Source organism: Vipera berus (assembly GCF_964194415.1).
Source record: "Vipera berus genome assembly, chromosome: Z".
In the NCBI taxonomy this organism is placed as follows: domain Eukaryota; kingdom Metazoa; phylum Chordata; class Lepidosauria; order Squamata; family Viperidae; genus Vipera; species Vipera berus.
In genome coordinates, this window is record NC_138205.1 from 94,087,788 (window position 1) to 94,209,683 (window position 121,896).

At 38.9% G+C, this 121,896-nt stretch overlaps 3 protein-coding genes and 1 long non-coding RNA gene across 4 annotated transcripts; 2 read left to right on the plus strand and 2 right to left on the minus strand.

The window, feature by feature from the left end:
* Window positions 1-15,629: 15,629 nt before the first annotated feature.
* HYCC1 (hyccin PI4KA lipid kinase complex subunit 1) lies at window positions 15,630-65,164 on the plus strand. Its single transcript, XM_081344158.1, has 11 exons — window positions 15,630-15,758; window positions 30,555-30,631; window positions 30,936-31,037; window positions 36,822-37,001; window positions 39,522-39,602; window positions 42,489-42,604; window positions 42,813-42,908; window positions 44,936-45,052; window positions 47,157-47,244; window positions 53,377-53,536; window positions 61,708-65,164. Exons 2-11 carry the CDS (start codon window positions 30,581-30,583, stop codon window positions 62,256-62,258), a joined length of 1,542 nt encoding a protein of 513 aa, XP_081200284.1. The 5' UTR covers window positions 15,630-15,758; window positions 30,555-30,580; the 3' UTR covers window positions 62,259-65,164.
* On the minus strand, window positions 61,693-91,799 carry LOC308677609. The gene is made up of 5 exons (XR_014028532.1): window positions 91,681-91,799; window positions 79,345-79,487; window positions 78,736-78,788; window positions 75,492-75,697; window positions 61,693-61,857 (listed from the first exon to the last, which is right to left on the minus strand). It is a non-coding gene; the product is annotated as an uncharacterized lncRNA (long non-coding RNA).
* Window positions 91,800-91,872: 73 nt separating this feature from the next.
* TOMM7 (translocase of outer mitochondrial membrane 7) lies at window positions 91,873-98,910 on the plus strand. Its single transcript, XM_081343348.1, has 3 exons — window positions 91,873-92,045; window positions 95,216-95,264; window positions 98,715-98,910. The coding sequence occupies exons 1-3, from the start codon at window positions 91,943-91,945 to the stop codon at window positions 98,728-98,730; spliced, it is 168 nt and encodes a 55-aa protein (XP_081199474.1). The 5' UTR covers window positions 91,873-91,942; the 3' UTR covers window positions 98,731-98,910.
* A 1,750-nt stretch (window positions 98,911-100,660) lies between these two features.
* IL6 (interleukin 6) lies at window positions 100,661-120,538 on the minus strand (the record flags this gene model as incomplete). The annotated part of the gene is made up of 5 exons (XM_081346255.1): window positions 100,661-102,719; window positions 104,149-104,283; window positions 104,538-104,651; window positions 106,356-106,552; window positions 120,343-120,538. The coding sequence occupies 5 exons, from the start codon at window positions 120,536-120,538 to the stop codon at window positions 102,552-102,554; spliced, it is 810 nt and encodes a 269-aa protein (XP_081202381.1). The 3' UTR covers window positions 100,661-102,551.
* Between the last annotated feature and the right edge of the window lie 1,358 nt (window positions 120,539-121,896).

Here is a 121,896-nt window from a genome sequence, read left to right on the forward strand (position 1 = left end):
GATTAATATCAGGTGCAAAAGACCAGGTCCACACATGGAGGTCCAGTGAAATTGATTTATTGTTAAAAAACCTACATAAAGAAATCATCTCAATTAATAGTTAGCACCTACTTATAGTTAGATAAGTCAATGAATTTGGGGAGGGGGGGGTTGGAATTAGTTTGCTTGTGGTTATGTAGGGCAGACATACCAAACTCAAAGCCCACGGGCCAGATCCTGCCCGTGATGTGTTTAGGTCTGGTCTGCAAGTAGACTAATAGGAGAAGGTGATTGAGTAGTTACCTCCTCACTTCTTTGGATGTCTTGTCAATGGCAGTAGCATTAGCAGAGGACTGGAAGCAGGAGCCTCTCCAACGCATGGAGCTGTGTGGCAGTAATAACTGCAGGAGTGGGATGGGCATGGGTCTATGATGACTCACAATGGCCAGGTGGGCATGGCTGTGTAGGCAGGACCAGGTAGGTACAACTGGTCCAGTCCCACTGACCAGTCCCACCAACTAACTCGACATGGGGACAACTGGAGTTGTTGCACCAGCTAACTCGACAACTGCCCCACAAGTTCACCTCCCCAAAATGCCAGCAACCAAGCTCATCTCTGTGTATGTGTGTGTGTGTGTGTGTGCACGTGCTTGCGCGCGCGCACGCACACACACACACACACTGCATTCCAAGTTTGGGGAGTTTTATCCACAGAGGAAGGAAAAGTCCTTCTCCCCAAGCCCTGGCACGATTGGCAGCATACCAATTCAGATGTGGATAAAACTTGTAATGGTGTGTGTAGGTGTGTGTGTGCACACACAGCACACCGAAGGAGATGTTCTTCAATCCTAGACATCTGAGCATTTCCCTGTCCGGTGCCCCCTCCCGGCAAAGCAGGAGGCGGAGGGGGATGCTGTTGCACATGGGATCAGTGCTCCCTGGTCCTGCATGAGGGAGGCAGCCCTCCTCAAATCCTTTCGAGAATGATGCTGGCTTGTAGAGGCAGCCTTCCCTCACACAGCTCCCCACCACCCCTCCTACTCTCCAGAGATCTTTGTCATTCATCCAAGAACTTTGGCATGCTACACGCTCACATGCACAAACATACGATTCCAAGCTTGGAGACTTTTATCTGAGCTGGCAAGTTGCCCAATCATGTCTGGGCTTGGGGAGAAGGACCTCTCCTTCCTCTGTGGATCAAAGTCCCCAAACATGGAATGTGGGGTGTGCGTATGTGTGCGCATGCATGCACTTGGCTGCTGGCAGCTTGGGGAAATGAGAAGCTTGTGGGGCACTGAGTTGTCCTCATGTCAAGTTAACTGGTGCGACATGTTCTGTGCTGACCCAGCAGTCCCGAGTCAGCAGAACTGGGCTAGCTGCACCTACTCAGCCATGCCTACCCACTTAGTCATACCGTGTCAGCTGCACTGAGTGAATGGCACTGAGCCAACCATATTGAGCCAGCCACGCTCACCCAGCCATGCCCATCTAGTTGTGGCGACCCGCCTATGACCACCCAGCCACGCCTACCCAGTCATGCCCATCTGTCCTTTGATGGCAACCATAATGCTAATGCGGCCCTCAGTGAAATTGAGTTTGACACGCTTATGTAGGATTCTAAGCTCATCCCTGTTTTAACTCTGTCCCCAGTTCTTCCACTTCTCCTACATATAAACATATTCAAGTAACACACTCATTTATGGTTAATCATAATTTATTGAATTGGCCCTATTTTCTGAGCTAACACAGAATGAATTCTAAACTTTCCATAGAGTTTATGTATGCACAAAGTGCTGGACTGAATGTAAATACTGTTGATGTTTTTAAAGTATTGAGTACTTTCAGCTATAATCCTAATATTCTAGTTTGTTTAGTTCTGTTCATATATTTAAGGAAAGACTGAAAATTATCCTTGGATGGGAAAAGTTTTGTAAATACTCATCAACCATGGGTTTTCGCATTTGCAAAGCAATTTATCAATACTTGTTAACTGAACCACAAATTAATCAATCACATTTTAGCTTATATTGTTACTTTATTGGTATGAATACTTACCGATATATGGATAGTGAGACTACAGCCTCTTTTAAGATTTGATGAGAATCAAAACTTCTCAAACTATACTGTTGCTATAAAATCTGATACATCTTTACTCAAAATTAAGTACCTCTGTGTTCAGTTAGATTTATTTCCAGGTAAATATGCTAACAGAATCAGTTTGATATACTGGTTAAGGCATCAGGCTAGAAACTTGGGGACTGCATAAAGCCACCTGGTATCTTGAGCTTTCCCAGCCTTAGGAAGGAGGCAATAGCAAACCACTTCTGAAAAAATAACTTTGCCAAGAAAACTGCAGGGAGAGTTTTGTCTCCAAGAATCGAAGATAGTTGAACAGAATTTTTTTTGTTAAGAATTGTAGAATTATATTTTTGCTAATCATTACCATTAGTTTTAATTTTTAAAAGAGATAAGTTTCTGGAGTTTGTTTCAGGCCATCCCTGATTACTCAGCATCCGTGCTGTTGATTCCAACTGTTACCCAACTTATCTTCAACTATCTCTCCATGCTATGACAGAACTAGTTAGACAACTTTTCCTTTCAAGGAATATTAACTCAATTGATGTATATTAGCATTCCTGTCCATTGGAAGAGTTTCAAATGGAGATTTTCCTCTTCCTGGTAAACTATCATGGAGAATATAAAATTCTTGATTGACCTTCCACCAGTGGCTCTGCTTATAGGGTAGGAATGTACTTCATGTCATATAGTATGGTGGATAAGATAATCAAACAACAAATCAGCGAACACCTTGATGCAAACAAAGTCATCACTAAAAGTCAACATGGGTTTGTCAAAAACAGATCCTGCCAGACAAATCTTATTACATTCTTTGACCAAGTGACAAAATTAGTGGACCAGAGGAATGCTGTAGATATAATTTACTTGGACTTCAGTAAGGCATTTGATAAAGTAGATCACAACCTACTACTTGATAAGATAGGAAAATGTGGGTTAGACAGCATCACCACCAGATGGATTCGTAGCTGGCTGACAGGCCGTACTCAGCGTGTGGTCCTCAATAGAACTGCATCTACATGGAAGGAAGTGTGTAGTGGGGTGCCCCAGGGCTCTGTTCTGGGCCCAGTGCTCTCCAATATCTTCATTAACGACTTGGATGAAGGGATAGATGGGGAACTCATCAAATTTGCAGACGACACCAAGCTGGCAGGAATAGCCAATACTCCAGAAGATAGGCTTAAGATACAGAAGGATCTGGACAGACTCGAACACTGGGCACTATCTAACAAAATGAAATTCAATGGTGAAAAAAGTAAGGTTCTACATTTAGGCAGGAAAAATCAAATGCACAGGTATAGTATAGGTGGTACCTTGCTCAATAGTAGTAACTGCGAGAGGGATCTCGGAGTCCTAGTAGACAATCACTTAAACATGAGCCAGCAGTGTGCTGCAGCTGCCAAAAAAGCCAACACAGTGCTAGGCTGCATTAACAGAGGGATAGAATCAAGATCAAGTGAAGTACTAATACCACTTTACAATGCTTTGGTAAGGCCACACCTGGAATACTGCATACAGTTTTGGTCACCACGATGTAAAAAAGATGTCGAGACTCTAGAAAGGGTACAGAGAAGATGATTAGGGGGCTGGAGGCCAAAACATATAGGGAACGGTTGCTGGAATTGGGTATGTGTAGTTTAACGAAGAGAAGAGTGAGGGGTGACATGATAGCAGTGTTCCAATATCTCAGGGGCTACCACAAAGAAGAGGGAGTCAAGCTATTCTCCAAAGCACCTGAAAGCAGGACAAGAAGCAATGGATGGAAACTAGTCAAGGAGAGAAGCAACCTAGAACTAAGGAGAAACTTCCTGACAGTTAGAACAATTAACCAGTGGAACAACCTGCGTCCAGAGGTGGTGAATGCTCCAACACTGGAGGTTTTTAAGAAGAGACTGGACAGCCATTTGCCTGAAATGGTACAAGGTTTCCTGCCTGAGCAGGGGGTTGGACTAGATGACCTCCAAGGTCCCTTCCAACATTATTATTATTATTATTATTATTATTATTATTATTATTATTATTATTATTATTATTATTATTATTATTATTATTATTATTATTGCCTGTTTCTCAGATGAGCAGGATTTTTGAAGATGGCAACTCAAGGAATCCTTTTCAGTTATTCTACAGCAGGGGTGTCAAACTCAATTTCATTGAGGGCCGCATCAGCATTGCGGTTGCCCTCAGGGGGGCGGGTGGGTGTGGCCTACTGGGTGGGTGTGGCTAGAGTGCATATGGCCTACTGGGTGGGTGTGGCCAGCTCTACATTTTTCACATCAAGGGTGCCTGTGAAGGCCTGGGCAGGAGTGGGACAGATCTGAGGGTCTCTGACAGGAGGAGGGTCTCTGGGCCAGGGCCAAGGCAGTGGGGGCTGTTCCCTCACTGTTTCCAGGATGGCTTTGCGGGCCACATGAAACCACTTCGCGGGCCGGATCCAGCCCCCGGGCCTTGTGTTTGACACGTCTGTTCTACAGGAACCTTTTGTAAATGACCATATAATTTATTTCCCAACCTGCATTTTTTAAATTTAACATTTTAAGTTCTCATCCCAAATTCTTATTAGGCCTTGATGAAAAAAAAAAGACTTGCGTAATCCAGATGATTTACAGGGAGTAGTCCAGAAAAAGTTACCAGCAAATCAATTTTGTGTTGTTGCCAAGAAAACTGCATGGGTGTATTCATGTAATCACAAAGTCAACTTGAAGGAGGCTTTACTAGAAGAGGAGCTTTTTAATTTGAAGTACAATGTTGTAAAATGCTCTTCCAAAACAGACCTGCAAGACTTCCAATTGGAGTATGTCTGAATACTCAGGTTTATTGTCTGTTTTCTGTGCTTTGATCAAATGTTTATAATAATTACAAGAAACCATTCTCAGAAACTATAAGTAAAAATCTTTTAAAAGTCTAAGTACAGAATATTTCTTCTGGATTGCTCTATCCACTTATTGACATTGGGTTGAATTCTGAAGAGTCTAGACGCCATCTTTATCTCCAGTGGTTCATTAAAAACATTTCTACCTCAGATATTAAGGAAAGATAGCCATCATTTCTTATTTGTTATAACATCTCACTCTTATCTTACTCTTCAGTCATATCCTTATATCTCGTTCTAATGTGAGCAAAATACTGAGGAAGGCAAACACACTGGAAGGGCAAGTGGGTTTGTCCTCCTAGTGTAAATGCTTCATCTCACAGAACATACATAAATAAAATCTCTCAGAAAAAGCATTGAAAGAATGAGGAGATGGAAGATGGGATTTCCCACAGTATGATGATTTACAAATAATTTACAAATAATTGTCCAATTTTACTTAGCAATATGTTTTATGTGCTTGATAGATATATCTTTGGTACGCTTCCACCAGTGTTGTGGGAAAGATAATAAAATCAACTAGACCAGTGTTTTGAAACTTTAAAATGTGTGAACTCTCGAGATTTTCCCAGCTAGCATGGTAACTAGACTATAATTTCATTATTGTACTCATAGCTCACCCATTTCAGTAAATCTCTACAAATAGTCCTTAAGTCCTGACAAGCAAAGTCAGAATTCACCTAACAACCGTGTTACTAACTTAACAACTGCAGTGATACACTTAATAACTGTGACAAGAAAGGTTGTAAAATGGGGCAACACTGATTTAACAACTGTTTTGCTTAGCAACAGAAATTTTGCACTCCATTTTCATTGTAAGTTGAAGATTACCTGTAATAATTAGACTTCAGATTTCTAGTATGGAGGCTGACTATAGGTATAGGTTTGAAGGAAAAGAAAACTAAAACTAAAAACAATTCTGGTCGCAGTTTCAAGAGGATGTGGTCTTAGCAACTATGGTCACAGTTGCAAGAAGATGTGGTCTCGGAACAAAGGAACAACAGCAAGTGTTAAAGCTCAAAATATCTGAAACATCAACAGGCGTTATGTTCTGCAAGATTACGGGAAAAGCCTCAAGACCGCCTCCCCCAACCTAGAAATCAGCCCCCTCGATCTAAATAGGCTCATAAGCATCCTAAAATAGTACACTCCCCCTATGAGGTAATTCCAAGCCTTAAAAACTGGGGAATTGGGAGAGTAAGGAAATCTCCTCAGACATTGCGGGATAGCATTAATTAAGTACACCTGCTGATTAAGAAGAAACCAATGACAGCACTTTGCTTGTTTCCTATGAAAAACTACAAAAAGCCATGTATGAGTCTGTTGGGGTTACTCTTATTGATTGGGAAACATTCCTTTGCTGTTGGCTGTTGTGCATTGATAAAGGTGTTTTACCTCAACGTTTCACTTGTCTGGTGAACTTAATTAGTCCTGAGTCCTTCGGGAGAAGGGCGGTATACAAATTAAATTAATAATAATAATAATAATAATAATAATAATAATAATAATAATAATAATAATAATAATAATAATAATAATAATAATAATAATAATAATAAGGCGTCATGTCTGGGCAACGGACCACGGTCCAATCACCTGTGTTTACAGATCTGACAAGTTGCATATTGTTTTGGGAAAAATTTCATATTTGAAGATCTATTAAATGAGTATATTAATTAGTTCTGGTCACTTGTTCATTTCAATTAGTAAACGTCTAGAATTTATTTAGCAGATCGTACCATGTCTGCATTCAGTTCTCTGTTCCAGAAAGACATTGTAGAAAAATAAATAGCAGTCTGGCAAAAGATGGTCCCAAATAGACAACAGTAGTGGCATAACCAGCTGGTGTAACTGAGTGTTGAACAGCATACAGATTTGACAAATAAATGAATAAATAAAGAGCAGATGACCAGAAAGTGGCCAGAAAATGCTGCATTTTCATTTTCACATCAGTATTTAAGACCGATTTATTGCAGGTCACAATAATGCAAAGGAGAAAAAAAAAATAACTTTTTTGTGCTTGTTTGGAGTATACACATTCATACTTATCAGAATGTATAAATGATCCTTGCTAATTTAATTATATTAAATATAACTCTGCACTTCTTGATCTTGACTGTTTCTAAAATTTCTTTTCATTTAGAGACGCCCTGAAGTTGGAATTTGTATCATGGATTAAAAAGGCCCGTCATGTAGTTGGAACAGCTTAAATAAGTGAAACTGCATTTCATAATTACTTAATGATGCATACCAAAAGAAGAGATCCATTGGAATTGCTAAGATGAAGATTATGGGAGTGGCAGTCCAAATGTTTGAAGGAGAGTAAATTATCTAGCCTGAATTTATATACTGATTTATATTAAAATTTTTATTGCCATGTTAAAACTTTAGCTACAAACATATCCTTTGAGCAATATTTTATTAGGGCCACAAACATGTTTTAAAATAATGAGATTTTTGAATTCTTAAAATGTATGAATATATTATAATTCTTTAGAGATTAAAAATCCATGAAAGACCTTTTAAAATTATAACTTTCAGAATAGGAAAATCTTTAAAAAGCTACAAACGTAATCTGCAATAATTAATTATGTATTAAATGTAGTTGCTTGAAATTTTTGAGCAGATGATTGAGCAGCATGCTTCTGATTCCCTGGGTAGTCATGCTACACATCAAGAGGTTTTTTTCATGAATGGTTTCATTTCTGATTGAAGGGAAGTATCAGGTTGATTGCCAACCTTCTGGAGCCCTGTGCCCTTTGATAGTTTTATCGAAGACTTGGTTGATGGAGTCTGAGGGACAGTTATAAAGTTTGTAGGTAACACAAAACTGGGAGGGGTGGCTATTGCCTTGGTTGGAAAAAGTTTTTTAAAAATAATAGATTCAGTGATGGGATTCAGCCAGTTCGCACCATTTTGGCAGAACCAGTAGCTAATTCTTTGTTGCCCAAGCCCAGAATGGACTTCTGGAAACAGCATCTACACAGAGAACTGATTGTTCACCTATTTGAATCCCACCAATGGTTAGATAAGTCTGAGTAGTGAGCTGAGACAAATGAGGTGGATTTAACAGGGAAAAATGTAAGCCAGGTAGGAAAGCATAAATATAGGATGAGAGCAACCTGTCTTAGCAATAGAACATTTGAATGGTTATGGGTGTCATTGTTGATCACACGTTTAACATGACTCAACAGGGCAAATGTGAATAAATGGAGCAAAAACATAAGAGAGTTATCAAAATGGTGAACGGTGTGGTGTATATTCTATCAAAAGGAGTGTAAATAAACTATTCCCCATTTTAAAGAGTGAGAAAGGGAAGAATGAACTCCAGCTCAGATCACTCCTAGCCAGGATTCAGAATACTAGCTATGGACATTTTATTTCTTAATTTATTTATTAAATTTACTCATCTCACTGTTAAAGTGATTCTGGGCGGACATGCTGAATTGTTCCACTTTTCTATCATATATTAAAATGAACAAATGATTCATCCTATCATTATAGTCCTCAAAAAATCAGTGAGGGAATATTGAAAAAAATTAACGCACAAGCTTTTAAAACACTTTGTAGTATTTATTGTAAACTTAATATGTGTAATAATAACAATGTACTTTCATGAAAATATATTTTAGAAGTATAATAAATGAAAATAAAAGAAGTCAGTTTTCAATGTGTTTTTATGCAAAAATACCGTATTATCATTATATATTAGAAAAATTAAGTAAATACATAGTGGGAGATACCAGATGGGTTATTTTAGTAAACTTAAAATCCTTTTTATAGAAGAAATTTTATACTGCCAATTGTTAGTACTTGTGATGTAAAGGAAAATAAAAACTCTTTTTTTTGTAGAAACCAAGTGCTGTATTCAAAATTCTGGAAGGAAATATAATCATATTATTGACCTGTGGACCTTGTTAGAAAAAATGTGTCAAAATTAAGACTATTAACTATTAACTAATAACATAATTATTTCAGGTAGTGATTGCATAATTTTTTTGTTCTTCATGGGTTTTGGTTAATTTTAAGTTGCTATGGTTATAATTCTCAAAATGCAAAGAATGGCTTTTATAAGAAATATACCAGTTAGTGATTCCTTTCAGATTTCTACCAGTTTACATATATTTGTATGTGCTATGTACAGGTGAAGGTTTACACGGAAGATATGGATGGTTACTTATTTTAATTGATGCTTTGGGTACCATGGAAAAATAACCTTGTGTTCTGATATTATCATTTTTCAAGGTTTTATTATGAAGCCAAGTAACCCTTTTTCTATTTATTTCCTGTCTGTTTCCAAAGCTGGAAGGAAAATTTCAACTCTACTTATCTTCTCAACAAGTTGTATATTCAGACTAAGAGGTTGATGGAAATGTCATCTGTTAAACTGAAAATGTTTTTTTTAAAAAATATTAATTTAATGAAAAAGTATATTACATCATTAAAACAGTAGTTTACCCAATTAGGTTACTTCATGTGTTGTATGAATTATTTAACCATGGTTTATTAACTGAGCCAGTTAATCGTTAAGGCATCTGGCTAGAAGCTGGGAGACCATGACTTCTACTCTGCCTTGGGTACAAATGGAGCTTGGCAATCTTTGGCTGGTCATTTTCTTTCAACCCTAGGAAGGAGGCAATGACAAACCACTTCTGAAAGATCTTGCCAAGAGACCTGCAAAAATTCGACCCCACTGAATGACAGGGAAAAAAAAGATTGACAAAGTAACAATTATGTTTAATAGTACAACATATAAGCTATAAGGCATGATGTATAAACTATAATGTCTAGACTTAGGAATATACTAAGTCAATGAAAGAAACATCATGGCACAGCATGATTTATGAACTTAGCTTCAAGCTCATGTGTCAGACTACATTATAGATGTATTTATGTTGGACATTCCAATACAAATAGTAGCGAGCAATACCAATTTAGCAAGCTAGAAAGTGTTTAGTAAAAAGGCTTGAGTAATTTATTGTGTGAGTCTAGCAAAAACAAAGAAGTGAACCAAGCCAGTGTGTACTAGATTATGTATGAATGCAGCCACTTATGATTTATTCAACAAACAGTGGGTTACTGTAATATGTGGGTCTGGTCAATTTCATTAGGGAGGGGAACCAGTGGAGGATATTGTATTAGATAAAAATTAGGGGATAATCACACCGATGATTCATCAATATATAAGACAAGGCTAGTTAGCATAAAAGATGCACATGAATTTTAAGTATTATTGTACTGAATCACAATGCTAGAGTATAAAATCATATATGGTACTCCTTGAATTATGACCATTTGTTTAATTATGGTTCACAGATACAACTGCCTTGAAAAAGTGATTTACAACCTCTCCTGGTCATCTGGATTCCCAGGAGGGAGATAGTGCATTCCAGAAAAGAGACAATTCAGTTCAGCTAGTTTGTGTAAGAAAAACAGAGTGAAGACAAACCCTCCCTAGAACTTAGTTCTCTAAGTACAGGCTTGTGTGGATTCTGCCCAACCTAGAGGTGTGGAACAATACCGAAATCTACTTAGAAAAATCACCAAGTGTCATTCTTTGTTTTGGGGGCCTCAAAAGTATGACCACTGCACTATACCTTCTATCATATGATTTGCAATTTGGCAATCAGCTCGCATTTATGACTTATTGCAGTGTCTTACGATTAAGTGATTATAATTTGTGAACTTTCCAGTCAATTAGGAAAGTCAGTTTTGCTTAACAACTACATGATTCACTTAACAAGCATACAAATCACATAACAACAACAATAAAATTAGATCCGGAACAATTGCATCACTTAGCGACCGAAACTCAGGTTCTAATTGTAGTTTTAAGTGGAGGACTGCTTGTATAATAGGCCTACATAGGAAGGGCTACAATAATAAAATAAAAATCCTTGCATATTCTTATTGTATATAAGGTATAAAGTACCATATAATTAATTTTAAATTAAATATAAAACAGCATATAAAGGTTGAGTTACCATTCCAGAGAAGGAGTACAGTCCAAATTGTATAGTACAGTGCAAGTATTTTGAAATCTTTCTAGGTAAACAATTCCAATCCTGTACTTTATTTCAATGATATTGGCAGCTATAAATAACATGTTTCTATTATATGCAGATCTTCCAGTGTGCACCTATTGCCACTGTAATTGAGCCTTTCCATGTTACTGCTAGTTTCCTCTTCCTCTCTTTGCCCACCTTTCCCAGCATAGCAACAAGAGCTGGATCTTCCCATAATATGTCCAAAATATGGGGAGAACTCTGGATATATTTCTTCTATGATCCATCTTATTTTTGCCTATCCATAGTATTATCAAGAGTCTTCTCCAACACCAAATTTTATATGTATTACACACACACACACACACACACACACACACACACACGTTCTGTTTTCCGCACAACAATTCTGTGAGGGGATGGTTGGGTTAAGGGAGAATGATTGGCTGAAAGTCACCTAGCCAGCTTTCATGCTTAATTGGGGGGGGGGCTAGAATTCACAACCTCCTAATGTCTAGGCCAGTACCTTACACCAAACCGTCTTTTAAAATCTTGTCTAAGTGCTCTTAATTTTTTCTATCTTTATTTTGCTTTTAGCCTTTCATTTCATACTTTATCTTGACTAAAGACAGTAGGTCAGGTTGTATGGGTTGATTTTTAATAGTGAATATACTTTTAAGTACTTCGTGGAGAGTGGGGAGAAAAGAAGTGACATAGAATGAACTCAAGAATGACTTCATCTGACAGCCTCCAAAATAACTGAAAACTGCCAATTATTTAGAATGCAAGTATGATGTACTAGTAAGTAAATCAAATAATAATAATAATAATAATAATAGAATTTTTTTTGCATGAAGTGACTCTGGAATGAGATTTGAAAGCAAAGACTGAGATCTATTCTTTCATCTCAAAAGATTGCCAAAATACTTTTACAACATAGTCCTCTCCTGAGGCTGCTGTTGTCCCTCCAGCAACTTTTCTTTCACTGGAAAAGACAGATCAAGAATCTCAGAATGAGAGTGCCTTGGGTTTTTTATCTAGGCAATGCCTTTAACAATACAGATAGTAATCTCTATTTTTGACCACTTGCCATTTATAAATGACAATGTGGATTTAAAAAAGTATTTTGAGACATTTACACAATAACTATTAGACAACTAACTGCATTTATGGGGGCATAATGTTTAGAGAGAGCAACCTGCATTTAAGAGATATTTAAACACCAGCTCAACCACCATAGGAGGTTTCCCAATTATTATGCGATGAAAAGAGGAATTAACTATAACTGGATTCTTTAAACAAACCAGATTATACCACATATTTACTTTAATAGAGATGATAAACGTTTCTTTGTCTAATAAAGAGCTATTGTTTTGTCTTTAAGCCAAGTTTTCTATTGTCAACTCTACCTGATACCCTTGCAAACAGCCAAATGGCTACCCAGTGAAAGAGGATGTAAAGAGTTTTGTTGACATTCAATTACCCTCAATACCTGGCATGCTGCTCAAAATAAGACCTTATCTGGCTACATTTCAAATATTCAAATATTTCCATTATGTGTGGGTGATAAAATACATTCACTTTTTCACTCCTCCACACAAGCCAAAGGTCTCTCTGAAAGCACTAGGAATAATAAACTGCTGACTATAAACAACTCTGAGAATTTAGCCTTGACCAAGAGCAGTTCAGATAAATACCTAGAGATAGTGACAGAAATATTACAGATAAAGCTCTAGAAATACTGTGATTCATTATTTTGGGGCACTGCCAAATCACAATACAGATAAAATATTGAGAAAATTAAGGAAGCAACAGCAGATACTATTAACAACATGCAATGCAGCAGAATCTCTGGTTTAGAGGCAATACCTCCTAATATACTCCTCTAATTGCATTTTGACCTGAGTCCTGAGTGCTTTTTGACCTGAGTGCTTTTTCAGGAGGCAACTGGACTTTCTTGTTTTTTCTTTGAAGACATTTCACTTCTCATCCAAGAAGCTTCTTTAGCTCTGACTAGATAGTGGGGAATGGAAGGATTTATATACCTTGCAGATAACTAGTCATTAGCATTCTTTTAGAGAGATGTTTAGGCCATTTGGAGGTTTACCTGTATCCACAGAGTCACCTGAGAAGTGCAAATGTGTGTGGAGCCTCCTTGGCTGCAGGATGTTTTCTGCCTCGTGTCCCTTCACTATTGGAGTCAGGCATAGGCTGTTGGGAATAAGTCTGTGTTGTATGCATCTCAAACTGAAGCACAAATGGTTCCTGTACTCTGCAATGTTTTCTGGAAATCCATTCATCCTCCTGCACTGTATGAAGGGTGTTCATCCAAAAGTGCAAAGATAAATGTCTATGGAGATTCTCAGTCATCCAGGTCATGGTTATCCCAAAGGATAACCTTTCAGAAGGCAACTGGACTTTCTTATTTTTCTTTGAAGATGTTTTGCTTTTCATCTAAGAAGCTTCTTTAGCTCTAACTAGATGGTGGGGAATGGACGGATTTATATTCCTTGCAAACAGTTGGCCATTTGCATTCTTTTAGAGAGTCATTTGGAGGTTTACTTGTATCCACCTTTGAGACCATCATGACCTAGATGACTGAGAATCTCCATAGACATTTTGACCTGAGGATTCTCAACATAGAATTAAATAGAAGAAAGTTGATGTCCAGCTCTAATAGATGAACAGGAATTACAGAGACTATTTTCAATATTTTGGATGAACCAACCGCAACCGGATCAGCAACTTCTTTGATCTGGCCAAATATTGGAGCTTCTGTATCCCTAGGTACACAGAGCATAAAATGGATGATCCAAGGTCTGTGGAATGAAGTGTCAGATGAAAAGTCACATGGATGCTAGACAGAATATTATAACGAAAGAAAATCAATTTGGTGATATGTTGCATAATCCCATCAAGCTGTCTCAACCTGTAGTGACATGAAGAAGAATCCAAGTGGCTGATCAGTGTGTATATCTAAATACCCAGGTTCCCTTTACTTTAAATCTGGAGATGAATGACTGAATAAGGTAGCTTAGAAGCCAAACATCTTGTTCCACTGCTTCTGGTCTATAGGTTGGCTAAATAATACAACTATTCAAATATTAACTTGGAATCTAGCAAGTAAAAAGAACTAATTATATGTCTTAGGATTTCTGTCCAATTTTATTCTGAATGCAATACAAAAGAACAAAAGCTGAAGATGGACAGAGTTAAAAGCCTGGCTTTAAGTGGTGACACAGAAAGTAGAAGATAAAGTTCAGGCAAAGAGGATTGACCCTGTTGATCAATGGTATTATCCAAACAGTACAGAATTGACGCTGGATGTTTACAGACCTCTTCAATCATCTAACAAAACAACAGTTCGAAGGGACCTAGGTCTTTTAGTCCAACCTCCTGCTCAAGCAGAAAACCCAATACCATCTATTTATTCTTCTGATATATGGATAAATATAGAACAAATTTTGATAATCACAAAAATTAAGTGTGAGGCTGGAGCCACTTACATAAGATAACACCATATAAATAACAGCATTATTATTGTTCCATTCCATACAATCTTCATGGTCATTTAGGAACCAGAAAAGAAATGCTGCTGGTACAGTTGTTAAACCTGGTATGCAAAGTATAGTTTACAAATTATAGGGGACTCTATAATTTTTTTCTGTTTAGGACAAGATGTTCTAGGATTCTAATTTATATTAACGATATTCCACAGCTTATCTCAAAGCAGACTGCTGAAAAGAGAAACAAAAAGCAAAACACTGAAGAAAACCCGCAACTGTGAAACTTTAAAAACATGTAAACCCGATTTCCTTGCATTTAATATTGTTCAGATGCACTGGATTACAATTTAAACACTTCCTGAGTAGTACTTTTAATAGCCATACTGAAAGGAATTACGGTAGTCCATTGGGCAATGATTTTCTAACAGCCATTTAAATCCACCTGAGGAATTAGAAGTTATCCATTCCTACCTTAAAACAATATCTTTTGAGGATTAAAACTCCTAACAGTTCTAATTATTGTTTTAGTTAGTAAAGTTTTATACATAGTTCACTTATATCTTGGTATATTTCCCATTAAACACAAAGTAGAATTTATTTCGAAGTGCGCACTGCACTGTTTCAAACATTTAGGTATATAATGGATATTTTTGTTTTCAAGAAGCCAAAATGACTTTGGAGTTGAACCTATAGTAATTAACAGAATGTAATAGTAATAGGGAACCAGGCTAATAATCGCAAAACTTGAGGCCACGGAAATGTGACGGATGAATTGCGCCCCAGCACGCCCTAATTCGAAGTGACATCGCAGCGGCAGGCCGAGGGGATGGAACTTTCACCTCTTTTAACCTCCGAACCCAATTGTAGTTTTCTATTGTCAATCAGACGCTGACAGAACAAATAAAATCCCTCCCCTCAAGCACTATCTCCAACCGCGCGTCACAATTCATCTCTCTTCATGAAACGGCGGGACCTACCCACTTTGGAAAAAGAAAAAGGCGGGCCTCACTTGAGTTCCCACCTTTCTAACGAATTCTATTGGTGTCGTAACTGGTTGCGATAATGCTATTGGCTACCTTTGACGGCCACTCAAATAGCGGCTCTGCTGGGCGGGGCAGGCATCTGTCGTGTCCCGAGTCTCTCTTTCCATCAGCTCTTCTGTCTTCCTCACACTTTTGTGGGAGCTCTTAAAGCGAGTGGGGCTGAGGTCGGCGACGCCGAGGAGAGAGGCAGCGGATCTGGAGGGCCACTGTCTTGACCCAGAGTGAGACAAAGGAACAGGCGTGCGCTCTGAAGGAACTTTTTTTTTCTGAGAAAAGGGTAAAAAAAAAAAAAGGAATCGCTCTCTCTTTGTGTGCGCGTGCGTCTCTGTATGTGTGTGTGTGTGTGGCGGGGGGGATTTGGGTTGATTGGCTGGAGCAGGCTCTGGAATAGCGGCTCTGGCGCAGGGGAACAGCGGTTTTCTTTTCTCCTCACGACGAGGTCGCAGCTTTGAACCCTCGTCCCCACCCGGGAAATTAGCTCTTTTTGTGCCGCGGCCCCTCTCCTCCCCGCCTTTGTGTTTCCTCCCCTGAGGAGAGGCGGGAGGCGGCGAGGAGCCCAGAAGCGGGGTTCAGGGCGTGCCGGTTACTGTCCTCCGGTCTCGGTCTGGAGAGGCGACAAGTTACGGTGACAACAGAAGGCGGGCAGCGAGGTGGCCAAGCGCGAGTGCCTGGCATGGCTTGATCCCCTCGCTGCTGGGCTGGGACTCGGTTGGGTCGCTGAGGGAGGCGGCGAGGAAAGCGAGTTGCTACCCGGCGGAGAGAGGTCCTGGTGCGAGGCGCGACTCTCAGCTTGTCCACGTCTAAAGGTCAGGTCGGGATACTTGAGCTTTTAGATCCTCCCGCTCAGGCCTCCGAATCTGAGACTGCCCCATTCCGCTTGAGCCGCTGGAGAGGGAACTCCGGGAAGTAACTTGGGCCAAGTTCTGAGTCAAACGGGCGGCATCGGCAGGTCACCGTGCAAGCTTACCCAATGCGGATCTGCATTGTCGCTGCTTCTCTTACTTTTTGCTCTGCGTGTTTCTCGCCGAGTTAGCCAATTGCAGCAAGAATTAAAGGAGGGAGGGATAGGGACAGAATTCTGTGGCCCTTCATTATGGAGCATTTTAAAGGTTCCACTATAACTCAAAGAACACTCCTCCCCTTTCTAATTTTTTTAAGAATGGGTTGACAAAATGATCCAAAGGAATATGAAATCAAATAGGGCTTCCTAGATTTCATATTATATATGTGGGCATAATGAACTGTATGCTTTGCAGTCCACTTCCAGGGGCACAACCCTAGTTATGGTTTTCATTTTAGACTAAAAACAATTCAAGAAGCAGTGTTACATTTCTACAATTTTTATATGGGACCTACATTGAACACCCACAGAAATTACAGACTATGCAGGATCCATCAGCATACAATGAGCTAGCTACCTCCAATGATTCAAAGATTTTTGTGCAAGTGGATTTGATATACAGGTAGTTCTTGACTTACAACCACAATGGAGCCCAAAATTTCTGTTGAGACATTTGTTAAGTGAATTTTGCCCTGTTTTACAACCTTTCTTACCACAGATATTAAAGGAATCATTGCAGTTGATAAGTTAGTAACATAGTTGTTAAGAGAATCTGTCTTCCCCATTGATTTTGCTTGTCAAAAGGTTGCACATGACCTTGGGACACAGTAATAGTGGTAAGTATGAGCCAGTTGCCAAGGTGGTAAGTGTGAAAAATGGTCATAAGTCACTTTTTCAGTGCTGCTGTACCTTTGAACAGTCACTAAATAAACTGTCGAGGACTACCTGTATCAAATTTTATTAACTCACATGATTTTTGCATGGGATCCTTATAGAGCAGGGGTGTCAAACTGCGTCATCCGGAAGCCGGCAATGGAGAAAAAAGGCTCCGATACATTGTGCGACATCACGTGACGTTGCGAGTTTGACATGTTTGTTATAGAGCAATGAGACTAATTATAGATCACATCATTACTGATGTGTTGCACTGCCACTTTCCACATTAGTCAGCCATTCTAGGGTCCTTCCTTTGAGGTCTCCCTTTCAAATATTAAGCAGATCTGCATGTTTCTACTTATATCCTGAGCCAAAGTTAAAGAGGCCTCCTGCTGAGAGATATAAACAGCCCACAGACTTTTAAACATCAAAATGCTCAATGGAAGTAGACTGTTAGCTTTGGAGATACAATTTTATTTTTAAGATAAGTTCCACCTTTTTAAAGATGTTATTTTAAAAGAGTAACTATTCTGTCATAGTATCATGCAAGACCTAATGAATCAGAATAGGTCTGATTCTAACTATCATTGTGCTGACAGACGATTGCATTGGAAGCAGCTAGGGGGAAACTGGGAAGAATGAACACAACAGCTAGATGGTATGGGAGGAAAATTGATCTTGTGTTATTTAACTGTCTCTTGCTGCTGGCCTTGAGTTATGTCCTTGCTTGTTTGCCTTTTCCTTGTTGCTCTGATATTTGTTCCATGTGGAAATCTGATTTCCTTTTGATTTCACATGATGTTAGAACAGCAGCTCCCAACCTTTTCTATACTTCGCACTCCTAGAATGCTTCTGATATATTCTCGCACCCCTTACAAAAGTTCAAAGTAATGGCAAAGAATTATGCATATACACTATAATTTTGAAAACCCATGTTTTTGCACCCCCTGGAATATCTGGGTTGGTCACTGGGATCAGAGGTTTAGTCTTCCAAGCTTTCAGAGTTATCCTGGAGCCCATCCTCAGGGAAATTCTAATGGAATGTTAGATTCTATTAATCCAAAAGTTTGGAAGACTAAACTTCTGGTCCCAGTGACTGACCCAGATTGAATCCTGCAACATTATCCTGGGAAACATAGAATTGTACTCTTGCTTTAGATCACAATTTTATACCATGATCTGTAGAAATAGTTGGTTGATGAATTAATTGTTTTCTCGCATGGATACTATGTAAGAGTTACAAAAAATTAGATTTTAGCTAGATTTTGGGAATGGTTCTAGACAGAAGAAAAATTGTTACAGCCCAAATAATTAACAGAGACATGCATGAATCTTAATTCAAACTGATATTGTAGCAGATGCTTCTGTGGAATAGAATCTACTTCATAAAATTCATGAAGAAGAAAAAATATGGATTTGGATACCTAGTTGGTTTTATAACGAACGTCCTATCCTTTATAGAATCAGCACATTCCGAACATGATATTGGTTGAGGGTTTTGTCAAAGGCATTTGGATTCCTATAAAGAGATTTTTATAGGCAAAGAAAATTAATTTTCTTCAAAGGGCATCTGTGTTCACAAGTTAATTTATATGCAACTGGATCTTCTGCCAGAAGAAATACAACTGGAAATGCCAACAAAGGGTTTATCTTTCAGATTCTTCATTATTAATAAAGTGAGTAATTGTAAATGTATGTTATGGAAATAGTTTCTACAGTGATAATGCTAGTATTCAGTTTCTGAAAGATACAAATTAGTCACTCTATTCTCATTCTTTTCATTAATAACTATTTTGGCATTGACTGTTTTGCTTCTTTTACTTGATCATAATGCAATAATGAGATTTGATCTTTTTGATCTATTTTTCCATGGGTTACTACCATGCATTTTAAAATCTATATCAAGAAGATAGTTTTAAAATCATTTTTCCATTTTTAAATGCAAAATGAAAATTGCCTTTAAACATTGTTTTTTATTTATTTGTAACTTGTATAGCAAAGGCTGTCATTTGAAATTTTCAGATTTGAAAGGTAGGCTACATTATATTCCACTCATGTAATTTTTATGATTTAAAGATAGTTAGCAAATGTCTTAAAGAACTTTTACAATATGCATAATAGGTAGATATATATTCTGAATTATAGTCTTTTAATTTTTAACTCTTGTGCTACAAGGTTTTTTTCCTAAATCAAAAGGGTCTGGAGTAAAATTAATATGAATCAACCAGATAAAACCTCATATTTTATGAGTCATCATAAAAATTGAGTGACAAATAACACAGAGTTAGTTTAATAGCTGCTTATCTTAGCATCAGAGTATGTGTTCATTTGACATGTATACATAAGGAAATTTATAGCATTTATAATTTAGAGTTCACTATAATGCTGATTTTCTGCCTAGTAATTGTGTGCCGTGGTGATTTCTTTTGTAAAAGGATTCTGACAATATTTTTAAGTCAGTAATTTTTTTGGAGAAGAACAAATTTATTATATTGCATTAATTTCAATTATACAGATATTTTGCAAAAATCCAGGCATATGCAGTTTCTCCTCTGCTTTTTAAAAATGTTTTAAATTTTATCCAAAATGCAAAATTAGAAATTTGCTAATGCAGGCAGTTGGAATTTGTTGTGTATATATAAAGCAAAAAACGGGTTAACAGAATAAAAATATTTCCTCTAGGCAGTGGAAAAATTGTAGTTAATTATGTTTATTTACCAACTTCTTCCCAAAGCTTCTGATGATATACACATTCTTTCTTTCTTATCCTTCCACCTCATCCCCAGTTGAATTATTCCAAATGTATTCCATGAACTTTATGACTAAATCAGGATTTGAATGCTTTTCTTCTAAATATTAATCTGGTACTTCAATGGTTGAGGTTTTATCATCATGCTTTTTTTTCTACACTAGTGTCAGAATCAGTCATTAATCATTGAGAATCTGTGTGGTGGATCATACAATTTTCATAGGAAATAGCTGTTTCCAAATTGGCTTTATTTCAGTGTTAAATATAGAAATAGAATCATAAGGCTGGAAGGGACCTTGAGGCAGGAGTCCTTATACTATCCTGGACAAATGGTTGCCTGATTTCTTCTTAAAAACCTCCAGGAATGGAGCACCCATAACTTTGGGAGGCAAGCTGTTATATTGACTAATTGTTCTAATGGTTAAAAAAATTCTCCTTAGTTGAAGGTTGGATTTCTCTCTGATGAGCTTCCACCCATTGCTTCTTTTCCTGATGTCAGGTGCTTTGGAGAATAAATCAACTTCCTCTTCCCTGTGACAGCCTTTCAGTTATTGGAAGAAGTCTATTATGTTAGCCCTGAGCTTTATTTTCTTTAGGCTAAATATACCTAGTTCCCTTAGCTGTTTCTCGTATGAAAACCTTTTAATATTTAGGAGGTGGAACACTAATATATTTATCAATTAATTCTCTGATTCTTTTTGTCAGCAGCCAGTACATCAAATATCATGCTAGTATAAAATTACCATCAGAAAGTTCAAAACACAGAAATAAGTAAAGAAACATGAGACAACCGAGCAACACTACAGATGTGCCCACAGCATTCTTAGAAAGTTTGCTGTCACCCACCAATCACATAACTATGTGACGTAGTTGCGATATAGCTTAATATGAGATAATAATACAAATCTCACAATACTATTAATCTAACCAGATTAATAGTATTTGATTGTTTATTAACCTCAAGTTTAGGATATAGAACAATACAACTGAATTTTAGGAAGACCTTCCTAATGATAAGAGCAGTTTGACAATGGAGCAAAGTTCTGCTAATGTTGCCTTATCATGTGGGGTAATATTGTGAGGGAATGAGAGAAAAATGCCAGCAATGTATGCCAAGAATATGTACTCTCACTAATGGTCACCCACGGTGTGAAGCTTATCCTAGCTGTTCAGCTAAAGCAAGCAGACACCTATATAAGGCAATAGGGATACAGAAGGATGTGGAGATGAATTATCACTGTAGAGACAAAAGCAAAGACGTCTTTTCATACTACATGAGAAAAAGCAGTGGTAAACATTCTTGAATTTATCAAGAAAACCACATGGAAAGACAAGATGAAGTAATTGATAATATTGTGAATGACACTCACCATGCTATTGAAAAACAGCTGAAAATCTTTGGAGTATTAATTGGTATTTTCTACAAGGCAGAACTCAGAAGACTTCTGTTGATAAACATCTCAATGAATCACACTTCAAACAGGATTTTACAGTTTCCACATGAAATCAGGAATAGAACAATAGGAAAGATAGCACAGTCTACAATTGTTTTCCCAATGTAAAATTCATAGCAACTCATAGTAAAGAAGTACAACAAATCAAGAATTGGTAACTGAAGTAGCATGTAAGCCTTGTAAAATAAATAAACATATAATCCAATCAGTAACTGGAAGAACGTTTAAATATCACCTCAGGTTAGCTTGAGACTACTTAACTTTCCAAAGTTTCAACTCTTCCTTCTGGGTAGTGGCAGAGTGACAACATTTTAGAATAGCTATTCCAAAACAACACAGACTGCTCTTGGAATACAGATGTTCTTCATTAGTTTGTATAGAACACAAGCAGAAAGGAAGCAAGTGGGCACCAACTCTTGGTTATTGTATCACAGTTTTTTACCTATTGTTTTCAAAAAGCTTTTTCAATCCTTTAGGAAATTATAGTAACCCAGCCATCTTTGTTGTGAGAAACTGTGAAGCTACCGTATGTACTACCAATACCCAAAAATACTTGTTTGCCCCAGAAAAGCAATTGTTTTAATCATTTTTGCTGGGCAAATAGCATATAATTGCTGCCATTCCTTACTTTTCCTTCATACTAAGTTTGTAGATCAAAACCTGAATTAAAAAGAGCTTAGTTACCTTTTCTGAGAGCATGCAGCAGAAATAGAAAGTGGACTTTTCTCAGAACTGATCAATTTAGCAAACCATCTTATAATAGTGTCTGGGTACATGTATTTAACTAACAATAATAGATATAGTTAATTATCATAAACAATATGTTAATTAATCACTCAATAGCCTTCTTACTAATATATATTCAAATATATATCACGTTCCTTTCTCTCTGACTCATTTTTCTAGCCACTGATAGAAATTATCCCATGTTCTAAAATACACTGAATCTTCTTTCTCTTTAATCTTTAAAATCAATCTATCCATTTCTGCACACTCTAGAATTTTCTTAATTAGTAAGTTTTCATTTTTTCAATGTTGGGCAAATACAATTCTTGCTGCTGTTAATATACGTAGTATTAGATATCTGCAATCTTTCTCATAGTTGGCTCCTATTATTCCTAACAAAAATAATTCTGGTGTAAAGTCTATTTGTTTTTTAGTCATCTTCTCCAACCATAAATGTATTTTAACCCAAAATCTTTTTTGCTTTAGGGCATGTCCACCAGATGTGATAATAAGTACCTGGTCTTTGCATTTCCAACAGTTGTTTGAGGTATTTTTAAACATTTTTGCTAGTCTCACTGGTGTCATGTGTCATCTGTAAACCATTTTATATAAGTTTTCTTTATATGGCACTGCTTTAATTAATTTAATATTTCTTTCCCATAACTTTTGCCAATCTTCTAATTCTATATTGTATCCAAAATTCTTTGCCCATATTATCATTGTTTCTTTTACTTGTTCTTCCTCCATCTTTAAGTTTAACAGAAATCTATATTCTTGATCAACTTTTGATCTGTTTTTAACAGTATCTGATCAAATTCTGTCTGTTCTTTATAAAATCCTGTTGTTTTCACATCTTTTTTCATATCTTGTTTGAATTTGCAGATATGGCTACCGTGCTAAATCAGTAAATCAGCTAAATCAGTTCTTGTAAATCTTGTCTGTCTTTCAATTTTCCTTTATTATCCAAAATATCTTTATAAGTCGCAACTTTATCGTAGTTAATAAAATATAGGTAAGTTAAATCTTCCATTGTTGAAAGCAATTCAGGTATCTTAATATAATTTTTTCTTTTCTTTTTTCCCCATTCTGAAAGGAGTACATTCCTTGTAAGATGGCTTTGAAAGTATCTATGTATTTTATTCTTTCCATACCACAGAAAGGCATGCCAATCAATTTGTAAGTCATGCCCCTCTAGGTACAATAGTCTTTTATCTCTAAGCATTATCCATTCTTTAAGCCATGTTAGAATAGTTGCTTGGTAGTATAACCTCCAGTCCGGGAGTCCAAATCCTCCGCTGTCTTTTGCTTCTTGTAGCATTTTCACTTTAATTCTAGCTTTTTTCCTTGCCAGATGAATTTCAGTATTACTGTATTCAGCTCATCAAAGAAGGCTTTTCCCAGCCTTACAGGGATCTTTTGAAATAAAAAGAGTATTTTTGGTAAGATATTCGTTTTCACTGTTGCGATTCTCCCCAGCATTGACAATTGAAGGTTTTTCCACTTTTCCAAATTCAATTTTATTTGTTTTAGCAGTCTTACATAGTTATCTTTTTTACTGTTACGCATCTTGCTGTTAGGTAAATTCCCAGGTACTTAACTTTTTTAACTATTTGAAGATTTGTTTTTTTTGTTAGTTGATTTTTTTTTGTTTTTCTGTTAAATTCTTTGTTAGCACTTTGGTCTTTTCTCTGTTTGTTGTCAGCCCTGCCACTTCTCCAATTTTTTCTATTTTCTCCAGACGTTTAGTGCTTGTTTCCAATGGATCTTCCAGTATAAAAACCAAGTCATCTGCAAATGCTTGTAATTTGTATTTTTCATCTTTTATCTCCAGTCCTTTAATTTCTGTATCTTGTCTGATATTTCTATTCAGTACTTCCAGTGTTAGTATAAATAATAATGGAGATAATGGGCATCCCTGTCTAGTGCCCTTTTTAATATTGATGTTTTTTGTATAATCTCCATTTACAATTATTTTGGCAGTTTGTTTACAATAAATTGTTTTGATTACATTTATAAAGTTTTTTCCAAAGTCCATTTCTGCAAACTGCTGAAATATAAATTGCCAGTTTACGTTGTCAAACGCTTTCTGTGCATCAAGAAATATTAAAGCCATCTGTTTACCTGAGTGAATTTCATAATACTCTTAACACATCAAAAATCATTCTTAGATTATTTTTTATTTGTCTTAGGTAAAAAGATCTGTGTGTATAAATTTGATCAAAATTTCTTTAGTCTTTCTGCCATTATTGAAACAAAGATTTTGTAATCTACATTTAATAATGATATTGGTCTATAATTTTTTATTTGTGTTAAATCAGAGTTTTTAGGTATTAAAATAATATTGGCTTCAGTCCATGTATTTGGTATTTTAGCCTCCAGGAGAATTTCATTACATAGTTCTTTCAAAATCAGGGTTAATATATCTTGTAATGATGTATAAAACACTGCAGGTAATCCATCTGGGCCAGGAGTGTTATCCTTTTTTTTGCCTTTTTATAGCCTCTGTAATCTCCATCATTGATATTTTTCCATTTAATATGTTTCGGGTGTTCTCTGGAATTTTTGGTAACTGTGCTTAACATCTGATAATGTTAATCCCTGTCTGCTACTTTCTTGGTTATGCTAGTCTCATTTGTCATGTCTGGACCTTTAAGCATCACTAGATAACATTAGCTAGAAGGGGCTGGGTTGCTCAGAGAATTTTACTTGTTTTTAACATATAGCTTTATCTGGAGAGAACTATGGTTTTTCTGAAACTATAAGTTCAAGGCTGGAAAAAATCAGAACTAAGTGAATTCTTTAACCATGTAGTAGTTATCAGGAGTTTTGTAGCCCTGACTTGATGGCCTTCCTGTAAACCCTTGTAACACTGTTACAGTGATTGGCCCTTTCTGAATTTAAAAGATTTTTTAAATTGGTTTGGTGATATCCAGAATAAAACCGTAAAAGAAAATCCGACTGTCTTATGAAAGAGAATACACACCACACCAAAAATCAGGACACCACTACTCATTATTAAAGACAAACTGGCAGAAGAGGAAGATATCAGCAAAAGAGACTGCAGTTTTTTCTGCTATCTATTCTAAAATGCACAAAGTGACACAAAGTTGACTACAGTATTTTTTTAATTAAATCAGCTGTTTAAGAAACAGTTTCAAAAAAAAGTGCTCTTCTGAAATGTATGTTAGAATTTGTGAGATTGGTTTGTGATCTTATGAAAGAATTGATTTATTTATCTTGACTAGGTATAGAACAGTATGTAGTATGAAGTAATATCCACTGGTGTGAAATATGAAATTGCATAGGTTTTCTGATTTTCTGAATTAGTTTGCATATTTGCTATAATGAAAGAAATATGTCTAACAACATTAAATTGACATCATAGGAACATTGTGAAAGCCTTGTTAATCAATCAATCAATCAATCAATCAATCAATCAGAATAGAGCTGGAAGGGACCTTGGAGGTCTGGTCAAACTCCCTGCTTAAGCAGGAGACCCTATGCCATTTCAGACAAGTGGTTGTTGGGTCTCTTCTTAAAAGCCTCCATCAAAGGGGCACCCACAACTTCTGAAGGCAAGCTGTTCCAGTGGTTAATTGTCCTCACTGTTATAAAGTTTCCCCTTAATTCCAGGTTTCTCTTTCCTTGATTAGTTTCCATCCATTGTTTCTTGTCTTGCCTTCTGATGCTTTGGAAAATAAGTTGATCCCCTCTTCTTTGTGGTAGCCCCTCAAATACAGGAATATTGCTATCATATCACACTTACCAGTCCTTCTTTTCTCTAGACTGGCCGTACCCAATTCCTACAACTGTTTTTCATATGTTTTTGTCTCCAGGCCCTTAGTCATTTTCTTTGTGCTCTTCTTTGCACTTTTCCCAAAGTCTTAACATCTTTTTTGTAATGTAGTGATCAAAACTGGATCTAGTATTCCAGGTGTGGGCTTACCAAAGTTTTATAATACTTCATGTGATTTTGATTCTATGCCTGTTTATATAACCAAGGATTGTATTAGCTTTTTTGGTTTCTGCCACACATTGCTGACTCATGTTTAAGTGATCATCCGCTAGGACTCCAAGGTCCCCCTCAGTTACTGTTTTTGAGCCAGGTTTCATCTAATTTGTACTTGTACCTTTGGTTTTTCCTGCCTAAGTATAAAACCTTGATTTTCTCCACATTAAATTTCATGTTGTTGGATTGGGCACACTGCTTAAGTCTTTTTTGATCCTGAGTTTCTTGTGTGTAGGCTAATACTGCCAGGTTAATGTTATCTGCAAATTTGATGAGTTCCCCTAATACTCCCTCATCTAAGTCATTTATGAAGATATTAAAGAGTACTGGGCCTAAGACGGAACCCTGTGGTACCACACTGCTTTCTTCTCTCCATTTAGAAGTAATACCATTAAGGACTACTTACTGGGTACGGTTTGTTAGCCAGTTACTAATCCATCTGGTGGTGATGATGTCTATCCCACATTTTTTCTAGATTACCAAGAAGTAGGTTGTGGTCTACTTTGTTGAATGCCTTGCTAAAATCTAAATATACTACTTCCACAGCATTTCGTTGGTCTGCTAATTTAGTCACTTTATCAAAGAATGAAATAAGATTGGTTTGCCATGATCTGTTTTTAACAAACCTGTGCTGGCCATTAGATATAATTTTATTTGTTTCTAGACGTTCATAATGGGACGCGGTGGCTCAGTGGGTTAGGACGCTGAGCCTTGTTGATCAGATAGTTGGCAGTTTGGTGGGTCGAATCCTGAGTGCCGCGTAGCAGAGTGAGCACCTGTTACTCGTCCCAGCTTCTGCCAACCTAGCAGTTCAAAAGCACGTAAAAATGCAAGTAGACAGATAGGGACCACTACGGTGGGAAGGTAACAGCGTTCCGTGCGCTTTTGGCATCTACTCATGCCGGCCACATGACCACGGAGACGTCCTTGGGCAAGCGCTGGCTCTTCGGCTTTGAAACGGAGATGAGCACCGGCCCCTAAAGTTGGAAACAACTAACACACATGTGCGGGGGAACGTTTACCTTTAGACATTCATAGATTTATTTTTTGATTATTTTTTCCAGTATCTTCCCAGCTATTAATGTTAGGCTGATTGGTCTGTACTTTTCTGGGTCTGTTTCCCCCCATTATTTTTGAAGATGGGAACCATATCATCTCTGTTCCAATCCTCTGATTGTTCCCGGGTGCTCTACGATTTTTAAAGATAAGATACAATGGTTCTGAGATAACATCTGCCAGGTCCTTCAGAATTCCGGGATGTAATCCATCAGGTCCTGGTAATTTATATTCATCAAGATCAGACAGGTGTTCTCTTGTGCTGAACTTAAAATTTAAACCTTAAAATTTAAGCTTTGCTTTTAGTTGTTGTTTTATAATTCATAAACAAGTTATATATAGTCCTTTTGATAATATATTTTTCTTGCCTTTTTCTCTTGATAGAAAAAAATGCACTCTAACTTTCAGAATTACCTTGTACTTTTTAACTTGTGCCTTTGCTTCAAGAAAGAGACAGTAGTGCATACTCAATAACATTCTAAAAAAGTACTTAGGAAGTTTAAATTGTTTCAATTTCCATCAAATAGTTACTTAATAGAAAAGGCATTCTGAAGACTACACTATTAAATGTTCTTAAATGAGTCACTTGTTCTCTGTAGTTATAAATACACTCTAGGGAAAAAACCCTCTTCCTTTCTGTACAGTCTTGACAGCTCAAGATAATGTACCCTGGATTTGTGGAAATAACATGTTATCCCTGCTCATGATTAACTGGCATCCTATTGATAGAAATAGAGAAAAGAGTCCCACAAACCTGTTAAGCTCTATGCTTACATCCATCAACAGCAGATGTATTTTAATGTTCATAAAACTTGACCTTCATTTATTAACTTATTAAAAATAATTTGTACAAATTTCTGAAACCTAACTTCAGAAATCTCCTAAGATTTGGCAATTCTGATGACACTTAATGAAATTTTGATAATCTAATATTATTTTGAAGTGGATTTTGCAGTAACTTATTTTATGCATGGACACAAGACTCCATATTTTCTCTTTAAAGTATTCTCTGCAAACATGGATTACAGTGATTATATATGATCATCTGATTACTCCAAATTCAGTGTTTGAGTGTACAGACAAGTTAATATGTTTTGGTCAAACAACATCTGTTCTCACTAACCAAGAAATTGTATCTATATTTTAAGAATGCTTCTCTCAGTGGTATGAATTGTCTAACAGCAGATAATTGTGGAAAATTATAACAGGTGGTCCTTGATTTAGCCCATTCATTTCCGCCATTGTCAGAAATTGTGATGGTCCTGAATAAAAGGATTCATAATCGGTACCCAAGGTTGCAGCCACTGCATTGCCCCCATAGTCACCTGAATAATATTTGGATGCTTAGCAATCTGCCTGCCCTTACAACTGACCACAAAGATGCTGCAGCTGTCCTCACCTGCCTATCTTCTCCGCATCCTGTCCTTCTGAGTCCCTTGGGCTACATCACACCACTTCCTTGTGTCTCTCCTGCCCCATCTTACCTCACTCCACTTACTTCTTCCAAAGATTGTCTTTTCCAAGAAGAAGTAGCTGATGCACCACACAACCTTCCTATACAGAAACCACATGGTGCCATCCCAAGTGCAGGTGCCATTTTAGATGCAGCTTCAAACTTAATTTGAGAATTGTGGCCACTCCTGAAAATGTGATTGGAATGGCACTAAGTAGCCTCTGTATGGGAAGGCTGTGTGGCAAATTGGCTGCTTCTCCTTGGGAAAGACAACTTTCAGAAAAGGTAAGCAGAGCAAGACTTGGAGAAGAAAGAAGCCCCAAAGTGTAAAACCCAGCAAGGTAGGAAATTATGCCTCAGAAGGTCAGGGAGGCCCTGAGAGGCCTCACGTAGTCCATTGTTAGCTGGAGAAGTGCTACAGTGCAGGCCTTCCTGCAGCTGGGAGAGCAGGACTGTGGTCATTAAACAAAATGATCATGTAGTTGCTTTGCTTAATGACCGCCATGACTTATAATAATGAGGGTTACATGTATGGATGTCTCATTCTTGAGTCTCATTCTTGCTTTCCTAATGTGTCTCTTCTGAATATGAGTGGGCCTACTCTGCTATTGTTAATTTGTTTTTTCTTCCTCATATTTATCTGGTATGGAAGCATCTTTTCAGACTAACAAATTTTATTAAAAGGTCTGAGGCTTTATAAACTGAACATACACTTTTAATAAAAATTTTAGTCTGACAAGGGGCTACCAGACTTCTCATGATTCTTGTCTATTGTAAACCAGCATTCCTCATTGTATTTATTTTGATAATTTATGAATGTGGACAACATAATGCTATTTGCAGATGCATTTGAATGCAGCCTGTGATCATTTCAACATACTGACTTATACATAGAGAAGATTAGATACAGCATCGTTAGCAGAAGTTCTTATTTTCTCTTTTTAAGTAATGAATGAATACTTGAAATGTAATTATATAATACATTGCTTAAGATTTGGATTATTAATATAGTGTTAATAAAATTTACACTTGTAATTACTAATTAACATTAGTAATATTTGATATTTTAATATAAGGAGGTACTGTGTGAATAAATATTGTTACCTTTCTGTGCATGTAACTGTTAGAAAATTGGCTCATACTTAGGAATTACTGGTCATTAGTGAATTTAGGTGTGTCCTACATGTCTATAAAGGTTCAGTGGGTTAGGACGCTGAGCTTGTCGATCAGAAGGTCGGCAGTTTGGCGGGTCGAATCCCGAGTGCCGTGTAAGAGAGTGAGCGCCTGTTACTCATCCCAGCTTCTGCCAACCTAGCAGTTCGAAAGCACGTAAAAATGCAAGTAGAAAAATAGGGACCACTATGGTGGGAAGGTAACAGCGTTCTGTGTGCCTTTGGCGTCTAGTCATGCCGGCCACATGACCACAGAGACGTCCTCGGACAAGCGCTGGCTCTTCGGCTTTGAAACGGAGATGAGCACCGGCCCCTAGAGTTGGAAATGACTAGCACGCATGTGCGGGGGAACCTTTACCTTTACCTTTACATGTCTATATAATACTGTAGCATCTAAGATGAGAAAGAAGTTGCATTCACAACTTATATAGTATGGAAACACAGTGAGTGCTTTTATTGTAATACTATATAGCCACAGTTCAGTTCCATTGGCTACAATGTCTGAATCTTGGAATTGGCCCTTAGAGCCCCTCTTATTTGCTATTGAGTTGAAAGGGAAAATTATCAGTTCAGTTTCTGTTCTGGTTCTGCTTTCTTTTCTGCATCAATTCAAAGGGCAAGTGCAGTTCTGTATAATAATAATAATAATAAAAAGTGAAATCTTGCTGGGGTAGTCCCAGTTTGTAGGAAAAACATATTAGAAAATTGACACATATTTCTTATGTCACACAATTAAGGCTGAAGATTAAGAATACATTCCAATATGTTGGATGTGGATACAGGGATCGTAGAAGAATGGTTATCAGAATTCAAGGTAATCCATGAGTCTTGATTTATAAGAAAATTTGAAACTGAACAAGTGAATGATAAAATACATATTCTTATTTTTTCTTAGAGATTACAATATAGAACTTTAGAATTAATGCTAATCTACTTTCCAAAAGTAATAATAGAAGAGGGCCATTGCCCTCTTGCCAATGCTGGTAATATTTTTGAATGTACCTGCTTGATCAGTGTTTGATATAGAGGTATATTTAATTTAACAGACTTTTTTAAAAAATAGAATGGCATCTGTTAAATGATCTATTAAACTGTATATCTTAAATGGTTTTTGTTAGACAGTACCAGAAACATCTATAGCAAGTTATGCTAAAAATTTGAAAGACAAGATTTCCTTGGTTTCATCTTTATATAAAGTTATTCAAGATCTACAAAATGAGGTATGTAGATATTAATTAATTATTGGAGTTGGGGAAAACATTGAATAAATTGCATAGTAACATGATGACAAGAAGTAAAAAAAATAACTTTACTATTCTCAGATGCATAGAAAGCCTTTGACAATTTAAATTGGACTCTTTGTGTTTAAAGTGCTGGAAGAAATGGACTTTGGAGAGAATTTTATTCAAGGAGTCAAAGCTGTTTATATATCACAGCAAGCAAAAATTTTATTAATGGTGATTTAACCAATTCATGTGAAATTCAAAAGGGTGCAAGACAAAGATGTCCCTTTGTTTATTTTATTTATTTTGGTGTTGGAAGTTTTGAACAGAGGTATCAGGCAAGATGAGAAAATAACAGGTATAAGTATCAAAAAGGAAGTTTATAAATTGAGGGCATTCACTAATGATTTGGTTGTATTCTTGCAAGACCTAAAAATAATATAGAATATTTGATGATACAATTAAATGACTTTGAGTTTTTAACAGATTTTAAAATAAACAAATAGAAACCAACAATGCTTATTAAGAATATGACCTCACAGGATTGAGATATATTGGCTAAAAAGTCTGGTTTATGATTGAGGAAAAGGTGAAATATTTGGGGGTTATATTGTCAAATACAAACATAAAACTGTTTCAAAATAATTATGTGCCTCTCTGGAATGATATTAAAAAGGACTTATTAAGATGGGATAAACTGCCTTTATCATTATTGGGTAGAATTTCTGTAATTAAGATGAATGTCTTACAAAGATACTTTTTTATTTCAGACGTTACCAATACTTGCAACTGATATGCCATTTAAACAATGGCAGATGAATATTTCTAAGTTTGTATGGCAAGGGAAAAAACCAAGAATTAAATATAAACTACTGCAAGATATTAAGGAAATAGACGGTTTGAGTTTACCAGATTTGAAACTGCATTTCAATGCTTGTTGTTTGGTGTGGCTAAAAGAGTGGGTGAACCTTCAGAATAAGAGGCTACTTGATTTATTTAGAAGGTCATGAATGAATTCAGATTTGGATGGCACAGTTATTTATGGGATGACAAGGTTAAAGTAAATGTTGATTTCAATGATCACTTTGTTTGATGTGCCATTCTAAGAGTTTAGAATAAATATAAAACAAGTTTTTTATGACGATGCCTCTTCGGAAGTTTTTTAAAGAAAAGAAGTAGTGGCAAAGCTGGACTGGTGGACTTATGGTAAAATAATATGTTTTAATTTTGGTAATCCTATCCTCAAGTTTAAGGAAGAACTAGAACCAGAAGGACATGTCTGCCACTGGTTTACATATCTACAAATGAAAGAAAGATGAGACAAAAAGAGCAATGGGTTTGACTTTGTTAAAAATGAATTGGAAATCCTATAGCGTGGTAGTGATGAACATACCATTGCTAAGGAATAAAATATAGAATTTGAATTTGAATTTGGAAAGTGAATATGTAAAGCATTGTATGATTCAGTGGGCAAGGAAGTTTGAATATAATAATATATAATATAATAATTTACAATACAATACAATACAATACAATACAATATAATAATAATGGGAGAATATGCGGACAAAATATTTTAAATTTACATGAAATTACAATTTAAAAGAAATTTTTTATAAGGTGGTGTATGATTGGTATTTAACACCAGATAAGTTATCGAATATATAAAGGTACTTCAAATGAATACCAGAAATGCAAATGTAAAGAAGGGACTCTATTACTTATGTGGGCATGTGATAAAGCAAAGAAATATTGGAGTAGGATTGATATTCTAATACAGAAGATTCTTAAAGTGAATATAAATATAAAATCAAACCTTTCTTTTGGATTTAAGGGAAAAAGACTTGGAAAAAAATGGAAGTTTGATATTATATATGTTGACAACAGCAAAATTACTTTATGTACAAAAATGGAAGGACACTTCAATCCCCACAATGGATGAATGGTTGCAAAAGCTGATTGAGTTAGCAGAGATGGCTAAATTGATTGCTTTGATAAAAGAAAAGAACACAATTACTTTTGTTTCTACTTGGAAACCACTTCTGGACTTTGTGCTTGAAGTGGAAAAAAATGAAACTTTGATTTTGGGTTTTACTGATTAAATGGATCTGTTGTTATAGAAATGGCTAGTTTATACTATTATGTAAAAGTAAAAAGGTGAGGTTTGACGTTACTATCTTATTCTACTGCACCAAAGGAAGTTGGAAGGCAATGCCTTTTCTTTCTTTTTCCCTTCTTTTCTATACTTTTCTCTTCCCTTTTCCCTCCCCTATTTTTCCTATTACTTGCTTTTGTATTTTTGTATTTTAAATTATGAACTAATAAAAAGGATAATAGAGAAAAATAAATAATAGAGAAGTAAAAAAAATAGAATATAACTATAGAATATAACTATTTTTATAACTATAAAAATAGAATATAAAAAATAGAATATATATTCAAAATACTCTTTTAGGTCTTAAATATTTGTTGATATTGTTCTACAAAGCCATGAAAATTAGAAACTTAATTTCTAAATGATGTGCTTTTATCTTGAGCTGTTCTGAAATTGAATACAATTATAATGTGCATCTTTTTTAAAAAAGTAAAGTCTTCAGGAAGGATGGTACTTACCGTATATACTTGAGTATAAGCCGAATTTTTCAGCCCACTTTTTGGGCTGAAAAAATCCACTTCGGCTTATACTCCAGTCAACAAAAAAAAAAGAACTTACCGAGGACTTGCGCGCGGCCGAGGCTTTGGTGCTTCCGGGATCGCGCGCACCTCTCCCAAGCCGCCGCCGTCCGGAGACCTGCCGAAGTTTGGGGAGGTTTGGGGAGGTGCGCGCACACCTCCCCAAACCTCCCCAAACGTCGGCAGGTCTCCGGACCTCCGCGCCCTGCCTGCCTGCTTCTTTCCGCTGCCTGGCTGCCCTACGATGTAACCCGCTTCATGATAGAGTGCGACGCCTGCAAGGACTGGTTTCATGGCAGGTAACACAAAGCGGTCATTCTCGCCTTTCCCTCCCCCCCTCGCCCGCCCGCTCGCTTTTTTTTTCCTCTCAAGCATCACTGGACTGGGCCAGGGAAATCAGAGAAGCTGGGCATGGAAGCCTCGCCCAGCTAGAGACAGAGAGGAGGGAGGGAGGGAGGGCGCGCGCAGGCAGAGAGGGTTTGGTCAGGGTGGCGGCGGCGGACGCGGACAGCTGAGGCGCTGTCCGGTAGGTAGAGGCCGTTATGGGAAGGAGGCGGGAGAAGGGACGTGTGGGGGAAGTACGGGGGCCGTGTAAACGGAGTACGTGCGGCGCCGCGCGGGTCTGATAGAACTGGGCCGGCAACGGGTGCTTGTGAAGCGGCTGAGGGCTGGCTAGGAAGGGGGCGGCGGCGGCGGCGCTGGCGTTTTGCGGGTGGGACAAGGCTCTCGAGAGAGAACATGGTGGAGGCGGAACCGACCCCGCCGCTCCCTGCAGGGGAGAGAAGCCGGGCAAGCGCTGCTCCAGTCCTCGCTCTTCTTCCCTCTCCCGATTTTGCCTTCCTCTCCAAGATAAGTTCGAGCGGTAGGGGAAAGTTAGAGCCCCTTTCTGAGGCCGCCCCTTACTTGGGATTGTTGGGCGAGAAAGCGACGTGGGCATGGAGGAGTAAGTAAGTCGCGCTTTACTCGTCACTGCGGGGCGGGGAGAAAAAAAGTTCTTGCCGGCCGGACTTGGATGGCGGCAGCGGCATCAGCTGGGAGCCGCAGCCCCGCCTAGTCCGGCTGAGCTGAACCAGCTCAACACAAAGCGATCGGGCCTTTCCTCCCCCCCCTTTCCCTCCCCCCTGCCGCTCTAGGGCAGAGATCCCCTTCCTATCGCTCGGGGCCTTTCGTCTCTTTGGCTCGCCAGGGCTGGAGCGGCGAGAGCGAGCGGCAGAGGAGAGATGGTGGGCTTTCCTTTCCTTTCCTTTCCTTTCCTTTCCTTTCCTTTCCTTTCCTTTCCTTTCCTTTCCTTTCCTTTCCTTTCCTTTCCTTTCCTTTCCTTCCCTTCCCTTCCCTTCCCTTCCCTTCCCTTCCCTTTCCGTTAGAGAGCTACCTTCGTGATTACAATGTGGAGTGGCCGACTGAGGCTGAAAGCACATTAGGTAGCACTTGAGACATGCAGGCAAATCCTGGTAAAGGGCTTTTCCCCCCCACTGGATCCGCGCTCCACAAGCCTCTGCCGGCGGCAGGGCGTGGATCCAGCCGGCGGCAGAGGCTTTTGGAGCACGGATCCAGCCTCCGCCGGCATGCAGGCAAATCCTGGTAAAGGGCTTTTCCCCACCACTGGATCCGCGCTCCACAAGCCTCTGCCGGCGGCAGGGCGCAGATCCAGCCGGCGGCAGAGGCTTGTGGAGCACGGATCCAGCCTCCGCCGGCATGCAGGCAAATCCTGGTAAAGGGCTTTTCCCCCCCACTGGATCTGCGCTCCACAAGCCTCTGCCGGCGGCAGGGCGCGGATCCAGCCGGCGGCAGAGGCTTTTGGAGCACGGATCCAGCCTCCGCCGGCATGCAGGCAAATCCTGGTAAAGGGCTTTTCCCCCCCACTGGATCTGCGCTCCGCAAGCCTCTGCCGGCGGCAGGGCGCGGATCCAGCCGGCGGCAGAGGCTTTTGGAGCACGGATCCAGCCTCCGCCGGCATGCAGGCAAATCCTGGTAAAGGGCTTTTCCCCCCCACTGGATCCGCGCTCCACAAGCCTCTGCCGGCGGCAGGGCGCGGATCCAGCCGGCGGCAGAGGCTTGTGGAGCACGGATCCAGCCTCCGCCGGCATGCAGGCAAATCCTGGTAAAGGGCTTTTCCCCCCCACTGGATCCGCGCTCCGCAAGCCTCTGCCGGCGGCAGGGCGCGGATCCAGCCGGCGGCAGAGGCTTTTGGAGCACAGATCCAGCCTCCGCCGGCATGCAGGCAAATCCTGCTAAAGGGCTTTTCCCCCCCACTGGATCCGCGCTCCGCAAGCCTCTGCCGGCAGCAGGGCGCGGATCCAGCCGGCGGCAGAGGCTTGTGGAGCACAGATCCAGCCTCCGCCGGCGGCAGAGGCTTGCGGAGCGCGGATCCAGCCGGCGGCAGAGGCTTGTGGAGCACGGATCCAGCCTCCGCCGGCGGCAGAGGCTTGCGGAGCGCGGATCCAGCCGCCGGCGACAGAGGCTCGATCCGCCGTTCTGCAAGCCTCCGCCCCCGGTTAATACCCTGTATTCAGCTCTGGGAAGTGGGGGGAAGGGGGAGAGAGGGGGAGTTTGGGAGGAGGGGGAGGGGGAGCTCCACGGTGCAAAAATAAAGCCCTGCCGCTCTTCGCGTTGCTTGCCCGACTGGCTGTCACGGGACCGCACGGATCGCCTCGCTCCCACCGGCAGCTGATTCCTTCGAGTTTGGTCTCGAGCGATTTTGCATTTTCTCCAGTGCTGAAAGCCACTCGGCGGATCCCAGCCTCGGCTTATACTTGAGTCAAGAACTTTTTCCAGTTTTGGGGGGTAAAATTAGGGGTCTCGGCTTATACTCGAGTCGGCTTATACTCAAGTATATACGGTACTACAATTTTAAGCATGAGGATTCAATGTCTTCTCTTGCTATATTCCTAGTGAAATATATATTAAAGGCACACATTAAAAGGGTTTTTTTCTTCCATCTTCTATGCAAAGTTTACATCTGTTGAATAAGATAAACAAATGAGGCATACTAAATACTGGGAACCAATATAATACTTTACAAATGGAATATTTTGAATTAGTGAGAAAATGCATCTTACAGTGAATATTTAAGCATTGCCAAATGTTTAATACTTCTTTTTCTTTCAGTTGCTGGAACCAGTCTGTCACCAGTTATTTGAATTTTATCGCAGTGGTGAGGAACTTCTTTTGCAGTTCACACTTCAGTTCCTTCCAGAATTAATATGGTGCTATCTTGCTGTTTCTGCTAGTAAAGACCTACAAAGCAGTGGCTGCATAGAAGCACTTCTACTAGGAGTTTACAATTTGGTTTGTATCTAGACTTAGAATTCATTCATTCAACAATTTATATGTTACTAAATCCCCCAAAAGGCCCTAGATGTCATTAAATTTCATTGTTTGATATCATTACAGTGAGGGAAAAAATATTTGATCCCTTGCTGATTTTGTACATTTTCCCACTAACAAAGAAATGATCACTCTATAATTTTAATGGTAGGTTTATTTTAACAGTGAGAGACAGAATAACAACAAAAAATCCAGGAAAAAGTTATAAATTGATTTGTATTTTAATGAGTAAAATATGTATTTCTTATTCTTATTTAAAGTTTTTTTATTTTTTCCAACTCTTCCCCCATACATATCAACAAATATACCGTAATACATAAATACATACACGTAAATTTTGGTGTTGTTCGTCCATTTCCCCTTTCACTGTATCTACACTCCTTCTCTCTCTACCCTCTTCTCTACCTTCTTTCTCCCTTTCTTCTCTTTCTTTCCTACTTCCCTCTTCTTCCTCTCCTCTCCTCTTTCCTTCACCACTCCCCTCCCATTTCTCCTCTTTCCCTCCAACCTTTCTACTTCCTTCCCCCCTCCTCTACTCTCTTCCCTCTCTCCTCTCCTTTCTTCCCTCTCATCCCTCTTCAGATACAATTCAGGGGTAATGTCTGAGCATCTCCTCTCCCTAGATTTTCAATATCTATATTAGATATAATAACATTAATTTTCTATTACGTTAATACTTCTATAATTCTGATCTTCTCGGTATATGCTTCTTTAAATATTTTTACTATCTCCAGTTATCCAATACTGTGTCGCCTGGGTCTCCCTCCTTATCTCCTTCTTTTTCTTCCATCTAAATTAGTGTTAGCTATCTTTTAGGCATATTTTTCACCCAATCATAAAAATTTCCCCAGATTCTTAAAAACTTCCAGTGTTGGAGCATTCACAGCTTCTGGAGGCAGGTTGTCCCACTAGTTAATTGTTCTAACTGTCAGGAAGTTTCTACTTAGTTCTAGGGTGCTTCTCTCCTTGATTAGTTTCCATCCGTTGCTTCTTGTCCTGCCTTCGGGCGCTTTGGAGAATAGCTTGACTCCCTCTTCCATGTGGCAGCCCCTGAGATATTGGAACACTGCTATCATGTATACTTTTTATTTTTTTGCTTGCTTTGGAAATAGAGGAAGATTCCCAAGTATATAGAATATGTCGTTTTGCTTGAATGTGGGGAAACTGGATATGAATGCAGATGTGTATATATAAATGATAAATGATTTCTACTAATAGATATGAATGAGGAAGAATGGATTCATACCATTGTAAGCTCTGACATTTTCCTTCGCTGTAGTATATGGTATAAATTCAATAATTTCATTTTCAAAGTAGTAAGAGAAGAACCTCTTTGCTGGTAATTAATGTTATCTCTGTACTTTGTTACCAAGTTTGTATTGATAAACAAAAAGTAATTATACTGTTAATAATAATATTGTATATTATCTTTAGTACCGTAGTAATATAATTACTTTTGGTTTATTGTATATAATGTTGTCTATGATAATGTCCTGAAAACAACCATGACAGCAGCGTTAAAGGTATTCAATTTTTTTACCAGGATTTGTATATATTACTGTTGCTGGCAAGTTTAAATGTATACTGTTTTGATTCTGTAAAAATAAGGAAATTTAACTGCTGATTCAAAACTTTTAGTTACACTTAGAAAAGTGTCTTTACTATTAATGCAAAAGCTCTCTTGAAACTTTTATTGGGCTATATGCTTTCTTAGGCCAGAAATATTTTATCAAATGCATGAAGTTATTCTTTGTGTAGTAAATATATACCTAGAAGAGAAAACAAGTTTTCAGAAAGTCTAGAGATTCAAGAGACAATTGCATTAAATGCTAGGCAAAAAACAATAAATATCAGTTCCTGGAGCAGTGAGTTTAATTAATAAGCTCTGAATAGGCAGAGCAATATTAATAATGCTTCCAAAAAACCTAAAGAGCATTTTATTAGAATATACTAATAATCTAATGCATTTAATTACTGTTTTAAATGCGTGAACGGTCTCTGCAATGACTCTTGCAGATATATTGCTTTCAAAAACATTTTAAAGTAATAATCCCTAATTTTAAGTGGTATATTTTGTAGCATTTTAATAGTTTTTATTTCATAAATAAATAAATGAAAACATATTGCAGCTATTCTCACTTTCATATTATTTCACACAAGATTACTGTCTTATGATTTTTAATGATTTCTTCCAAAGTAATAAAATACTATACATGACTCATGCCTGAAGGTAAAGAACTAAGTTTTCACAATCACTCTGTGAGCGAGATGGGCATTATGTAAATTTGATTAAATAAATAATACATGTTTAGATTTTGCTACATATAAATTATGTATGTAATTGTAGACATAACATAATTTCCCATCTTTACTTATAATAATAAACATTATGGCATGATTTGGGAGCTTATGTTCCGCTTTGTGTTTGTTGGTGTGCAATTTATGAAATGCATATGAATAACTTGATTATTTTCCTCATAGGAAATAGTTGACAAACAGGGGAATAGTAGGATCCTAAGCTTTACAATTCCATCTTTATCTAAACCTTCAGTATATCATGAAGTAAGTTTTAAAAGTATTCTTGTTTTATATGATGTTTATAGCTTTGTTCTAATCTCCCTTAAAAGAATATAATCTGGCCTTTTGTCATCGAAATTAGTAGTGGGCATTCTTTGGCTGCATTTACATTTTCAGAAAAGAACCACAAAGTAAGTTGGCCATATCACATAAGTCTTTTAAAATATGGGGACTTACACTATAATTTCCATTTCTAGTTGGGTGGGGAGACAAATTCTTTCTGGGTCTAGGTTCTGGAACTTCTGCTGCTAAACAATTCAGTTGTTCAATGAGTCATCATGTGACTGCGCCTGATTTTATGATTTCTTTTGTTACGGTTCTTAAGTGAATTCAGCTTCCCCCCGTTGACTTTCTTATTTGAAGCCCCCTGAGAAAATCAGAAATTGGCAATCATGTGATCTCAGGATGCTACGACGATTGTAAATACATGCCAGTTTACAAAAATCTGGATGATGATCACGTGACTGCAAGTTGTTATTATTATTATTATTATATTTGTATACCGCCCTTCTCCCAAAGGACTCAGGGCGGTGAACAAGGCACATAAAAATACAGAATACAAAAATTAAAAAAGAATTAAATAAGAGCCCGAGCTAAAAACAGTAGAGTAATAAAAATCCCCAATAAAAACCCCAGCACATCCCCCATCAGGCCAGGCCGGCTTGCTCAAATAGGTAGGTCTTCAGGCCGAGTCGGAAGGAGGTTGTTGTAGTTTTTGTTGTTATTTTTCCCTCTAAAAGTTTTCAGTTTGCTTTTCAGTTGAATTGTACTGCTTGTATGTTACAGTGCATTCAGAAAGTATTCAGACCCCCTTCACTTTGTCAATTTTGTTATGCTGCAGCCTAATCCTACAGTTGTTGAATTCATTTTTTTCTCATTAATCCACACTCAGTACCCCATAATGACAAACTGAAAACAAGTTTAAAAATGTTTATAAATTTATTAAAAAGCAAAAACTGAAATATTGCATTGGCATAAGTATTCAGACCCTTCACTCAATACTTCGTTGAAACACCTTTGGCAGAAATTACAGCCTCAAGTCTTTTTGGGTATGACATGACAAGCTTTGCATACCTGCTTTGGGGGATTTTCTGCCATTCTTCCTTGCAAATCCTCTCAAGCTCAGTCAGGTTGGATGACGATCATCAGTGGACAACCATTTCTAGGTCCCTCCAGAGAAGTTCAGTAGGTTCAAGTCAGGGCTCTGGCTGGGCCACTCTAGGACATTCACAGAGTTGTTCCTAAGCCACTCCTGTGTTGTCTTGGCTGCGTGCTTAATATCATTGTCATGTTAGGAAGTGAACCTTTGGTTCAGTCTGAGATGCTGAGCACTGTTTTCAGTAAGGATATCCCTGTACTTTGTTCAGCTTTCCCTCAATCCTGACCAGTCTCCCAGTCCCTGCTGCTCAAAAACAACCCCACAGCATGATGCTGTCACCACCATACTTCACTGTTGGTATGATATTGGGCAGGTGATGAGCGGTACTTGGTTTCCTCCAGAAATAACGTTTAGAATTGAGGCCAAACAGTTCAATCTTGGTTTCATTAGACCAGAGAATCTTCTTCCTCACAGAATCCTTCAAGTATTTTTTTGCAAACTCCAAAGAGACTTTCATGTGTTTTGCACTGAGGAGTGGCTTCCATCTAGCCACTCTGCCATAAAGCCCAAATTGGTGGTTGTTCTTCTGGAACTCTGTCCTATCTCCACACAGGATCTCTGGACTCAGTCAGAGTGACCATCGGGTTCTTGGTCACCTCTCTTACTAAAGCCTTCTCCAATTGCTCAGTTTGACTGGGCAACAAGCTCTTGGAAAAGTCCTGGTTTGTACCAAACCTCTTCCACTTGAGCATTATGGAGGCCACTGTGCTCTTAGGAACCTTCAGTGCAACAGAAATTTTATTGTAGCCTTCCCCAGATCTGTGCCTTGCAATAATCCTGTCTCTTGAGTTCTGCAGGCAGTTCCTTAGACCTCATGGCTTTTGCTCTGCTACAGTATGCATTGTCACCTTCTATAGAGAGGTGTACCCTTCGAAATACTATCCAATCAATTTAATTTATTACAGGTCAACTTCAATCAATATGTAGAAACATCTCAACAACAATCAAGAGAAGTAGGAGGCACCTGAGCTAAATTTCAAGTGCTGTTGCAAAGGGTCTGAATACTTATGCCAATGTGATATTTCAGTTTTTTTCTTTTTAATAAATTTACAGACATTTCTAAAATTCTGTCTCCACTTTGTTATTATGGGGTACTGAGTATAGATTAATGAGAAAAAAATGAATTTCAACAACTAGGATCAGGCTGCAGTATAACAAAATTGACAAAAATGAACGGGGTCTGAATACTTTCTGAATGCATTGTATATTAAAGATGGAAAAAATTCTGAGTGATTTATCTTGATCTGGTTTTTTTACATTTCAAAAACCAGGCATTTTAATAGAGATGTATAGACTTTTTATATCCGCTGTATTCATTGAAATTAAATATACATTGATAATTTATTACTTACAAAGATTTTAAAAATCTATATCCATATTACTTCCCAGAAAGATATTTGTATTGTATGGACCAATATACTCAATTAGGGAATATTTATTTAATATAGTTAAAAGGGTAGGGTAGATTTGAATAAAATATTCTTAGAGAACAACTTTGAAGGTATTTGAAAGCTGTTTGTTGTTGTATTTAGTTTTCTCCACTGATATTTTCACGCTTTGAAATATGATCATTTAAAATAAAGATATGGGATGAGAGAATGACTGGCCCAAAGTCATTCATGTTATAAACTGCTTTCTGTTTTCTTTTTCTTCTTTTTTAAAACAAAATTACTAATGAAGTGATATATTGAAAAAAAAACTATTTTGTTTAGCCTTCCAGTATTGGTTCAATGGCTCTTACTGAGGGTGCTTTATCTCAACACGGCTTATCCAAGGTTGTATATAGTGGACCACATATGCAGAGAGAAATGTTGACAGCTCAAAACAGGTAAAATGCATGATGTTGTTTTCAACTATAAAGATTAAAGAAGTAATCTGGGCATTTCCAAATTCATTTTCTCATAAATTAATATTTAACAAATGCAGTTTTTAAAAAACATGGCTTATATGTATTGCTGATATGAACAATGAACAGGAAATGTTTTTTTTGCATGATTAATGACACTCTTAAATTAATCATAATCCTTTTTTTATAGATTTGAAGTCTTGACATTCCTTTTGCTGCGATACAATGCTGCCTTAAGTTATATGCCTGCGGTTTCTCTTCAGTCTTTATGTCAAATCTGTTCAAGGTAATTTTTTTCTGAAGAGATTGATAATAATAAACTAAGGTTGTAATTATATAAGAATACATTTCACTAAAAAACAAAAACCTATAAAGGAGAGAACAAAAAGGTAATTTTGACATAACTGCAGCTTATCAAATCCCATGTGAGAATTCAGACCTTCCCAGAGGCATAAGCTCTTTATATCCATATTGTGATTCAATTTCATTTATTAACCATTATGTTTTATTGTATTAATAAAATGTATTAATATATTACTTCATGAAAAGAATTAATATTCATTGATCCACATTGTAATTTCTGTAACTCATTGGAAAAGTTTTGCTTTGGCTTCAGTACTGTTGTTTTTGACAAATGGAATAGGGCATTGTTTCTCCCCCTCTTTCCCTCCCTGCATCCCTCCTTCCCTCTCAAGCTGGTTTGAATCAAAACGTCCATACGCACGGAGAAACTTATAAATGTGTCACTTTTTTCACAAAATAGCTGATTGAATAAGGAAAGTACAACACAGAATGAGTACGCTTCACCGGGCTATATAACAATTATGCAAAATATTGTATAAGAAATGGAAGAATTTTTATATATTTTGAAAGCTCATGTTAATCACACTATGCATTTACTGAACATCCTAAATACATTAGTAATATTATTAATTAACACAAGAACAGTTGATTGTTCAATTCATAAATCAAATTTCCAATGTCAGTGTTTAGAAGCTGCATTGTATATTAGTAGTTCATACCTAGGAATTCTGTGTAAGAACCTCCCCTAAAAAAGAAGAAAAAAACAATAATCTTTGATAATTGATCTCTCCATGTTTGAAAGAATGAAATTATTTGAGGTGCATGATTAATTAAAGTCGCTGTATAATTGTGATAGGACCATATTTCAATACATCTTAAGAACTGTCTGTGTCTGTCTGTCTGTCTGTCTGTCTGTCTGTCTGTCTGTCTCTCTCTCTCTCTCTCTCTCTCTCTCTATCTATCTATCTATCTATCTATCTATCTAATCTGTTCCTCCAGCATTCGCAGAAAGGGAAGGTTGGAGATTGGTCAAAGGTTATTGAAAACTCTTGGGTGCACTGCAGCCTTTTTAAGGCTGGGAGCACCATCTCTTTATCAAAGAGGTTTACACTACAGTGAGGACCTAGTTGTGGATCACCTCCCTTTCACGGCCTGGAGGAACCCAGAAGGAGTAAACAGATAGCTAAACTAATAACACAAAGAGTCTTGTCTACTTCCTCAAGTCAGCAGGTAAAACACATTACCAGATCATATTACCAGATCATGCCCCAGGCACTCAGCTTGCCTGCTTAATCAGAGTCCAAGGTTCAGGAAAAGGAGAGAGGAAGAGATTTCAAAAGAGTACTGTAAGTTGTGTAGAATACCTGCAGCTCCAAGTCCCAGGCTTCTTCACCATTATATTGCTTTCAGTGTGTGAAAGAGCAAACATCTTATTCTCCTGCAATCCCTTTCTCTCTAATCTCTCTGTTCTAAGAGAAGGTGATAAATTGGCAATAAAGTTATTTTCTCAGCACTTTCGTAACTTTGGTCACTGAACAAATATTCAGGAAGCAAGGACAACCTGTTATGACCAGAAAATAGTTTACTTAATGGTTTGGATTTTCTTGAAGAACAGTGACATCATCAGGGGTTACCTACCTGAGGGATTCTGATGTTTTGGAAGTGCAGTATTGGGCAATCTACTAATTTTATTTTGGGGGTGGGGGAATATACTACTATGTAAAGCTTCTTTTTATTTTGGAATATTTTTCCCCAACTGCCATGACAGTGATATAAAATGTGTTTTTTAAACTTTACCACTAATATGTAAAAGATCCTATGTTACACCCGTAAACAGTATGTGCACTTTGCTGACCCACCTATTTAGCCTACAAAAGAATTGTTTCTTGATTGTTTTGGGAATAGTTCTTTTTCACTTTTAAATCCATAATATTTTAAGGCTGTATTGGACAGTATAATACAGCAATTTTAAAATAGTAATGCAGATTTTAATATTTGTATTTCTTTTAGAATCTGTGTTTGTGGATACCCTCGCCAACAAGTAAGAAAATATAGAGGCATAAACAGCAGAATTCCAGTCTCCTCTGAATTCATGGTGCAAATGTTAACAGGGATTTATTATGCTTTGTAAGTTCAGTAAATGTATATCTTGTGTATACATGTATAGTGATTTTAGAGCAGATTGTATATAATTCAAAATGGAATGGTTATTTACATGATAGCAGAGGCAGAATTCAGAGCTTTCACAATTGATATTGTAAAGGTAAGAATTTTTCAGCATTCTTATTGTTTTTATAAACTGTCCAAAGTGACTTCCTGAATGACAATTGGCAGTTGATTTTGGCCCCACAAAATGAAAAAAAATATCTGCTTATCATTTCTGTTCAGTAAAACCAAAACAGGCATGTAGTTTCATGAGGAAAAACTGCAAAATCTACTAATCTTGATTAGTACTAATCAGATGCTTAAAAAAATATTCTTTAGTATCCTTCCTTTCCCAAAATGCTAGTTTCACATGGGGCAGTGGTAGCAATGGAGATGGCAGAGCTAGGTTTTAAACATTTATCAGCAAACCAGAATATATACATGAAATGATTAAATATTCTATGCCCACAAGCTGGTGATTCTGAAATTATTACAGATTGTTCTTATTTAACAACCATTGACCATTTGAAGTTATGGTGGTGCTAAAAGAATGATTCTTTATGCCCAGTCCCTGAAGTAATGGCCCCCATAGTCACGTGACCAAAATTTGAGTGATTGGCAGCTTGCTTATACTTATGACCATAGTGGTGCTCAGCACCCACCTACCTTTCAATTCACATTGGGTGAAAGGAAAAGTTAACATATTAAATGTTAAAAACATATATGATAAATATACCAAATCTTGAATTTAATGTAATCCTATGGAATTTGTGATGTTCCTGTGTTCAAATTTCTCTTATAGATAGCATTCTGTTTGAAAATTATCTAATTTAAGCTTTTAATTAGTAATTTTAGTGAATTCCTGATGGTTAACATGTTACTATTTTCCAGGACTGTTGGGAAACTATATTGAGAAGGCAAATTTGCATTCTGGTACAAAAATAGACATGACAAAAACATTCAGATTTAGATACATCATATATTTGTGTCTTAACATTAGCAGACCCTTATAACTACTTTCAAGTAGTGATATAGAGGAGATATTAATTTTCCCCATGCACAAATTTTATCAATGTAGTCTGATAGCTAATGCTTCCATAGACAATATATATCTCTGCCTATCTATCTCGTGTGTGTGTGTGTGTGTGTGTAGATGTAGAGAAAGAATTAAAGCATAATATCCATACATAATAAGCCATTTAATAGTTTCATGCTAACAGATTGAAAATGTTAGAGATTTCAGTTGCATCAATGCTTTGTCCCATCTCATTTGATACTTGGTACTGTATAGGTACAAGAAAGATTAATCTTTCTGGAAGGTTTTAGGACTTACACTGTTTGGCATGTGGCTTGAAAAAGAGTAAAGTCCATACAGTGAGTTGAATTCATAACCACCTTGAAATATAGACCAAGAGTGAATGTCAAACGGGTGGAATTTCATTATGCATGTTGCAATACATTTTCAGGCTTTCTTCTGGTTTCAGTAGAGTTGCAGCATTTTTTTCTTTTTTGTTTTTTCCTGTATTATTACATTTATGACTTGCACTAGTTCTCTTTGTTAATAATCTCAAGAAACAAAGCTACTGAATTTCAGTAGTATGGTTAGGGAGGCTCTTGGGCACTAAAAATAGGATATGGAGCAACAAATCATTGAGATCTGACTTGTTTATAAAATGCTACCTTTAAGTACTATGAAACATCATATCCTTGTTCTTTCTTACTGAACCATTTTGAATTCATGGTGGATATGAATGTTATAACAAAAGATATAAAGAATCAATTGCCAATCTGATTTTCCAAAGTACTATAGCAGTTGCAATATATATTTCTTACCTAACATTACAGAAGGGAACAAAATAAGATGACCTAGACATAGTCAAATGGATAGAAGTAAAGTACATTCCATAATCATTGAAATATTTCTCAATATTACTAATTTTTCTTGAATGTATAATTTTTGAATTTTTAATATTATAAACCATTTACTAAATAACTGTTCATGACTAATATGCATGGCTATGATAATGAATAATCATACTATATAATAGCATGCGGTCAGTTTTCATTTTTTGGCTTAACATTCTAGTTATAATGGAGAATGGGATCTGGCTCGCAAAGCAATGGATGATGTTTTATACAGAGCACAATTGGAGTTATATCCAGAACCTCTATTGGTAGGTGTTTTATGTCAAATTTATTCTTCTTTACAATCAGGTTTTTAAATTTATTTTGAAAATGTTTGTATTTTTAACTTACATAATTGAAGTAACTTACAGAAACAAAATGTTTAAGTGATCATCATCATCATATCATATCATCATCAAATCTTTATTTGGTCACAGACCAGCTATAATGCTTAAAATAAATTAAAAAAGTAAACTTTCTGAAAATCATGTTCTCATGGACTGCGCAGTCATAGCATTCTACAGTTGCAAGAAAAAGTATGTGAACCCTTTGGGATTACGTGGAGTTTTGCATGAATTGGCCATAAAATGCGCTCTAAACATCATGTAAGTCACAACAATAGAAAAACATAGTCTGCTTAAAATAATACTACACAAACATTAGCTGTTGTCATGTTTTAATTGAACATAAGATGGAAACATTCACAGTGCAGAGTGGAAAAAGTATGTGAACCTTTGGACTTAATAACTGGTTGACCCTCCTTTGGCAGCAATAACCTCAACCAAACGTTTCCTGTAGTTGCAGATCAGACCTGCACAGCGATCTGGAGTAATTTTGGACCACTCCTCTTCACAAAACTGTTTCAGTGTAGCAATATTCTTGGGATGTCTGGTGTGAACCGCTCTCTTAAGGTCATGCCACAGCATTTCAATCGGGTTGAGGTCAGGACTCTGGGCCACTCCAGAAGGCGTATTCTGTTCTGTTGAAGCCATTGTTTTGTTGAATTACTTGTATGCTTTGGGTCATTGTCCTGTTGCATCACCCATCCTCTGCGGAGCTTCAGTTGGCAGACAGATGGTCGTACGTTTTCCTGCAAAATGTCCTGATAAACTATGGAATTCATTTTCCCATCAATGACAACAATCCGTCCAGGCCCTGAGGCAGCAAAACAGCCCCAAACCACGATGCTCCCTCCGCCATGTTTTACAGTGGGGATGAGGTTTTGATGTTTGTGTGCTGTCCCTCTTTTTCTCCACACATAGTGTTGTGTGTTTTTTCCAAACAACTCAATTTTGGTTTCATCTGTCCACAGTATATTTTGCCAGTAGTGCTGTGGAATATCCAGGTGCTCTTTTGCAAACTTCAAACGTGCTGCAATATTTTTTTTGGACAGCAATGGCTTCCTCCATGGTGTCCTCCCATGTACTCCATTCTTGTTTAATGTTTTCCTTATTGTAGATGTATCAACAAAAATGTTAGCATGTGCCAGAGATTTCTGTAGGTCTTTAGCTGACACGCTAGGATTCTTCTTTACCTCATTAAGCATTATGCACTTGTGCTCTTGCAGTCATTTTTACAGGATGACCATGCCTAGGGAGAGTAGCAACAGTGCTAAACTTTCTCCATTTGTAGACAGTCTGTCTTACCGTGGACACATGAACATCAAGGCTTTTGGAGATACTTTTGTAACCCTTTCCAGCTTCATGCAAGTCAACAATTCTTGATCGTAGGTCTTCTGAGAGCTCTTTTCTGCGAGGCATGGTTCACATCAGACAGTGCTTCTTGAAACCAGTAAACCCCAAACAGGTGTGTGTTTTTAAAGGGCAGGACAGCTGTCAGCAACACATCCAATATCATCACACTGGTTGGAGTCAAGGTTGGCTCACTCCTGGCTCCAATTAGCTCTTGGAAAAGTCATTAGGTTAGGGGTTCACATACTTTTTCCACCCTGCATGGTGAATGTTTCCATCTTATGTTCAATTAAAACATGACAACAGCTAATGTTTGTGTAGTATTATTTTAAGCAGACTGTGTTTTTCTATTGTTGTGACTTACATGACGTTTAGAGCACATTTTATGGTCAAGTCATGCAAAACTCCACGTAATCCCAAAGGGTTCACATACTTTTTCTTGCAACTGTATAACAAGAAACAAAAACAGATTATTGATAGGATGAATTATTTTTGTAATAAAGTATTTATGTAGTGGAAAAATACTAGAACTAAATTGATATTCTAATATTGTGGAGTTTTGTAATAGATGTCACTACAAGACTATCTATTTCTTGACTTGCTTTATCACCACCAGATAATTTAATTAACCACAATGTGTAAAGTACATTTCCTAAAGATTTCACTGGACAGGCTCTCTGTGTAGGAGCTTCCAGTAATTTAGTAATCCTGATTGTGTGCTGTAGGGCAGGGGTCCCCAACCCCCAGACCATAGACCGGTACCAATCCATGGACTATTAGAAATCAGGCCGCACAGTTGGAGGTGAGCAAAAGTGAGCAAAACTACATCTGTATTTGCAGCTGCTCCCCAGTGCTAGCATCACCACCGCAGCTCCACCTCAGTTCATCAGGCATTAGATTCTCATATGAGCGCTAACCCTACTGTAAGCTCTGCATGTGAATGATCTAGATCAGGGGTGTCACCGGCCTGTGGGCCGGACGCGTCTTCCGGAAGCTGCGCCCACCCCATTGCCGGCAATGGCAAAACCATCCGGATAAGTTGCGCGACGTCACGTGGCATTATGAGTTTGACATGTCTGATCTAGATTGTATGCTGTTACTCCCCCGCCGGTTCATGGAAAAATTGTCTTCCATGAAACTGGTCCTGGGTGTCAAAAAGAATGGGGACTGCTGCTGTAGGGCACCTTAAGGCAATGCTCACCATTTTAAAATTGGTCTTGAACTGACTGGAAGGTAACATTGAAAGTTTAGTATCCTGATTCTGTGCTGTACAGGTAGTCTTTTACTTAAGAGCAGTCACTTAGCTATTGTTCATAATTGCAGACTTCCTCATGGCCATTTAATAACCTGATTTTGAAATTCTGATGACCATTCCTCTCCCACAGTCATGTGGTTGCATTTTCATTGGTAAAATTGATTATATAGTTTGAAAATTGACTTCATTGCATTGAAAATTGATTAGAACATTTTGTTGATAAGTTAAGTTAAATAGTAAAGGGCACTGTTGGTAGAAATTGTTTTTCACCTAATTTCTCAAATATTAATGAAATAAAAAAAGGTGGATTGCAAAACTAATAAACTTTTTCAGTTCTTTAAGGAGGGAAGGATCAGCTATCCTACTCATAAACACCCGTCTCCGATAATCAGCCATGTCTTAGTAGAGAAGTGGAACATCCACATAGATCATGCTCAGCATTTTTTGAAGGTGCACTCTTGGCTGCCCAATCTTAGTTTCTAAGATATAAAAGTTAATTTTTGTTTTATTTAGATTTTTAAAATTCTGTCTTTATTATTTTTATAAAAAACTCAAGATGGCAAACATACCTAATACTCTTTCCTTCTACTGTTTTCTCCATAACACCTTAGTGAGGTGGATTGAGCTGAAAGAGAGTCACTGGCCCAGAGTTACCCACCTTTTCATTTTTACATTGGGGCTAGAATTCACAGTCTACTCGTTTCTAGCCTGGTGTGCCTTAACAATCAGACAAAACTGGCTCTCAGAGCAATAGAATTCTCAATAGAAGAGGCCTGGATAGATGCCAGGAAGTAACTGTCTTAAATATCAAGGAGTTACTTAAGATAAATATGAAGTGGTAAGTTGTACTTTTGGCTTCTGTCTTCATAGACATTGATAAGATGTGATTCCCAGTGATTGGGTTTAGGTATTATAATCCCCCTTTTTAACAAAGGTACAAAAAATAAGCTTGAGAGTTCAGTCCAATCAATGTGTTGAGCATTACGAGCAAACTCTGTGCCAGGCACTCTGCATGGAACTTTCAGAATACCAAATGTGTCAGTTTTAGATGAAGAGCAAATAGTGTTCAGGGTGTTCCCAATAGATTAGCAAGATTGTGAAAAATACTAATAAGCGAATAGAACTTAGTGTTGGCATCCTCTCTTTGTGATGCATTCTTGGATTTTAGAAATGCTTTTGATGTACAGCTAATTCTTGATTCACAGCCACAATTGAGCCCAACATTTCTGTTAATAAACAAAGCAGTGTTTAAAAAAAATTCTCTCCATTTTATGACCTTTTTGTCACAATTGTTAAGCAAATCATTGTACTTATTAAGTGAATCATGCGGTCTTAAAGTGAACCTGGCATCCCCATTGACATTGCTTTCTAGAAATTGGTTGGAAAGGTCAAAAATGGTGATCACATGACCCCGGGACAGTGCAACTGTCATAAATATATGCCAGTTGCCAAGTTGTAAGTGTGAGAACTAGTCATAAGTTACTTTTTTCAGTGCTGTTATAACTTTGAATGGTTACTAAACAGATAGTTGTAAGTTGAGGAGACAGAGACAAATTTGGGGACAAACAGATATACTGACGTTGATAAATGTCTTTTCCATTTATCAACACATTAGCACCTGTGTAAGGGTTAGATGCAATCTGAATGGGACAGATTACAATACCAATGGAAAAAGATTGTAAGACAAGATTATATTTTAGCATTTTACTTTTCAATCTTAGTTCAAACTCTGGAGACAGTAGAGCACCACCACTTAAAGTAGCTGATTTAAACTTCCCAGTATTATTGTGTGCAATTGTAGTGTTGCTCTCAATGTTTTTCATTTTAGGAAGGATTTGAGGGCATAAGCCTATCATTTTAGTGAATAACGCTTAGAGGTAAATTATCAAAAGAGTGCCATAAAGGCAAAATCAGCTTTTGTATGATACAGAAGTGGGCCCTTATTGTAATTACAGAGTGCTGCAATCTAGATTTCTCACAGCAATTTGGGATTTCTAAAATATGTGCATCAAAGAAAACTTCATGATTAGTGTCTTGAATGCTGAAAGTTGAGAACAAAGCCTGGCTTACATTTAGCAAGTATTGGCCAAAAAATAATTTGGTCTGGGTTAATCTAATTTTCCATCTAAAGTTAAATCTGTATTCTATGGCCTTTCCTGGTGCTACGAGTAAGCATCAATATCTGTAAGGCAATAATGTGAGGATAATAGTTTTCATCAACATGTTGCCTTCTTATGTGATGGATTCTGAAATTGAGTCATTTGCATAGAGGAAACCTGTTTTGTATCTTCTGTTTGACATTACATAAACAAAGGAGAGTACTAATAAAAGCACATTTTGATATATTAGAGTTCTGCAGGCAGATATAGTCATATTCAACAGTGTCTTTGCCCTTGTGGCTCATGAAAATGTTTCCATGTGTTTTTATATTGCAATTTTTATAGACATAGTTTAAGTGCATAATTCCAATTCTATAAAAATTCCCAGGCTTTTCAGACCTGTGTTATTGTTTTATATTTGTATCAGATAATTGAAGCATGTTTTTTCTTTTTTTTCTTTTTTTAACTTTCAAGTCTGTTTTGACTCTTTGCAATTGTCTGGACAAATTCATGCAGTTTTCTTGACAACCTTTTCAGAAACAATTTGCCATTGCTTTCTTCCTAAGGCTGAGAGAACATAACTGATTTAAAGCTACCTGGTGGCTTCACCTATGTCTAAAGAGACTGGATTCATGTTTCAGAGTGCAATGAGCATGAACACAGCAGGTGTCTGCAACTTAAAATTATTTTTCCCAATGCCCTAAAGACAGTTGTAGATCAGTATTGTGTTCATATCATTGTTTTGTATAGTTCAGAGCACATTTTTGTCTTCAAAATAGAGGCTTTGCACAGCCCTACTGTATATATCTGCAATATTAGATTAATTGGAAGTCATAAATATTCTATGCTACAGAGAACAGCAATTTTTAGCAGGATTATTGGGAGCTAAGAGGAAGTCTAACTAGTGAGAAACCAACAGTCTATTTCTACTAGATTGTTCATCAAATAACTGGCAGAAAATGCTTTTCTGGACTTCGTGCAGACACACATTTCCATCCTATAGTCCAAAACACTGCTTCATTATTTTTCTTAGTTTCAAGGATTTCAGTTACTGAAAGAATGATTGTACAGAGGAAATAAATTGTCATGGGGGAAAAAATGTACACTGGCTTAAAAAAAACCAAGATGAGAAAATGTAATCATTAATGGGATTTGGCAAATGTTTTCTGATTGAAGTCTTTAATCATCTGAACTAAAGCAGTAATTGTGAACAGATGGAAGTCAAATAACTACCTCTTGATTTTTGTCATATCTGATGCAATTCTTGATATATGATAAATATTGTTTCAATTCAAAATCCAATGTTAACGTGACAATCTCACCCACATTTTATTTAATTATTGTTATTTTCTTTAGGTAGCTAATGCAATAAAAGCTTCATTGCCTCAAGGTGCCATAAAATCTAACAAAGAAGGTACTAAATGTATTCAGGTTGAAATTACTCCTACAGCATCGAGGATATCAAGAAATGCTGTGACCAGCATGTCTATTCGGGGCCATAGATGGAAAAGACATGGTAAGAACTTTGGTTCTGAAAATATTAGTTATGCCATAACAAAAAATGGATGTTCCAAAACTGATATACCATGATTATCTAAAAATTGATATTCTTATTTATACTAATAAGAGATCCCATACATACTAGTATAAAAAGATTAATTAATTTTAATGATATTTTATTTCTCTAATAAAAAGAGGTTTTATGTTATCCTCGGTTTTCATTAGCATAAGGAACCAGGCAATGCTTATTTTACAGTTCACTATACATTATTTGTTGTCGATTAATGTTATACATTATATTAAAATTCTGGTTTAATATATTCATTGCACTTTTGAGCCCTCAATGCCTCATATCTAGAATTTGATCATTAGTAGGTATTTTAGCATGAAATGCTGTATCTTCATAAAATGTCAAATAGTATATTGTTTTCTAGAGAAAAGGGATAACTTAAAATGCCTTGTTTACCTAAAACACTATTCAGTTATAATTATTATAATTACATTGCCAAATTGTAATAATTCTTACTTTTATTATAATAACAGTCTAGTACTAGCACTATGTAGGTAGTTTGGATAAGATATACTGCATATGTTCATCAGCCTCCCCAGAGTGTAAACTATTTTGCTTTCATTACCTAAACAGCATAATTAAAATTGTTATCAATATTTTGATTGCTAAAACAGATTTTTAGCATCTCCTCTACTTCTATTGGACCATAAGACTTTCTCTAATTCTCTATTACATCATATTTTCAAATATATCATTGTTTCAAAGTAATTATTGACATGGTTGATTAATCATGTTATTCTTCTTAATCCAACATAAATTCCCTCATTTTTTTTATTACAGCAGTGTTTATATATGTATACTGCCATTAATGAAAGTTTTATACTGATTATTGTGCAGTGCTTTTGTTCTTCATGTACTATGTCTTGTATGTTACAGATATAGCAAACATAGCTGGAACTGCTAAGGTTATTTCTGTCTTTTGATATACATTCAGCGCTAGAGAATGGATTCATAGGCCCAGTAATGATTTTGTGGCTTTTAAGGTTGGATGCAGAATAGTAAATAAAGGTGTTAGGTTTTTTTGAACGCAAAGAAGATATAATTTTCTAAATAAACTACAGCAGAGTCCTTTTCCTATATTTTTTATTACTGATAGGGCTAGTTGCTGTTTCTCTTTGATTTCCTGTTAGAACTTATAATGGAAATACTGATTTATTGCTTAAACTTAATAATTAACCTGTTCTTTTTTTTGTTCAGCTAATGTAGTTTCCAATATTTTATATAAATATAAATATATTGGTAGTCCAGAAAAGATACATATCTTGCACTTTTCAGACACTACTTTTCAATGTTACCTTTCTGCAGGAGTCATGCTTGATGATACAGGTGCTGAAGTTCAAGAGGCAATGGTTAGGACAAGTGTGTGCTGCAGCAGATAACAAACAATAAGGCATGAGCCTTGATAATATTAGTAAAGCAACTGACTACAATAAAGATGAACAGTTATTCTATTAAGAAGAAGGATAATTTGCAAGGTATGCAAGCATTGCTGCAGATCCTTAATTATCCAATATATTTGATGCTTTTCCCTTCAGGAAAAGAATTTCATAATGCGATGAAATGAAGTACCATTTTGGCTCCTGATGGAGAATCTGGGGCTATTTTATAGATCAATTTTCTATGAAACTACTTTGATTTGTTACAAATACATGTAAGAGCTTCTACATACTTCTAATTACTTCTGCTGGAAAGGAGCTTGCATCCAACAGGTTATTATTAGAACCTGGCTTGTTAGGAGAACAAGTTTAGAGTTTTAGCTGGGGTAAACAAATATTGACTTGTTCAGTGTTCTGCTGGCAGAACAATAGCGGGAACAATAGAAAAATGTGCACCAGGATATTTGTTTTATTATTGTATGACTAAATTTTGAATACTATAAGTATCTGTGATATGTGAACCAAATATGAAAGGAAATGTAGACATCTTTTTAAAATGTTGGTTTATAATTCAGAAGAAAGTAACATTTTGCTTCAAGATGAACTATTTTAAAAGAGATGTACTTTCATGTTTAGATTTGTTTTGACTATATTTAGTACAGTCATTTATTTATTAATTTGAAAAGGGTGGCATATTCTTGGTTTTTCAATGTTGTTCTCTCAGTTTTTGAAGTTGATTAGAACTTTGAATTATATCTCTCTTAAGATCTGACTGAATAGACCTGATCACCACTGTTGCAGCTTAATCTACTATGCAATTGTGGAACTATTCACTGAGATCCAGACAAAATGCCAAGAAGCATCTTTATGAAAATTTATTTATTTATTTATTTAATTGGATTTGTATACCGCCCTTTCCCGAAGGACTCAGGGCGGTTAACAGGGTAATTAAAACAAGAAATAGAAAAATTAAAAACAATTAAAAAGATTATAACAGTCCCTGAAAAAGTAAAAACCCCCAATTAAAATTAGAATTAAAATTCTCAGCCTGGGCCAGAGAGCTCGAAGAGCCAGGTCTTCAGGTCCCGGCGGAATGAACGGAGGTCGGGGGCAGTCCTCAGCTCCACGGGCAGCTGGTTCCAGAGGGCAGGCGCACCCACTTGAGAAGGCCCTCCCCCTGGGTGTTACCCGCCGGCAATCTTTTACCGGCGGCACCCTGAGAAGACCCTCCCTGTGGGAGCGCACTGGACGAAGGGAACTTGATGCTGGCAGCAGGTGTTCCCTCAGATATCCCTTGTGGATATGACCTTGTGGAGAAATTATGTTTTAAGAAAATGGTATAGTTTTCTGCTGTTTTCAGAAACATGTTTTATGCTCTGTCTTATTCAGAAGCATTGATTTCTACTGATTATTTTTCAGTCAACTGGTTACATATAGGTCTATTTCAGAATTAGAATACTTGATATAGTATTTATTTTTCCTTCTGGACTATAATAGAATAATAGAATCTCTAGGAGGCTTAATTTTTTTTGTATATATAGTACGTGTGGCTGAACATTCACTTTATTATAAGATAAATTAATGCACATGTTAGTAAGGACAAAATTAAACAGAACTCTTCAATTATCTAAAATTGATGCTTTGCCATTAAATTGTGGTACTGTGATACAAAGTAAAGTTTGCAAGATGTGGAAATCAGACAAACAGAACCTAGATCATAAAAGTGTAGACTAATAATTTTTTGTGATAAACAGTGGAAATACTGATTGGAATCATTAATCCCTCTTAAAAATGGTAGGTAATTTAGTCAGTATTAATGTTAAAGCAAAGAAATGAAAGAAAATTAAAAGAAAATTTGGAATTGCTTTCTTATTCATTATTTAATTCCAGTGGAACAGAGAATGAATGAATGTGTGATATATGCATCATAGGGAGAAAAACAAATTAAATATAAACACCATCTGTAAGTTAAATGCTATAATTAAAAAAACAGGTAGATAATATTTTCCTTCAGACGGTTTTTAAATTTTATTTCCAATGTGCAGCTTCAGCTATTTTGTAAATTATGGCTTATGCAGAATGCCTGAATTAGTACATGTACTGTATGTGACCTCACCATTGTTTTAAAGCAATTTTCACTTTGTGTGACATAGTTCAGTCATAGAAGAAGAAAAACATCTTTCCTGTCAATTTCATAACATTCTGCGAAAAAGAACGGAATTGAGAATTTGCAACAGAAAACCACAACCCGTTACAGGTAGACTTTTGTTCAGAGATAAACCAGGCTTTAATAGTGGTTGGAGAGTGCAGGGAGGAAAGAGGGAATCAAAAGGGAGAAAGGCACCCAGGATGATTAGGCATTTGGAATGCTGTGTATCCATGTTTGGCCTATAAAACAATGTTGGTGCGCTTCAGGTTCTATCATCATAAAATAGTGCTTTCTTGTGGGATAAGAGGTCCAGAGAGTAATAGCTTTGTTGTTTTTCAAAAAACCCTTGAAGACCTGACTTTTTGTTCAGGTTTGGGCAATGATGGTGTATACTTGTTATATTTATATAAATAAATAAATGATAATAGGCAGACAAAGAGCCTGATGTGCTATGCACTATATAACGTTTATTAAAATAGCACCATAGCTAAAGTTTGTGGGCATGGGACTTCTAGTCAAAACTAGCTTAGAAACCTGGTGCAATATAGTATGTTAAAAGCACTTTTTATTTTCCAGTGGGCCTATTCTTATTGAAAGGCAATTGGTTATCAAAAGGGGATGTTTTGGAGATGTCTGTTCTTATTTAATCAGCTAATTCCAGATTTGTAAAGATCTTCTGAAAAGTTCTTTATTCTTTTAACTGAATTCTGTAATAATATGTTAAATCATTATTTTTCCATTTGATAGGGTACTTTGTAAAAATGCTTATGATGACTCAATACTTTTCACTTCCCTTTTCCTTTTAAAAGTGGTTTTGACTGTGTTTATATAGCGTCTAAGAATACTTTTTTTTGTTTGGCAGAGCATTCCATTTTTAAAAAGATTTATGTTCTTGCTACAGCTTTCAGTTTATTAGAGATTGCTTTGTTCCAAACTTTAGCCAAACTCACTGCCCCATTTATTCCTCAGCTGATTCAGTGAAACCATCCTATATACTCAACTATCTTTTATACTCTTAATTTTTACTTTTTTTCTTATTCCCATGTCCTTGTATTTTATATGACATAGAAATCAATAAATCAAAAGTACTTTTAAATGTTCATACATTTATTAGGGATGCACATTTGATTTTGTACCTTCATAAAGAGAAACAAAATCCTTCTAAAGTAATCTGAATTGAGTTGGAAATGCGATGCTTTGCGCTATGAAGCAATGTACAGAGGGCATTTGCAAAAAGAAAAAAAATGACTCTGTGCCCACTACATTTAATTTTTATTTCATGTGAAAACCTTTGAGAGAGGAGAAGCAAGAAGGAAAGAGTAATAGAGTTTTTCTTATAATATAATCTCTTTTATATTCTTTTTGTAGTAATCCATTTTGTCCCAAAACAAAACAAACTAAAGGCTCCATTCTAAACCTCTTTAAAGAAGTGAAAGAATGCTATTCTCCAAAATTCGGTCACCTATAAAATTGGATAGATTTCATACCCTCAGTAGTGTCTATGGCTGTATATTTTTCTGTGAAAAGCTACAGCTATGTGTAGTTTTCCAGGGTAGTTACAGAAAGTATGGGGATTTGATGAACTGGTCTATTTCCTGAATTGCTAAATCAGATCAAATCCAAATATCAGTCAGTGCTTATCACTTATTCTGAATATTTCAATTCAGTACATAAATATACAACTGTGAGGTCATTGTGTGCTTAAGGTATCAGTCATCAAACACTCCAAAGCAAGTGATTGTGAGTTGTAGATGCAAAATACATAGTCTTCATGAATTAGGGCAATTGTAATAAATGTATCTCGCTATTTATATTTCTTTTTCAATAGTACAATATTTCTATAAATCAAACTCAAGAACTTATAGATCCATAAAGAAAAATATTCTAATATGTAATATGTGTCCCAAAGACCTATTATTTACAATATTTTATAAATTTTTATTGCTATTGGAAATTGTGCTATCATTAGTTAAGTTACTGTGCAGATTTTATAATACAAGGACATGACTGTTAGAAACGACTTTTTAGAATTCATTGAATAAAAACAAAGTATTTTGTAAACTATTGTAACATTAGTTTGATTTAAAGCATTTGTTCAATCTGCATTTTATTTTATACATTTATTTGACATAGAAATAGAAAGGTAAAAGCAATATGTGATATAAAGTATGCAGCATTCACACTTTAGTTTTAATAAAGCCTTATTTGTCTTCCTTACTTCCCAGAGTATATACAGGCAATCCACAAAGAAAGTCTGGAAAATGGGAAGATTGAGTGCATTGTCTCCTCTCTGCTGTATGCTACTAGTGATAACAAGATAAATGATATGGATATTGGTCCTTGTGAGGAAGCATCACATTATGTAGTAGAACATAGACAGCAAGAAAGGGAGTTTTATTATCTGTTGGAATTCAGAAAGATAGAAATCCTTGAATTTTCAAAAATAATATTTTCTTTTATAATTTGAATCTGCATATTTTAGAAAATTGTCCTACTGTAATAGTGTAAAACTACGGTAATTCAGAAGCAATGTTGAACATAACAAAATCACTGGTTTGAATCTGAGATACTAATGTATATTTAACCAAGTAAAATATTCCTTATACCAGGGGTGTCAAACTCAATTTCATTGAGGGCAGCATCAGCATTGTGGTTGCCCTCAAGGGGCCGGGTGGGTATGGCCAGGGTGGGCGTGGCCTACAGGGTGGGCGTGGCTAGAGTGCGTATGGCCTACTGGGTGGGCATGGCCAGCTCTACATCGTTCGCATCAAGGGGGCCTATGGGGGCCTGGGCAGGAGTGGGAGAGATCTGAGGGTCTCTGGCAGAAGGAGGGTCTCTGGGCCAGGGCCAAGGCAGTGGGGGCCGTTCCCTCACTGTTTCCAGGATGGCTTCGCGGGCCGCATGAAACCACTTCGCGGGCCGGATCTGGCCCCCGGGCCTTGTGTTTGACATGTCTGCTTTATACTGTTAGTGGATATATTTAAAAAGTAACCGTATAGTAAAAGTTAATGTATTTATATATTGAATTCCTTTAGTATGTAGCAGGTACTTTTTTCAGTTGAGCTTGGCTCCAAAGAGTTCATTTTAAATTTTATAAATCAATTACATCTATTTACTGCAACCTATCTATATGCCATCCCATTTACAGAAACATTGTATGGCTTATAGTAGACATGTCAAACTCACGATGTCACATGATGTCACGCAACGTATCGGGACAATTTTGCCATTGCCAGCAATGGGGTGGGCACGGCTTCTGTGTGACACGTCTGGCCCATGGGCCGGCAGTTTGACACCCCTGGCTTAATAGTATCTCTAGACATAATGTAAGAATTCCCTTTACTAATGACAGGCCAGGAAATTAAACCTCTGACTTTGAAACATTCAGGCTATTAGGTTTTCTGTCCAATTCGTGTCTTTTTGTTTGTTTCCATGGTTTTTTTTTCAGCCATCTTTTTTCTTTCTTTCTTTTTTCTTTTTCTTATTCATCTTTAATTCTAGAGCAACCAGATAATACTAATGACACTACTGAGTCGGGCAACTTTGTTATACCCGAGATTAGTGTCACAAATGTGGCTGGAGAAAGAACCAGGAATGGGGAAAAAAACAGAATACCAGGAGACAGTGATCAACATATTCAGGGTGTACAGGAAATTCCTACAGAACCTAGAGTTGACAGCAAAAGCTTGCCAGAGATCAGGAGGCAAAAATCTGTAAGAAAAATTATGGAGGATGGATTAAGCTCACCTGGCAGAATGCAATTTTAGCAGAGCACTTTGTAGCTACATTCAAAAGGTATAAATTGAAAGGGTCATGGCTGCATGTTTGAGGATTTTAGTATTCAGTAAATAGACATTTGCATGTACTATTAGACAAACACAACTGCATGCTCTGCACATAGAGCTGATCTCTGTGCTCCACATATTACAGCATGCTGACAACAAATAGATTTATCTTAGCTTGGGAAACCACACTGAGAGATTCAAATTGCATTAATGCTTAACTTGGACTTTTCAGTTCTGAGTCATTCCAGCATTTTTATTTTACACATTTGAAATAACCCTGTCTTTCAAGTGTATATAAACAATATCAATTTATTTTAATATTTTCTCATTTGTTACATTATATGCTCCAGTGTGTTAGGTTTCCAGTTTCATCACCAAAAATTTAGTTCTTTAGTACAGAATGTGACCATTCAGCTCTTAACAGTATAAAACACTACTGGATTTGCTAAAAATGTGAGCACCTGCAGGTGATGCCCTATTGGCTGGTCTGCTGTTCTGATTATCTATTTCCGTGATTATTTTGCTGTCTGTAGTACGTAGATACCTTGATTATACCCGGGTTTATTCCTCTTTCTAGCTGTTCTAGATCTAACCTCTTCTGAATCTTGCATGAATAACAGGTGCTTTAAAAAAAATCACACAATGAGATTGTAAGCATGCTTTTTGTTTCTTTATATTTTATTGTAATAAATTACATTCATATAATAGATGAGCTTCTTGCCTGCTCTTGAATCTTTTGTTTTGTGCTTGAATAGAAAGATCTATCAAGAACCAATGAAATATATAGATTGTTCTGTCTCCATGCAGGTAATGAATTAGGAATTCCAAAAGAAGAAGTATCTGAAGTTGATGAAGGCTTTTACTCTAGAGCTACTTCTACTACAAATCATTCTATTTCATCAAAAAGTAGCAGCAACACCAGTAATAAGACAGTAATGGGCAAGAGTCAACGAAGGCCTGGAGGAAACAAAGTTGGAGGAAAAGAAAAAGATACGAGTGCTGAATCTTACAAAGAACATTTATCTCACAAACAAAGTCAGCGTGCGCTCAGTGAAAATCTAGAACTTCTCTCTTTAAAAAGGCTGACCCTAACTAGCAGCCAATCACTGCCAAAATCAGGGAGTCATAGCTTGGCTAGAACTAGCACTACTCTTTTTAGTAAATCCTTTGAGCAAGTCTGTGGTGGTGTGATCCCAAGTAATCATAATGGCACAGAAACAAATAGGCTTTCAGTGTGCAGTTTGCAAGAAGGGAATCTGATATTTGAAAGTGAAAGAATAGATCTTATGGTTTCAAACAAACAGTCTAATCAGCAGCGACTACCTACTATCAGCATTACTGTTTCAACAGACCAATAATCACTGAACGTTGTGTAGAAGAGAGGTCATTCAATGATGATACTACATTTTAGAATCTTTCAAGCTCTTTTTTAGTCAACTAAATTGCTTCAAGTTACTTTTTTTTAACAATAGTAAAACCTAAATTCTTTCAATGATTAAATGTTAAAATGGAGTAGAATGGATCGTTCACTAAATACTTTACAGTATTGATATTTTAATATGTGGAAAATTTTAGGAATTAATTTGATCAGTAGATAAATTGTGTTGGAAAATGATTCTGTTATATTCCTCTATCAGATCAAATTTTTAATGTGCTATTTTTGGATGTTGAACTTTTATTTCAGTCATTATTAGATGTGGCCTAAAATTGGCTTGCCAATTCCATTCTTAAAAGCAAGAACCTTCTTTCTTAGGCACACGGAAAAAGGTTATAGTTTAAGTAGCCGCTGATATTTGAAAAATAATATTCAGATCTATGTACACAATCTGTTATCGATAAAAAATTAATGTGTCATTATTGTGCCAATACTGAACAATATGTTTTCAAGCCACTATTTTCAAATTGTAACTTTTAAAATAGCTATGGTATTCCAATATATGCAAATCTTTTCTGCCTTCAATAACAGCCATGAATATTTTACAGTATACAGCATGTTCATATATTATTATTTTCTAATACCATTAAGAAAATAATATTTTTTTTTATCTTTCCCACCATCCCAGCCCTAGAGTGTTAATACTTTGTGCTGGCCTATCTTGATTTGATTGATCCAGCTGCCAAAGATTATATTTGCTGTTGCTTTTAAACCATCACTAAAATGGGTGTAGTTCAGTGTTTGTATAATTTTATGTGTACAGGCCGTAGTGGTATTGTAAAACAGTGTTTTGGATTTAGAATATACAGTAGGTCTTGGCATAGGTCTAAAATTGAATGCACAAAGAGATCAGCTGGAAGAGGAGAAAGTTATTCATCCATTTGGAATGCGCTACAGTTCTACTTTTATAATGCCAGTGAATTCAAAATGATTAGGCTGATACTTATTTTCTGGCATTAGGGTCTATAAATCAAACTCAGGAAACAATACTGAATCTATTCTCAAATTGAACAGAGATATTCATCTAAAATAATTTAGCATTTTTAAGTGGAAGAGTAGTGTGGATTAGAAATACTTGTTACTTTCATTAAACTGGTTTTAAAATTGCATCACATTAAATCATAAGCTTTACACTATATGGGAAATAGTCATGACGATAACAGATGATATAATATTTTGGAAGGAAAAGATTTAATTTTGTCTTCTAAAAATACAATTTGGCATTTTTATTTTCCCAAATTTGCACCCTCCTCCCCCTGATTTCAGCTAATTAATTAATTTATAACAACTTTACAGGGGATTAAAGAATGTATATGAACATTGGCATCACATTCTAGTGCTTCCTACATGTTCCTGAATCTTTGAATCCTCTTGCAAGAATAACACTTTTTTTTACTCCTCCAACCCACTGCTTTTTGCAGTGTTGCTTTTCAACCAAAACACTTTCTAATAAAGATTTTATATTTCTGTTTTTAAGCAAGAAGCAGCTTGATAGACTGTTTTTATATTAATTGTACCATGTAGTTAGAAATTCTATTTGTATTCAAAGAGAGACTTTTCAATTTCCAGAGTCCCACTTTTTTAATAAATAGGAGCTTTTTTTGCAATTGTTTGTAATTGACATTTTTGGGAACTCTTTCCGTTTTCTGACATATCTGAAATTTAAAATGGACAAAACCTAACTAATTTTAATTTAATTTTATGAAATTTCTGGAATGCTTATTATAACAGTATTAATAGGCTTTATCCTTACACAATTTTGTACGTATTTTATGGTTTACTAGTACTGTATTAAACATTGATTTTGAAGAATTAGTTTCTGTGCAGGAATATACAGCCATTATAGATGAAAACTATATGAATTTATCTTACAGTTCATTATTTAAAATTCCACAAGATGGAATTAAAGCATTTATAGTACTAAAGTTTTAGGACTCGAGAGAACATTTTTGTTTTAGTATAAAACAACTTTTTTTATACATTCAAATAATTTAGAATTTGCCCAAATGCTACAACAGATGATGGAATAAGAAATCTATAAAGTTAAGTTGCTTGAGTGTCTTTGAACAAGGATATGTGACAGCTATCTATTCTACATGGTAATATAAATGTATGGCACATATGCATAGTTAATTATATTTATGCATAATCAAAATATGAAATAGAAACCAGAAAATATGAAATAATCTTAATATATACAAAATGCACAGTATATTGATACTAATAAAAATGTTTCCCATAACTTTTGAAAAGCACAATGTATTGAAATATTTTAGCAGAATATTACTGAGGTATTCATATTTTGATTGAGTGCAATATGAATAATTTTTTGTGTTTGACATTCTTGGTTTTCATATTTTAAACTGAAAATGAAGTAGACTTTTCTGTGGTACAGTAATTAAACTTTTGTAAAGATCCATTTCTATTTATTGAATATATAAGTTCTGTGAATTTTTCAATAATTTGTCATTTACAAAGATGAATACCACTTTATAAACTATTAACAGTATAAAATAATAAAATGTGCTACTTACTTTTACACTATACACTTGTGACCATATCCTGTTTTAATTACAAAGTGTTTTCTGTATTTTAATAAATGAACTGTTGAGTTCAATTATGTATTTCCATGATAAAGCCACCTCTTTTAACATTGATTTACTTAGTTTGCAAATATTGTTTTCAGTTACTGAAATAGTTTACATTGATGATGATGATGATGATGATGATGTAAGTACCTGTCACATTGGATTTTAGCAGTACTGGAATTGCAGGTGGTGGTAGACTAACCCACTTAGTCACAATCCCAATAAAAATCAGTCTTCTGTTTTTGTTTGTTTATTTTATCCATAGCTTACAGTTTATTGATTATGTTATTCCTGTCCCTCTTAAGGTGCCAGAACAAAGTATTAACTACAAAGTAAAAACTGGACTACAACCAACTAACCCTATTTTTAAATATTAAATACAAAAAATCAGAACAAAAGCTCCTCTTTCCCCTTTGGACTGGGACGGACCTGGGCACAAGCCACAGTGGGAGAGTGGCTTGTTTTACATCGGCAGCCCCATAGAGGTGGGAGCTCTATGGGTTCTGCCCCACCCAGGGTGTGCATTTTGGACCATCCCCGGGAGCAGACTCGCGCCCCGTCGTGAGAGGACGGGTTGTGGTCTGCCCCTGGGAGCATCCAACCGAGTGGCAGCAGGTTGGTGGATGGCCCAAATGTTCCACTCCTTACCTTCGAACCTCCTGTTGGATTTTTTAACCATTGGACTGCCCTCTCCGGACTTATTTGGACTGTATGTACTGATATTCCGATACGGACTTGCTCGCCCTCAGGGGTGCCCCCCTCTCCTGGGTGCGTCCCGCCTTCTTTGCTACTCCCAGTCTCGATGAAGGGCCCAATTATTGGGACCCTGAGAGATGGCCGGGTAAGGCCAGGGGCTCTCGATATAAATTTAACAAGAGGCCCCTGGTTAATTTTTTAGTCAAATTTTTTAGAGGGTTAGGGAGGGGGGTGGGGGGTAATGGTTGTCTGACTATGGGGGGTGGCCATACAACCGTGTTGCAGGCCAGGCCTGGGTCCGACGGCGTTCGGGGGGAGCGGGTTGTGGTTACATCTGGGGCTCGGGAGTGGGTCGTGGGATTACCGATTCCCACGACACTGGGGTATGGCAGCAGGCGTATGGACAGAGGGCCGTATCATTACCGGGAGGGCTGTCTCCGCTGTTTGCAAGCGGTGAGGCGCTCCGACCCTCTGGTTCTTCCCCGAGGTGCCGGGAGCGAGGATGTGCAGCCTCCTGAGCTCCGGCTGGTGTACCTGAATGCCAGGTCCGTGGTTAATAAGGCTCCCCTTGTGTGGGATCTGGTGGAGGGTGAGCATGCGGACCTGGCTTGTATCACCGAGACCTGGTTGGGTCCAGAGGGTGGGGTCCCTTTGGTTGACCTTTGCCCACCAGGTTTCCGAGCGCTACACCGGCCTCGGGCTCAAGGTAGGGGCGGGGGAGTGGCAGTAGTTATTAGGGAGACCTTATGTCCGCGGGAGACCACCGTTCCTCAGATAGTCGGGTGTGAGTCTCTCTTTTTGAGGTTTGGTTCGGGGGCGCAGTTGGGCTTGCTGCTGGTGTACGTTTCGCCTAGTCACACAGCGGCAGCCCTGCCCGAGCTACTCGATGTCCTCTCCGGTTTGGTGATTGAGTTCCCCAAACTTCTAGTTTTGGGTGACTTCAATCTACCATCCCTGGGAGGGTCATCTGAGTTAGCCCGGGAGTTCATGGCTTCCATGACGGCCATGGACCTGACGCAGGTAATTTCTGAACCAACTCATGAGGGAGGCCACACCCTTGACTTGGTTTTTTTATCTGGACGGTGGTTGGATGATCTTGGTGGGGGCTCTCCATTTATTATGCCCCTGTCATGGACCGATCATCACCTCCTGCGGCTGGTCTTCCGTCTTGCCACCCCCCACCGTGGGGATGCAGAACCAACTAGATGGTACCGCCCCAGACGCTTAATGGACCCTGACGGGTTCCAGGCAGCGCTGGGATCCCCACCTGCCTCCGTCGCTCACAGCTCGGTGGATGCCTTAGTGGAAGCCTGGGAAAGGGCAGCCACTGAGGCACTGGACCGAGTTGTACCCTTGCGGCCCCTGACCCAGTGCAGATCCCATCGAGCTCCATGGTTCTCCGCGGAGCTCCGGGAGATGAAGCGTCGGAAACGGGGCCTAGAGAGCTGCTGGAGGTCCAGCCGATCCGAATCCGACCGGTTGCGGTTAAGAACCTATATTAGGTCTTATCTCGCAGCGATGAGGGCAGCGAGGTGCAATTACTTCTCTGCCCTCATCGCGTCCGCAGATAATTGCCTGGCCGCCCTGTTTAGGGTGACTCGCTCCCTCCTTAATCAGGAGGTGAGGGAGGATCCCTTGCAGGGTCGTGCCGAGGAGTTTGGTCAACATCTGTCGGATAAAATCGCTCGGATTCGGACCGGTTTGGACTCCAGCTGGGCAGAGTCTGACAGGACACGGGCGGTCTTGTCAATGTTATCTGGGAGGAGTTTGATTCTGTGACCCCTGATGAAGTGGACAGGATTATGGGGAGGTTGAGCTCCACCACATGTTTATTGGATCTGTGCCCTTCCTGGCTGGTTTATGCAGCCAGGGAGAGGACACGAGGCTGGTTCCAGGCGGTGATATCTGCTTCTTTGAGTGAGGGTAATTTCCCCACCGTCTTGAAGGAGGCGGTGGTGAGACCTCTCCTCAAGAAGCCTGCCTTGGACCCAACTGTCTTGAACAACTTTCGTCCAGTCTCCAACCTTTGCTTTCTTGCGAAGGTTGTTGAGAGTGTGGTGGCGCATCAGCTCCCTCTGGTCCTGGATGAAGCGGATTATCTGGACCCGTACCAATCGGGTTTCAGGCCCGGGTACAGCACGGAGACGGCATTGGTCGCTCTGGTGAATGATCTCTGGAGGGCCCGGGATAGGGGATATTCCTCTGTCCTAGTCCTATTAGACCTCTCGGCGGCTTTCGATACCATCGACCATGGTATCCTGCTGCGGCATCTCAGGGGATTGGGAGTGGGAGGCACAGTTCTTCGGTGGTTCTCCTCCTATCTCCTGGGACGTTCGCAGTCGGTGTTGGCAGGGGGGCAGAGATCGGCCCCTAGGTCTCTCGTTTGTGGAGTTCCTCAGGGTTCGGTTCTCTCGCCTCTCCTGTTCAACATCTACATGAAACCGCTAGGTGAGATCATTCGTGGTTTTGGAGTTGGGTATCATCAATATGCTGATGATACCCAACTTTTCATTTCGACCCCAAACCACCCCAGTGATGCCCTCGCTGTGATGTCCCGTTGCCTGGAGGCGGTTCGGGTCTGGATGGGGAGGAACAGACTTCAACTCAACCCTGACAAGACTGAGTGGCTGTACATTCCGGCATCCCGGGACATTCAAAATGTTCCATCACTTTCTATGGGGGGTGAGTCTTTACCCCCCGTAGATAGGGCTCGCAACTTGGGAGTCCTCCTAGATGCACGGCTTACCTTAGAAGATCATGTAGTAGCCGTGACAAGGGGGGCTTTCGCACAGGTTCGCCTGGTGCGTCAGTTGCGGCCCTATCTAGACCGGGATGCCCTGTGTACGGTCACTCATGCGCTCGTGACCTCTCGTCTTGACTATTGCAATGCTCTCTACATGGGGCTTCCCTTGAAGACCACTCGGAGGCTCCAACTGGTACAGAATGCGGCCGCGAGAGTTGTCTTGGAAGTTTCCCGGTACTCCCATGTTACACCTTTGCTCCGCGAGCTGCATTGGTTACCAGTTGTCTTCCGGGTGAGGTTCAAGGTCTTAGTGATGGTTTTTAAGTCCTTACATGGCATGGGTCCGGAATACCTCGGGGACCACCTGCTGCCGGCGTCGACTCCCCTCCGCCCCATGCGTTCCCACAGAGAGGGCCTCCTCAGGGTGCCTCCAGTCAGAGAATGTCGTCTGGTGGCCCCCAGGAGGAGGGCCTTCTCTGTGGGCACTCCGGCTTTGTGGAATCAGCTGCCGGTTGAGCTCCAGATGGCACCGGATCTCCGCTCCTTCCGGCACGGATTAAAGACCCATTTATTTGAACAAGCTGGCCTGGCCTGATGGGGAGTTATTTAGGGTTTTAATATTTATATATATTTTCTATTGTTTTTACTGTGGGCAATAATTTAATTCTTTTTTAACTTTTGTATTTTTGTAGTTTTATGATATGCCCTGTTCACCGCCCTGAGTCCTTCGGGAGAAGGGCGGTATAAAAATTTAATAAACCAATAAACCATAATTAAAGAAACAGAAAAAAATAGGCAAATTGAAATAATTACTCCATAAATTCCTGGTTAAATAGGCATGTCATCAACTCCCTTGTGTAAGTAATTGCATGAGGTAGATTGAATGTCTCTAAGAAAAACAATTCGTAACTGGGACTCTGCCTATTCTTAGCTATCACATTTGGCTAACTATACCAGTAAGACATAAATAGGGCTACTTTTGCTTAGCTGAATCACATGTACAGGTAGTCTTTGACTTATGACCACAATTGAGCCCCAAATTTCTGTTGCTAAGCAAGACTGTTAAGTAAGTTATGCCCCATTTTATGACCTTTCTTGTGACAGTTGCTAAGTGAATTACTACAGTTGTTAAGTTAGTAACATGGTTGATAAGGGAATCTGGCTTCCCCATTAACTATGCTTATCAGAAGTTCGCAAAAGGTGATCACATGACCCTAAGATACTGAAATTATTATAACTGCCAAGGTCCAAATTTTGATCAGAGGGCAATGGTAATTCTTCAGCAGTTATAAGTTATATTTTTAGTGCTCTTGTAATTTAACAGCCACTAATGATTATAAGTTGAGGACTACCTGTATTGGGGAAGGTGACCTTTTAAATAGCTGGGTCTAAATGTTTTTTATTTCATCCATCAATTATATAATAAATACAGAATCCAATAATTACTCATTACTTAACAGAAAGGTCAAAAGAAAAGTCTGAGCTATTATGTTAATTTACTGGATGCATTTAATACAAAAGGAAATGAAAATTGAAGAACCTGCTTTTATCTGAACTGTTTTTTCCAGAAGTTTAAAATATTAATATATTGCTTCTATTAATATATGTTGCATAAAGTAATACTTGTAATACTGCTTCTCCTTTGATAAAATCTCAGAGGAATAATAAAATTATCCTCCCAATTCAAATTTATACATATAATAACTTGCATTTTTTAAATTTTTATTGACTTTTATCACAGGTTTTGAGTATAGGAACACATACACATAAACCCATCTTGAAATTTTTTGCAATTATGAATTTATGGGGCTCTTTGTAATCAGTTTAATTCAAGTCTGCCCTCCAGTGGTCCCTCCAAAAGTTTTCTTAGTGATATACAGAATTATATTTCTATTAAGGCGATAAGCTGACCAACATTACATTCTAAAACATATTTGGTGTATACAGTATTACAGTTAGAAGATGTTAATACTGTTTGCATTCCTATGCTGGTTTCTGGTTTGCATGCGCGGTGCTTCCGGACATGAAGGAACAGTTCACTTCCTGCTGTCCTTTCTTTTTTGGAGGACCCTGAAAAGGGTCAAAAATTGCCTTGGAGGGGCGACTACCGAGAGGAGGCCTTCTCTGTGATTGCAGAAGGGTGGAAGCCCTCCGCTTGAATCCGGGACAACTCCTTTGGCCTGAAGAAGAAGAGACTGGCCATAAAGATGGCCAATCATTAAGCCGCTCCCTGCCGAAAGCCAAAAACACTACCTAGCACTAAGAAGCAATCTGGAGGACCTGAGTGAGACTTTACCTTTCTTACTCCCTTAACTATTTTCCTGTGAGACTTTCCTGAAAATTTCTTTCCCCACTTTTTGAAAAAACGGCGAATATCTACTCTGGGAACAAATCTTAAAGCCTTAAAGAAATTCAAGTAATTCAGCAAAGAAATTAAGTAATTTTATCTGTATTTACTAAAAAGCTCCTATTTTTTGGTGGGGATCTACTACCCTATTTCCTCTCTAAGCTGTGAATTAAACAAAAAAAATTGGACTAATGCTACAGAAGTTTTATATTAATTTGGAAAAAAAATTTACATTGCATTTTATATGCTATTGATGACATCTTGTTGTGAAACTTGGTACAGCAAGTAAACTTTTCTCCTGTTGTGAGAGCTGACTGAATAACAGAGCTGTCCTTGACATTACTTTTAAAGATAAGTGTGGGAACACCTGGTACTGAAAACAATTCTTGGAGGTGGATAATCCTTGACTATTATTAAAATAGCCTCCATGGAAGATTTAGCTGCAAACAACAACGAAAAGGATGAATATATCCCACCACTCGATTATAAACTGATACTGGACATGATTTTGGCAATGACAGAGCAAATTAAAGCCAAATTGCAAGAAAAATCTGACAACTTAAAGCCACCAAATCAAATTCTGACCTTAAATGAGGAAATAATAATCCAAGAGCAAATAGAAGTGGAAACTAACACTAAAATAGGAGATTTCAAAGAACAACAAATGCAACCTACAGAAGAAAGTTCAAATTTCAATGTCAACTACAAAACTTACAACTCAAAAAGCAATAGCACCTGAGGAAAGCAATATTAAGAGTGAAGACATTAAAGGCATTCAAATATACTTTATTGAGAATTCAACTAATCAAATGACAACCATCACACCAGCTACTACTTTCTACCTAATCCAGATGGAATTGGAAAAAGAAAAAGATGTGCTTGATTTAATGATAACTATATTACATCAATCATCAAAAACTGAATTATGAAAGCAAAACTTCAATGGTTACAAAGGGGACACTTTCTTTGCAAAACTGACATTTGGATACTCTCCCTGGATTCAAAAAAAGGGCATAGGAAGAAAGGGAAATAAAGACGCCAAAAGGGAAGCCTGATTGGCACAAAAAGAAGGCAAGAGTTAGATTTAAAAAACTGAACTTGTTTCTTTTTTGGGATTCCTAAAGATAGACTATAAAAATACCTTTCAATGGATTAAGGGGAATCTCTAAAAAAATATAACTGACTTTACATTTAGCTTTTAGATCTGTAAGGGAAAACAAAAGTAAGCTTTTAGATTTTAATTCTGAACTATATTATAGAATTTGGAATGATATATCGAAAGATAGTATTTTAACGATGTATGGTTAAGACAACATAGAATATATTAGTTGTTACTTTTGAACTATATTATAGAATCTAGAATTTTATATACAAAAGATAGTATTTTAAGAATTGTTGAGACAAAAATATCTTTCTAATTGGTGATTTGTTAAGATGAAAACTAGATTTTAATGGTAAAACAATGTTTTGTAATGAACAATACGTTTTGTAGGCAAGAGAATTATTCTTTATTTATTGAAAGGGAATTGTGGGTTACCCAAAAATTAAGCTTGCTTTTGTACATTATAGGCTATTCTAGACTATTCTATTGCAATTAGATAAAATTTAAAAACAGGATATTGCTATGTATTAGTGATTAACTTGACTATTTTGACTATGTGATAATTAAGGGAATCAGACGGAATCCCTGTTGATGCAACCTGAACTATTTACAACTTGTTATTTGTTATTTTGACTACCCAGCCACCGTATTGCTTCATAAATACACGTATATGTAAATATTAAAAAATCAATAAAACTTGTATAAAACTGTTTGCATTCCTATGTAGCAAGATTTTCAAATATTGTAATTTAACTAGCTAATAGTAACTGATGAACATTCAAAATTCTCAGCTGCAGTAAATATAAAAATTCTACACACCTATTAAAATGCCAAGGCTTTGAGATGTAAAAAACCAGACCAAGATAAATCACTTTTTCCTTCTTTCTAAACAAAGATGTGACTGTTCAGAATTTAACCAATCACATTCAAAATGTTTAGTAGTAGTTAATACACACCTGACTTCAATTAGTAACTAATCATATAAAGTTCAGCTGTTCTAGTAAGATTTTTCTGACGTTTACTTAGTACGCTAGCTTGGTTGCAAGAAAGCGAAACACTGGTGAAGCAGGCACAGCAGCGTGTGCATTTTTTTTGCATTTTTTTATGTTGCATAAGAAAAGTACATCTTCCTTCCCTGTCCTTATCACTTTTTATAGAGGGACGATCGAGAGCATCCTGTCATATTGCATTACAGTCTGGTTTGGAAGTATTACTGCTTCAGACAGGTGGTGCAGAGACTGGTGAGGATGGCAGAAAAGATTATTGGCAGTTCACTCCCTTTATCTAGGACATAGCATATAAGAGTTGCGTGAGCAAGGTCCGTAATATTGTCTGAGATGCTACACATTGTCTTCACAACCTGTTTTTCTTGTTACCTTCTGGGAGGAGTGTCAGAGTAAGTCAAAAACTCCCTATCAGAGGGCGATGAACTGTGGTTCATTTGATGCATGATGAACATCAGGTAAAAATAAAGAAACCCCAAAGCATATATTCTACTATAAAACTTTTAATTACCAAAAACTTATAAAAGCAAAGAAAGACTCATGACTACATGTCTATCTCACCAGACAGCACAAAGAGAAGGAGAGAAGTTAAAAAAAAAGACTACAGGAGGCTGTTGTCACATGTAGTACACAACTAGTACTTGTCACAAATTCTTGCAGCTCCTTTAATGTCACTGTAAGCTTCTTGGCAATCACTTGGACCAGTTTTCTTGTTTTGTTTTTTTCATGAATTTTGGAGAACATTCAATTCTTGTTAATGTCACATACTTTATATACAAAGATTATATATTACACAATATAAAAGAATTTAAAGATAGCTATAATTGTCAGACAATAGACAATGTTATTTAGCAATAATTAGCGCTGGCTCTTCGGCTTTGAAACAGAGATGAGCACCGGCCCCTAGAGTTGGAAAACGACTAGCACGCATGTGCGGGGGAACCTTTACCTTTACCTTTTTTAGAATTAGAAAAACAAAGTTTTGTTAAATTCAGGAAACAGAAAATATGAGAAAAAAAGCTAAAACTATCTCTGTCCTTATTTCTTAGGTTATAAGAGAGATGAAAGGGAAAACTTTCAGGCTTTGAAGATTCTGTTATATAGCCAATAGCAATAAAATATAGTTCTAGTCAAAGTTGTCAAATCAACCAAGGAGCTCCTGCAATGAACAAGTTACTGCCTGACAAAGTCCCACTGTTTCTGTCCAGTGCTCCCCATGGGACTTTCCTACTCAAAGGGCTGACAGGCATATTCCCATAGGGATCTCAATAAAATTTGCATTATTTCTTTTTTTAGGTTTTTTCCCCTTCTACATTAGCTGTTTACCTATGAAGTATGCAATTTCTCTTAAAAGAGAAACATTTTGAAAATGCCAACTGGGGGATCTTCAGCCACTCATTCTCACTTAGTTTAATTTACTTCATAGAGTGGTCGTTGTAAGGAAAATACAAGGAGGGAGAATATTGTGTCTGTTTGCTGCCTTATTTATAAAAATAATAAAGACGGTATAAATGAACAAACCAAAATTCATGAATATTCAAAATTTGCTAAAGGAATAGAGATTTTAGTAACACTTCTAATTTTATAGTTAAATAAAAGGTACAGACAAAGTCCAGGGAAGGAATGAAGATGCTTATTTTTTATGTCTTTATTAAAACTAAAGTTTCAATCTTTTGCTTTTGTTGTTCATTTGTGTTAGTTTTGGTGTTTGCATTTTAGGGGAGGTGAACATTTAAGATTACGCTAAAGGGATATTTATGCATATGGTTCCCCCCCCAATCACGGTGCTGACATTGATGCCTATTTGGTAAGCTAGTTTTTCTGAGAAGTCTGAGGATGTGGATGTTGTGTGCAAGTGTTTGGTGTCTCTTGTCAATTTGGTGGGTGGCCAGCAATGTTTGTCCTATTTACCTGGCCAGCAGGAGAAACAGAAAAGCAGCAGCAGTCAAAGTGGTGGCAGACTGGCAGAAGAACAAGTAGTGGAAGGGGACATGTAGATTTCTATCAATGTCTCCCTAAGTGCCAAAAGAACAAGACTGCATCAGGCAGTAGCATCTCCACTGGAGAGGCTCCTTGTTGAATTGGTGGCAGACAGCAGAGTTCAGAGGTGCTATGGATCAAGCTGCCTTTGCTCCAGCTGATGAGTGATATGGAATGACTCCAGAAAACATAGCAGAATGGCAGAATGAGTGGCAACACACTGGCACTTAGCCCATATTCTCCATTTATTCTGTGCTATTAGAGAGAATGACAAGCTGGGCAGAACAGGATGAGGACATGGCAGTGGCTACAAGGTCCTGGCTATTGGAGTCTCCAGTGAGTGGAGGGCTCAGGACAGGACACCCAGGGGGAGGGCCTTCTCTGTGGGTGCGCCTGCCCTCTGGAACCAGCTGCCCGCCGAGCTTAGGACCGTCCCTGACCTTCGTTCATTTTGCCGGGACCTGAAGACCTGGCTCTTCGAGCTCTCCGGCCCAGGCTGAGAGTTTTTAATTGGGGTTTTTATATTTTTTCAGGGATTAAATTTAATTCTTTTTAATTCTTTTTACATTTTGTATTAATGTTTTAAGTACCCTGTAAACCGCCCTGAGTCCTTCGGAAAAGGGCGGTATGTAAATCCAATAAAATAAAATAAAATAAAATAAAATAAATAAATAAATAAATATGTTTATTACATACCTGATGGACACTGTGGTTTCTGATGGAACTTGAGGTTTTTCACAAAGCTCTGGCACACAATTTGATTGATGCTCTCATTACTCCTTGGAATGAAAAGGCAATGGGTTGCTGGACCAAATTTTGCCTGTGAGGACTCTGTGCACATGGATCTTGCAGAGAGATGGACTACTCCGAGAGATGAAGTGGCACCAGAGATGCCTAGAGCACTGATGGAGGAAGAAAATGAAGTTGACTGAGCAAATGGTAAGAGTCTATATTAGGACTTAATTTGTGGCCATAAGGGTGGCAAAGTTTATTTACTTCTCTACTCTTATTGCATCTGCAGATAGTATCCAGTGGCTTTGTTTTGTTTTCGGTAATCAGATTCCTCTGGGTGAGGAGCTGCGGCAGCTCTTGCAGGGCTACAGTGAGGAATATTCTCAGTAACTGTCAGATAATCACTTGACCTCACTCAAAAGTTTGACTCTGGCTGGGCAGATCTTTGGAAGTGACACTTATATCTGAGCACTATTATTTGGGAAAAGTTTGAGCCAGTTGATCACAAGGAAATGGACAGAGTTCTTGTGAACAAGACTGAAAAGGTGACTCAGGATGCTTTAATCAAACTTGAGGCGCGTGGGTCCAGAACGCAATTCCCTCATGTTTGGTTAAGGCATTCTGGGAGATGGAACAACCCTTTTCTGTCTGGGTTCAGACCAGGTATAACACTGAAATGATATTGTTCATGCTTGCTGAATACCTTTGGAAGTCTCGAAATGGGGTGATGCAATTGTGCTGGCTATCCTTTATCCTTGATCTTTTAGCAGCTTTTGATATTATCAATCTTAGTATCCTTCTGAACTGACTCCAGAGGTTGGAAGTGGGAGGCACCATTTTGTGGTGGTTCTCCTCCTTTCTCTGTGACTGCTTCCAGTTGGTATTGATGGGCAAGGAAGGATTGAACCCTATGTCCCTGGAATGTTGGGTTCCTCAGGACTTTAATCTCTCCTCTTATACATGAAATTGCTGTGTGAGGTTATCCAACAGTACAGGGTGTGATATGATCAGTACCCTGATGATACCAAGTTAGGCATTTCTATCTCTGGCTGGGCAGGTGATACTACTGCAGTCTACCCAAGTGCCTGGAAGCAATAAAGGGTCTGGATAGAGATGAACCAACTTTGGATCAATTCTGGCAAGATGGAGTGGCTCTGGAGTTTTGACCCCCAGGGTCTGGTGATTTTGTCATCTTTGACTCTGGTAGGGTTGCCCTCTTGAGGACAAAACTGGCAGTTCTTCTGGATTATTAGTTCCTGTTTAATGAGCAGTTACACTGTAGTCATTTAGTCAATTTTGATTCCTGCAATGCACTTTCTAAGGGGCTTAAAGACCACTCGAAAGGTATAAGTGATCCAGAATGCAGCAGTATTGGATCTTCACTGGTTTGCCCATGTTATACTTCTGTTGTGTGAGTTGCACTGATTCCCACTTTTCTTCAGGGTGGATGCATGGAGGGGAGAGGAAATTATTCAGCAGGCTGCAGGAACAGAAATCCTGCAGCCCTATAAAAGGTTCCTCCTTCCCCTTTGGGCACAGAGGACAAATCCTTCATGAATTTACGTTTTATGACAGTTGGAAGTGATTTATCTGCTGTAAAACACTCTTTCCCAGATTTGAATGTAACTTTGAATGATCACATGACCAATTGATATTCAAGGACTACCTGTATTCTTGTAAATATAATGGGATTTTTAAAAATAAATTATGTATCTGTCTACAGATAAAAAATCAGAGATGACTTTAGCAGCTTACATTAAACTAATAAGATAACAAAAATCTGGATAACCACATTCAGGTTTTTGTAACTATTATTTTTGTCTAGATTTTTGCAGTCCAGATGCTTTAGTCTTAATCTATGCATCTGTGGCTGAAGTTATTCTATTTGCTGAAGCTTGTTGAGTTACATGAGAGCTTCAGGTATGCCCTCTGGGCATTAGTGCAAATTGCTCTACAAAAAATAAAATGTTTTATTTAGACATTCAGATAATATTCTAGAAACAATTATTAGACCATTCTATTGTGACATACTTTTATTTAGGAACAATATCCAGGCTGTCAGTTTTTGGGACTTTATTTTATTTTATTACAAGCAATGAATGAATTTTGCACAAATGAAACATTGTAAGTAAGCTTTGACATTCAGGATAAATTAATACTGTATACTGCATAAACCTAATTATTGCTTTAAATTAAAGGAAACAATTGTTTCTGTATCCATAAAGTATTAATCTATTTACCTTACTGCCTATGAAACCATATTCAAAATTCTGAAACAAATTCAATTTTCTTTAAGAGCCATATCATACAAGTGCACTTGTTATTTCCTTCTTTGAAAAATATGGCTTATTAAAAAATAAATAACTTGATTTTTAATGGCATGCATTTTTAAATTGTAGAGTCAATAGTAAGGGTTTGCTTGTAGATATCCTATAAATTGTGAACCAGACAATTTATTCTGAGTCAGGGACAACAACTCACTCTTCAGCAAGCCAGCAAAAAATGATCTTGTTAGCAGTGTTCACTGAACAAGGCAATTTTTTTCTTGACAATCTATATAGCTTTTTTTAAAGGTAGGATTATATGTCAAGACTGTAAATTTGAAGAAATAAACTACCATCTTTCCCATCTTTAACCTGCAATCCAATGGCTGCAGCAGGGCAAGTATGAAGTCCTTGCCTAATGACGGTATAATCCTCTTGTAACAATGCAACCAGGATCACTAGAACTGCTGTTGCTAAGTGATGCCATCATATGATGTTTTGCTTAATGACCAATTTGCTGAGTAGTAGATATTGTAGTACCAATTAAAATCATTAAGTGAGCACGATGTGTATTGATTTTAATAACAATAACATCTTTAATACCTTTAAAACATAATATTTTTCAACTGTACTAAATAAACTGTATATAACATATTTAGCATGTTTTTTTTTAATTTTTACCAAAGCTATGCAGCTGAAGTTTCTAGAAAGCAAATTGCTAACAAATAAGTACATTTACAGTAAACATAGATATAAATATACATCTACTTCAGCTAACATTCTGGCCTCAGAAAATCCTTTAAGCCATCATATATGGTGCACACTATTCTACAAAAATAGTTCTTTCAGTTTACTAATTTCATCTTTGGCCAGATATTCCATTTATAGCAATATAGAATAAAAATACTGAATATATTTCAAATATAAATATTTACGTAATATACCTTTGTCTGAAGTGATACATTATGTCATAAATCTTTTATTTTCATTATAGAATCTACAGGAAAATAAAACAAACAAAGTTGAAGGTCAACATTAATGCATGATAGCAAGTTTATGATCCTTAAGAATTCAATTTCTTAAACTGATCTTTTCTTAACAAAATTTCAGATTTTTGTGCAAGAATTGATTTCAAGAAACAATTACTATTTTATTACTATAATAAAACTGTAACAGAGTCATTATGAATTGTATTTCTTTATGCACTTTTACACAAACTTACTTTCCCTCTAATCTCCAGGGGAGATTTTACATGATTTCTTTCAAATGAGTTATACAAGTAGCCCAAAATAGTAAACCAATCATCCTGAAGCATACCTTGCTTTTAGCAAATGCCAAAAATTAAGCTATGACTATCAGACAGTAAACAATTTGACATTTGTAGATATACATTATCATGGAACAAGCCAGATTAATACCACTGTCTTTCTTCCTTTCTTTTTTCCCCTTCCTCTCTTCTGTTTTCAAATTAGCATGCAATTTATGCTGCTAACCATTCATGTTAGAATATATTGAAACTGTGCACACCAGGACTATTGTGCTGTAAATAATACCTTTCTGCTGTAGTTAAATGTTATTCTTCCAGCGCAAGGCAATCTTTTTGGTAGTTTGCTTGTTCTTTGTGGGTTAGACCTTTTTCTTGCGCTACAGCTGTCATGTGGGAGGCTGTCTGAAAAGCTTCCAAATTAACCAAGCTCTAGAAGTGAATTATACAGCATGCATTAATAGAGAGACAAAGTATTCCGTCTGTGCATGTAGGATTTATATGTTTTATGGATCCTTCAATCTTTTAATATATTCGTTAATTTAAACACAGTTGTTCAAATGTGAATCACTCTTCCAATCTTGTGTTTAATTGGTATTCAGTGGAATGGGCCACCAAGTTATTGTCTCAAAATAGATAGCAAGTTACACAAGTCTCATACTGCAGTATCTGATTGTTACCCTATTTCCTAGGCTACATCATTAAGTACACTTTCAACGTAGAAGATACTTAATTATTATTTAATTTATAATTATGCACCCAAAATTATCTGTGGTTTCCTATTCCATGGAAGAAAGTGAAAAGTTTAGCAAGCCATCGTTGTTGGGAAAGAAATAGACAAGGAACTAACAGACAGCTTTACATCATCATTCTCTGCTTCTTCTAGTATCTCCTCTTTTCATTGAGCAAAACCTACACAAGAAAAAAATGGAATAGTGTTACATTCTCTGTATATTTTTTAAGCTTGTGTTTTTCTTTTATTTGATACTCAGATTATGGTTGAAGTGCAATGTGATTTGATTAAATGCTGTCAAGTCAGTGATTTCAAGGATTATCTGCTTCCAATTGCGCCCTTCTGGCATGTCAACAGCTGCCTCTGTATTTGAACTCATCTAGCTTGCTGCTGCTTGTCATCATCTTCTTCTCTTTCCTTCCACTTTTTCTGGCATTATAGACTGGAGACTTTGCATAAGGGGCACATTACGTCTCACATGATGTCAGTATATTATAATTTGAGTCTGAACAGTTAGGCCTTGAGTGAGAAATTTAAGTTGTTTTACGATTCATTTGTTTATTTTTCTGCTTATCTATATCTCAAATGTTTTCTCCACTCAAAAATTTAAAAGCATCAATACTTTTTCTATATTACTCTTTGAGAATCCAGCTTTTACATCCAGAAGGTAACCATATAGCTTGCTAATGCATCCATATATTTATTTAATTTCTGTTAGAAAAGTACTAGGAAGTAACCAAAAAAGGCCATTCTTTCTGCACCAGCTGTGAATCACTTTAAGAATTCAAATCACAAGGAATAAATAGTAAAAAGACAAAAGAGATGCAATATAAATGATAAATGATAACTTCCCGCCACTATAATTGTCAAATATGTAGACATAACTAATTATTTTCTCACGTGATCTAATATGGTTGGAACTACGGGCTTTTCCCTGCTGCCAAGTTAAAATTTAGCTTACTGTTACAACTAAAACTATTTTTATTTATTAGATTTTCAAAAACTTTGGTGTAGTGGTTAAGTTGTTGCCAGTAGTGGGATTCAAATATGTGAACAACTGGTTCTCTGTGTGGATGCCACTTCCAGAAGTCCATTCTGGGCCTGGGTAACAAAAAATTAGCTACCGGTTCTGCCAAAGTAGTGCAAATGGCTGAATCCCACCACTGGGTGTTGGCCTAGAAACCACAACACTGTGAGTTCAGGCATCCCTCAGGCATGAAAGCCAGCTGGATCACTCTGGGTCAGCCAATCTCTCTCGGCCCAACCCACCTCAGAGGGTTCTTGTTGTGGGGAAAAAGGAAGCAGAAGTATTAGGCCTCTTTGCCACTTTGAGTTGTACATCAAAAAGGCAGAATAAGAATATAAAGTTAAAGGGCTCTGGGACTTTAAAATTTAAACAGACAGGCACCTGCATATAACACGCCAGAATTAACTATTTTGATAAGAAAGACAAAAAACTTCGGATAGTGGACGTGGCAGTACCTGGAGACAGCAGAATAGAAGAAAAGGAACTGGAGAAAGTAACAGATTACAAAGCATATAGAAATAGGATGACTATGGTAAAAGAAAACAGGTAATACCAAGTCATACGTGCATTGGGTGCAATCTTGTTGACGACCACCGACATTGATAAATTCACCATCAGTTAATTGCCAAAGGCAGCTTTACTACAATAGTTTATATACTGTTATGTTATTTCTAACAAGATCAAACATCCTATCCCAGGTCCTTGGGAAGTAAGGACACAAAAATGCCAAATCCATTCTGAACATCTCTTTGTGTGAAAATAATATGCACCATTAAACAACATCATGCCTTATCCCAGCTTCTTGGGAAGGATTTCATAGATGGATAAAAATGCCAAATCCTAACCCTAACCCTAACCCTAAACATATGGCTGATTGTGCGATGAACCATAACAATGGAAAATTGAAATTGAAATTGAAATCTAGTTATGGAAAACACGGTAATAATTTTAGCATAGATACAGCAATGGATTGGCCTTAGAGAAATATGTTGCAGCAGGAATATACAGTAATGGAATTGAAATGCCAAATGGCCAACATCAGGTGCTATCAGGATGATGCCTACAAGTATCTGGCCATACAGTTGGATAACATCTAGCATGGACAAGTTAAACTCAATTAGTAAAGAATACTAACAAAGAGTGAATTGTTAAAGACAAAATTGAATGGTGGAAACACTATCAAAGACATCAATCACCTAGTCCATATCTATGATATGATACCTTGCTGAAATTATTAACTGGACACTTGGACTGAAAACAAGACTATTCTAAACCAATGACTATTCAGTATACATTACATTCCCATAGTGTTATTAATAGATTATATCCGCACTACAGAAATGAAGGCAAAGATTTACTTCAGGTCAACCAAACTGTCAAAGAAGAAAAGCATACATTGGTTGATTATGAAAAAGACAATCAAGAACAATTACTGATGCAAGTTAAAAGCAAAACTTACTGAATATACAGGAAACAAAATATTTTTTTTTTGCCACGCCTCCTGGAAGATGGCCGCTCGCAGCTGATCGCGGAGATCAAAGGATGCGAGTTTGGCATGGAGCCCTGCAGGGGGCTGTTGTTCCCTAGCCCGGATGGGTGACAGGACCCTCCGAGGCTTCGGTGGAGCCCGTAATGAGCGCCAGCAATAACAACGGGGCGGTATTGGAAAGGACGGCGAGGCGGCAAGGAGGCAAGGCTCCCAGACTCGAAGTGGCCAAGCGGAACGGCTCGATCAGGCTGACGGTCGAATTACAACGGCCGACAGCAACCGGCGGCACCCCACGGCAGCCTGTAAAGCGGCCGATGATGGTCGGGCTGCAACGTGCAGTTTGCAGCCTTTTCTGGCTCGCTCAGACCGGCAGAGAGCATATACTAGCCGGCAGCTGCCGATGGGAGCTTGCGGCGGCCTCCAAATCAGCTGTTAAGCGGCCTGCTTGGATGCGAGTAACCGGCGGCACCCCGCGGCAGCCTGTAAAGCGGCCGATGATGGGCGGGCTGTAACACGCAGTTTGCAGCCTTTTCTGGCTCGTTCAGACCGGCAGAGAGCATATACTAGCCGGCCGCTGCCGGTGGGATCTTGCGGCCGCCTCCAAATCAGCTGTTAAGCGGCCTGCTTGGATGCGCGGCATGTGGAAGCCTGCAACGGACCTACAACGACCTGATCGATCTCCCTTCGACAGACAAACGGTCCGGTCCTGCAGCCACCTGCGGAGGAGCTGTAACGACCTAGGGCTGCCTAGAAAGGTAGCCCGGACGGCAAGGCTCCAGAATTGGTGGCTGCAGCCCCCCATCTGCCCATCTATAAGATCATCGAGCTTCCCCCCTGACGGAGGTCTGTGGGATGATGGCCACCGTCTGTAGGCTAGAGCGCCATTTAAAACCCTCCTGTATCTGGTCTGGAGGGCGGAATTCACCAGGGACCACCTGAAGCTTTATTTGGAGGTGGGATGTGCCGAAAGGCCCCCGAGATAGCAGTTATCCTCTCGGGATCATACTTTAAATCCAGATAATCCCTCCTTCATTTTCTCACCGGAGACTGACTACAGCCCCTCGGTCGCGATGACATCTTAGGCATGGAGATAGATGAACTACCACCGCTCATCACCGGAGCTACGAAGTTATCCACCAACAGACTATGCTAGCATTCACCGGACTCTCTCTCCTCCTGCGACCTACCCAGGGCTGGATGGTGGCCCCCTGAGATCCTGATCACTGTGAGAGGGTGACCATGTTCTCAGGAGCCACTACTTCAGCTCTGTGGTCTTGATATGCAGTTGTTCCAACCAGCTCGTCCTTTATTTCCACCTCTGATGGCTTACACCAGAAGTGAGCTACTTGCCCTGAGAGCTTCCCCCCTCTCTCAGAGATGGCCATCAAACCTACGCCGCCGTTTCCTTAATGACGGGTCCTGGGACCCCGAGAGGTGGCATGGCGCCAAGAAGAGGCTCTTGGGTTTTCTTTTAAAATCGATTGCGATTAAGAATCCTCACCAGGTCTTATCTCGCTGCGATAAGGGTGGCAAAATCCAACTACTTTTCCACCCTCATCGCGTCCGCAGATAATCGCCCGGCTGCCTTGTTCAGAGTGACTCGCTCCCTACTGAACCAAGAGGTGAGGGAGGAACCCTTGCAGGGTCGAGCCGAGGAATTCGGTCAATATCTGCTGGATAAAATTGCTCGGATTCGAACCGGCCTGGACTCCAACTGGGCTGAGTTGGAAGAACAAGACATGGACAGTCTTGTCGACGTCATCTGGGAGGAATTTGATCCTGTGACTCCTAAGGAAGTGGACAGGATTATGAGGAGGTTGAGCTCCTCCACATGCTTACTGGACCCGTGCCCTTCCTGGCTGGCTTATGCGGCTCGAGAGGGGACACGAGGCTGGTTCCTGGCGGTCATCTCTGCTTCTCTGAGTGAGGGTCACTTCCCCACCGCCTTGAAGGAGGCGGTGGTGAGACCTCTCCTCAAGAAGCCCACCTTGGACCCATCCTCATTGAATAACTTTCGTTCAGTCTCCAATCTTCGCTTCCTTGCGAAGGTTGTTGAGAGCGTGGTGGCGCACCAACTTCCTCAGGTCCTGGATGAAGCGGTTTATCTAGACCCGTGCCAATCGGGCTTCAGGCCGGGCTACAGCACGGAGACGGCATTGGTCGCTCTGATGAATGATCTCTGGAGAGCCCGGGACAGGGGACATTCCTCTGTCCTAGTCTTATTAGACCTTTCGGCGGCTTTCGATACCATCGACCATGGTATCTTGCTGCGGCGCCTCAGGGGACTGGGAGTGGGAGGCACGGTTCTGCGGTGGTTCTCCTCCTTTCTCCAGGGTCGCTCGCAGTCGGTGCTGGCAGGGGGACAGAGGTCGACTCCGAGGCCTCTCGTTTGCGGAGTCCCTCAGGGGTCGGTCCTCTCGCCTCTCCTGTTCAACATCTACATGAAACCGCTGGGTGAGATCATTCGTAGCTTTGGAGTAGGGTACCATCAGTATGCTGATGACACCCAGCTTTTCATCTCAACTCCAGACAGCATCAGTGATGCCCTCGACGTGATGTCCCGCTGCCTGAAAGCGTTCCGGGAATGGATGGGGAGGAACAGGCTTCAACTGAACCCGGACAAGACTGAATGGCTGTATGTACCGGCAAGCCAGGTTACTCAGAGCATCCCATCCCTTAATATCGGGGATGAGTTACTACCCCCTGTTGATAGGACCCGCAACCTGGGTGTCCTCCTAGACTCACAGCTCTCCCTGGAAGATCACATAGGAGCTGTGACCAAGGGGGCCTTCTCCCGGGTTCGACTGGTGCGCCAACTACGGCCTTATCTGGACCTGGATGCCTTACGTACAGTCACCCATGCCCTTGTGACCTCTCGCCTAGACTACTGTAACGCTCTCTACATGGGGCTGCCCTTGAGATCCACTCGGAAGCTTCAACTGGTGCAAAGTGCAGCGGCACGGACACTTCTGGGAGCCTCCCGATACTCCCATATCACACCTCTCCTCCGTGCGCTGCACTGGCTTCCAGTTGCCTTCCGGGTGAAGTTCAAGGTGCTAACAATGACATACAAAGCCCTACATGGCATGGGTCCGGACTACCTACGGGAGCACCTTCTGCCAATGTCAACACCCCACCGCCCTGTGCGCTCCCACAGAGAGGGCCTCCTCAGGGTGCCACCGCTCAAGGAATGTCGACTGGTGGCCCCCAGGGGGAGGGCATTCTCAGTGGGTGCGCCAACCCTCTGGAACTGCTTACCAACTGAAATCCGGATGGCCCCCGACCTCCGCACCTTCCGGCGCGACTTGAAGACTTACCTATTCCAGCAGTCCGGCCTGGCTTGATAGCTCTAATTGGGGTCCCAGTTTGTTTTGTTTATTGTTTTTCAGTACTGTTTCATTATGTTTGCCTACCTTACTCTGTACACCGCCCCGAGTCCCTCGGGAGAAGGGCGGTTTATAAAAACAAATAAATAAATCAAATAAATAAATAAATAAATATGAGGGCCGAGGAGAGTCTTGTAAACCAGGGGGATAGGACAGGGATACCGATCCCCACAGTAATTGGGAATGGCAGCAGATGGAGGAGCAGAGGGCCATATCATAATCTGAGATCACGCCCACGCTATCTTCTTGCTGTGGCGTGCTCTGACCCTCTGGCTCTCGCCTGCTGCCCTGGGGAAGAGGGAGGACTGACTCCTGAGCTCAGGCTGATCTATTTTAATGCCAGGTCTGTTGTGAATAAAGCTCCCCTCATCCATGACTTGATCGAGGAGGAAGACGCAGACCTGGCATGCATCACAGAAACTTGGCTGGGCCCAGAGGGAGGGGTCCCTCTGATTTATCCCCTCCAGGTTTCCGTGTGCTGCATCAACCTCGAGCTCAGGGTAGGGGAGGTGGCGTGGCGGTCGTTATCAGAGAGACCCTCCATCCGCGGGAGGCCACTGCCCCTCAGATAGACGGATGTGAATCCCTCCTCTTAAGATGGGGTCCTGGTGGTCAGTTGGGCCTACTTCTGGTATACCTCTCTCCAAGCTGCACAGCAAACGGTTTTACCCAAGCTACCTGACGCCATCTCAGGATTGGCGGTCGAATTTCCAAAACTTATGGTACTAGGAGACTTTAATCTACCTTCCCTGGGCAGTGCATCAGAAGTGGCCCGAGAGTTCATGGCCTCCATGACGGCCATGGACCTGACTCAAATTACTCAGGACCCAACTCACGAGGGAGGAAACATGCCCGATCTTATTTTTGTCTCTGGGCAGTGGCTAAATGGACTGGGTGGGGTTACTCCAACATCACAACCCCTTTCATGGACAGACCACTACCTCCTGCGGTTGGGCCTCCGTCACGTCACCCCCCGCTGTCAGGAGGCGGAACCGACCAGGTGGTTCCGCCCCAGGCGCCTGATGGACCCAGATAAATTCCAGATGGCACTTGGACCGATTCCCACCTCCCTCTCCCACAACCCGGTCGAGTCCTTAGTTAATGCCTGGCAACAGGCTGCTTCGGAGGCTCTCGACCGCGTTGTCCCTTTGCGGCCTCTGACCCGGCGCAAGTCCCGACTCGCTCCTTGGTTCTGCAAGGACCTGCGGGAGATGAAGCGCCAGAGAAGGGGCCTAGAGAGCATTTGGAGAACCAGTCGGTCTGAGTCTGACCGAACACAGTTAAGATCCTTTTCTAGATCCTATCTTGTGGCAATGAGTGTGGCAAAGCGCGCCTACTTCACCACCCTCATTGCGTCCGCAGATAATCGCCCGGCCGCCCTATTTAGAGTGGTCCACTCCCTTTTAAGTCAAGAAACGGGAGAGGACCCCCTACATAGACGGGCTGAGGAATTTAGTAAATATCTGGTGGACAAAATTGCTCAGATTCGGGCTGGTCTGGACTCTGACTGGGCAGTATCTAACGAGAGGAAAACGATGAAGTTGGCTGAGTACATTTGGGAAGAGTTTGATCCTGTGACTCCGGATGAAGTGGACAAGATCATGGGGAAACTAAGTGCCGCCACATGTTTGTTGGACCCGTGTCCCTCCTGGCTAGTCTATGCATCTCGGGAGGTTACACGAGGCTGGCTCCTAGCAGTTATCAATGCCTCACTGAGTGAAGGGTACTTCCCTGCTGCCTTGAAAGAGGCGGTGGTAAGGCCCCTCCTCAAGAAACCGGCACTGGACCCAGCTGTTTTAAACAACTTCCGTCCTGTCTCCAACCTTCGCTTCCTTGCGAAGGTCGTTGAGAGCATGGTGGCACGACAGCTCCCTTTGAACCTGGAGGAAGCTGAATATCTAGATCCGTACCAATCGGGTTTCAGACCAGGGCACAGCACGGAGACGGCATTGGTCGCGCTGGTGAATGATCTCTGGCGGGCCCGAGATAGAGGTTATTCCTCTGTCCTGGTCCTATTAGATCTATCAGCGGCTTTTGATACCATCGACCATGGTATCTTACTGCGTCGTCTTGAGGGGCTGGGAGTGGGAGGCACCGTTCTGCGGTGGTTCTCCTCCTACCTCTCGGACCGTTCGCAGACAGTGTTGGCAGGAGGGCAGAGGTCGAGCCCTAGGCCTCTTAATTGTGGAGTCCCTCAGGGTTCGGTGCTCTCGCCCCTCCTGTTCAACATCTATATGAAGCCGCTGGGAGAGATCATCCGTAGCTTCGGGGTGAAATATCATCAATATGCTGATGATACCCAGCTATTCATCTCCACCCCGAACCAACCCAGTGATGCCCTCGATGTGATGTCCCGTTGTCTGGAAGCGGTACAGATTTGGATGGGAGAAAACAGGCTTCGACTCAACCCGGCCAAGACTGAGTGGCTGTACATACCGTCATCTTGTTTAGTCCAAGAGGTTCCATCTCTGACTATAGGAGGAGAGATGTTACCTCCCATTAATAGAGCACGCAATCTGGGCGTCCTCCTAGATTCACGACTCAGTTTTGAAGATCACATTGGAGCCGTGGCTAGGGGGGCATTTGCACAGATTCGTCTTATATACCAATTGCGCCCCTTTTTGCACCGAGATGCCCTACGTACAGTCACCCACGCGCTCGTTACCTCCCGTATTGATTACTGTAATGCTCTCTACATGGGGCTGCCCTTGAAGACCACCCGGAGGCTTCAGCTGGTGCAGAATGCAGCTGCACGGGTTGTGATGGGAGCTCCCCGATACTCCCATATTACACCCCTCCTGCGTGAGCTGCATTGGCTACCAGTTGCCCTCCGGGTGAGATTTAAGGTGCTGGTACTTACCTTTAAAGCCCTACATGGCTTAGGTCCGGGATACTTGCAGGACCATCTGTTGCCGGGAACAAATTCCCATCGTCCAGTACGCTCACACAGAGAAGGCCTCCTCAGGGTACCGTCAGCTAGGCAATGTCGGCTGGCGACCCCCAGGGGGAGGGCCTTCTCTGTGGGAGCGCCAACCCTATGGAATCAGCTCCCCCCTGAGCTTCGGATGGCCCAAAACCTCCAATCCTTTCCCGCGGCCTCAAAACACACCTGTTCCACCAGGCTGACCTAGACTGACAGGCATTTTAATTAATTTATACTTAGTATTTTTAATTCATTTTTTAAATTCTCTAATTTTCATTTACTGCACTGATGTTCTCAATTTCATTTTTATCTTGATTTCTGTACTTATTATATGTTTTGTTGTTAGCCGCCCTGAGTCCTTCGGGAGATAGGGCGGGATATAAATCCCATCAATAAATAAATAAATAAAATATGAATATTGAAATAATGTAATAAATGTAATAAAATCATTAACAAGAATCTTAGCTAGGAAAAGCATTACAGGATCAATTTATACAAAAAGTATAAGGAAAACTAGATGAAGATAAAAACTTGGTGATGACTACAACTGGAGAACTAAAAAAAGAAATTAGTTTGATTTTGGCTGCAGAAGAGCAAGCTATTTGAACTAATGCAATCAAGATCAGATTGGAAAAATCATGAAATGATTCAAAGTGCATATTGTGTAAAATAATAGAGGAAACAGAGTAGATCATATACTTCACTTGTGCAAGAAGATTTCATAAACAGATTCTAAATAACATAATACACCAAACTGATTCCATAGAACATCTATAAAATTGATCATGTGCCAGTAATGGAAAATAGGTGGGAACATATAATTAAGAAAGTTGTCAAAATGAGCAAGTTAAAATATTATATTTCTGAATATGAGCTAATAGACCAGGGGTGTCAAACTGCTGGCCCGTGGGCCAGACACGTCATCCAGAAGACGTGCCCACCCCATTGCCAACAATGGCAAAACAGTCCCGATACGTCTCGCGACATCACATGACGTCATGATTTTGACATGTCTGTAATAGACTGACATCTTAGTGTATAAAACAGTGATTTAACTATGGTTGAAAAAAACAAAGCATGAATAATTGATGTGGCAATCCCAGGAAATTGAAGACAAATAATTGGAGCATATCATAAAGTATCAAGATCTGAAAATCGAATTTGAAATATTATATGGCATACGTTTTCTAAACTTAGAAAATCTATGTATTGACAAAAATTTCAGTTATCAATTACAAAAGACCACACTGCTTGCAACTGCACATATATTATGCTGATACATTAGGACAGACATATCTGTGATTGGCCAATATTTGGCCCGTGGGGATTCCCCAGAGACGTTGAGGGCTGGCCCCCACTGCCCTGGCCCCGTCTAGCCCAGCAGCCCCCAAGGCGTGTGCACAGGAGGCAGTGAGCGTGTGCGGGTCGACTGCATCCGGCAGCAGGGGCCTCTACTTGAGATTCCTAGCCAGCCGCTTCGCCTTTGTGCTGGGCAGGCCTGCTGCTCTGGGTGGTGGTAGCAGCCTAATTGACCTCCATGAGCTGCTGGTGGCTGCAGCCTGAGGCAGGACCAAGGTGCATCGGTGCACGAGGGGAACAGACTCCATGAGTAGGCCAAGAGCAAAATCTGCAAGGGGGCTGAGCAGATGACCAGCAGCAGCCAACTCCAACTGCAAGCAAAAATAGATGGAATGGAGTAGGCGCGTCTGGCAATCTGCATCATATGCTTCCCCACTCCCCTCCCCCTGCTGCTGGAGGGCTGGTATTTGCAGCAGGCCCACAGAGTGGACAGTTGAAGGGCTGGCAGGCTGTGGCTGCTGACAGACACTGTTGGCCCCCATGCGCTTGCTGGCATCCATGTGTGGGGATCGATGGTGTCAGGCAGCAGCTGCCCTGCCCCCTGCCTCACCTTGCCTTGCCCCACAGGAATGGCACCCCATCCTGCCCCCTGCCTCTCCTCACCCCACAGGATGAACCTCCTGCCCATTGCCCCACCTGCCAGAGATCCTCTGGATCTCCCACAACCCTCCCCGGTCCCCATAGGCATCTCCCCGATGAGCAACATAGAGGTGGTCATGCCCACCCCAGCCAAGCCCACACAATCAGCTGTGACCACCACAGCCATGCCCACCCAATGGGTCACGCCCCCCTGAGGGTACCACAATGCTGATGCGTCCTTCAATGAAATTGAGTTTGATACCCCTGCATTAGGATATTCAAGGTTCTTGGGAAGAACTCTGTATGAGATTTGTATGAAGGCCAAAATCAGTTAAAGAACTGACAACTGAGATTTCACAATGTGCGTATATAATAATAATAGTTTAGGAACATCTAACAAAATTATAATAATTCCTTTTGTCTAATTCTTTTTTCTTAAGGAAGACTGGTGATAGATTTTTTTAAAGCCTATGGGATTTTGTTTTTCCAATATAAGTGCTAAGCCAGGCAGTGTTTTTCTAATACAACCCTAAGTCAGGCAAGCCAGCTTGGTGACTGGGTCAGTCTCTCTCAGCCCAACCCACCTCACAAGGTTGTTGTTGTTATAGGTAAAACAGGACAAAGGAGTAGCAGTACGCTTGCTGCCTTGAATTACTTTTAAAGTACTAAAGGTGGGTTAATTTTTTTGTTGATATTAATAATAATAATAATAATAATAATAATAATAATAATAATAATAATAATAATAATGGTGGAATAAAAAAATCTGATAGTAATAATAATACCCAAATTGGATGCCCTAGAAATGTTCCGATCAACTTTCAAAAAAATGTGTTTAGGCTATCATAAACGTCAGTTGCACGTGTTAAATCACGCACAAAGCAGGAAGGGGATCTGTACCCATTGGACGTGACACCAGGAAGTGCTTTGACGACACTTCCTGTAGAGAGGAAACGCGAAATCCCAGCTAGACCGTCACGTGGATTGACGATTAATAACGCGATGTAAGGGGGGGGGAGGCGGGGCGGATTTCCATGGCAGCGCGCGACTGTTTACTGTCAGTTACTGTTAAGAGGCAGCGTCACTAATCCCGTAGAATGAGCATATACCAGGAAAGGACTCTTTTTACCTATTGTAACGTTCGTTCCTGATTCATGACTTCAACCGATACTACCGTGACCTTTCTTCCTCACTTTTGTAGGCCAAACTCTTCAGTTTTCTCTGCCTCGATGATGCTTTTTCCTCCCGACAGCCTTCAGACTGCAGCGGCTTGAAAGCAAAGCCCCGCCCCGAAGGCTTCCCCGCATGCGCCCTAGGGCCAGCCGCTGAAGGTTGTGCCTTTCTAACCCCCGCCATCGCGTGTCGGCTGTTTTTGGGTTGCTGCCGCCGCCATGCCGAAGCTGAGCAAGGAAGCTAAGCAGCGACTGCAGCACCTCTTCAAAGGTGGCCAGTTCGCCATCCGTTGGGGATTCATCCCTGTCGTACTTTATTTAGGTCAGTGCGGAGGGGGAGAGTTGGGTCTTAAAGCGACAGCCTGCCAAAAATGACGAGGACCTCCGTTACCTGCCTTCGCTGAGACTTCTGTAGTCGTTCCTTGCACAACAAGGACAGGGACAGGGGAGTTGAGATCAAAATGAGCCTTCCCCTCCCCCCCCAATGGTTGTTGTTTCTCGCTTCGAATTAAATTTGCAAGATCGGTAACTCAGTCGGTTTCCTTCTAGGCAGCATCCATTAAGAGGCTTTTTAAAAAGAGAAGGTCAACTTTGGGGTATCAAAGAATAGGAACTAAATGGTAACAGGTCCTGTTTGTTCTCTTTTTGAAATATAATGGAAACAGCCAGCCAAATGATCAACAGAATTGGTGCCCAGCAAAAAAACCAAAACAAACAAAAACAGTTCTGATGCTTACATTTTATAGGATGTCTCCCTGTAAAAAGAAAATAGATTAAAGAATGAAAGGATTTGCAGCACATCTCTGAAGTATTGACTTTGTTGCCAGGAATTAATAGTTTGAGGTAATATCCTGCCTTAAATCAGATGTGCCCATCCCAAGGTCCTGTTACTGCAGAATAGGTACTTATGGAGTAGATACTTATTTGAAGTTGATGCAGAAAGGGTGATTTCTTTTTTGTACATCTCTCCTAACTCTGGATATTTCTAGATCGACTTGAATTATTTTTCCCATATTTCTTTTACTATATATGAAATGCCTATTGAACCGGTCATTCATAAGATTTTTATGTCCATGTGTCCATATATATCCACACATATATAAAATAACATTTTCCACAAAGGCTTTCATGTTGTTTTAAGTTCAAGGCGGTTGAGAAAGATGGCACATGGAGATAATTCTTTGCATATACAGCTCTGCCCACAATCTTTCAAGAAATTGCTCAATGGTGGAATGGAGTACAATTATGATAGACAGCTAATGGTAAACTAAAGTATGTCTTGCAGATATTCTGCAAGAAAAAATGATACAAATAAACTTGCATATTTGTAAACTACACAGAGTAAATTCAGAGTTTGAACTTGCTTTCTGGAAAAATAATTGAAAGATAGAATGGCCTCTTTTGGATCTCACTTTAGGCCCTAATTTCTATGGTTTGTTGGAATATTTTTTCACAAGCTGTGACTAGTCATATTCTTAGTCCTATATTTGTGCCTAGGTTCATATAATATGCTAAGCTATACTGTAATGTAGTTTTGTGAAATCAATAGAACATTCAATGAACTGCCATCTGGTCAGTGTATGAACAAATCCAGCCAAACAAAATATCTGAATGAAAGACTTGCAAAATATGAGTGAGAGAGGAGTGAAAGATGGAAGATATATGAATGATGATAAGACAATCAAGAGTTGATTTTCTCTGCTGTTGCCCTTATATGAAGCATAAATGTGCATATAGAATATACTATAATGGAATTGTACTGTCAGTTTGTGTCCCCATTCACTGATTCACCTAATAGATATTGAAAAATCAAAGCTTATTTGTGCAAGATGGTCTGTAAATGGTTACAGAATGCTGTTTGCTGCTGTAACTTAATATTGCTTCCAGTTCTAGCTACAGTCTATTCTTGTTATGTGTGGTAGTTATGTTCTATGAAATAAATAATGGAGTGAAAAGTAGGACAAATATAGGACTAAGAATATGACTATGAATGCTGAAACAAGAAGGTAGAGCATTTCCTAGTTTGACCTTAGCTGGGAACATGCACACTGGGTGAATCAGATTTTTTTGCCAGTCTGAGCATGTCTGTAAATGAATGTGAAAGCACTGCAAGTATTGATTTAGAGTTTACAATAATAATGAGGATTGTTGGTAAGAGATTTTCTAAGATGACACATCCTATAGTCTTTTTGCCATAATAAATAAACACTCCATTTTTTAATAGGAAAACTGAAATAATATCTATATTGAGTACTTTACATGTAAATTAAGCTTATATCTGAGATAATGGCAATCAGAAGGGAGAGAAGATTAAGACAAAAAAGTGCAATCATAGGTAATTTAATTGTACACTTATAATAAATTTATGATTCATATTTAAACAATAGGTATATTCTGAATAGCAGTTTTACAATATACTTTAAAGGTACTATATTGAATCTGAATACAGAATTATATTTAGATGAATTTTTATCTAAAATATTCCTTTCATTTTCCTAAATTTACATATGACCTTTCAGAAAAACTATTTTAATTTAGACTTGAGAAAAAGATAATCTGCATTAGCATATTACTAGAATATTCAAACATTTCAAATAGGAGGATAAAGCAAGTAAATTTAATAAATAAAGTATTTTTATTTTGTTGGCAGTACATCTGCTCTTTGCAGAGTCTCACTAAGTGAATAACTTAACTTGCTAGTATTTAAGACAGCTCTTTTCTGCTTCTGCTAAGCGGCAAATAAAATCATATTAGCAAATATAGAATCTGTTGGTGGTTATAGATGCAATGCTAAGAAATAGACCAACTATATATCAGGTCTTTTAATTTCTTCCTTCCCAGATAGATATGTATTGTTAAGCATATAATAGGAGGATTCATACAACACATTAAGCCACAATATTTGTGTTTGCTTTTCTCTGAGAGTCACATTAACCAATATGTTGAAGATTACAAGTCATGTTTTGTGATTTGGACTTTATTTTATTTTTTCAATTGACTAGTTCCATATAGCATTTGTAATTCATAGTATTGAACCATCACTTGCTAAATATAATATGTGAATCTAATCTATAGAAGGTGGGAAAAGTACAAAATATTATATTCAATATAACACATGTAGTTAATTAACAACGGATGGAAACTAATCAAGGAGAGAAGCAACCTAGAACTAAGGAGAAATTTCCTGACAGTTAGAACAATTACCCAGTGGAACACCTGCCTCCAGAAGCTGTGAATGCTCCAACACTGGAAGTTTTTGAGAAGAGACTGGACAGCCATTTGTCCGAAATGGTATAGGGTTTCTTGCCTGAGCAGGGTGTTGGACTAGATGACCTCCAAGGTCCCTTCCTACTACTACTTATCATTATTATTATTATTATTATTATTATTATTATTAATAATAATAATAATATAAATATAAATATTTATATTATATAAAGAAGACCAGTAATATTTTCATAAAGTTCACAGGATTTTTTTTACTGTAAATAGGTTTTAAGAGAGGCGCAGATCCTGGAATGCCTGAGCCAACTTTTTTGAGGTATGTAATCACTTTTAATACCACTTGCGAAGTACTGTAGGCTGCAACATATATTACTCCTGGATTACTGTTATGAGGTTCTGTTATGTTCTGCTAATGTAAAATTCTGTAAAGTTTTGTTAACTTCACATTATGTAAAATTCTTGGCACCTCCCTTATGAATGAACATGCCCCTGAAATCTAAGGGACTCCCATCCTGATGGCATTCTGGAGGCCATTAAAGACCTTTGCTGGTTATGTAATAAGTCTTTTTCCATTGTTGGCCAGATTAACTATCTTGTTTATTTATAGTATAGTTTTATTTTGTCTTTTTAGCAGCTGTTCTTATACTGAAGCCACTCAGAGCCAATCTGGAATTAGTGACATCAAAATTGGATAAATAAAATAAAAATAAACAAACTTAAAACTCTATACCAGTGATGGCGAACCTTTTAGAGATTGAGTGCCCCAAAACCGCCTGTCCCCATGCCGCACTGCCCCCACCCCACCCACCTGCAGGGCCACCCACTGCCTCCATGGCCCGCAGCATTATCTGCGTGCAACGGGGTGTGAGGATGGAGTCTTGTCCCCGCTGCCTGGCTGCCATGTCCTTGGCTGCACTGCTCTGCACAGGCCACGCCTGGGGGTGACTCTCCTCCGGGAGGGCTGCTAGTGAGGGGTCTGGGGGGAGGCGGGGCTGTGGTGACGACACGCATGCCCAGAGAGAGGGCTTTGAGTGCCGCCTTTGGCACGCGTGCCATAGGTTCTGAGCAAACATAAGACAAATAACCTGCAACTATTAGCTATCTTTGCTGGTAAAAACTTTACTGTTTAAAAATTGCTGATTAAAAAATAATAATATAAAACATGCTCTCATGATTACTAATCCTGTGTTATAATTTGTTTTAAAGAATAGATTATAGAATTTCAGGAAAAGTATTTGATGACACTACTTGTATACTTATGATAGAAAGCACTGTACATTGTAAAGCTACTCATGTGAGCTGCATTTTCACCAGCTTATAAGAGAATATTCACCTTTGGCATTATAAAAGTTATTCAAAGCCACTAAAACTTTTGATCAATTTTTGTTATTATAAACAATTTGCAATTTAGTATGGCCTATGGTCTAATTGTGGGACGCGGTGGCTCATTGGGTTAGGACGCTGAGCTTGTCGATCAGATGGTCGGCAGTTTGGCGGGTCGAATCCCGAGTGCTGCGTAACAGAGTGAGCGCCTGTTACTTGTCCCAGCTTCTGCCAACCTAGCAGTTTGAAAGCATGTAAAAATGCAAGTAGAAAAATAGGGACCACTATGCGGGGAAGGTAACAGCGTTCCGTGCACCTTTGGCGTCTAGTCATGCCAGCCACATGACCACGGAGACGTCCTCGGACAAGTGCTGGCTCTTCGGCTTTGAAATGGAGATGAGCACTGGCCCCTAGAGTCGGAAACGACTAGCACGCATGTGCGGGGGGATCTTTACCTTTACCTTATGGTCTAATTAATATTTAAAACTACTGTAATTATTTTTATTTCATTTATTTGTTTAAATCTTCACATGCTAGCTCCTTCAATTATATATTTTGTCATATGCCTATGATATTTTAAATATGATGCATATAATCTGTTAAATTTGAAATGTCTATTTCATTTCATTTCATTTCATTTATTATATTTGTATACCGCCCTTCTCCCGAAGGACTCAGGGCGGTGAACAGGGCACATATAAAAATACAGAATACAAAAGTTAAAAGAAAGCGAAGGTTGGAGACCGGACAAAAGTTATTTAATACAGCTGGGTCCAAGGCAGGCTTCTTGAGGAGAGGTCTCACCACCGCCTCCTTCAAGACGGCGGGGAAACTACCCTCACTCAAAGAGGCAGATATGACCGCCTGGAACCAGCCTCGTGTCCCCTCCCGAGCTGCATACACCAGCCAGGAAGGGCACGGGTCCAATAAACATGTGGTGGAGCTCAATCTCCCCATAATCCTGTCCACTTCCTCAGGGGTCACAGAATTAATCTTACCTCAAATGTAAATAATTTAAAATGATTTAACAGACATGTAGTTTTCTTCTCTAAATTATCAATGATCAAATTGAGTCTTTAATTCAGAAAAAGCTTTGTTTAAATTAATATTAACATGCACATAATTGTTTTCTTTTTGTATCTTGGAATAATTTTTGTAAATTGAGTCTGTATTTAAATTGTGTACAGAAGCATGTTTAAATTATATTTGCATTCTGTTTAAAAATAATGGTTAACATAAATTTGTTTTTCCTTCTGTTTAATTGTGTCCAATTCTTGGAGGCAGTTTTCTTGTTGAGGTTTTTCAGAAGTGCTTCGTAGGATTGGGAGAAAGTGATTTTCTTTCAGAAACTTATACAATTGGTCACCATTCGTCCAATCAAACTAAGATAGATAAAAAGTAAAAAATTTTTTTAAAGGTGCATTTAAAAACAAGGCATGCTTAAATAAACAGCTGAGAAGAAAAGATGAAAGACTCAACCCTCTGATCGCTCCTACCTAGAATTGCGATCAAGATCTCTCTACATGGAGATCATCCTAGGGTTGCATTGGGGCGTTCTTAATTGCTCCCAGTCAAATCTGGGGGATGAGCAGCCAAATAGCCAGCTTTGGTGGCATAATCAAGTGTTTGTTGGTAGAACAAAAGAGATTACCTGTCACTTAGCGGACAATCTTGGGGAAATCTACATGTTTATGTATTTTATTGTGCTTGCTACCTTAGAGTAATAAAGGTTTGATAATGTGTATTCCCACCATTTTGAAACAATGAATTCAGTGGAGGTTACTTCTATCCTGTCTCCCTGAAAATAAGATAGGGTCTTATTTTTTTGCCTCCAAAAGAGGGACCAGGTCTTATTTTTCAGGGGGTGTCTTTTATACTTACCTCTGGCACTGACAGCCCCGCCCATCCGGTCCACTTCTTCTGGCCAAAGGAGCAGCTTCATTCTGCAGCTGTAGTCCGGTCTGTATTTCGCAGTCCGGCCTTTCTGGAAGGCCACTGCAGCTGAGTACCAAGCTATGGACTGAATCCATAGCTAAGTTCTCGGATGCAATGGCCTTCTGAAAAGGCATGTGACTGAGAAATGCAGGCTGGCTGCAAAAGATGCTGCAGAAGAAGTGGGCCAGTGAGGAGAGGCCTGGCTGCAAGGTAAGTGGTGCAGGGTGCGTGGGGCAGCTCTACACCCCTACCCTGTCCTACCTTGATTTTTAGGTGTGTGCCTAAAACTAGGCACACACCCAGAAAACTAGGGGTTATTTTTGGGGTAAAGCTATATTAGGCCCATCCCCAAAAATCAAGCTAGCGCTTATTTTGGGGGTAGGCCTTACTTTCAGGAAAACACAGTAAGTAGTCATCACATTATGCCTCAGTGATACTGGACATGATATTTACATATTGTAGCTGTTTCAATTTCACTGACCAATTTTGTTCTTTTTTTTCCTTCTAGTCTACTTTGGGGTTGAAGGAATTAACCAATGTATTTTGAGAGTATGTCTTTGAAGATGAATACATTCCGAAGACTAGAAGGACACTTATGCAATACTACAGGCCAGCTGTTTGTCTGATAACATGTAAATGACATTTTTGTCAGTGTAATGTATTTGTTATTTCTATTGGAATAAATATTTAGATTTTAAAAATTATATTGAGCCAAACTATTGTTTTTTCCAGAAAATAGCATGTCTTTTATGTGTGCTTCAAGATGGATGAATTTATTTATTTAGTCAGCTGTCAGTCACTTTGGATTTGATTGAGTCTTATCTTTATAATAATTAGAATCTGAAGTGTTAATTTTTTTCTCACCATGAGTTGAGCAAGATGTTATTTTTAATGAGGGAAAATAATGCAATATATTATTCTTTATACTTGTGCTTCCCAAACTTGGGTTAATTACCCAAAATTGGATAAAGGTGTTTATTTCTTTGGGTAACGATACACAAACTGATTACCCAATCATAACAGGACATTTAAATTGGCTTAAAGTATTTTATCTATATTGAGTAAAAAGAACTTTCTGATAAGCATTTCTGGGTAATAAAGGGAAAAGATTGGGAAACGCAGCTTTATACTAATATAACTGATTTCAATAATGTTAACAAATCCATTGAACTCATTCAAGAATCCTAACAGAATCCTTGGCAAAATTAGTAACTATCTAAAACGTCAAGTGAATTTTTTGATTTTCTGGAATATTCGAAGATGTGGCATAAATCTAAATAAATTGCAAGAAAAGCTATTTTTTCCTGGTCTTTTTACCTGCCTAGCATTAGTGCAGGCCAGGCCTGAATAACGTAATGGAGAGAGGGTCATCCTGATAAATTAAAAATAATGGCAGATCTGTGGTGGCAGAATAGCAGATTACATTTGGCACATTGATCTCTACATTTAGTGCCTAGTGAGGCTGTGGTAACACTGGAGTGGACAGCAGACAAAAGGCCTGAAGGACTTTCAGCCAGAAACTATTGCCGCATAGCTTAAAGTTACTTAAAGATTATATAAAATTGGATAGGATTAGCTATTATCCAAGGAATAGAAAAAATGTAGTGAATGTGAAGAGCTTGTAGAAATACGCTAATAATAACAAAACGTAAGCCAGATAAGTGGATAGTAGTTGGTTGTAAACCTATATGAGCCAGAAATATAATGTGGCTGCAAGAAAGGGTAATTTTATGCTGCATCAACAGAAATATAATTGCTGGTCGCAAAAAGTAATTACTCCACTTTATTTTGTATTGGACAGAATAATATATAATGTCAGGTATTGAATTCTACATCCTGAGATAGATTCAGTCTTGGAACGTTCTGTGATAATGAAAATGAGTAGGGGATTAGAAATTAAACCTATGAAAAAAGATTGAAGGATATAGGTATATTTAATCTTGAGGAAAAGATGGTAGGATGTCGGGATATATAGGTGAAACTCAAAAAATGAGAATATCGTGCAAAAGTTCATTTATTTCAGTAATGCAACTTAAAAGGGGAAACTAATATATGAGATAGACTCATTAATGCAAAGCAAGATAGTTCAAGCAGTGATTTGTCATAATTGTGATGATTATGGCGTACAGCTCATGAAAACCCCAAATCCACAATCTCAGAAAATTAGAATATTACATGCAATCAATAAACCAAGGACTGTACATAGAACAATATCGGACCTCTGAAAAGTATAAGCATGCATATGTACTCAGTACTTGGTTTGGGCCCCTTTTGCAGCAATTACTGCCTCAATGCGGTGTGGCATGGAAGCTATCAGCCTGTGGCACTGCTGAGGTGTTATGGAAGACCAGGATGCTTCAATAGTGGCCTTCAGCTCTTCTGCATTGTTCGGTCTCATGTCTCTCATCTTTCTCTTGGCAATGCCCCATAGATTGTCTATGGGGTTCAGGTCAGGCAAGTTTGCTGGCCAATCAAGCACAGTAATCCCACGGTCATTGAACCAGATTTTGGTGCTTTTGGCAGTGTGGGCAGGTGCCAAGTCCTGCTGGAAAATGAAGTCAGCATCCCCATAAAGTTCATCTGCGGAAGGAAGCATGAAGTACTCCAAAATCTCCTGGTTGACCCTGGACTTAATGAAGCACAGTGGACCAACACCAGCAGATGACATGGCTCCCCAAATCAGCACAGACTGTGGAAACTTCACACTGGACTTAAAGCATCTTGTAGTGCGTGCCTCTCCATTCTTCCTCCAGACTCTGCGTCCTTAGATTCCAAATGAGATGCAAAAGTTGCTGTCATCAGAAAAGAGGACTTTGGACCACTGAGCAACAGACCTGGTCTGTTTTTCTTTAGCCCAGGTAAGACGCTTCTGACGTTTGTTGTTCAGGAGCGGCTTGACAAGAGGAATACAACATTTGGAGCCCATGTCCAGGATCCGTCTGTGTGTGGTGGCTTTTGATGCACTGACTCCAGCCTCAGTCCACTCCTTGTGAAAGTCTCCCAACACTTTTGAATGGCCTTTTCCTGAGAATCCTCTCCAGGCTGCGGTCATCCCTGCTGCTTCTGCACCTTTTTCTTCCACACTTTTCCCTTCCACATAGTTTTCTATTAATGTGCTTTGATACAGCACTTTGGGAACATCCAACTTCTTTTGCAATTACCTTTTGAGGTTTTCCCTCCTTACGGAGGGTGTCAATGATGGTTTTCTGCACAACTGTCAGGTCAGCAGTCTTCCCCATGATTTTCATTCCTACTGAAGCAGACTGAGAGACCATTTAAAGGCTCAGGAACCCTTTGCAGGTGTTATGGCTTAATTAGCTGATTAGAGTGGGACACTTTGAGCCTAGAATATTGCACCTTTTCACAATATTCTAATTTTCTGAGATTGTGGATTTGGGGTTTTCATGAGCTGTAAGCCATAATCATCACAATTATGACAAATCACGGCTTGAACTATCTTGCTTTGCATGTAATGAGTCTATCTCATATATTAGTTTCCCCTTTTAAGTTGCATTACTGAAATAAATGAACTTTTGCACGATATTCTAATTTTTTGAGTTTCACCTGTAATAGCACTCTTTAAATATTTTAAAGGATGTCACATAGGAAAAGGTCAGGACTAGCTTTTTCTGTTCTTCTAAAATACAGTATGTGGGATAATGGATTTAAATTGTAGGAAGGTAGATTCTTATAGAATGTTTTCAGACAAAAAAGTAAAGTTTTAAAGTGGAAATAATTATCAAGACAGATAATTTATTGCTATCAAGCAAAGTCTAGATTGCCATTTGTCTGGGATGTTGTAGTTTGCAATCTTGAATTGATACAACTCTCATTCTATGAAATATCTATTTAAATAGTTCCAGGATAGTTGAATGAAAACAGATACGGCAAAAAATGATTTATCCTAGATTGTTGGTGACTACAAAGTTTCTCTTTGAATATTACTTTTGGAATGACAATGTTGAATAAATATTTGGAATAATTTCAAAGTAGAAATGGCATAGGTCTACAATACAGTTGCAGTGTGTGTAGATGACATTTGCTTCCATTTTGCTTCCAATATATAAACTCACACGATTTTTTCCTTTTAAAAATATTTTAATATATTAAATTGTTTCATAAAAATATAATTATACATTATTTATTAAAATTAAATTAAGTTTTGAAGTAAAATTATTAAAATATGTAATAAATATATTAAATACCATAAATAAGTTATATCAATGTCATAAATAAGTATATGTCTAAAAAATAAATTCTCGCAGGAGAACAACCATGACATCTGTTTCAGATGTGAATATTTGATATGCCTGATTTAAAGCATTCAGGCATTACAGTTAACTTGTTATAGAAGGCGAATAACTCTTGACGTGGTCTCCATAAATAAAGTAAAATCTTGAAGAATAAAGTGCTTGATTACTATCATATTCCAAGCTCTCTGTTCTCTTAACTGTGCAGCAAGAGTTTTCTGAGTGTCAGGAGATGGTATGCTCACAGACTCAGGATTGTTCATCTGTTAAAGGAAGGGAAGAAGAAAAAAAGGTTGCTTTTTTATGTGCAAAAATACTTTACATACCTAATCTATAAATTACACTTATTACAGAAAAGAAATTTTATTTCGGTATTTGGTAATTGTATTTTATTTACATTTATTTTAACTGAGGTATACTCATTATATTCTTTAGTCAAAAAGTAAGCCAATTAATACCTCAATGTGGTTAGGACAGCGGTCCCCAACCCCTGGTCCGTGGACCAGTACCGGGCAGCGGCATGCCAGCAACCGGTCTGCACAAAGAAGAAAAGCCCCATCTGCAGGATGCAGGCAGCACACAAAACCATGCCCTCTCCGGTCCGTGGAAAAACCTCTCTCCACATAACCGGTCCCTGGAGCCCAAAAGGTTGGGAACCTCTGGGTTAGGACACCAAGCTAGAAAGGGGAAGACCAAGTTCAAGTCCTGCCTTAGCCATGAAAGCCAGCTGGATGACTTGGGGCCAGTCATTCTCAACCAACCCATGTCACGGTGGTTGTGGGGAAAATAGGAGTGTTGGTTATGTTCACTGCCTTGAGTAATAAATAAATAATAAATCTATTGTAACCAATGCAGCAATTATGCCCATTGTCACTGTAATTACGCCAGTACTCCTGTGGCAGCCATTTTGAGAGTGATAAAAATCTACAGTCCAAATTTACCCATTAGAGATTTAGTTAATTATTATAACAGCCATACAAAGCAGGGATTAACAACGGATTTAAGAAATAATTCATTAAAAATAACCCATAATTTTCTGTAGTCTGATAACATGCATGTTGATCAAAGTGATATTTTTTTCAGAGCTGAAGATTTGTATATTTAGACAACATTTCAATTTCAGACATTGAGAATGAACTGAAGAAATATGATCTTGCTCATTCTGCCAGGCATTTATATTTTTCAGTATCAGTATTCTATCAGATCACCAGTTGAAGTGAGACACAGATGTACCATTTACGATCGCTCCAGTTCTTGCTGGACAATTTCACAAGGTATTGCTGAGGAAAAACCTGTAGTACTGCCACTGTTATTGTGCTATATAATAGTAATAGCTATATTCTTATTGATTTATTAAAGTGATTTATTGAAGTTGGCATCAGAATGTTGAGGACTCAACTTCAATAAGTCACTTTAATAAACAAATCAATAAAAATACAGCTATTACTATTATATAGCACAGTAGCATACAACCTTCTGGGCACCAGGGACTGGTTCCATGGAGAGAGCTTTTTCTGCAGACTAAAGGGGCTCTGGTTTTGCATGCTGCCTGCATCCTGCAGGTGAGGCTCCGCTTGTTTTTGTGGCCTGATTTCTGACATACTGCGGACCGGTACCAGTCCACGGACCGGGGGTTGGAGACCCCTGATATAGCAGAACAAATGTGCAAGGTCAAATGTAAATACTGCTTACCATCGACTTCAAGGTTTCTGCCAGGTGCTGAGTACCAGTTGATAAAGATACACTTCTTTGCGTAGTTTCTTCTATATATTCTAAGAATATTCTGAATGCATAGAGGCCACCTGAAAGTTTTCTTAGACAATTTTCCTAAATGAATGAAAACAAAAAGTATTGTTATTTCCAATAGACAATTAAATATTTTATAGTACATTATAATATATCTAAATGTAATTAACTACATATTGAATGAATAAAATAATGATATCTTAGGTAAAAAAAACCCATCTCCAAGCTGAGGAGAAAGAGAAATGAGGTCTTGGAGAAACAGATGTACAAAATGTTTCAAAAGATATTACAAAAAAAGCATAAACCTTTCCAATGTATATTAATATTCAACTTGCCTTTTGGAATCCAGGCTGGTAGCATCCATCTTCTTTAATTATCTTTGGAAGGTTGAGATTATTTTGTGCCATGATTTCCAATGTACCTTTACAGGCATTTTGTTCCTTGCACAGCTGGTAAAACATAAAGATATAATTGTTTGCAGGTGATCCACCATAGTTTTATATGGCTTTCTGACTCTTTCAATCTGTCTATATTAACCTCTTCAAACTGTTTTGGAACTATAGTTACTAGAATCCCAAGCCATGGTAGTTAGGAAACGTAAGAATGGTAAACCTTGCATATCTGGAAGTCTGATGGTGCATCTAGTAAAGTAAGATGTAACATGTAACATTTGACAATTTTAGCAGCAGGCAGAAATCTGGAATGTTCTACCTACCTTACGTTCAAACAGTAAGGTTTGAAATTTGAAATAGTTTGCCATTTGTATTGCTAATGGTTGTGCTAAGTTTTACACTAACCTCACAAAATTTATTTAAGAATTTTAACTAATATGATTAGTTTTCTTCTGTGCTATGCAAGTATGTTCTGCAATGAAAAATAACCTTATAGATTGCTGTTGCAAATAGCCAGCACTGATTGTGGGAGGAGATGAAGAATCTAATCACCCCATCGCCTGTTTTGAGTTTAAAATAGGTTGCTCTATATCAGGGGTCTTCAAACCTGGCCCTTTTATGACTTGTGGACTTCCAGAATTCCTGTCAGGCACGCTGGCTGAGGAATTCTGGGAGTTGAAGTCTACAAGTCATAAAAGGGCCAAGTTTGAAGACCTCTGCTCTAACCCACAAGCAAATACTACATAAGTAAAGAATGGGCATCTGATACACTGAGCAATCTAGAAGTGCTATGAAAAACAAACCATTCCTTTAAAAATGAAAGTGAAAACATACATGCCTGAGAAGTGAACCATACATAAGGTAACTTCCTCTTGAGTTCCTCTACTACAAAATTCCCAGAATTATCTTTGCTTAGTTGAATGTTAAAACTAAACTTACTTGATTTTATTTCTAATTGGGAAAAAGGATACAATCCTTATACGGACAAACTGTACAAACTTTTATAATGACTACACTGCTGTATATTTAATCCAGCAACTGAAAGAGTATAGCTTTTGCTTCAAGAAAGGACTGTGATTGCTTTGTGCAGCAAAAACAGCAAAGGATTTTAAGTCACTAGAAAAACTAACCAAACTCGTTTGTATCACAATCCACTGGCTCAGATCCATCCGTCTGAGGAAGTGATTCCTGAAATTTTATTTCATAATAAACCAATTTCTGTTTAAACAGCCACACGATTAGCAGATGTTTTAACCAATCACTGGTATTAGATGATAATATTTGTATATTCCCCAAAAAGCATATTAAAGCAATCCTTTGACGGGACCATGAAACTATGCAAACTTTCGAGTTCGTATAAGAGATGGGATTGGGGGTGCCTGTAAAGAATGCTCGAGCAAGTTGTTGGATCCCCCTCAAGGCTTTGCCTTTCTTTTTCTTGCTTGCAATAAATGCTGTCCTAGGTAATTCACCAGCTTCTCTGGCAAAGATCGGACTCTAATTGGCGAGCCAGTACAAACCCCATCCCGCGCATCAGCAAGCTTCATGCCGCAAGGCTCAAAGTTATCTAAGCACGGGAATCAAAACGACTCTCGGCTCTTCCAAGAAAAGGTGCAATCAGACACCCGCTCCGGGAAACGGAGCATGCTCCTTTCCTTGTTAAAAGTCAGAAGAGCTCAGCTCAGAAGAAGGGCCACACTCCTCTTTCGGCTCCCGACAAAGAGCAACCTTCAGACTTCCTTACTGTGCGCCCGAACTCACCTCTTGATTCCACCTCGCCGCAGTGCCTTGTAACCAAAGAGCCAACTCTGTCTGAGCGTTCAGTTGGACGCGCCCGGCTGCCGAAGTTCTGGAGGAGGGATCCTCGCCAAATTCCTCTTCTCCGGAGGAATCTCCGATAGGGAAAGCGTGGGCTCCAAAAAGCAGCAGCAGGAGGGCAGCAGCAGCCCAGGAACAGCCTGATGAAATAGATAGAAAAGAGGAAATGAACAGGTCTTCCTCGGCCAAGTAGATGCTCCCTTGCCCAACTTATTTTAAACTTACATCCCGATAGTGCAAGCATAATCTTTAGACTTTAAATCTTTTTTTCTTTTTCTTTTTTGAAATAGGCAAGAAGCTTTGTAGTCTGGCTGGCTGAAGGGCTGAATGAGTGGTGCCACATTTCGAATCTACTGTATTTATTGAAAGGCTCTGGGAAAATCCATGGTTAGTTAACATAGAACAGGTTTTTTTTTTTAAAAAAATACTACATCGCAGAGGAAGGAAATAGGAGTACAGCAAAAGCTCGTGCCCAGATCGGAATTCTTAGTGGGCTTAATTTATTAAATAATTTTTTTGAAACTAATGGACATCTACTTTTTTATTTTGGGAGAAAGAACAAGACTGGCAAAAATATTAAAAATTTAAAAATCAAGTTTATTTGAAGAAGCTTTGATCTACAGGCAAGCACATTTATACAGGGGTGAGCCTCATGGGAAGTGTAGGCAATTACTTTTAAAGAACTTAGAATACTTTGTTGTTTAAAGTAGCTGATGATTTTATATGGGACAGAGAATAATAATGAAAGGGGTTCCTTCCAAATAAAGTTAAAAACCAAGGAAGGTATTTCTACGATGAATACAGTTTGTTTAGTTTCATAAACCCAGACAATTGTGATTTATACATTTATAAAAAAATCAACTTCATGAGTGAACAGGATCAGCAAAAAAAAATAAAATAAAAAAAATCCAGTTAGACTAGGAAGATCCCCAAGAATATAATGATAAACCAGAATAAAAGTCCCTTGAGTTCAGCTTCAATCTTGGTCACTACAGAGACAACCTATATCATTTTCTTGGCAATAATATTTCAGTGGTTTGCCACTGTATTCTTCTGGGAGTTTTCTAATCTAACTGGATTTCTCTTTTTGGCAGTCCCCCATCCAAAAACTAACCAGATCTGATTCTGCTTAACTTTGAAACCTAACATTAGCTAGATGCCCTCTCAGAATAATAGTCTTTAAATCTTAATTGCTTATGAAATCTCTTAGATCATTCTTATATGCTTAGTGCAATACTCTCCAAGTGTTAAGATAATTGAACAGAAACCTTCACAAAGAGTTTCCTGAAGGAAAATATGTTAAGGTCAGATGCAAGTGGATGCCAAAAGCTTCCAGTCATAAATATTACACCTATCTTGCATTTCTATCTGTGTAAGAGGTCAGATTGCCCTGTTGGATTGGAAACCACCAGCCACGCAAAGAGGAGGGATCAAGTTGGGAGTTAGCTTTGATTCACTGCCCAGATGCAAGTCACCTAGGACTGATTCCCACTTAAGTTCCATAAAACTTTTTCTGTTCTCAAAGAAGGGCAAGCAATCTGGGGAGTATCTTGTATTATAGGTAGAAAACAATAAAATAATAATAAGAAGTTGGAAGGGAACTTGGAGGTCATCTAGTCCAACCTCCTGCTAAGGCAGGAAACCCTATACCATTTCAGACAAATGGCTGTCCAGTCTCTTCTTAAAAACTTCCAGTGTTGGAGCATTCACCACTTCTGGAGGCAGGTTGTTCCACTGGTTAGTTCAACTTCAACCTTTCATGGGTGGATCTGGTTACTTACGCCTGACTGTTTTTGTGTCTTTGAGTCACCGTTGACTCCCTGCAGATTTTTGGGTAGGATTTCAGAAATAGTTTTGCCATTGCCTCCTTCCTAAGACTGAGAGACAGTGACTGGCCGAAGGTCCCCAGTTGGTGGGGACTAGAATTCAATTTTCTAATTTCTAGCCTGATGTGTTAACCAAATTGGCCCTTCAGGTTGCCCTACTTTGTTCAAATATAAAAAGCCACCTTCCCTCTAAAAAAAATTGCTAAAAAATTATTCATGGGGAATAAAGAGACATTTCAGCTTAGAGTTGGTTAAAGGGAAGAAACACCTGAGATCAAACCTGTCGGTCTATATCTGCCATTTCCCAAGGAAAGGCAGACAGTCTGACAAGATTCTTGTAATATAGGTGATCTACAATAAAATATATACTTGGACCTATTCACAATTGATTCTGATTATTATTTGGTATATGGTGATGATACATTAGCCAGGAGAATACAATGCTATTACAAAGTAGTTGTTTGGCTGCCAAAAATTGCCAGTCCGTCATGTTCATGCTTGCATGCTAGCCAGAGTATACCACAGGGGGGCAGACTAGCTTTACACACATAGAACCTGAGGACATTCTGCAGTATCATCCAGGGCTTTTCCCACCATCAATATCATGTTGCCTTTGGGCAGGTTCAACACTGGTTGAATTTATACTGCTGCTCAAAGCACCATTTTTTCCCACTGAAATGGTACCTATTTATCTACTTGCATGTAATATGCTTTCAAACTGCTAGGTTGGCAGAAACTGAGGCAAGTAGTGGGAGTTCACTCTGTTATGCAGTGCTAGGACTCGAACCACTGGAGCAAAGACTATCTCCAGTGTCTTTAAGCTACTGAGCACCATGGTTCATGGTACTGATTACTTGTGCCTGACAATGGCTGTGTTTATAAAACATGCAAAGCCATCAGTTCTGGAAAGGATTAATGAGTATTTACATGCTGTCATCTTAGCATTATAGAAGGTGTACAGAGCTAATTTACTTGAAAATTATCATATATAGAAGATACATTGCCGCAGCCTATATAAAACTGTTTGGGTTCACATAATGGTCAAAGACAGTTTTCCTCAATATGATCACATTCCAGTTGTGTGTGTTCCACTTCCAGAAACTCAACTAGGATCATGTGGGGTGGGAGTTAAGTCTACACATCTCAGAGGCATCACATTTGGGGAAGTTGCTCTAGGGCATTATTTATTTTAACCATCATTTACTGAACAAACCATAAAGCTTAGTTCATATATTTCAAATTACAGAGCAATCATAGTTTGGTACTGAAAAAAAAAATCATTGACCCCATGACTTAATATGATATAGGAATTTGGTAATCAAATCTCACTCACAATTGATTCTCTATGTATGTATTTAGTATCTTAGAATAAACAAACTGATATCAAGACAAGCTGCAGTTTCTAACATACATAATATTAAACCATACCCAGATTTTAGGAGGTACTACTTTCTAATTTAATAAAACTGACCTCTTAATTGGCTTATAAAAAGCTCTTGAAACACATCCGTTTAATTAGGTTTTAACTGTTGTTTTTAAATGTTATTTATTGCTTATTTTAATAGAGTGATTTTAAATTTATTTATTGTGAACTACCCAGAGAGCTGTTAGGTGATGCTATGATATCTTTAATAAATTCAGTATATAAAATAATGGTTTGATTTCATACAACTTACAAGGGCATAATGGAACCCAGCCATAGTATATTTTATTTTGTTTTATTATTTATTTTTCCCTTTGTATTTGATATTTTAAACTTTTATTAACCAGCCTGCATCATCTTCTTGGTGAATAATTATATAAATTGAATGAACATATAAATAATATAGCATGTTATATTTTGACTAAGCTGTTGTGGTTGGTTAACCATGATTTATAATTTATTGTGTTATGCATATTAAACAGATAGGGTACTCCAACATTGCAAAGAGGCACTTTACGCGGATCTGATCTTGGAGAATCTCTGCCAGTGAAAAACCATCAGACACATTTTGTGGGATTTCATGGAATTCAGACAACCTATTCTTCCTGGCCATAGTGCAAATAGTCCTGAGTCTGACTTGGATCTTTAGAGTGGTCACACCTGGAGAGAGCTGTTCAAATAGTCAGTGTTGCCCATTTTGCTTTTACCTACAATAATGCCTGAAAATATAATTGTGGGGTATATTTAATACTTATTGTACATTCATATATTTTAATATGTTGCTTAAAACACTCTGCCTAAGCTTGATATCCTTCAGATAGGTGGCTTTGTTGGCTGAGTATTCTGGGATTTGAATTCTAACATATCTATGAAGCAGAAAATTAGAGAAAGCTGCTTCAAAACCATTTTTATAGAAGACAGTGTTGTTTGCAGGTGAAATAAGTTCAGGTCTTCCATTGTTGTATTTCCACTGTTGTGTTTCATTCCTAGTCTCTCAAAAGCAATTTTAAAATGACCTTCAACATCATGCTAAAAATACTGAAAAAAGGAGTAGAAGCTATTAGCGTAGACTCAGCCTTTGCACATCCTACAGTTAAAACCTCATCCTTTCTCCATGCAAAAACCCTCTTGACCTGAGTTCCTTAGGGAGGTATGTGAAATTGTCAATCCTGTATTTCTTTTATGGGAATTGCTACAATGCCCAAAGCTTAAGAACTGGGAGGATGTAAACCTTTCTTCTAATGGTGGGAGGAATTCTTCAGAGCTCCAGGTTTCCAAATAAAGCCAGGCTTGAAACAGATTTTTCTGCACTGCACCGAAGCCAAAAATAAATTGGCTCTCCTGCCAGACACACTATTAATATTTTGTTAATTGTATGTCCACGACCCAAAGTGATCATGCACATCAACTTTGCTGATGAAAGAAATGGTGGCAAGCCTAAATATTGGAATCTGATTTGGAATCAAATCACAACTGAGCTCCCTATCTTTATTTTGGTCTTTCTGATGTAACAAAATAGGAGTTTTGCTATTATCGCATGAAACATACTTGGTTCCCCTCTCTCATCACTTGGTAGAAGAAGAATGGAAATTTGTAAAATGCCCTTTTCTCCCCCTTTTACTTTCATTTGATGAGATAAATAGTAGATGCTTTACAGCAATATACTACCAGTATGCAAATGAATTACACACACAGTGATCTAATGGGGAACTCTCTGGAGGAACTACAAATATTTGCTGCATATTGAATTAACTGAATTAGAGTCAATTTGTATTTTTATTCCCCGAGATGACAAAACCCTTGAATAATGACACCAAAGCTCATGAAAGATAGTTGGATTATTAGCAGTGTCAGGATCTTTTTTTGCCTCTGTCCTAAACAATGTGTTAACACATTTAAAGTACCTGCTCTATGCCTACCTTGAAGTTTCACAAAAGAAAGACATCTACTGAGCCAGGGTTGCCTGTATGTTAGTTGTGTGAATTTTGTTTCATCCAGAATTGCTCCAATTCCTCTAATGGCAATTTAAAGAAAAAGAACAAACGTTCTTTGGTGATAACAGCCCTTTCATTATACATGCCATTCCATTTTTTTTAAAAAAATCTTTTTTGAAGTCTTTATTTGGGTTTCTAATTAAATACTTCAGTGATTTTATTTTGTATTGGATTATATTGTAATGCTGAACTGCCAGGATAGGTGAAGTCCACATGTGCAATGGGATTATAAATTAGCCATTGTTTTAATCATTAAAAAATCATATTTAAAAAGTTATTTTAATTTTAGTAATTAAAAATATTTTTTACTTTCTGTAGACATCTAAGGAGTCAGGCACTACCCCCACCATAGACTTCCTTTTTCTGCTATTGTATTTATTTCTGATATTGCCATGTTTTCTTTAAGAAATATGCCTGAAATTTGTTGGTTGCATCAATGGTTAGCCTAAAAATAGATCGTCAGCAATTTTTAGGAGGAAGTTTCCACAGGTTTTTTTTCTTTGTGATAACATTCCAAAAAAGATTTTCCCCAGCAGAACCAGTGACCTATTTTTTTCCAAAAAGAGGACATTAAAATATGATGATGAATGATCAAAGAAACTATAATTAACATGTCTAATTTTTGCAGAGTTTGTATAAATTAAAAGGAACAAAACAAAAAAACAAGTATTAATTTTAGTATATTTCAAATACTGTCAGTCTATATGATCTCAGTTGAAATAATTTTAAATAAGAACAGGAAAGTGAAAAAGACTTGTGTGGACTATATAGCTGTAGTTAAAACAAATTTGATTAATTTACTTGAAATTCTTCTCCTTGCTTCTATCTTGAAATAAAATCAGTTCAGTCTTTGAGGGGAAAAATCCTCAATAATTTGCTTCAGATCTTTAAAAATGGCTTCAGAAGAAATATTTTGGGAGGCCCAATTTATCTCCTTCAACACACAAAGGATTTATAAAGTTTTCTTCAATTAGGAACATTCATAACATAAGTATGTAAGAAATTCTAGAGATAATATTCACCAGGACTGGCTTCATGTGAAAGCACACAAAGAATCCCTACCATTTTTTACCAATGACACAAACAGAGAGAGATATTTAACAGTTCACTAGACTGAATTATATTAAAAAGTACATAAAAGTAAAACAGAAAGCTAAGTTGAAAGTAGCAACATTGGGGGAAGAAAATCACATGTGAAAATATGTCAGGAGATTCTGCTGTTCACACCATGTGATAAGCTGCCCAGGAGTCAGAAATCTGACATGACTACAAAAAAATGCTAATACTTTCATAAATCACATTGTTTCCAAGTTGTGAAGGCTTTATCTATTGCACCTGGGGCACTATCTCCTAAGGAGAACATAGGTAGGGTCAGGGAAAATCAACAAAAAGGACATGAGAATAAAAACAGATCTTATGGGGAAATATTGAAAATACTAGAAGACTTAGACTTTGCCTGTAGACAAAAAGATGGCAGTCTTTGCATATTTGAACAGCTATAACACAGAATATCACAAAGTCTTGATTGCTTCTGTTTTGACTTGTATGCATACCATATGTCTATGAGTTTAGATGGGTTTTAGTTAAAGAAGATATTGTTGGCTGAATATTGGAAAAAGCCAGACCATTTGATGGAAACAATAAACTGGAATAGTGTTGGTATTTTCCTTGCTGGAAATCATTAAAAAAAAGAGAGTAGCGAATTATCTACTCTTGGTGCTGTATATCTGGATTGATGGGGCAGATATCAGACTTGTAGGACCTATTTTATATTTTTTAAATTTGAACACTAATATCTAATAATTGGAACAGGTGTATAAAACTTTTTCCCCCTTCAGTCCAATCATATCTAATTCTGAGACACTGCCTGGACAAGTCCCAGCAATATTCTTGCAAATTTTTCAGAAATTATTTGCCATTGCTTCCTTCTTAGGGTTGAGAGACAGTAATTGGCCCAAGATCACCCAGCTGCCTTTACCCCTAAGGCAAGACTAGAACTCACAGTCTCCTACTTTTAGCCTGATTCTTTAACTTTTACACCAAACCGATTCTCAAAAGACATATATTCAGTGCTTTTTTTTGTAAAAGAAAAAGGTGCCGGAACTCACACATGTCATACAACCCGGCTTGCCTATCCTACAAGGTTCCATCCAAAAAAGGTGCTGGAACTCCATTCTGAGCGTTCTATGAGAAAAAAACCCCTGCATATATTTAAAATTATATAATTTAACATCCCAGAATTTCTTCTGACTACGAGGTGCACAGGAACGGGAGGCTATGAAGTACAACATACTTACATGACTAAACTGAACTGTAGTTTATTTAATATTCCAAGTTTGGTGGACACAATGAACATAAAATGGCCAGCTGAGCTGGGTTTGCATTACTAAAATCAGGGCTTTTTTTCCTCATTGAACGCTCAGAACGGAGTTCCGGCACCTTTTTTGGATGGAACCTTGTAGGGTAGGCAAGGCAGGTTGTATGACATGTGTGAGTTCCGGCACCTTTTCTTTTACAAAAAAAGCACTGACTAAAATATAGTAGCTTTCAACATGAGTGTGATTTTCAAACACACTAATTTTGTTGCTGTTATTAATAAAAACTTATGAGTTAAAAATATTGTTGATTTACAAATCATAAAATGCATCCAAATCTGTTTCTCTTCTCTATAATTTACAAAGCTTCTTTACCTTTTGTGAGTAAAGAGATAACAGTTTTCATTAGTAGCAAATTAACAGTTCTATAATTTTCTATTGAGAAGAAGCCAACTTAAGGTGCAGTTTTTCACCAGTTTGTTCTGCTCCCTTTTGCTCTTATTCTGTTATATTATTTTCTGAATGTGCATAGTTCTCCGATAGGGGTACCCTGCGGATTGAGTACTGTAGATCGAATTTCAGAATTCTCAGCCATGACAGAGGCTGGATTGGAAAAGACTAAAACATAGGCACAAGCTATATTAGTCCTAGCTAGTGGAAAAGGAAGAAGTAATCTTTTCCATTATTTTCCCTCACAAATTCTACTAAATTTCTACTAAAAAGATAACTCTTATAGGTGCACTTTTGAAAACACACATATTTATAGGAAGCAGAACTTCTCCACACCATGTGACTCCACCACTACTCCAAAAATGTTCTTCAAGGTTTTAAGTAAATCTCTGTGATAGCTTCTGAGCAACATCCATTGCATATTTCTTCTATTATACACTTCTTTCCAAGGAAATTGATGATAAAATCATTGGCCGTTGTTCACTATTAGTATGAATCAAATATTTTTTTCCTTTTCAAATCTGATATTTCCAATGACACTATCTTACATTTTCAACCTAAGAAGTAAATCCTGTTCTGTTCAATGAGTCTCAGTAATTCAAACTTTCTGTCTTATGGGTCATTTGACCTTGTAGTTATTGGTTGCTGTTACATTGGTTGAATATTCTACAGGTAATCCTTCTTACAACAATTCATTTAATGACTATCCAAAGTTACTATGGCACTGGGAAAAGTGACTTATGACTGTTTTCCATACTTGTGACTGTTGCAGCAATCTCACGGTCACGTGATCAAAAGTCAGATGCTTGGCAACTGGTTCACACTTATGACCGTTGCAGTGTCCCAAGGTCATGTGTGATCAGCTTTTGTGACCTTCTGACAAGCAAAGTCAATGGGGAAGCCAGATTCACTTGACAACCAACCATGTTATTAACTTTACAAATGCAATCATTCATTGAATAACTGTGGCAAGAAAAGTTGTAAAATGGGGCAAACTCACTTAACAAATATTTCACTTAACAACAGTTCTGGGAAACTGACACTGAAAGGAGCTGTTTAGAAAGGGCTGAATGGAAGAAATCTGTTTTGCACTATCTTCCAGTTGTTCCTTATTAGATATTTTGATTCTATGAATGCAAATCTACAGGAAATATGCTTGACTGAAGAAGTAATCCAATAACATGCACAAAGACCCTATCCTAAGTAGGTATATTGGGCTAATAGAAAAACTTCAAACTCCATATCAGAGCAAAATCTATATTATATAATATTACATCATGTTAGGTTCCATCATAGCGTTCAAGGTGAGATTCAAGGTACTGGTAATGGTGTTTAAGGCCCTACATGGCATGGGTCCGGAGTACCTTAGGGTGCACCTGCTGCCGGCATCAACTTCCCTCCGCCCTGTGCGCTCCCACAGAGAGGGCCTCCTCAGGGTGCCACCGATCAGAGAATGTCGATTGGTGGCCCCCAGGGGGAGGTCCTTCTCTGTGGGCACCCTGGAGCTATGGAATCGGCTGCCGGTTGAGCTCCGGATGGCGCCCGACCTTCGCTCCTTCCGTCACGATCTGAAGACACTCTTATTTGAACAAGCCGACCTGGCCTGATGGGAGATGGGTTGGGTTTTATGGTCATTTTTAATATCTGTATTTACTGTTTTTAGTCGGGCATATGTTTAATTTTCTTTTAACTTTTGTATTTTTGTATTTTTTATATATTTGCCCTGTTCACCGCCCTGAGTCCTTCGGGAGAAGGGCGGTATATAAATAAAATTAATAATAATAATATTTTTTCTGGTTTTTAGAATTCTTACTCAGTTGATATGGTATTCTTTGTGTATCATTTCTATTCAGATCTATGCAAAATGCTGCAGACCACAACAAAATAAATGCAAAAATATATGTACATGCCACATAGTATAATAGTCCTTGTTTAAAATTTAGTGAAGTTACAATGTAAGTGACTTATGACCATTTTTCACACGGCTGTTGCAACATCCCAATAGTCACATGATCAAAATTCAGATGCTTGGTAACTAACTCATATTTATGATGGTAGCAATGTCCCAGGATCGACTGGTCACCTTTTACAACCTTCTGACAAGTAAAGTCAATGGGGAAGCCAGATTCACTTAACAATCATGTAACTAACTTAACATTTGCAGTGATTCACTTAACATCTGTAGTGAGAAACATCATAAAATGGGGCAAAATTCACTTAAAAACTGTCTTGTTTAGCTCCAGAAATTTTGGGCTCAGTTGTGGTCGTATGTTAAGGTCTAAGTGTAATTTTTCTGAGCCGATATGGAAAAATATATTTCAAAATCCATATTATGGCAGTTAAATCAACTCACACTGAGAAAACATTATGCATGCTTTTGAGTTATTTCTCTCTACTTTTTATCAGTCAAGGTGGTAGATAAGAGAGAGAATGAAAGAGCATTCCACCATCAATATGAAACCATCACAATGTCATGAGAAATCTTGTAATGATGTTTCATTACCTCAAAAATTTTGAGGTAAAAGTGAACATCAAAATCCAATCCGTTAGCTGTTAACTTTCATTACATATTTTAACATTATGAAATCTTTAAAAATTACTCTTTTTCAACCCACTACTGAATATATTGCATAATGTAGAATTCTTAGTCATAGTTTCTTTCAAAAACCAAGATAGGGGGTAGGGCTGTTCAACACACATTTTTGCTATTACCAATCAAAAAATGCTATTTTTTCTCTTAAAATTTGAGTTCTGAAAAGAGGAAAATAGTGATAAAATTATAGCATGATAAGTTGAGTCTCTGTATATCACCTAAAGGACTTACCATATTCATAGAACACAGACATCTGTTCTTAATCTCATCAATGATAAAACATATGTCATGATCAAAGAATGCAACCCCCCCCTTTCAAACATATACCTAACATGGCACACAAATAAGCACAAGACAGACTGCTTTGTGGAATTACAATATGTATTTTATCCCTTGCTCTATGGGAGCATGGTGGTTCACACAGTTAGGCTGCTGGACTGATAATTGGCAGGATCGCATTTGAGAACTGGTTGCTGCAACGGGATTAAGTGAGTTCCCATCACATGCCCCAGCTTCTCCCAACCCAGCAGTTTGAAAGTGGGTGACTGTGAGTAGATAAATGGAATCGTGTCAGTGGGCAATTTAACTTGGACGTGAGAGGAGCCCCCAACTGGGCATCCCCTGGGCAATGGTGATGTCACCGTTCAATCCTTTCAAATCAAAAGTGCTTCTGAGTTGACAACACAACTCTAGTAACCCTTGCTCATCCTTACTCTTTCCCTCCAAGAAATCTGTGTCCCTTAATAAATACAAGAACATAAACTATAAAAGTACAGATGAATATCTATATGTATCACAGGGAAAGAGTTAATACATATTCATATCCATTATTTCTGATATCAAATTCAGAACATTTCAAGGAATATTTGAGGACTGGGTTCACACATCACATTAAACACAGTTTGTGTAACTGTTGTCTGTTAAATACAGCACAGATGGCTGAATTTATAAAAAAATTTGAATTTGAATTTTGAATTTTATTGAATTTATATACCGCCCTTTCCCGTAGGACTCAGGGCGGTTTACAGGGTATATAAAACATCAATACAAAAATTAAGAGCAATTTAAAAAGATTAAACTAAATCCCTGAAAAAATATAAAACCCCAGTTAAAACCCCAATTAAAACTCAGCCTGGGCCAGAAAGCTCGAAGAGCCAGGTCTTCAGGTCTTGGCGAAATGATCGAAGGTCGGGGGCAGTCGTAAGCTCCATGGGCAGCTGGTTCCAAAGGGCAGGTGCCCCCACAGAGAAGGCCCTCCCCCTGGGTGTTATCCGCCGGCATTCCTTTACCGCCGGCACCCTGAGAAGGCCCTCCCTGTGGGAGCGCACAGGACGAAGGGAACTTGATGCCGGCAGCAGGTGTTCCCTCAGATATCCTGGACCCAAGCCATTTAGGGCTTTATAGGTCATTACCAGCACCTTGAATCTCACCCAGAGGGCAACCGGAACCCAATGCAGCTCGCGAAGTAGAGGTGTTACATGGGAGTAACGGGAAACCCCCATCACAACTTGTGCGGCTGCATTTTGCACCAGCTGAAGCCTCCGAGTGGTCCTCAAGGGCAGCCCCATGTAGAGAGCGTTGCAGTAGTCTAAACGGGAGGTCACGAGTGCATGAGTGACTGTGCGTAGGGCATCTCAGTCCAGATAGGGTTGCAACTGGCGCACCAGGCGAACCTGGGCAAAAGCCCCCCTGGTCACGGCTCCTATATGGTCTTCAAAACTGAGCCGCGAATCCAGCAGGACACCCAAGTTGCGAGCCCTATCAACGGGGGGTAACACCTTACCCCCCATCATTAAAGATGGAATAGTCTGGTTAAGCCGAGATGCCGCTATGCACAGCCACTCAGTCTTGGCAGGATTGAGACGAAGCCTGTTTCTCCCCATCCAAACCCGGACCGCCTCCAGGCAGCGTAACATCACGGTGAGGGCATCACTGGGTTGGTTTGGGGTGGAGAAAAAAAGTTGGGTATCATCAGTGTACTGATGATACCCCACCCCAAAAACACGAATGATCTCGTCCAGCGGCTTCATATAGATGTTGAACAGGAGGGGAGAGAGAACCGACCCCTGAGGGACTCCACAAACGAGAGGCCTCAGGGCGGATCTCTGCCCTCCCATCAACACCGACTGCGAACGGCCCAGGAGATAGGAGGAGAACCACCGTAAAACGGTGCCTCCCACTCCCAACCCCCTGAGACGCCACAGTAGGATACCATGCTCGATGGTATCAAAAGCCGCTGAGAGGTCTAATAGGACTAGGACAGAGGAACAACCCCTGTCCTGAGCCCACCAGAGATCATTCACCAGCATGACCAATGCCATCTCTGTGCTGTGCCTGGGCCTGATACCCGATTGGTACGGGTCCAGATAATCAGTTTCCTCCAGGAACAGGGGAAGCTGATGCGCCACCACACTCTCAACAACCTTCGCCAGAAAGCGAAGGTTGGAGACCGGACGATAGTTGTTTAAACACCTGGGTCCAGGGCAGGCTTCTTGAGGAGGGGTCTCACCTTTCTTCAAATAGCTTGTGTACATAAATACATAGATATGGCTACACTTTCCCCAGGTTTCCTTCATGTATTCTTTGGAATGATTAGTCATAATGACTAAAAATACCATTTGATTTAACAATCCATTGTAATGTTTATCAGACATACCTCATGTTTTCTGTATAATTGTGCATGGGAGGGTTTTTTCTATTCCATGGAACTGTTATTTTTTATAAAACTGATTTCTCATTTTCTTTTTATGTGTTTTAAAATTTTTTGTCAAGGAAGCATACTTTCATTTTTTTTTTACAAAAAGCAACTTCTAATGAATTGAACATTGTCAAATATACAGGATAATACCATGAAATAATTTTCCCCAATTCCTTCTTCACCTGAGGCCACTTTGTAAAATTTCTTTCCTCCTTTCTGTTTTCTGGGTTCTTTGCTTTCATAATAACTCTTGAGGAGCCTGGCTGGGACTGTACCCAACAATCTTATTTGAAACTGACTCCCAGTCTTTGTATATAAAACTTATTTATTATTATTTATTTATTATATTTATTTATTAAACTTAGATGTCAAATTTCTGTAGCTTCATGCATCTTTGGCCGGCTCCAAAGATGGCGGACGTGCTGGGGAGAGCTCCGTAACCCCCCAGTGGTAAGGCGTCCCCCCAGGAGCCCCCCAGGGATGTCATCAGACCCCTGGGGTGGGGTCAGAAGTTTGGGCAGCTGAGTTGGGCAATGTGCCGCCCGCTGCCTCCCCAAATCAGCTGTAGGGGTGCCGCGACATCTGCCCCCCACCGCCTGGGCCGTTGGCGGCCGTTTTAAACGGGGCCAACATCTTCGCTCTGCCTCAGCCGCCTGATCTACTCCGGGCGGCGGTGGCGTCTCCGAAGGATCAAAGGAGACGCCACAGATCATCTGTGAGGCGGAGGCGGCGACAGCGAGGACAACAGCGGCGGTGAGAGCGAGAGAGAGATCATCTTCCCCAGGGGGCTTAAAACAGCGATGGCGGTGGCGGTGGCGGCGCAGCATCTCCGGCCCGCCCCCTGAGCCGCTGCAGCTGTACAGCCATCTGAAGTGAGGCCGACGCCTCCGCACTACCACGGCTCCCTGATCCGCTCCCGGGCAGCGGCGTCGTCTCCGAGGATCAGAGGAGGCGCCGCGGATCAGCTGGGCGGCGGCAACGGAGACGACGGCGGCCGGGACTGCTTCTCCAGGCCCAGTCGATCACCTTCCCAGGGGCCTTGACAGCGGCGGTAGCGCTGGCGGCGTGGCGTCTCCGGCCCGCCCCCTAAGCCGCTGCTGCCGTTGCAACCATCCTGAGCGGGGCCGGAGTTGCTGTTCTGCCTCGGCCGCCTAATCTGCTCCTGGATAGCGGCGGCATCTCCGAGGGATCAAAGGAGACACCGCAGACCAGCTGTACGACGGAAGCGGCAGCGAGCGGTGAGACAGCTTCTCTGGGCCCCGGTCGACCGTCCTCCGAGGGGCCTTGACAGCGGCGCTAGCAGCAGCGGTGTGGCGTCTCCGGCCCGCCCCCTGAACCGCTGCAGTCATCTTGAGTGGGGCCGGTGCCTTGTTCTTCCTTGACCACCTTGGGCTGCTCCTAGGCGGCGGTGCCTCCGAAAGATCCACACCAAAGGAGACGCTGGGCAATGGACGCGGCGTAGCGTCTCCGGCCTGCACCCTGAGCCGTTTGCAGCCGTCCCGAATGGGTGCCGACGACTCCTCTATGCCCTGGCCCCCACAACCGTTCTCCTGGGCGGCGTCGGCGTCTCCAAGGGATCAAAGGAGGCGCCGCGGACCAACTGCGCGGTGGCAATGAAGGCGAGGGCGGCAGTGACAGCCTCTCCGGGCCCCGGTCGACCGTTTTTGCCCAAGGGCCTTTGACAGCGGCGGTAGCGGCGGCGGCGAGGCATCTACGGCCCACACCCTGAGCCACCTTCTACGAGGCACCTTGAACGGAGACGGCAACAGCAGCGACATGACACCAGGGACTCCCATACCTCTGGGAGGTCACGCTCCGGACGGTCCCCAACCAATAGGGGCCTATGGAGCTGCGGCCGGGAACAACGCCCAGAGTATCAGGGAGGAATCTGTTTGGGCGGCTGAACCACCAAAGCCGACGCCAGTTAATGAATCCCTCCACCTTGCCTTCTGCCCACTCTCAACCATCCTTGCCCACTCTCTCCCCACAGGACATGACGGGTCTGGGTGCAAGCCACGGTGGCAGAGTGGCTTGGCCTTACACCTGCAACCCCATAGAGGTGGGAGCTCTATGGGGTATGCTTCACCCAGAGTACGTTCTGGACCACCTCCGGAAGCAGAGTCACAACCCATCGTGAGAGGATGTGGAGTGGCCTGCTTCTGGGGTTCGCCCGGCCAAGTGGCAG

What these genes read in the sequence shown, in the direction of transcription:
- HYCC1 (XM_081344158.1), top strand. Translation starts at nt 30,581, where the DNA reads ATGTTGGATGTGGATACAGGGATCGTAGAAGAATGGTTATCAGAATTC. An exon ending in TACTAGGAGTTTACAATTTG is followed by an intron (nt 37,002 to 39,521) that starts GTTTGTATCTAG and finishes TTTTCCTCATAG; the next exon opens with GAAATAGTTGACAAACAGGG. An exon ending in ACAGGGATTTATTATGCTTT is followed by an intron (nt 45,053 to 47,156) that starts GTAAGTTCAGTA and finishes TTAACATTCTAG; the next exon opens with TTATAATGGAGAATGGGATC.
- TOMM7 (XM_081343348.1), top strand. Translation starts at nt 91,943, where the DNA reads ATGCCGAAGCTGAGCAAGGAAGCTAAGCAGCGACTGCAGCACCTCTTC. An exon ending in CCCTGTCGTACTTTATTTAG is followed by an intron (nt 92,046 to 95,215) that starts GTCAGTGCGGAG and finishes TACTGTAAATAG; the next exon opens with GTTTTAAGAGAGGCGCAGAT.